We start from the raw sequence: 144179 nt of genomic DNA on the forward strand, positions 1-144179 counted from the left end.
TAAGATGGAATGTACGACCTACCAACCAGCTCCTATCTGGTATTTTTTAAACACAGCCTGTAACATGGCAGTTAGGAGCTGATGGGCTGGTGGTTTATTGCTCTACATTTTATCACTTTTCAAGCATAATACATCTGGCCCTTAGTCTGTAATTATTCATCGTCCAAAGCTCAACCTTCTACAGCATTGGGATTAGGGTGGCCTCTCCTGGGATCGAGATCGGCAAGATCCTGGGATTTGGCCCAAAAATGTCTGGGATTTCAATCTGCGCGTGTGCAATATAATGCAGTGTAGTGTCTGAGCAACACTGTTTCCAACTGGTGTGTGGCCTGCGCCCCGCTCCCAACCACCTGCCCATGTAAGTAAATTGGCGGGGCTGGCAGTGTGAGGGGGGGCAGGGCATGCTTTTTTAGAGATGCCAATCCCAGGAATCCTGGGATCTGGAGAATCCCGGGATAGAATATTTTTCAATCCCGGGATTGAAAAAATGCCCAGGGATTGGCATCACTAATTCCAGTGCATTCCTCGATGCCAATAAAACGCTTTTTTCAGCAATAAAAGACGCCTGGCATTAGTAGAGTTGAATAGGATCTGCCAGCTCACTCGCTCCACACATTACAGTATCTACACAGTACAGTACATTGCGTATTGAGGCTAAATGTACGAGTTACATTTTGAAAATCATTTTCAGTTATTGTACAAAAAAAAACTTCAATGGTCAAAAAAAAGTTTGCAAAGATGCTCAATAAGTCAGCTTTTTAACTTATCAACTAAAACCAAGTTTTGGTAAAAACAAGTTTTGCTTTCTGTAACTTGCACCTGATTGGCAACACAATCGATCGATGGCACTGCCTAACAGAAGTCTATGGGTTTCTCTTTGCAATGTTTCCCTTGGAAGGATCCAATAGGATCTCTCCCAGTGTCCCCTGTTGCTCAGGCATGTACTGGCCTACAGTTGCACATGCTCAAAAGCACTTCTGGGCAGGGCCAGATTAAGGGGGGACTCAGGCGGTGGTTGGCATGTATTTTTTTTTTTTACTTTTTTTTAGCTAAAGATTTTGTGCATAGGAGTGGCTTAGTGCTGCAGCTTCACCTACTGTATCTGCCAATGTGACAATGATTAATGGTGCTGAGCAGCGGGAGCCAAGGCACACTGATTGCACAAATGTGAGTCCCATGAGACTTTGCCCAAAAGGTCAGAGGCTAAGAGGCTTGTGCTGAGCACTGCTTGGTGGAGCTCATCATATGTTTCTCAGGCCCATGGAGGACAGTAGCAGCAGCAGTGGCGGCCTCATCGTAGGAGGGTTTATTCAGAGGCAGCGCTGAGACTGTCAGGGCACCTACAGAGTAAGGTACAGAAGGAGAGCTGTCCTTTGCTTAAACCTTCATGCATACAGAGTTACTAAATGCTGTGATCAGTGACAGGATGCATTACCAGTTCCATCGTAACATAAAAGCACACAGTTTGGTAACCACTGCTGTAATGCAACACAAATGGGCAGTAATGCAGTGCACATCTCCAGCTACAGTGGGCATCATCCTGTTGCAAATATACTCATGACCTAGCCATTGCCAATTTCCCAGACACTATATTTCCCCCATCCAACAGGGGATCTTGTGAGCTAGGCTGCCCCCACACAAGTACCTCAATTTCCTGTGGCGCGATGCAAGGGCCTGAGCAGACCCCTGCGCTGCCGGCTCCGACACCCGGGTCCGGCGCAGCATCACCACCCGTGGGTGGGGACCTGCAGAGGCCCCCAGGCACTGGGGAGCCTTCAGCCGCCACCGGACGCCGGAGACCACAGCGCACTGTGAGTATTACGCTCCCCGCCGGGAGCATGTGCGATAGCGCAGCGAGGTGCACAGAATGGCTGTTACAGCCAGCGAGATGTGACCGCCGGCTGTGCTGACAAGCGGTTGGCCGGCTCGCCACCCATCCTGCTGTACCACCAGGGATCCTAGTCTGTGGACAGCAGTGCCGATATGCGGGGCCGCCCGGCGAGCACCGGATCCCCGCCATTTTACCGGCGGTGCAGGTGGATATTTTCCCTGGGGGTCATTTGTTAGCAGGGGGAGGTGGCTCCCCCACATCAGCACCTCCCCAGGGGACAGTAGGCAGGGAACACAGCCCATCCCGTCCTCATCGGCAGTGGGTGTAGCCCCCCCAGCATTGGATGCTCAGGGGGATGGTTCATTGCCCGCAGATAGACACAGGTCTTTAGTTAAAAAACCTGCGCCACTCCGGCCCCTCCTCATGCATGATTCGGATGATGAGGAGGAAGAGGATCAGGATGACGATTATTTGGAGGAGGCCGTCGATGACGCCATTGACGTCGCCATTGACGTCGCCATTGACGTAGGGGATGCCTGCGTTAGAGAGGACCCCCCGTCTCGTCTCGATGTGCCAGGCCTGATTACAGTGGTTAAGACGGACCTTCTAATAGACGACCACGCTGATCCGCATGTAGAGTCGGGCCCTAAATTTAAGCGCCCTAAACGCTCCTTGGATTTGTTTCCCAAGTCGGATAACCTTGACAAGGTCATTAGAGAGGATTGGGAGGTTACCAATAGGCGGTTTGTTATTCACTTGTTTCTCCTCCCTCTATCCTCTCCCCCAGGAGGATAGGACCCCCAGGGAGACGGCCTCCAGGGTAGACGCTCATGTGGCAAAACTGGTAAAAGCCTTTCTGTTGCCAATTCCTACAGAATCTCTTAAGAACCAAGCGGACCGGAAGTTGGAAAACTTCCTGAAGCTTATTTACACCACGGCTGGGGCAGCAGGCAGGCCTGCCCTGGCATCAGCCTGGGTGGCTATGGGCCTAACTAAATGATCTGCTGTCTTGGCGGCAGGGGTGTCTGAGGGGGCCCCAGCAGAAACTCTAATGCCTACTATAGAGTAGATACATCAGGCTGCCCTCTACTTAGCCGAGGAAGCTCTTGATTCTGCTTCTCTCTCCTCTAGGGTGTCAGCTTCAGCAGTGGCCACCCACAGATCCATATGGTTGCGTTCCTGGAAGGCTGACACTGACTCTAAGAAGGCTTTGGAGGCTCTTCCCTTCGACAGTTCCCTCTTATTCGGTCCTGAACTGGATAAAATGGTTGCTATGGTGGCAGCTTCAAAAACTGCCTTCCTACCATCCACCCCGGCTACACGGCCCCGGCCTGCTTTTCAATCCTTTCATTTCCAGGGCCGTAGTAGGGGACAGGCCTTCTCCTCCAGATCTTCCCAGGGGGGCAGATCCTCCCGTCCTAGAGGCAAGCGTCCCTGGGCCACCAGACACCCCGACCCCAAGCCTGCGGACAAGCCCTCCGCATGACGGAGAACGGCTGTTACAGCCGGCGAGATGTGACCGCCGGCTGTGCTGACAAGCGGTTGGCCGGCTTGCCGCCCGTCCTGCTGTACCACCAGGGATCCTAGTCTGTGGGCAGCAGTGCCGGTATGCGGGGCCGCCCGGCGAGCACCCAATCCCCGCCATTTTACCGGCGGTGCAGGTGGATATTTTCCCTGGGGGTCATTTGTTAGCAGGGGGAGGTGGCTCCCGCACATTAGCCCCTCTCCAGGGGACAGTAGGCAGGGAACTGTGCTTGGCACACAGAGAGTTCCCGCCACTGAAATACCTTCCTGTCTGCCTGGCTGCACGTGAGGAGGGACACGGAAAAGCTCCATTGCCATCCGGGGTTCCACTCCTTCACTGCCAGAAGGCTTGGGCAAGTCCCCCCTGTACCTCTCCTGCAGGACACAGGTCACAGTTACTGAGTGCTCCTGCCAGCCATAGCTGTTGCAAGAGCCTAGTGCCATTTACCTTCATTGCATTGTATGCCTATTTATGCTTGCTGTATTCTGTGTACTTATTAACCCAATAACTGCTGCAGTGTATTTGGTGTCATATTGTACTTAGCCCTCCTGTATTTCCAGTAATTGTGCCCAACAAGGGCGGGTCAAAAGAGGGGGGAGGCCCCAGCATTGCTGTCATGCACGGCCTGTAATGCGGGCCTATCTCCCCTGGACTATGTACAGGATGGCTTATGTGCAAGCTGCTACAATGCGTAGGTGCTGCCCACGCCTACGGCCTCCTCTCAGGAACCTGCTTGGGCCTCATCCCTTGTGCAAATGATGGCGCAGCTAGTGGATAAGGTCTCAGCTGCACTGTCCCAGCAGCCCATCCCGTCCTCATCGGCAGTGGGTGTAGCCCCCCCAGCATTGGATGCTCAGGGGTATGGTTCATTGCCCGCAGATAGACACAGGTCTTTAGTTAAAAAACCTGCGCCACTCCGGCCCCTCCTCATGCATGATTCGGATGATGAGGAGGAAGAGGATCAGGATGACGATTATTTGGAGGAGGCCGTCGATGACGCCATTGACGTCGCCATTGACGTCGCCATTGACGTAGGGGATGCCTGCGTTAGAGAGGACCCCCCGTCTCATCTCGATGTGCCAGGCCTGATTACAGCGGTTAAGACGGTCCTTCTAATAGACGACCACGCTGATCTGCATGTAGAGTCGGGCCCTATATTTAAGCGCCCTAAACGCTCCTTGGATTTGTTTCCCAAGTCGGATAACCTTGACAAGGTCATTAGAGAGGATTGGGAGGTTCCCAATAGGAGGTTTGTTATTCACAAACGTTTCTCCTCCCTCTATCCTCTCCCCCAGGAGGATAGGACCCCCAGGGAGACGGCCTCCAGGGTAGACGCTCATGTGGCAAAACTGGTAAAAGCCTTTCTGTTGCCAATTCCTACAGCATCTCTTAAGGACCAAGCGGACCGGAAGTTGGAAAACTTCCTGAAGCTTATTTACACCACGGCTGGGGCAGCAGGCAGGCCTGCCCTGGCGTCAGCCTGGGTGGCTATGGGCCTAACTAAATGATCTGCTGTCTTGGTGGCAGGGGTGTCTGAGGGGGCCCCAGCAGAAACTCTACTGCCTACTATAGAGTAGATACATCAGGCTGCCCTCTACTTAGGCGAGGCAGCTCTTGATTCCGCTTCTCTCTCCTCTAGGGTGTCAGCTTCAGCAGTGGCCACCCACAGATCCATATGGCTGCGTTCCTGGAAGGCTGACACTGACTCTAAGAAGGCTTTGGAGGCTCTTCCCTTCGACGGTTCCCTCTTATTCGGTCCTGAACTGGATAAAATGGTTGCTACGGTGGCAGCTTCAAAAACTGCCTTTCTACCATCCACCCCGGCTACACTGCCCCGGCCTGCTTTTCAATCCTTTCGTTTCCAGGGCCGTGGCCTTCTCCTCCAGATCTTCCCAGGGGGGCAGAACCTCCCGTCCTAGAGGCAAGCGTCCCTGGGCCACCAGACGCCCCGACCCCAAGCCTGCGGACAAGCCCTCCGCATTACGGGGTCGGCTCCTCTCTCCTCGACAAGTGTCCATGCATACTTGCATGAAGATACTAGGTTCCATGGTGTCGGCCTTCGACATGGCGGAATATGCCCAGTTCCACTCCCGCCCCCTTCAGAAGGAGATCCTCTCCAAGTGGTCGGGATCATACCTTTCTCAGGTGATAACCGTCTCTCTCTCTCTCTCATGGTGGCTCCTGGACCAGAACCTCACGATGGGACGGCCATTCTGGATCCACCAATGGACCCTCCTCACCACGGATCCCAGTCTCCACAGTTGGGGTGCGGTCACTTGCCAGAGGTCGTTCCAAGGCCTTTGGTCTACCTCGGATGCCAAGCTTCAAATCAATGTCGTCGAACTGAGGGCGGTCTTCCAAGCTCTTTGCCTGGCGGAACCCTGGCTGAGGGGTCGTCCGGTGCAGGTCCAGTTGGACAATGCGACCACGGTGGCTTATATCAACCACCAGGGTGGCACTCACAGCTGGGCTGCAATGGTGGAAGCATCCCGCATCTTTCAGTGGGCGGAAAAGAAGATTCCGGCTCTTTCAGCGGTCTTTATCCCAGGAGTCCAGAATTGGTAAGCGGACTTCCTAAGCCGTCAAACATTGAATGCCGGCGAATGGTGCCTCCATCAGGAGGTGTTTCAGATGCTGGTACGACGATGGGGTTTACCCGAGGTGGACTTGATGGCCTCTCAACACAACCAAAAGGTCCCTCTTTACGGATCCAGGGCTCGCGACCCAGCCGCCATCTTGGTGGACGCCCTGTCCGCCCCGTGGCCATTCAGGCTGATGTACGCCTTCCCGCCATTCTCCCTCCTCCTGCGAGTGGTTTGCAAACTGAAGGCAGAGGGGGGCACATTGATCCTGGTGGCTCCGCATTGGCCCAGACGAGTCTGGTTCTCAGATCTTCAGGCTCTGTCATTGTTCCCCCCCCCCCGATTCACCTTCCATTGCGCCCGGACCTTCTCTCTCAGGGTCCAGATCTGAGGCGCCTGGCTTTGATGGGGTGGCTATTGAGACCTCTCTGTTGAGAGCCAGGGGGTTTAATGCACGAGTAATCTCCACCATGCTTAGAGCAAGGAAGGCTTCCTCGGCGAGGGCTTACCATCGTGTTTGGCGGGCCTACTTTGTTTGGTGTAGAACTCGCCACTTCAATCCTAGGACTTACCGCCTGACTCAGATTCTATCTTTCTTACAGAAGGGCCTGGAGGCTGGATTGCGCTTATCTACCTTGAAGTTTTAAGTCTCGGCTTTGTCCATCTTGTTTCACCGCAGATTAGCACTTTTGCCGGATGTCCACGCATTCCTGCAGGGTGTTTTGCATATACAGCCTACCTTTGTCACCCACTTGCTCCTTGGGACCTTTCCCTTGTGTTATCTGCGCCTCTGAAACCACCATTTGAGCCTTTGCGGTCCGTGGACCTGTGTTGACTTAACTGGAAAACAGTTTTCTTATTGGCAATAGCATCGGCCCAGAGGGTGTCGGATCTGTCTGCTCTGTCATGCAAGTCCCCTTTCCTGGTTTTGCACGCTGACCGGGTGGTTCTTCGCACCGTATTAAAGAGGTGTCAGAGGCCCCGCTCCCTAACTCTGTTGCCTTGGCCTAGCGTCCACGGATATGTGCAGAACTAGGCTTCGTCGGTACCCGTCCCGGCTGTAGGGGCGAATTAAGTCCGCCCAGACTCCGTTACAGGCAGAACTTTTAATGGGACAACATATCCGTGGAGACGGACCAAGAGCAAGAGGACAGAACACGGACAGTAGCGGGCCACTGATCCCCCTATGGGCTGAAGAGCCAATCGTGGCCCCAGGAGGTGACAGTACCTTGGGTAGTACAGATGTAACAATACACCAGGATGTCGAGAGGTAAACAGGTGTAACAATACACAAGGATATAATTAATAATAGCAGCGAGACAATATACAGAGGTATAGGTGTAACAATACACAGGGATGTAATAAGCGACAATGGTGTAACAATATGCAGTGAAGTAATAAGCAACAATGAAAACTCCAATAATGAACTGGTGGATTAATTCCCCAATTTATCTGAGAGATGTTATACGGCAGGGAAGTTGGGACACCGCAGCACTGACAGGCAGGGAACCTCTGAACAAGGACATTGGAATGCAGGGGTGAAACCTTTGGGCCAGCAGCACCAAACAGGCTTAGACAGGCAAGGGTAACCGCCGGGGACCGGGAACACTCTGAACACGCTGGTCAGAACTATAACCGGCAACTATCCAGCTTCCCCGGAAGGTTTAAAAAGGAGTCCCGGCTAATGAGTGACCGGCTGGCTCATCTAATTATCCAGGACAGCTGGACGCTGCACACCCTTCTGCTCGCAGCTGCCTGGCGTCCTCTGTCGCCTAGGCAAGCGCTGCGGCAGAGAAGGCAGCGAGGGAGCGCCGCGTCCCGGGCGCTTAGTAACGCCGGGCGGAAGTTCAGGGCTGACGTCACTGTGTCGTCCAGGCTGCTTAACAACCGCCGGGAGGCACAGTCTAGAGGCCGCCGGGCGGGGACGGGAGACGCTCGCGCGGCCTCTGACAGTACCCCCCCTTGAGGAGGGGTCACCGAACCCTTGGCACCGGGTTTCCATGGAAACTGTTTAAAGAAAGCAGCCTTTAACCTGGGAGCATGTAAAGACTTCTCAGAAACCCAGGATCTTTCCTCATCCCCAAACCCTTTCCAATGAACTAAAACTATAATACAACTATAATACATTTCACAGTGAGAGGCGGTCACATTAGAGTGTATCACAGAAGTGATTGGCTGAGAGAACCTGGGGATTGGTCATTGTTACCTCTGTTGCCAGAGGCCATTGTGTTGGCAGAAAGCCGCTGACTGTCACCTACACACAGCGAGTTGTCTTCTACATGTCTCAGTTATTGTGCTGCTTCCTATTGGTTGATGTGCTGTACCTGTTTGTGAGTTGGGTCCTCTATAAGGGAGGGTAATATATACGGAATGCTCCGCTCCCCTATCCCTAGTGGTAATCTGTGCCATAGTGGGTACTTGCCCCTAATTCGTGGCTGCGTGGCATTGTTACAGAAAAGCAGCAGATGATGTAAAGACATGGTATCGCGCACCCTGCAGAGAGGGTTATCCTATGGGGTCCTCACCATCCAGCCCCATACCCTTATTAAAGATGGCAGTAAGCACGCCAGTTCCAAATTGCCCATAAACCTGAGGCTTGTGTGGACTTGATATCATGTTGGTGCCTGATCTGCAACATTGGCCCTGATCTGACATTGGGTGTGGTTACTGTACATCAGTTCTGGCTGAGCTTTCTCCTGTCCAATGGGATCGCTCGCTTGCGCCAGAATCCCCGCATGGAATTGTAGCCATCATTGGTCAGGTTGTTATGAGGCGGCAGCAAGTTCCATCATTTTATGGGCAAGATCTCGGCAACAAATTAATTACACCATAAAGTAGCACAATTTAATTTATTTCACACATGGTGCCTCTGATTCACAATACACCACATAGTAGTGTCCCTTATACACAATGCCCACATAAGTAGTGTCCCTTAAACGTAATGCCAACAGTGCTGCCACTTAAAACACCCACAGTAGTATTGCCCATTATACATAACTCCCAGTAGTGTTAGTTAGTGCAGATGGGCATATAATGGGCAAAAAGAGGGGGACAGATCTGGAGAGAGGGGCAGATGCTAGGGAGAGAGAGAGGGGGTATAGATGTGGGGACATAGGTGTGCGCACATTGAGTGTTAGGGGTGCACAGGCACCCCCTAATGCTGTGCCCACATTAATGAACACCTCCCTGCCATTAGCGATACCTTTTACCAACGACTTTTTCTGTTTAGAACTGTATTCCATTAAAAGACGCGCCCATCAATCAATTATGTGTTTTGCATTGTTAATTGTACTAGACCATTGTCATATCACTACATACCTGCATCATCCATATATGTTTGTGACTTTATTTGCATGTACTGTTACACAGAGCTGAACTAGGCAGGAGATTATGGTGTGGCAGAGAGACGTTTTATATTGTAGCGAGTGCCAATAGATGATGGTAGACACGCCAGTTTGGCAGTGTTCGATACACCCAATGAGCAGTGTTAGCTATGCCCAATAGGTGATGCTACGCACACCCCTTTGATGGTGCACCCCCTAATAAAATGTTCTGCGCACGCCTATGTGTGGGGAGATGGGGTACAGATGCTGGGCAGGGAGAGGGGGGCAGATACTGCACAGGAGGGGGGACAGATGCTGGGCAGGGAGAGGGGCAGATACTGGGCAGGGAGAGGGATGACAGATGCTGGGCAGGGAGAGGGGGCAGATACTGGGCAAGGAGAGGGATGACATGTTGGGCAGGGAGAGGGTGGCAGATACTGAGCGGGAGGGGGGGACAGATGTTGGGCAGGAAAAGGAGAGCAGATACTGGGAAGGGATATATGTGACAGATGCTGGGCAGGGAGAGGGGGCAGATTCTGGGCAGGGAGAGGGGGCAGATACTGGGCAGGGAGAGGTGGGACAGATGCTGGGCAGGGAGAGGGGGACAGATGCTGAGCAGGGAGAGGGGGCAGATACTGGGCAGGGAGGGGGACAGATACTGGGCAGGGATAGGGGGGCAGATACTGGGCAGGAGGGGGGACAGGTGCTGAGCAGGGAGAGGAAGGCAGATACTGGGCAGGGATAGGGGGGCAGATACTGGGCAGGAGGGGGACAGGTGCTGAGCAGGGAGAGGAAGGCAGATACTGGGCAGGGATAGGGGGCAGATACTGGGCAGGAGGGGGGACAGGTGCTGATCAGGGAGAGGGGGAGATACTGGTCAGGGAGGGTGGAGAGATGCTGGGCAGGGAGATGGGGGCAGTGGCGTAACTACTGTAAGGCAGCCCCAGCAGCCGCTTGGGGGAGCAAGAAGCAGTGGGGTCTGTTTGGGCGCTGGCACCCGCTCGACGCACTGACATGCTGCTGCCTGCCGCTGCCCACTGGCTGAGCACTGGAGGCGAGTCAGCCACAGTGCGGGTGCGGCAATGGCAGAGATGACAAATCCCCCCACTGATTAAATTTACTGTACACAGCCGGCTATTGGCTACTGTGTAGAGGATGGGCAGGCGGATGGGCATGCTAGGGTGGCCTGGGATGTGTCAGAGTCAAGGGAAGCATCAGTGTATGCTGGTCTCTCTTCCTCTCTCCTGCTTTAGCTTCTCCGTTATGTGATGACATCACACGCTGGGGAAACACGCCGGAGAGGAGCCGGGGGGGGGGGGGGGGCGCCAAAAACTTTTTGGCAGGGGGGAGCAGAATTTATAGTTACGCCACTGGATGGGGGGGACAGATACTGGGCAGGGATGGGGAGACAATGCTGGGCATTGAGAGGGGGACAAATGCTGGGCAGGGAGAGGGCGGGGGTACTGGCTAGGGAGAGGGGGACAGATGCTGGGTAAGGAGGGGGTAGAACAGATGAGGAGAGAGAGAGAGAGAGGCTGCAGAGAGGCAGGAGCTACAGGGGCAGAGGAGGCAAGGTGCTGGGTGCAGTAACTTACAGAGGAAGCCATGTGCTCAGCTGTGGGATCCTCGGTGTTCCAGGGGTCAGTGGTGAATGGTAGGCTCCACTAGGGATGGCCATCGATGATTCAAAATCATTGATGGTTCATGGCCGATATTAAATACTTTTGTCATCGATGGGAGAGAACTAGATGGTTTCCCTCCATTGATGGAACAGCAAAACGATGTTTTGATTTTTTTCAAAGTGATGGGACACGGAACATAGCTCTGCTCCCGACACCCGCAAAGCTCTGCTTCCCGTGATTTGATTGGCCCACAGGCCAATCAATCAAACACAATGGATGACCATCGATATGTAAAAATATCGATGGTCATCCATTGCATAGTTTAGCACTATCGATGACCAGTTGCAGAATTGCCATCGATGGCAACCATTGATGGCAATGGCAATGATGGCCATCCCTAGGCTCCACCAATCAGGGGCTCTCTTCTAATCAGTATGTGTTGAGATCCTCCAATCCCTGCTCTGCACATGCAGTTCTTGACCCTGATGCAGAGATCAGGGGGAGGGGCTCAGCACCACAGTGAGGAAGGAAGGTGCAGACCAGGACTAATGTGTGAAATTGGTGATGCAGTCTGTGAGAAGCAAGACTGGGGTACTCAGAAACACTGCAAACAAAAGTATACAACTGATAAATAAGGAATTGCAAATTATGTTCCTACGTTTTCCCTGTAGCAAATACTAAACTCACTGCAGCAACACCACCTTTGGAGAAACGCCACCTCCTAACAGACCCAGTTTCATATTGGCAAAGGAGAGGAAGAGACCCCCCACTTTCCATTTACTGGATATTACAATTCTATAAACAAAAGGACTTCCCCAGTACTGGTGGGCCACAAAGGAAGGGTGATTATCCATACACTCATGTCCAATGCACTGATTGATTAACGATTTGCAGTAATTTTAATCATTTTATATCATTATCGCTTCATTGTTTATATTGGTTTTTGATTTTTTTATGCATTTCATATATTAAATTGTACATTTTTATGTCATACACTCAGGGCTGGCGCCACCACTAGGCAAATCTAGGCATTTGCCTAGGGCGCCGGCCACTGGAGGGCGGCATTTTGTGCCGCCCGGTTACCTGTCCTACGGCGCTGTGTATTTAAATCTGGCGGCGGAGGCAGCGGGGGTCCCTGCAGTCCATTAGAAATCACGAGCGCTATCCGCCGGGCTATGCGGAAGCGCTTCTAGTGTGAAAACTCTGGCAGCACGGCGCAGGCTGATCTCAGCCAATCAGCGTGCTGCCAGTGTTTTCACACTAGAAGCGCTTCCGCATAGCCCGGCGGATAGCGCTCGTGATTTCTAATGGACTGCAGGGACCCCCGCTGCCTCCGCCGCCAGATTTAAATACACAGCGCCGCAGGACAGGTGCTCCCCCCCCCCGACACCGGGGCGCCCCCACCCCGACTCGCCTGGGGCACTCCGGTGCCTTGCACCGGCCCTGCATACACTGTTTCTTTATATTTAGCGCAGTTTATACTTCCTGTACCTTTCTGCAGACCAGGACTTCCCCTGGTGGTGCTGCTGTCCTCCGGAGTGTCCCGACCCACTGCTGCACTTATCCCTCTCTCCCCTCTGCTGCCAGCACTGCTGCCTGGCTGTCACACACTGTGACAGGCGCAGCAGCAGCAGCGCACATCCCATTCTGTGCAGTGGCAGACTCAGTAGAGTCGCAGAGCAGGGAAGCGCCTATGGAACACAGCGCCTCCTTGCTTTGCAGGCTCTGGTGAGCGGGTAGCGACGGCCCTGCGGGTATCTCCGACTCTACAGGGGTGAATATTACCCCATTTATCGGGTGTGGCCGCATTACACCCCACAGCAGGTCATATATGATGGGCCCATCCAGCACAGATTACACAGCCCAAATCTGCTTCAAAGCTGAAATACCTTTTACTCACTAAGCATAATGGGCGCGACCACACGGGGGGGAACGATGTTTTGCGACTGCGCATGTGCATAGTAATTTATGCACATGTGCAGCGGCTGTGTGCGAGTGGCCACGGTGAACAGATTATTCACCTGGTGCTCGCACAAAACAGTGCGGGCAGGGGGCGGCGGGCCGGGGGATTCGCCCATGGGAACGCCCAGCGTTTCATGGGCATTTCCATGAAAATGCTGTGTGTTCCCATGGTAATTCCCCGATGGTGTGGGGGTCGGGCAGCGGATGTCAGGGCGCCCGTAGATCTAAAACACCACAGAGGTGCTTCAGATCTGCGCGCTGGCAAATTCATACGATGGTCATCAACCATGAAATTATTTTGTCCCTGCACGCAAGGCTGCGAATGGATGTTTATGCAAAACATCCATTCACATGCCTGCAGGGGATCGTGGCGTGCGATGGGGCGGTGTGCCAAAGACAGCGAGATTTGCAGCCTTTGCGAGTCAACCAGAATAACCTCCAATATGTGAGCTGCAAGTAGCAATAGTAAGTGACCAGACCGTGTAATGATGACATCACTGTTTATTGGTGGTAATAAAAAGGCAATTCCAGCCAAATTTGTTTTTCCGTTGCAGAGACCGCAGTACCGGTGAGCAGCCGCGCCATGAGCAGTGTAGCAATCAGCAGGCCGTAATGGTGGCGGCAGGTTCAGGATGATTTGGTGAGTCTTATATCTGAATGACCCCCACGGGGTGTGTGTGAGACTGTATGTATGTATATATACATATGCATACATATGCATACATATATATACATATGCATACATATATATACATATGCATACATATGCATACATATATATATACATATACATACATATGCATACATATACATACATATACATACATATGCATACATATACATATATATGCATACATATACATACATATATATACATATACATACATATGCATACATATACATACATATATATACATACATATGCATACATATACATACATATGCATACATATATATACATATACATACATATGCATACATATATATATACATATACATACATATGCATACATATATATACATATGCATACATATATATACATATGCATACATATGCATACATATATATACATACATACAGACGCACATATCTGCTGGCTGTATCTGCTGGCTGTATCTGCAATTCTAAAGAATGAAGATTTACTGTATTTAACATCACATGCCAAGATACAGTCACTATAATGCATTTACACAATGGGGGGGGGGGGGGGGGTAACAGGATGAGGGTAGCAGAGTAACAGGATGAGAGGGTTGCCACGTCTCCAGGATTTCATGGATTCTCCCTAAATCGGTGGCAACCCTCCTGGATCTTTTTGCAGTCTCCCGGATTCTGGGATTCTCCCGGAATCCGGGTGACTTTGAAAGCCTCCACAGTGCCAGAAAAGTCACAGGGCATGTGACTTGTGAGTTGCTGTCCGCTGCACAACTCCCTCTACCTCCAGAAATATTTAAACTGGGTTGCAGGAGAGGAGATGATGGAGGAGCACTGTGCAGCCAACAGCTTAGGATGTTGCAGCAGTGCTTCCTCCCAAACTGAGCCCCGGAGGAGAGATAAGCCGGCTGCTACTGTGTATCAGACACAGGGCAGTGCCGTCTGTGCTGTCAGCTGAGGAAATGGTGAGGCCAGTGTGAAGGGGGGATTTGTGTGTGTGGACGGTCAGTGTTTGGGGCAGATTTGCATGTTAGAGAAGTGAGGGGGTGGGGGAGGTTGCTGTGAAGTTGTTGTCACTGGTGTCAGGGGGAGGGGAGGATGTATGAGGTATCTGTATAGGAGTTGTCAGTAGGGGAAATGTGTTATTAAATGTAACAATAGAGACTTTAATACATGTCTGTATTAGAGGCCACACCCACTTTTCTGAAGAGGTCATGCCCGTTTTACAAAGCCACGCCCACTTTCCCGGGAGCGCACGCGCACATGAAGGTGTGTGTGTGTGTGCATGTGTGGGGGGGGGGGGGATCTCCAGGAATTGAAGATGCCTGAAGTGGCAACCCTGAGGATGAGGGTTGCGGAGTAGCAGGATGAGGGCAGGGGGATTTCAAAGAGGAAGGGGGAGTAGAAAAGTCTGCACAGGTTGGTGCTACGGCCCACTTTACAAAGCCACGCCCACTTTCCCAGGAGCGCACGCGCACATGACTGTGTGTGTGTGGGGGGGAAGCTCCAGGAATTGAAGATGAGGGTAGTGGATGAGGGCAGGGGGGTAACAGGATGAGGGCAGGGGGGTAACAGGATGTGGGCAGGAGGTAACAGGATGTTGCCAGGGGGGGGTAACAGGATGAGGGTAGCGGAGTAACAGGATGAGGGCAGAGGGTAATAGGATTAGTGCAGGCGGTAACAGGATGAGGGCAGGGGGGCAACAGGATGAGGACAGGGGGAGTAACAGGATGAGGGCAGAGGAGGGCTGAGGGGGTGTGGGCGCCGGGGGGCTGCGGGACTATTATTAGTTACTCACTGCCAAGTTCTGCTGCCAGCACCTGTGCCGGGTCCCAGCTCTCCCGGCTACTGCTGCAGCTGCAGCGCTGCTGATACAAAAAGAGACACTCGGAAAATGGCTGCCCCCATACTGCAGACAGTTTTTATGGGGGCAGCCATTTTCCAAGTGTCACTTCTCAGTACTAGCAGCAGCAGCCGGGAGAACCGGGACCAGGCGCACACGGTCGGATGCGGCAGGAGGTAACCCCCCCTGCCGCCGCACAACACCCCCGCACCCCGGCTCCCCTCCGCGCTCCCCGGCTCCCCTACACACTGACTGGCAGCACAGGTAACGGCTGAGGTAACGGCCGCACGGTGGTGGCGGGGGGGGGGATTTGTTTACCCTAGGGGGGGCGCCCCCCTGCATTTTCGGCGGGGAGGGCGCAGAATTATTAGTTACGCCACTGCATATACACCATCGTTGTTACCGTCTTTTTGATACCAGCCTGTGCACTGGTCGACACCCCATTCCCCCTTTCCCTACAACAGTAACATTGGAAGGATCTGGTGTAGTTCTGGTTATTATCCATAAGGGGACTGGGAAGTAATCTGACGCTACAGACCGCGGCTCTCGCTGTGTAATTATCATTCTGACTACATGACATTAATGTAAAGTTCCCAACAGGCCAGACCACCGTAACTATCCTAGAGACAATGTGGGGACGTCCCTGACATTACTGTGGTGCTGTGGTTATGAGAGCCAGGAACGCGCTTGCCTGTACTGCAGCCAGTACCCCTGTGACGCTCCTGTGTACTTACCTTATAAGGTGCGCGTTCTGCAGCAGAAACAGGTGAAGAATCTGCAATGGGATAAAATGAGCGTTTCTATACATCACCTGCCAACATACAATCACTACGAGGCAGTATCAGGGATCACTGACCCCTATTTATACCACCTGCTATAGGTTACATTAATCATGGTGCCATATCTGGTAATGTCCCCGTCTCCACCGCCCCCATGTAATATAGCCCTTACTATAGGGTAATGCTGGAATGAGAAGGGATTACCGTCCCGATTCAGACCTGGGCCACCCTGCCAACTGCAAACACCCCCTTCCCGCACCAATGTACACATGATCGCTGCCAGTCACGGGAGAAGAAGACCCTTCACAATCACTCACCATGGAATGGTTTTCCCAACTGTTCGCAGCGCTGAGTAAGCTAGGCGTTACTTGGCGCTGCAATGGTGATGGGGACAATGAGGCCGCTGCTGACATCAGCGGGCCCTCACTACCGCCAGAAACACGCCAGCGTTACTCCCCTCGCCTGTCAATCAACTTTCGTATGGATAACACTAGCTAGCCAATCACTCACTGGCTGTAATCAAAAGGACCGCTGTTTGCATGCGCAGTCATACGATAATTGCCCGATCAGGTCTTACTCACGGCCAATATCCGGTTACTACTCACTTGGTGACTTGCTTCCTCCACCATTTCTGGGAGAACCTCGCTGGTTTACTAACAAAGAACAGAGATTATATTATAGGACTGTGCAATGTAAGAGACTGTATATGCCATGGGCTGTATATACAGGGTACACGTGACTAATACCTGGTACGGGTGTTACTGGGTGTAAGCCGGGCACATACTGATGTGTATGACGGTCCCCCCTCTATGTCATTATACTACCATGGGCTGTCTATACAGGGGTACACGTGACTAATACCTGGTGCGGGTGTTACTGGGTGTAAGCCGGGCACATACTGATGTGTATGACGGTCCCCCTCTATGTCCTTATACTACCATGGGCTGTATATACAGGGGTACACGTGACTAATACCTGGTGCGGGTGTTACTGGGTGTAAGCCGGGCACATACTGATGTGTATGACGGTCCCCCCTCTATGTCATTATACTACCATGGGCTGTATATACAGGGGTACACGTGACTAATACCTGGTGTGGGTGTTACTGGGTGTAAGCTGACACATACTGATGTGTATGACGGCCCCCCTCTATGTCCTTATACTACCATGGGCTGTATATACAGGGGTACACGTGACTAATACCTGGTGCGGGTGTTACTGGGTGTAAGCCGGGCACATACTGATGTGTATGACGGTCCCCCTCTATGTCCTTATACTACCATGGGCTGTATATACAGGGGTACACGTGACTAATACCTGGTGCGGGTGTTACTGGGTGTAAGCCGGGCACATACTGATGTGTATGACGGTCCCCCCTCTATGTCATTATACTACCATGGGCTGTATATACAGGGGTACACGTGACTGATACCTGGTGCGGGTGTTACTGGGTGTAAGCCGGGCACATACTGATGTGTATGACGGTCCCCCTCTATGTCCTTATACTACCATGGGCTGTATATACAGGGGTACACGTGACTAATACCTGGTGCGGGTGTTACTGGGTGTAACCCGGGCACATACTGATGTGTATGACGGTCCCCCCTCTATGTCCCTATACTACCATGGGCTGTATATACAGGGGTACACGTGACTAATGCCTGGTGCGAGTGTTACTGGGTGTAAGCCGGGCACATACTGATGTGTATGACGGTCCCCCTCTATGTCCTTATATTACCATGGGCTGTATATACAGGGGTACACGTGACTAATACCTGGTGTGGGTGTTACTGGGTGTAAGCCGGGCACATACTGATGTGTATGACGGTCCCCCTCTATGTCCTTATACCACCATGGGCTGTATATACAGGGTACACGTGACTAATGCCTGGTGCGGGTGTTACTGGGCATAAGCCGGGCACATACTGATGTGTATGACGGTCCCCCCTCTATGTCCTTATACTACCATGGGCTGTATATACAGGGTACACGTGACTAATACCTGGTGTGGGTGTTACTGGGTGTAAGCTGGGCACATACTGATGTGTATGACGGCCCCCTCTATGTCCTTATACTACCATGGGCTGTATATACAGGGTACACATGACTAATACCTGGTGTGGGTGTTACTGGGTGTAAGCTGGGCACATACTGATGTGTATGACGGCCCCCTCTATGTCCTTATACTACCATGGGCTGTATATACAGGGTACACATGACTAATACCTGGTGTGGGTGTTACTGGGTGTAAGCTGGGCACATACTGATGTGTATGACGGCCCCCTCTATGTCCTTATACTACCATGGGCTGTATATACAGGGGTACACATGACTAATACCTGGTGCGGGTGTTACTGGGCACATGTTAGAGAAAGATAACAGCTACTTACGCAGATGACATGTTGGGACTGCTGTTGGGGTAGAATAATAATAATTAGAGGTGATACACAAAGCTCAGCAGCACATTAGTGTGATCCACACAACGTGACACTACCGCACTATACACAATATACACATGAGAGTTTCTCTACAGGTCTGACCCTGAAATGTACAGTAAAACCAGTTGTGTTTCTGATACATGATCAGAACCAAGATCAGCAGAGAATCAGCAGCTGGTAAATACTGCTGCTTAGTAATTCTATTCCATGGTCTGACCTCTGCCTGTGTGCTAGATCTAGGCACCGATTCAGAAGGTCCGAATTCGCACCCTTGGCCAATGTTTGAGTCTGCGCATTGTCATGCAGGCCCTGGCTGCGAGCAGCTTCAGATAACTTTTTCTTTCTTGACAGGCAGGGGGCGTCCCAGGGTGGACCCACAAAAAACCACGTCGATGGGTGGACCTACAAAAACGGTGGGCGCACCCATAGAAATGCTGGGCGGAGCCCATGCCGCTGCCTACTCGGGGCAGGTGGATGACATCACCGCCTTCAAATCAGCCATCACCGTTCTACTAAAAAGTAAGTCCTGGCTACTTCTTATAGTGAACAGAGGGGAAATCATTTGATGGTGAGAAACCATCGAATAGTTTTACCTCTGTGCGAGCAGATGTGTAAGCGTAGATCAGTATTGCAGTAAAAATAAAGCAGGCTGTATTTACCCTGCACAGAAACAAAATAACTCTGTATACTGCCATGGAATGTCAGTATATACTGCTGTACACCCGGGATTGTAGTGACACGTCCAATGGGATGCATGTATCTTATCTGCGCTCCATAATACAGTCAATCAGATACCTACTCATCATAGGTCCAGTTATTGATCATCACCGTCCTATAACAGATCCAGAACAGAAAAGAAGTGACAGTTAGCAGCTGATCCCTGCAATACTTATCATTATTATTGTATATTATGTAAGTACGTTTCTGTATATTATGTAAGTACGGCTAGGAATGGATTATGTGATGATTGGATTATCGGAGAACCGCGCATGCACAAGCCCTCCATGCGGCCACAGCTGGTGATGGCCCGCAATCGCAGGCTGTACGCTGGTTGATTAAAAGCCAGTCTGCGTGTGTGTGCGTTACCCTAGCGTTATTTGGGAGTGACACACATAAAAGCAGACGGGCCCGGCCGCTGGGAGGAATGGCTGCTGGCGCCATCAGCCCCCGATATTCCTACGGCCATCGCAGCGCCGGGTTACTATTGGCTTACACCGCACTGCACACGGAGGGGGGAAATACATTTGATGGTGTGGGGCTGACTCTTCCCACAGGTATGAATCAGCCCCACACGATGACAAGTGATGCAAAGTCACCTAACGACGTCATGTGGAGGCCCTGTTCTACCAGACTAATATTGTGCAAGTAATAAAATGATATAATTACCTCACTTCTGTTTCCTTCCCTGGTGACACCTCTGAGGAATAAAATGAGGATATTACATGGTTTATTGTATAAAACTACAACAATTTGTATATAATAAAAGGTAATTAGTAACATCTCAGGACGTACCTGGTATGGGCACCAGCATCTGCTGCAGAGGGGAAAAAGAAGATTATTAGACAATATAACCCATTAAATGTGTGTCATACATGTCACCATTCCTGGTTGTGTATATAGGGGAGCATTTGGGGGAGTGACAGGACAGCAGAGAACGCAGAAGGGATCGGAGATTCCTGCTGGGGTCCCTCCTACATACATTTAGGGGATACGTAATATATTGCATAATAAATGGCCACATAGAGGCCCTTATTCTGCATCGTGCGGTACGGCCCGCGTGCGGCCGTACCGCCGATGTTTTTAGTCTGCACATGCGCAGAGGTCAATCTGCGCATGTGCAGCCCCATTCGCCGCAGACGTATTTCGTCCGCCGCAAAGGGGGCGTATAGGGGCGTGAGGGGCTTCATACCCTCATTTCCCTATGTATACGCCCCGCGTTTCATGGGCGTTCCCATGCAAACGCGGGGCGTATGCATGCTAATCAGGGTATGACGCCACTGATGGGGGCGGAAAGCTGACCTCGCCGGATGTCAGCTCTCAGCCCCCATACAAGCTATCACACGGACGATTGTCCGTGTGGTCTCAGCTTGCGGGAGCTGCTGTGGCGTGCGGCCCTGCCTTCGATGGTCGACGACCATCGAATGCAGGGGGCAGCTCCCACCATGGTGGAGGCGTACGCCCCACCATTTTTATGCGGATCGCCAGCCGTCCGTGTACGGACGGCCGTGGCGATCCGTCTCGTGGGCGGGGATTGGTTTGTGCGGCCGGAGCACCGTGTGCGGCTCTGGCCGCACCAACCAGAATAAGGGCCAGAGAGAGACATAGATATAAGAAATGTAAATAACTTACAAAAGGCTTCGGGCATCTATAGCCAATCACCCAGTTTAATTTGGGGACTTTTTGAGGAAATTCCCTAGAAACAGAATATACAGAGTATTATAGGGACTGGAATTGATGGGCCATCTGACAGCACTCAGTTATACAGATGAGGAGTAATAACAACACTCACACTTTGTGCTTCATAACACTCCACATGAAATATCTGTACTCCATCTCCTGCAGAGGGAATGAGAAATAGTTTACCATTGATTTTAACCTTAAACCTGCCCAGAGTCTACCGTAACCCAAGGGGGTCATTCTAATAGACTGGGTAACCTGCGAAGCTCACAGGTTACCGAGTCCCTGTGACACCGACCCACGTATCCCTGTGACACCGTCGCCACCATATCCCCTCGCATGTGCCTGCAGCAGTACAAATCATTAGATGGTCAGGTTTTACCTGCCTTTGCAAATATAAGTCAGTTGATACTGACTTATATTTGCGAGCACCTGGACGAAGAGAGGGCAGGCGGCTGATTTAGCATTTAGGCCTAAATAAGAATGACAATGTTTGGAGACAATAGAAAAAAGTTTGGGGCAGGAAAAGATCCACAAATACAAGAAATTAGGGAGCTCAAGGAAAACATACCTCCATTTTGCAACTCGTACTGAGAAGTGAGGGTTCCAAGGCAATCTCTCAGAACTCTGCGTGTGTGATGTCATGATGTGTCTGTGACATCATCCCCAGCTGTGATCACCTGCTGCAGGAGCTTTCTTACAGTGTGATCCTTATATGCAGTGAAGGGGGGGGGGGGGGGAATATAAAAGATCAGTTGGTAGAAAAAGTAATAAAATAGTTCTCATGGTTTTTTCAGGTTTGTTGTCATATCTTTGTATTTGTTTGGGATCTAGGGAGAAAAATCCCAGTTTCCCAGACATCTCTATGTGGTCTCCCCACGTGTGTGGTGATCCCTGGTGACTCGCCGCAGATTATATCACATGTATGTTATATGTAAGTTCCCGTGTGACACACATAAGCTGGCCAAACAGCTACAGATTTATTGTCTGATCTGGCTGGCTGGAACAAAAGCCTGGTAGTGGATAACAGCAGATGACAGTTGACCATTTGCTGTGAGATGCTGGAAAACTGACAAACTGTCACTCAGATATTACCAGGTGTTTGTTCCAACCAGCCAGATATGACAATCAATCTGTAGGTGTATGGCCATCTTAAGCCAGTCAGCTCCTAACTGTCATGTTACAGGCTGGATTGGAAAATTGACAGCAGCTGAATGGCTGCTGCATTATCACTTCTCCAGACTTATGTCCTATTGGCTTGTCCCACTGCTTACACTCCTACCAGCGCTCCCTCGCTTTTGTTATTAGCATTATACCACCTTCCTATAAGCTCTTTTCACATGTGTCCCTTGTGCATTGTTTATATAGGCATGCAGGCATACCTCCAACTGTTTCGCTTTTTGTGGGACCGTCCTGTTTTTTTTAGATGTTCCCGCCTCCTGCCCGTGGCAAGTATAGGCCACACCCCCAAAATGCTGGCTGCACACAACGTCCCACTTGCCTTAGGTCTAATGTTGGGAGGTATGATGTATGTATGTATGTATGTATTCATGTATGTATGTATGCATGTATGTCTGTATGTATGTAATAGTGGACAAACAGCTTTATACAATGGGAGAGAGATTGTTTGACATTCCCATAGAACAGGGGTGGCCAATTAATTTCTGTCGGGGGCCGTATGAAAAATCTGAAGTGTGTCGGAGGGCCGAACCAATGATAACTTGAACTTCTCGCTGCAGTTGTCAGGTCTGCATTTATTTTCTACAAATCCGGATGAGTGCTGCCTCACTATCTTTGGATACTCCCCAGGTGCCGGACCACGCACTTTTATTATTTATATATATATATATATATATATACACACACACACACATGTAACACTGTGTGTGGGTATCTATATATTTATATATATATATATATATATATATATATATATTCATACATACACACACACATCTATACATTATAGATGTGTGTGTGTGTGTGTGTATATATATATATATATATATATATATATATATATATATATACACACACACACATCTATAATGTATAGTGCAGAGAAAATAGCCTGCTCCTTACTTTGCTTTAATAAAATGTATCAGTGGCGTCTGAGATAGGGGGGAAGCCAGGAAAGAGGCAAGTAGCTGAGAGGGGAAGGCAGGAGAGAGGCAAGTAGCTGAGAGGGGAAGCCAGGAAAGAGGCAAGTAGCTGAGAGGGGAAGGCAGGAGAGAGGCGAGTAGCTGAGAGGGGAAGCCAGGAAAGAGGCAAGTAGCTGAGAGGGGAAGGCAGGAGAGAGGCGAGTAGCTGAGAGGGGAAGCCAGGAAAGAGGCAAGTAGCTGAGAGGGGAAGCCAGGAAAGAGGCAAGTAGCTGAGAGGGGAAGCCAGGAAAGAGGCAAGTAGCTGAGAGGGGAAGCCAGGAAAGAGGCAAGTAGCTGAGAGGGGAAGCCAGGAAAGAGGCAAGTAGCTGAGAGGGGAAGCCAGGAAAGAGGCAAGTAGCTGAGAGGGGAAGCCAGGAAAGAGGCAAGTAGCTGAGAGGGGAAGGCAGGAAAGAGGCGAGTAGCTGAGAGGGGAAGCCAGGAAAGAGGCAAGTAGCTGAGAGGGGAAGCCAGGAAAGAGGCAAGTAGCTGAGAGGGGAAGCCAGGAAAGAGGCAAGTAGCTGAGAGGGGAAGGCAGGAGAGAGGCGAGTTAACATTTACCGCCTCAGAGATGTGGAATCCGGACTGCGCCCGCCCTGCACAGTGCACAACATTATTGTGGTGTGGGAGGGGACGCGGTCACATGGCGGGCGTAGCAACCAATGGCAGCAAAGCGGCTGTCGCGTCACCGCATCCCCTCCCACGCTCCCAGTAATGCTGTGCGCGACAAGCACAGGCCGCCATTGACAGCAGCGGCGCCGGAACAGATCTCTCCCGGTCCCCTCTGCAATTTAAATGACAAGCGGCTATTCATAGTTGGGCCGCTTGTCATGGTACTGAATGTCAGTGCGGCGGGCCGGACATAAGCGCCTCGCGGGCCGCCCGTTGCCCACCTCTGCCATAGAATAAGTTTTGCACATAGCTTGTATCACACATAGGGAGGAACATGAAAGAATCTGGGGTACAATGTGGGGGTGCATTGATTCCCATCCCACGGATCCTCAGATACTAATTACACTAACATGAATATTACATAGGTAACAGATGTGGTGTTGATGATCCAGTAAAAGCATTGTGCGTTATATGAATGATGCTGGAACATAGGGGCCCCCAGTACTATTGGGGAGCAGGATAATGATAGAGAAATCTGGGGGATTCTGTGTATTATATTCTGCTGGAAGTCACATTATTCTGTGCTCTGTATTTTAGGTTTCCCGGATGCGTCTGGATGGAGAAGATCCCTCGCAGAACCTGGGAGGTGTATACAGCTTCTGGCTGCTTGGTCCCGGCCTCACTCTGCCGTATACAGGATCCTAATGGGAGAAAGGGTTAGTGCATTACTGAGCCAGGTCACATGTGATCATTCTTTACTGATTTATGTATTGTTACCGGTAACTGTCCGTGGTTTATCCGAGCCTTTATATACATACACAGTGCTGTGTACACTGATATGCATACACAGCGCTGTGTACACTGATATACATACACAGTGCTGTGTACACTGATATACATACACAGCGCTATGTACACCTATTATATACACTGACATACATACACAGCGCTGTGTGCACTGACATACATACACAGGGCTGTGTACACCTATTATATACTGACACACAGCACTGTGTACATCTATTATATACACTGACATACATACATACATACATACATAGCGCTGTGTACACCTATTATATACACTGACATACATACTCAGCGCTGTGTACACCTATTATATACACTGACATACACACAGCACTGTGTACACCTATTACATACACTGCCATACATACACAGCGCTGTGTATACCTATTATATACACTGACATACATACATAGCGCTGTGTACACCTATTGTATACTGACATACATACACAGCGCTTTGTGCACCTATTATATACTGATACACAGCACTGTGTACACCTATTATGTACACTGACATACATACAGTACACAGCGCTGTGTACACCTATTTTATACACTAACATACATACAGCGCATACAGTACACCTATTATATATATACTGACATACATACACAGCGCTGTGTACACCTATTATACACTGACATACATACACAGCTCTGTGTACATGTATTATATACTGACATACATAGCTGTGTAAACCTATTATATATACTGACATACATACACAGCGTTGTGTACTCCTATTATATACACTTACAAAAATAGACAGCGCTGTGTACACCTATTATATACTGACATACATACACAACACTGTGTACACCTATTATAAACACTGACATACATACACAGTGCTGTGTACACCTATTATATACATTGACATACACACACAGCGCTGTGTACTCCTATTATATACTGACATACACACAGTGCTGTGTACACCTATTATATACTGACATAAATACACAGCGCTGTGTACAACTATTATATACTGACATACATACACAGTGCTGTGTACACTGACATATGCACACAGCGCTGTGTACACCTATTATAAACTGACATATATACACAAAGCTGTGTACACCGATTATACACTCACCTACATACACAGCGCTGTGTACATCTACTATATACACTGACATACATACACAGCGCTGTGTACACCTATTATATGCTGACATACATACACAGCACTGTGTACACTTATTATATACACGGACTACACACACAGCGCTGTGTACACCTTTTATATACTGACCAGGGGTGCCGAGGTGTGTGCTCAACTTATCGGGACTCAGGAGGTGCTGTAACAGGGGGATTTGTATATTATCTGGGCAGTCTATGGCTTTGTTTTATGGGGGGGGGGGGGGGGGGGTGTATAAAAAGTTATTTTTATATTTGTCTTTAATCATGCTGCCTGCTTTTTATTATGTCAAAAAGGTGTGTGTGTATGTATCAGCTTTTTGTATGTATACTGCATGTGTGTCTGCATAGAGGGGCTGTATGTATGCTGTGTGGGTGTGTGGGAGGGGGCTCTGTGTATACTACAATACATCTGTGTGTGTGTGTGTGTGTGTATGTATGTGTGTGCATGCTGTGCCTGTATGTATAATGTGTGTGTGTGTGTGTGTGTGTGTGTGTGTGTGCGCATGTGCATGCATAGAGGGGGTGTATGTGTGTATATGTGTGAGCATACTGTAGGGGGCTGTGTATATGTATACTATGTGTGTGGGGGCTCTGTATGTATATACCTGTGTGTGCATAGGGGGCATGTGTGATGGGCATTATTGTGTGTGGCATTATGTCTAATGGGCATTACAGTGTGTGGAATTATGTTTAATAATAGGCAATGATGAACATGGCCAGTAGACGGTGATGGACACGCCCAGTAGGCGGTGATGGACACGCCCCTCCTATGGTGCACCCCCTAAGAAAATGGGCTGCGCACGCCTATGGGCAGAGCATGTACCTCCTGGCAGAGCAGGTTAATCCCATGCCAAAGAGCATGTTAACCCCTGGCAGAGAATGTGATCCCCTTGCAGAGCAGGTTAATCCCATGGCAACGAGAATGCTAACCCCCTAATATGCAAGGAGCATTACGGTGTGTGGAATAACATGTAATGGGCATAATAGCATGTGGTAAAATATGTAATAGGTATTACGGTGTATGGCATAATGTGTACTTCCCACTACGGTGTGTGGCATAACGTGTAATGAGCATTATGGCATGTGGTATAATATGAAATGGGTGTGTGATATGTGTAATAGGCATTATGGTGTAAATCTTTGTCCCTGTATCCACCTTGTAAGCAGTGGTGTAACAATGGGTCCGTGGGGAGTTTAGTCCGTGGGGCCCCAGGAAGTTGTTGTACCGGGGCCCAGGATTTCTCTTGGCGGCCCTGATACTGACATGCATACACAGCGCTGTTTACACCTATTATATATACTAACATACATACACAGTGCTGTGTACACCTATTATATACTGACATACATACACAGCGCTGTGTACATCTATTATATACTGACATACATACACAGAGCTGTGTACACCTATTATATACACTGACATACATACACAGCGCTGTGTACACCTATTATATGCTGACATACATACACAGCGCTGTGTACTCCTTTTATATACTGACATACATACACAGCACTGTCTACACCTTTTATATACTGACATACATACACAGCGCTGTGTACTCCTTTTATATACTGACATACATACATAGCACTGTGTACACCTATTATATACACTGACATACATACAGAGCGCTGTGTACACCTATTATAAACTGACATACATACAAAGAGCTGTGTACACCTATTATATACTGACATACATACAGAGCGCTGTGTACACCTATTATATACTGACATACATACACACAGCGCTTTGTACACCTATAAGGCGCCTATTGAATTATGTTGTTGCTATTCATACCATTACTTAACACTTATGCCTAAAAATAATTGACACAAACACCTTATCTACAAATAACGACACTGACACCAACTGCGTAAGGTAAAAGGTTATAGTTGTTTATTTAATTGGTATGACCCCTATTTGTATAAGGGATGGCAAAGAAAGCGCTTGAGACCAGCCCACTCCCGGGTGTCGCCATGGTAGCGACCTTAGCACCCCCAATGGCCACACCCCTTCTTGTGGGTACAGCCTGCGCTGTGACGGACATACTGCCCCCTTCTATTGCATGACGTGGCCTTCCATGAAGGACCAACGCCCCCAGCCGGAGCTGGGGACTCGTCCGCCTTCTTGGCAAAGGGGGGGCAATACCGCACAGAGACCACCTGACACCCCACCTGTTTGCTGGTCGAGAGCGCCTTCTCGCCGATTGTTAACTATAGCTATGGAAATAGAGTACCAAATTTGGTGAAACGGCTTGATGCCAGGTAGCACAGAGAAAAAGGGTAGGGAGGGTGGGGATCCAGCTTCAAAGAGGCTCACTTCCTGTCTCTTGCCTACTGATATGAAGAGCGAGTGCAAATAGCACAAGGGATTATAAACTTCTAGGTTGAGTGTTTGTGGGAGCCTTGCATAATTCAGTTAGGTAAGGAAACAGTTAACAGGTTAGAATGTAGGTGATTTAAATAAGGGGAGTGTCAGGGAGGGGTTAAACGGACATTTTGTGAGAGGAAATAGAAGATTCCATCTCTTTCTCTGGAATTTTTCTACTGAGAAGGTGTGCTGCTCCTGTGAGTTATAACCTCTACCATTTCACATCTTTTACCTTAATCTCTTCTGTCATCTGTTACTTTATCTTTCACTCTGAAGCTTATTTCTCTAATTTCTTCTCATACTGAGCTTTATTTCCCCACATTTCTTTAATCCTTTTTCTTCAACTGTAGGTGTGCAGCGCGTGTTATAATGGCTGCGCGCCCCCAAAGGAGAGCGCCCCCCCCAGCTCGTTATCTAGGGGAGGGCGAGTTAGCGGGTGCCCCTGCTGCACGGCGCCGCCGTTCGGCATCCCCTCTGCCCGCGCCGGTGCCTGCTCGGTCTGCAGGACAGAGGCGCGATGCTGCGGCGTCTGGTAGTGCTGCCGGGAACTCCGGAGGTCAGGCGGCTGTTGCCTCCGTGAGTCCTGGGAGGCGCACGGGCGCTCGCGGCCGCGCTCCGGCCTCTAGTAATGTTAATGTGTCGGCCCGGGCGGGTGGATCACGGCGCCGGGCTGGGAGGTTGCCGAGCGCCGGGAGAGAGCCAGATAATAATGGAAGTACCACAAATATAAGTGCTGCAGCGGTGACCGCTGCAGCACCAGTGGCTTCCAATAGTTACCCCCCTGTGCCTACACGCCGAGCCCGTGCACGGGCTCGCAGAGTGAGGCATGAGGTAGTTGCTGTTGCCCCGCCCTCAGCAGCTGCTGGACAAGTTGCATCTGAGGCGGGGGCCCTGAGGCTTGCACCTCCCCCGGTCCAATCTGATTGGGGTGCTTCCCGTCAGTTGGAGCTGGGCAGGGTGTCCTCAGCAGGGCAACAAGGGCGCAGGAATACTCGCCCTGCTCAGGGTATAGCACGCAGAGGTGCTGGTTCTCAGCCCCTTATTAGCGAAGGCTCCACATTGGGGGGCCCTGCTGGTCAGGCAGCTGGGAACGCCGGGCCCACGCCGGCAGCTGGGGACCCTGCTGCCGTGTCAGCACTTTTGCTGAATGTATTGGGTTCAATAACCCCAATATTGGCCGCACAGGCAGCTGGAGGTAATGCGGCGGGACAGGATGGTAGCTTAAGTGCGGCTCTCCCTCCGCTGATTGCTCAGCTAACTGCTTTGTGTGCAGCAACATCTTCAGCGAGCAACCAGCAATCATCAGTGTCTAGCGGGTCTTCTGCTCCAGCGCCCGCGCCTGCTAACCCCTTGCCTGGCCCTTCGCAGGCACCTGTTGTCCCTTCTTTTGTTGCAGGTCCTGTGGATATGGTGGAGAGGGACGGGAGTGACGGTTCGGAGACCTCAACTTCAGAAGAGTCGACACAGGACTCGCATACAGCGACGTCAGGTGAGACTGATGAGGAATGGGTGCCTGACCAGCTAGTGGGCGGGACTGACCAGGCGCACAGCGCACAGAGAGCTAAGTGCTCTAAGGGTAAGCGCAAGCGAAGTGGCCGCTCCCGCAAACGCAGCAAGCGTTCGCGGCGGCATAGGCGTAGCAGTGGCAGTAGTAGTCCAGAGGAAGGTAGCCCTTCTGATGTGGTGCGATGCAACTACACCAAGGTCTTGCGTGGGCTTCGTCCGAGGATACGAGACCGTATAGATAGTGGGAAGTATGTCGACATTTTCGCGTTAACGGCGAAGTCACGCAAGGCCTTGTCAGCTGCCAAAAAGAAGGATGGTGTAGGCGAGGGGACGTATCGTTCATATGTTAATTGGCTGAAAGGGTTTTATACCTTTTCAGCTTGTTACATCGAGACGCGGCCAGAGGAGTCCATGAACATTGTGCGTTATCTGCACATGATTCATGGCATGTTCTGTTCTAAGCGCCACCTGGCCTGGTTGCGGTACGATGAAGAGTTTAGGAGAAAGCAACACGGGCTTCGTGTTATGGACTTTGGGGTGAAGGACGTTGAGGTTTGGCTGGAGGTTACAGATCCCCCGCCAGACTCAGATGAGGCCTCCACCTCTAGGTCCACCAAACAGAACGATAGGGGTTCCTTTCGTTCCTCTGGGAAATCTAAGTCCAAAGGCCGTTGCTTCGCATTTAACAATGGCAATTGCGGAGCCGGGTCAAAATGTCGCTTTCGACATAGCTGTCTGCGATGCGGGAACGCCCACCCAGCAAAGGATTGCACCAAGCCTGCCGGCACCGGAGCAAGTGGAAAACACACCGGTGCTGCCAGTGCTAAGTAAGGCCCATTCTCCAGTTAATGTCGTCGCCATGCGAAAATGGCTTGATCAGTACCCCCTTCGCCCTCAGGCTCAATTTCTGCTTGATGGTTTTAGTGAGGGTTTCCGCCTTCCCATTGCGGCGATTGTCCCGCTACATTCCCCTAAGAATTTGCGCTCCGCTAGGGAGTTGCCCCACATAGTAAGGGATAAAGTGGCAAAGGAGGTGCAGCTGGGTCGCATGGCTGGCCCTTTCGCTGCACCTCCTTTGCCGAACCTGGTGTTGTCACCGGTGGGGGTCGTCCCTAAGAAGACACTAGGATCATTTAGGTTGATCCAACACTTGTCCCACCCACAGGGCGCGTCGGTGAATGATGCAATCCCGGAGGATATGTCCTCCGTTAAGTATCAGTCATTCGACGAAGCTTTGGAATTAGTCAAGGCAGCAGGCCACCGGGCACTCATGGGCAAGGTTGATGTCGAGTCAGCGTTTCGGCTCTTGCCATTGCATCCTGATTCTTTTCATTTCATGGGTTTTCGGCTGGATGAGGGGTTTTACATCGACAAATGCTTGCCCATGGGTTGCTCAGTCTCCTGTGCCTTTTTCGAAGTTTTCAGTTCATTTTTACACTGGTGCGTTTGCACGAAAACACGAGAACCGGGTGTGGCTCACTATTTGGATGACTTCCTTTGTGTGGCCCCCCCCAATTCCGATAGGTGTGCACGCTTGCTCTGGTCCATAAAAGCGCTTTTTTCTGAGTTCGGGGTGCCTGTCTCTCAGGATAAGTGCGAGGGTCCTTGTACCTGCCTCACTTATCTCGGCATTGAGATAGATACTAATGCGGGATGCTGTCGTTTACCCTCAGACAAGGTGTATAGGCTCCACGAGGCGATCCAGAGGGCTCTGGCCGGTGGCAAGGTTACCTTGCGGCAGTGCCAGTCCCTTCTCGGTCTTTTCAATTTTGCGTGCAAAGTTATACCCATGGGTAGGGTTTTTTGCCGCAAATTGGAGAGGTCATCCGCCGGCGTTCGTAGACCACATCACTTTATTAGGCTGTCATCGGAGATTTGCAGGGATCTGCGAATCTGGGATTCCTTTTTAAGTTATTTCAATGGGGTGGCCATATGGCAGTTGGAAGCGGTCTCAAGTCCGGATCTCCAACTGTTTACGGATGCATCAGGTTCCTGGGGGTATGGAGCATACCTCGATGGTTCCTGGTCCGCTTCTCCTTGGCCTGAGTCTTGGTTCCAGCAGGGTTTGACTAAAAACCTTTTGTTATTGGAGCTTTTCCCCATTGTGGTGGCTTTAGAGCTTTGGGGCGAACGCATCAGGGACCGTAAAGTAGTCTTTTGGTGCGACAACCTGGGTGTAGTCCAGGCGATCAATGGACAGAGGTCATCATCGCTTCCAGTTCTTCGCCTGTTGGCTCACCTGGTGCTTCGTTGCTTGCGCCTTAACGTACACTTTTTGACTAGACATGTCCCGGGAGTTGATAATAACATTGCTGATGCACTTTCCAGGCGACAGTGGGATAGATTTCGAGAGTTGTCACCTTCAGCTGCGCTTCAAGGTGACGTTTGCCCTTCTCATTGTTGGCAGGTTATATGGCAGGGTTAACCGCTATGGCTAGCCAATCTGTGGCTCCAGCCACACTGGCGAAATATCAAGCCGCATTCGAGCAATGGGAAACCTTTATAGCGCGAAAGCGGAATGAAGGTAAGCCTTCTTTTCGTTTACTTTTGGATTGGATATGGCGTTTATACGTATCTGGCAGGTCGCGCGCCGTTGTTGGGCAGATGCTTGCTGGCGTATCCTTTTTTCTTCGTTTACATGGCAGACATGATTTCACCAAGAGTTTTTTGGTGAGTCGTTTTCTGCGGGGTTGGGCGCGTGCTGTACCTGCAACAGGGGACCCCAGGCGCCCTATTTCAGTGGCAATGCTTACAAATCTAATGGAAATACTCCCGTCTGTTTGTGCTAGTCAACACGAGGTATCGCTATTCCGGCTCGCCTTCGCAATGGCTTTTCACGGAGCCTTTCGGATCGGTGAGCTGGTGGCATCCTCTAGATCAGCAGCTTCGCCTTTACTTAAATATCAGGTGCTGCTGTCAGACACCGTTGTATGTAAGCTTGGCTGGTCTAAGACGGATCAGCTGGGGCGCGGCCGTTGGGTAACCTTACCCGCGTGCTCTAATTCCAGTATATGTCCGGTACGGTTGGCTCAGGTTTACAGTCAATCAAGACCTCAGGGTGATGGAGCATGGCTTATGCACCTGGATGGGTCCCCGTTGACTGTTTATCAGTTCAGATGGGTGTTTCGGCAGTGTCTGACAGCGTTGGGATTGTCGCCAGCTTTGTTTGGCACACACTCCTTTCGTATAGGAGCCGCTACAACAGCAGCGTCATTGGGTTTCTCTGCGGCTGAGATTAAATCGCTTGGTCGCTGGAAATCCAATGTCTACAGAAGATACGTGCGTTAGCTTGTTTCCTGTACTGGCCGGCCACTCTTTTTGGTTTGGCTAAATTTTTTACGTAGAGCATTCATATTTTTGTATTTTTCTTTTCATTTTTCAGTTCACTCGTATGGTGGCGGGGATGCGGGCCGACGGTACGGTGTTCTGGTGCCTTGCTCTGGCCGCTTGGAATTTTGAAAGTGGTTGGAGCGGGTATCTTGCCCCGGGTCGTTTCCCCGTTTCCTCGCTTTCATCGGCTGAACTCGACCTGAAGCCTTTTTTGGCCACTCGCCACTGTTTCATCAGTGGGGGTCCCGTCGGATTTTGCCCTGCTTTTATCCTGAGATACCCAGGGGGGGCTATTGGCTCGCACCCTCTGTGGCAGGTTTTGCAGGTTTTCACTTCGGGGCAGGTCGTCCCGCCCATCCCCCCCCGGCCCGCCCAATCCTACCCCTGCCCAGTGCTGTTAGTTAAGTTTGCTGGCAAATTACAATACTAACCTATTTTGTCCAATTATTTTACAGGTGTGTCTATCGATGAACAACCTATATGGTTTTTAGGCCACTCTTTTATATTTTGGGCTTCTAGGTCGCCGATGGCTGGGGATCCAGCTTCCTTTGCAGCGTGGGATAGGGTTAGATGGTTAGGTCGTAGGGGGATGCGTTGGCAAGAATTGTTAACAGCATTGACTTTGCACGTTAACTCCCATGGAGCCCCCGTTGTCTTGATCATACATTTAGGGGGTAATGACATAGGAACCATGTCTTCTTTGGCATTACGAGTAAAGATTGCAAACGATCTTGAACAGGTCGTGACATGGTGGCCTTGGTGTCAGATTGTATGGTCACCCATTGTGCCGCGTCAGGTTTGGAGAAGTCCGTTGTCTGGGGTCATTATAGATAAGGCAAGGCGCAAAGTTAACGCTTTTGTTGGCAAGAGAGTTTTGGCTCTAGGCGGCGTGGTTGTCTCTCATCCACTTATCCGCTTTCGAGACGCCCATTTATTCAGACAGGATGGTGTCCATTTGACAGATGAAGGGGTTTTGCTGTTCTTAGAAAGCATTCTTAGGACGTTAGATAGCTTGGTTTTTTAGGCTCTGAGTAGTTTAGTGATTGGTTGAGAGGAGTTTAGGATATGGTGGCGGCACCGGCTCCTGTTGGGCCGATGTTTGGCGGGAAAGAACGGCAGTAACAGTGGCTATTGCGCTGCTGTTTTTAGGGTGCGCTCTTTGCCCAATACATTGTATAAAGTGGCTTTCCTACTGGGGGCCATTGGGGTTTGGCTGTCTGGCCGGCTCTATTATGGTGTATTGGGGAGAGAGTTGGAGACCCGACATTTGTTGGCGTTGCCAATAAATTAAAGAATATCATGTCGTTTGACATGAGTGTCGGCGTTAAGTCGTAAAGTCACTGGGGTCTGGCCGTTCTTTCTTATTGCCACCATATTTAGTTTAAAGATTTAAATAAATTCTGGTTGACCAATTTTAAAAGGCATTTCAGTTGTCCGTGTGTTTATTTCTAGTTATGATAGTTAATTAGTGTTAAGATTATTGTGCAATGATGTCACACAACACACATCTACCAATAGAAAGTTTATGAAGAGCGAGTGCAAATAGCACAAGGGATTATAAACTTCTAGGTTGAGTGTTTGTGGGAGCCTTGCATAATTCAGTTAGGTAAGGAAACAGTTAACAGGTTAGAATGTAGGTGATTTAAATAAGGGGAGTGTCAGGGAGGGGTTAAACGGACATTTTGTGAGAGGAAATAGAAGATTCCATCTCTTTCTCTGGAATTTTTCCAACCCTCCCTCCCCAAGTCACCTTTTTGTCCCCACCCGTTTTTTCTTTTTCTTTGCCGGTTGGGGTTTGTCAACCTATATTTGTGGCGGGAAAGAACGGCAGTAACAGTGGCTATTGCGCTGCTGTTTTTAGGGTGCGCTCTTTGCCCAATACATTGTATAAAGTGGCTTTCCTACTGGGGGCCATTGGGGTTTGGCTGTCTGGCCGGCTCTATTATGGTGTATTGGGGAGAGAGTTGGAGACCCGACATTTGTTGGCGTTGCCAATAAATTAAAGAATATCATGTCGTTTGACATGAGTGTCGGCGTTAAGTCGTAAAGTCACTGGGGTCTGGCCGTTCTTTCTTATTGCCACCATATTTAGTTTAAAGATTTAAATAAATTCTGGTTGACCAATTTTAAAAGGCATTTCAGTTGTCCGTGTGTTTATTTCTAGTTATGATAGTTAATTAGTGTTAAGATTATTGTGCAATGATGTCACACAACACACATCTACCAATAGAAAGTTTATAACCTCACTGGCTGCCGCCCCCCCCCTGCTACCTGATTGGCCAGAACTAACTGCCACTCACTGCTATTTCCATAGGGCTACACACAGCTGCTATATCTGCTCTTGCTTATGGACATCAAATTCACAGGCTCTTATATTCCCTCCAGCCTATGCGGCCCTCGCTCTGTCTTATATATACTGACATATATACACAAAGCTGTGTACACCGATTATACACTACAGCTCACACATATTCCGCAGCACTTTACAGAGAATATTTGAACATTCACATCAGTCCCTGCCCCAGTGGAGCTTACAATCTATATTCCCTACCACATTAGCCTACGCGTATATTTTTGGATTGTGGGAGGAAACCGGAGTACCTGCAGGTAACCCACGCAAGTACGGGGAGAATATACAAACTCCGCACAGTTAGAGCCATGGTAGGAATTGTTGGGCTGTAAATTGTTATCCCTCCCTTACCTGTTAGACTTCAATGTGATCACTCCTTAGAATTCCGTGAGAGAAGGACCCTGCATAGAACTGATCAATAATTGGAGACCACGTAATGCAAGGTACAACTCTGATCTTTAATGGGGGTGTGCAACATATTTATAACTTTACATAGAGTGTAGGCTCGACAAGCTAATAGGCTGGCATATAGGTAGGTGGGTACAAGTTACCATATAGGGCCATAGTGTAGAATACAGCAATTTTGGACAAATCACAAAACATATAGTTATCTGAAAATACACCATCCAGAGTGAACTGAGAAAGGATGGGAAAGAAGCAACACGTGACATGCAGGAAAAGAAACTTACAAAGTTTGTTAGGAGAAACGAAACTCAGGGACACACTTAAGAATGTAAAGGAGAAACGAAACTCAGGGACACACTTAAGACAAGATGGCTGATTAACCCTTCAATCCCCTCTTAGAATCATAGTCTCTCAGACTATCTGATTCTTATAAACGGCTTCCCTCTTCTGGCGTTGCTGTGCGACATAAGCAGCGTAATCTTCTGGGGAAGGGGTCTTGGCAGACAAATCAGTATACATAACAGGTGTAGCATTGTCTAGGTATTTTGCCCCAATCTTCTTGCACAGGGGAAAAACACAATAAGCAATAATCATAAATAATATCAGTACTACAAGTAGGAAAATGCCTAGCTGAGCTAAGGCATGTTTCCAATTGTTCATCCACCCAAACCAAGCACTCCAGGGGTCAGTGACACCTGAGTTCTTCTTGAGTTCGATGGATAGATCTTCTAACTTTTTAATAGCTAAAGTGATTTTACCGTTGGGACCTGTGTTGTCAGGTATGTACGTACAGCATCCTGTTACTTTATTAATATACACACAAGTTCCTCCTTTCTCAGCAAGAATCATATCTAAGGCCATTCGATTTTGGAATGTCATCTGGGAGGTGGCCTCTAATTGTTCAGCTATACCTTTCAAAGCATCTCGGGTATCATTAACAAATCTCTGCTGATTATAATACATATAATTTATCCATGCTACATTTTTATTGATTGTCACAATGGGTATCAGTGATTCAAAGCCGGCAGCAACTTCGTTTCGTGCTTTGAACTCATCTGGGACCCCTCTTGGGACACCAATAGTATCTATGTATACATGGGGATCAAAACTTTCCTTAGGTGTTTCTCTTTTACTTCTAATAATGTTTAATGGTTTTGTTGTGGGTGCAGGTGCGGGTATTTCAATGCTGGAGGGTAGAATGTGGATAGGCATAATGACTTTAGCCAGGGCACATTCTCCTTTCCATGCGTTTTCGAGTCTGGTTCTAATTTTCATATCACCACAGATAAAATAAATATCACCAAGGGACTTTTTCATAATGGGTAGGGCAAAGAATCTGCGAGTGGCACAGAATCCTTCAGGAAATACTTTCAAATCAGCTCCATTGGTGATATTTGAGTAATAACAAGTGTAATTACCTGGGTAGATGGTGATAGCGTTACCTGGGTTGGTGTGTTTAGACAAAATGGGGTAGTTTCTTTTCCATGACTCACATTCATTATCTAATGTCTTACTATCAGTGTACAAGGTAAAAAAGCATTTATCCTCTGATTCTGGTATATTCAGGGGTACAGTACCTAGATGAGGTCTGGATTTAGCACATACATAACAATCAGTATTATTACTTTTATGGGCATTATATTTCATCCATTCTAACCAAAAATTAACATCTGAGAATCCAGTTTCCATAGCTATAGTATCTTCATAAGTGGGGTTGTTGATAGCTAACATGTCTTTGAACTTAACTATGTGTGGCATAAGAGGCTTACCTTTGTCATCCCTTCCCCTCTGTGCACTGGGGGCATAGTTTTTACCATTATACATATCCTTTAGGTAGAAGGTTTGCCGGGGGCTAGGGACTAGGCCTCGGGGAAAGTGAAGTCCAAATACGTACAGGCCGCTGTCTTGGGGGCTGGGGTTTTCTATATTTATCGTAAACTGGCAGGGCTTGAGGATCTTAGGTTTCCAGTGCCCGTGGGGTCGGTCTGCGTTAGAGGTAGTGCAGATAGTGGTATGCTTGGAGATAGTCATTCTGTCTATGAGGGCCCTGTTATGTTTGTCTTTCCTGTTCAGGGCCTCGGTGGGGCGGTAATTCCACTTGTTCCCTGAATTCCAAGCTGCCGCCCCCCAATAATCGCAGTTGTGTCCCCAGTAATCACTTGTTACACAGATATAAATAACTTCGGGCCTTAAGTTGGACTTTGGTACTTGATCGAATCGCATGGCTATATCGATTTTTTTTCTCTCTTTAGCTATTTTTGGGAATTGAAAATAGTCAAGCACAAATGTGGCAACATGGGTATTAGATGAATTATACCATAGGGTTAACAGTTCGTCATCTCGAGTTATATCTACTTCAGCTTTAAGGGGTATATATACTGCAAGACCTAGCAAAGTCACTAGGGCTAAAGTGGGGGGAATCATTTCTCTCAAAGTCCCCCTCGGCTTCAGGAGGTTGTAAGTCCTCGTCCTCGGTGTCTCCAACCGGCAGTTCTTCTCCAGGGTGGAGGTCAGGGTTGTCTACCCTCGTTAGCACCTCGCTGGTCCGGACTGTGTCAATCTCTGGATCGGTGTCGACCTCTGTGTCGATAGCAGCTGAAGTTGGGATTTTCTTTACTCTGGATGCGTGGATCCACGTTGGTCCCTCGTCTGTAAGAACAGCCGTTCTTGTGACAGCGACCACTTCTGTCTCTGGTCCGTATGCGAAGTCTCCGGGGTTCTTGTTCCTTGGCAGGATCTTCACAACGACCTTGTCTCCAACCCGGAATGGGTGAGTGGGTATCTGTGGATGAGAAGGATTTTTAAAAATAACATTTTGTTCAATCTCATCTAGTTTCTGTATTAGGGATCTTATGTATTCTTCTCTTATTACTTCTAAGTCCCCCTCTGCTATGACTAATGGTTTCTTCGCCCAGGGCGTGGGGAAGGGTCTGCCCATTAGCACTTCGAAGGGGGAGTAACCTAGAGTCTTTTGTGGCGTCATTCTAATTTCAGCCAGTACTATAGGGAGGACTTGTTTCCATTTTGCAAATGTGCCTCCTGTTGCTTTACGTAATTTATCCTTTAAAGTCCTATTCATTCGTTCCACGATACCTGAGCTCTGGGGATGATAGGGAATGTGGAATTTCCATTGGATTTGCAAGGCTTTAACTAGAGCTTCAGTGACTTTTGCAGTAAAGGCTGATCCTTTATCGCTATTGATTTGTAGTGGGCATCCCCATCGCGGAATGATCTCCTGCGTGAGAATGCGGGCAACTGTTTTTGCGTCTTCGGACTTTGTTGAAAATGCTTCTGGCCATCGCGAGAACATATCGACTATGACCAGAGCGTATTCTTGTTTTCCTGTACCTGGTATATGGGTAAAATCTATCTGCAGGTGAGTAAACGGGGTGGTTGGGTATTCAAGATGCTGGTGTCTTGCTTTGTTGGGGTTGTTTGGGTTGTTTCTAAGACACACAATACATCTGCTAACATATTGGTTTACAAGTTCTTTTGCATTTGTGATGTAAAAATCATTGGTGAGGAGCAGTGTTGTCGTGACTTTACTGTGGTGACCTACTCCGTGGTAGTGTGCTATGAACAGTGAAGCACTTGTTTGGGGGATACACGGTTTCCCCTCTTTGCAGATTAATCCAGTCCGTGGATTCTTCTGCAGAATTGGATAAGTCCAATCAGCTAAATCAGAATTAGAGGCAGCCGCCTGTAACTCTGTGAGAAGGTATGTGTCATCTAAGGATGGTGGCGAGATTACGGCCAATGTGAGATTGTATGTGGATGTGGTAGCAGCCTGTTTTGCAGCAGTGTAAGCAAGGGCATTGCCCCGCGAGATATCGTCCTTTCCTCCGGTGTGTGCTTTGCAGTGGAGGATGGCAATGTGTGAAGGCAGTGTGATTGCATGTAGGAGATCAGTGATTAATTGGGCATGTGATATGCCTTTTCCATCAGCGCCTGTGAAGCCTCGGCGCTGCCAAATCATACCATGGTCGTGGACAACGCCATAGGCATATTTGGAGTCTGTGTAAATGGTGACAGGTTTTCCTGTGTACAAGTGACAAGCTCTAGTGAGAGCAATTAGTTCAGCAGCTTGTGCTGATTGTAGAGGAACTGCTTTTGCTTCAAGAACAGTTTGAGGAAGTTTAACTACTGCGTAGCCTGCCTGGTACGTGTTGTCATTTGGTCGACTGCAAGATCCGTCAACAAAAATTATGTCGGCGTCAGGTATGGGCACAGTCGACATGTCACTTCTGGGTGAAGTTTCTGAGTCAATTGTCAGAGAACAGTCATGTGGAGGAGGTGCCTCGTCGTCAGGTCCTTTTAAGCCTAAAAGGGCATTGAGTATGGGCACCGGTCCCTCTGAATTTGTTGCGTACTTGATAATGAGTGATGGGTTACCTAGTAGGAGTACCTCGTAACCACTGAGTCTTTGGGCTGACATGTGTTGTGTATGTAAGCCTTTGAGGATGGACAGTACGTTATGTGTAGTATGGAGAACGGTACTGTGTCCTAAAGTGAGTGCGGCAGCCATTTCAACAACCATTGCACAGGCAGCCAGTGCTCGAAGACAAGCAGGCATTCCTTGTACAGTGACCGGCATTACCTTTGAAAAGAATGCGACGGGTCGCATTTTGCCTCCATGATATTGTGTTAGTACCCCCGCCATAGTTTTACAGGTGTCCCTTGCAAACAGGTGAAATGGCAAAACATAGTTGGGGAGACCAAGCGCGGGGCTTTTAACTAACATTGCTTTGAGCTTTTCATATGCAGAAAACATTTCATCTGACCATTGTATGACTTTGGGTTTGTCTTTGAGTGTGCATTGTCTCAAGATATTATCGTAATAGGAACAATCAGAAATCCACTGTCTGCAGTAATTTACCATACCCAAGAAAGACAGCATATCCTTCTGGGTAGCTGGGGTGACCAGGCCCAGTACAGACTGTATGCGTTGTGGGCTGATTTTCCTTTCTCCCTCAGAGAGCACAAAACCCAAGTAATTGACATGCTTTTGACACCATTGCATTTTTGTTTTGGACACCTTGTGTCCACATTCACATAACCAGTTTAACAGTGATATACCATCCTCCCGGCTGGCCTCCTCAGTTGGACTACAGAGTAGCAGATCGTCTGCATACTGTAGCAGGACAGAACTATGGGGGGGGTGCCATGGAGCCAATGTGGCTTGGAGGACTATGCTATAGACTACAGGTGAGTCAATATAGCCTTGTGGTAAACGACACCAGGTGAGTTGTTTACCTTCAAAAGAAAAAGCAAAGAGTAATTGGGTCTCTGCGTCAATCGGGATACTGAAAAACGCATTCTTCAGATCGACAACTGAGAAAAATGCTGCGTCTGCAGGGATTGATGAAATGAGTGTGTTAATGTCTGGCACTATTGGTGCAATTGGGACTATGAGGTCATTTACTTTCCTCAAGTCCTGTACGAATCTAATGCTTCCATCAGCCTTAGCGATCGGGTTGATGGGTGTGCAGTATGGTGAGATCACATATCTCAGTATGCCTTGTTCTAAGAACTCCTGTATCATTGGTCTAAGACCTTCAATCTTCTCTGGTGATAATGGGTACTGTTTACTGTACACGTGGCTTGAATCTGGTTTGAGTTTGGCTTTGTATGGCGTACAGGGTATGAAGCCTGTGTCATAGGGACCGTTGGCCCAGATTCCTGCGTTGATTTTGTCAATTGAAGCGTTGAGTGAGTCTTGGGACATTAAGAAATGTGGTGAAGTGACGTGAAGTCCACTTCCCTTGGGTGAAGGTGTGATGGAGATGCGGAATTTATTGAAAAGGTCCCTTCCCAATAAGTTGACAGGGCATTCTGCGATGACCCTGAATTGATGTTCACCTAAGTAACGTCCGTTTACAGATTGTATGGTCAGTTCGTCAGTCAGGTAAGTGTCAGTGGGTATCCCGTTGATTCCCATTGAAGGAGTAGTCTTTTGTAATTCACCATCATAGTGTAAGGAACACAGGACACTGGTTGTGGCACCGCTGTCTACCAAAAAGGGTAGTTTCTTCCCATTCACATATAATGTGATAAGGGGTGCATCTTCCCAGTGGGTGGTAAATTGGACAAAAGATAGGATACCCTCCTCCGGGCCCCGTCACAGGGTGGGGTCGGACCAGTCAACCCTAAAACGTACATGTTCTTGAACGGGTGTGGGGCCACGGGCTGCTCTGGGTGGCCCTTGTGTGAAAGGTGGTTGTTGGGGCCTTTGTGGGCCTTGTGGAGGTCGGTATGGTTGTTGTGGTCTTTGGGGTGGGAATGGGCATTCCCTAGCCCAGTGTGTATCTTGGCCACAATTGTAACAGGTTGTCTGTTTGTGTATTGCGCCAGTGTTATTATCCCTATTGTAAGGAGGGGCCCTATGGTGTTGGTGTGGTGGGCCTTGTGATGGTCTGAAGGGTTTCCTTTGACCATATTGGGGTGCCCTACTCTGTCTATTTGGTGGGCCCCTGTTGTCTTGTTGATAACTATGACTAGGAATTGTGGCGGTTTTTTTTACTTCAAAACAACCTGCTGCTTCTTTTTCGTATAGGTGTGTGTCAAATTCCTCGACACTGTCAGAGGTCCAAGAAGAGACACTCTGCTTTACTGATGTTGAGATGGAGCTGTGTAAGTTACTGATAAAGGTGGAAATGAGTAAGTGGTGCATGTCGAGGGAGAGGCCAGCTTCCTCGGTCCAACATTTCTTAAATCTCTTCCAGAATTCAGTGACTGTCTCAGTGGGTTTTTGCTTACAAGCCACTGCTACAGGTAGGGAGGATCTCATTTTAAATACTTGGACCATGTATTTTTCTAATTCATCCCACATGTCTTTTATTCCATCAGGGTTATTAAGGGGGTACTTAGCGGCTCCTTCTTGCGTGGTCATACTAGTAATGGTTTTAATTTGTTTCCAATCCCACCCATGATGGTGGTCAATGACATTGTCGATAATTAATCTTATATCATCATGGGTGTAATTTCTGCCATTGCATGCCTTTTTTAAATATGCAATGCATCCTGTTGCTGTGACAGTGGGTTTTGGGCAATGCTTGATTATCCTATTTAGGTCTTCTATCTCAATAGATTTTATGAGAAGTTGGTCTCCAATAGTCATAAATGGTGTATGTGACGCGGTAGGGGCATCATAAGTAGCACCAGATCTGACAGTTTTGGCGCCAAGATCATCAGTTATTAAAGATTGATCTGCGGTTAATCTCTTTTTACTGGTGAGTTGGATTTTTAAAGGTGTTATTCGTTCTTTCTCTTCCTTTTCCTCATCCTCACTGGTTTCAGATTGGAGGAGATCCTCCTCATCTCGGCCAGATGGTGGGGCTGTGGGTTTTAAAACATGATGTCCGACAGCCATTAATTCAACATCTGTGAGTGAGGGATATACTGGACTATAGGGTGGAGGTGAAAGGACTTTAAGTTCCTTATTGATACGAGTCTCCTCTATTTTATGGAGTTTTGCAGTGACGTCTCTAATTTTCTTTTGTTTCTTTGTCAAATTGGTGTCATGCCAGAAAGGTGCAATAATAAGCCATTGTTCACCTCCTGCACGCATGTATTTCATATCCCAGGTGGGATCTCCTGTATACCAGGGGAAGGCTTCTTTGTCCCCAAGACAAAGACCTTTTATCATTTGCATAAAGAAAGGATAATTAGAGCCGTTTCTAGGGAAGGGGTTGGGACTACATTTTTCCGACCAACCTGCCAGGTTATCTACCCAGGGGTCAATTAGGAAATAGTCTGTAGAAGAATTACGGGCTACATATTCCTTACAAGTTTCATTGGGTAAGGGTGGTGGATAGGAAATTATTTTATTTTTACTAATTTTTGAACCCATGTTTAGTTTATGTCCTTTTATGTTTGTGTGAGAACTTTCTCCACCTTTTAATTTGTTCCTGATGTTCAGGGTTTTGACTAAAGTCAAGGAAATAGAGTAGTTGACTACCTTCAGGTAACTTGTGGATCTGGTCTAAAGTTTTAGGACAGATAATAGGATATGTGAAAAGGTTAATTGGTATATCTGTTAAGAAAAATGGGTATGTCTGATCAATGTATTTTTCAATAAGTCCTGTATCCAAATGACAACCCAATATAATAACGGATTCTAAAACGGTGCCATTAGATGATGTCTTTGTTGTGAGTTTAAATCTTGTGGGTTCTCTAATGACAGATGTCAATTTGGGCCAATAATCGTCTCTGTCGGGGTTATGGTACCAGAGGACGATACTACATTTACAATTTAAACAAGTACCTATGTATGGGTGTCTGGGGTGTGACATAGACGTAGATGAAGTATGAGAATGGATGAAATATGAGAGCGTGAAAAATTCTTAGTATCCAGACCAGGGGCGTCGTTTCAGTAAGGCAGGAGTGTACCTACAGCAGCAGACTGAAAGGGTTGGTCTTTATCTGAATACTGTGTGAATTATGTATTCACTTTATACATCTCATAAAAATTAATGTTTATGATTGGTTAGTTATAACCACAGACTGTCTACGTGACAGTGGATAGAGTCAAGTGGTTTTATCCTGAAAACTGCATATGAAGCCTCACGTTGCGTTACCCTTAAGAGTGAGGGAGCATAAAGTCCGCAAGTCTGTTGGCATACAGTAATCAATGAGACTATTGAAAGGGGTTATTGTGCGTCAACTTACCAACCGCACTGGTACAATACTTATGCAGATATCAATTGTGTGTTTACTTACCAATCACACAAAGGATATTCAAAATACAAAATCTTATACTTTATAATAGTGAAAGAAAGAAAATGGCCATGAAAGAATGAGTGATCAAATTGAGGTCACTAAATCGGACCCCAGGTCCTGTCTATGTGTCCCAGACACAAATGTCAATGTTCAGATCCCAGATCTGTGTGCGCACATTGAAGTGAAGTCCCTGACTTCAGAAGTCCCAGACTTCGTAAAAGTGTTCTTCTGTTCCCGGAACAGAGATACACGGGTTCAGATTCAGACTGTCTGCAATCCCACAAAGACAGAGAGATTACTCGTCTGTCAGTCTGGGGACAGACTCTGAATTCCGGACTCGCCCCCAGCTGTTGGGCTGTAAATTGTTATCCCTCCCTTACCTGTTAGACTTCAATGTGATCACTCCTTAGAATTCCGTGAGAGAAGGACCCTGCATAGAACTGATCAATAATTGGAGACCACGTAATGCAAGGTACAACTCTGATCTTTAATGGGGGTGTGCAACATATTTATAACTTTACATAGAGTGTAGGCTCGACAAGCTAATAGGCTGGCATATAGGTAGGTGGGTACAAGTTACCATATAGGGCCATAGTGTAGAATACAGCAATTTTGGACAAATCACAAAACATATAGTTATCTGAAAATACACCATCCAGAGTGAACTGAGAAAGGATGGGAAAGAAGCAACACGTGACATGCAGGAAAAGAAACTTACAAAGTTTGTTAGGAGAAACGAAACTCAGGGACACACTTAAGAATGTAAAGGAGAAACGAAACTCAGGGACACACTTAAGACAAGATGGCTGATTAACCCTTCAGGAATCAAACCCATGACCTCAGTGCTGTTAGGCAGTAATGCTAACCATTATACCATCCGTACTGACATACATACACAGCGCTGTGTACACCTATTATATACTGACATACATACACAGCGCTGTGTACACCTATTATATACACTGACATACACGGAGTGAAATGCCATGGGACTGGAGATCGGGGCAGTCTGCAGCCCCACACTGTGAACATAATGCCAGCTTCATATGGGGAATTACAGGGCTCAAATCTCCTACCAAGGCAAAGCAGTGCGGGGCCCAGCCAGTGTGACCAGCTATGTGGCTCTTATGGATACACACTAGGGATATGCATCGGCCACTTTTTGTCACAATAGCGAGTACTTCACTGACCACACATGTGGCGGCCATTCTGTGGTAACTTGCTGGGGTCCTGTAATAACTTTTTTATTGTCTGATGGGGTCCTAGAATAAACATTTTTGAGAACCCCTGGGGCGAAATGTAATAGGGTGCGATTTTTTAGACATGTGCGATTTTTGGTCAAAAACGGCCGAAATCGCACATTTTCCGAAAATCGCACATTTAATAGGTTGAAAATCGCGGTAAAAAATCACACTTTTTACCGCGAAATCGCACTTTTAGAAGTGCGATTTTTAGTCACATTTCAATTCGCATCCAGATGTTTTCCCATTATAAAGTATACAACTTGCAAATGTAATAGGGTGCGATTTTTGGTAAATGTTACCAAAAATCGCAAAAAAAATAGACCAGGTTCTGACAGGCGAATTTGACAGAACCATGCACAGATCATTGAGATCTGTGCATGGTTCTGTTAATAAAAATGTGTAAAAGTGTTTTTATAAAAAAAAAACGGCGTGGGGTCCCCCCTCCTAAGCATAACCAGCCCCGGGCTCATTGAGCCGGACCTGGTTCCAAAAATACGGGGGGACAAAAAGCATAGGGGTCCCCCGTATTTCTGAAACCAGCCCCGGACTCTTGGACCGGTCCTGGTTCCAAAAATACGGGGGACAAAAAATCTGGGGTCCCCCGTATTTTGAAACCAGCACCGGGCTCCAACAGCCCGCGGTGTCATGCCACAGCCGGGGGACACTTTTTATACAAGGTCCCCCGGCCAAAACATGAGCACCGTGGCTGGTCAGCCTTGGACGGGGTACCTGGAGGAGTGGGGACCCCCCCAATAAAGGGGTCCCCCCCCCCAGGCTTCACCCGTCCAGGGCTGAAGCCCGGGGCTGTCACCGGCGTCCGTGGCCAGTGGACGCCGGCCTGATAGGGTTAAATCCATCATACATATCATTACATTGCTTTTTACCGGCGAACTACAAGTGCCAGCAGACCTCCCCCGCATGCTGGGACTTGGAGAACCACAAGTCCCAGCATGCGGGGCATTAATGGGCCCACTGGGACTTGTAGTCCACCTGTAAAAAGAATGTTTATAAAAAACACACACACAGAGAAGTAAAAGTTTATTACACACACACACCTCACTTTTACACCAGCGTTACTTACCATTCCTGGATCCAGCGCTGGTCTGGCTGCTTTACAGCCGGCTCCCCCCGAACTGACAGGCAGCGGGGAGAACCGGCTTTCTCCGTTGCTTCTAACAGCTTCTGTAGCGCTGTCCGAGTGCTACAGAGGCTGAGAGCGTGATTGGCTGAGCTACAGTATGCGTCTCCATGGAGACGCATAGCTCAGTCCTGATTGGCTGAGCTATGCGTCTCCATGGAGACGCATACTGTAGCTCAGCCAATCACGCTCTCAGCCTCTGTAGCACTCGGACAGCGCTACAGAAGCTGTTAGAAGCAACGGAGAAAGCCGGTTCTCCCCGCTGCCTGTCAGTTCGGGGGGAGCCGGCTGTAAAGCAGCCAGACCAGCGCTGGATCCAGGAATGGTACAGTAAGTAACGCTGGTGTAAAAGTGAGGTGTGTGTGTGTAATAAACTTTTACTTCTCTGTGTGTGTGTTTTTTATAAACATTCTTTTTACAGGTGGACTACAAGTCCCAGCGGGCCCATTAATGCCCCGCATGCTGGGACTTGTGGTTCTCCAAGTCCCAGCATGCGGGGGAGGTCTGCTGGCACTTGTAGTTCGCCGGTAAAAAGCAATGTAATGATATGTATGATGGATTTAACCCTATCAGGCCAGCGTCCACTGGCCACGGACGCCGGTGACAGCCCCGGGCTTCAGCCCTGGACGGGTGAAGCCTGGGGGGGGGGGACCCCTTTATTGGGGGGGTCCCCACTCCTCCAGGTACCCCGTCCAAGGCTGACCAGCCACGGTGCTCATGTTTTGGCCGGGGGACCTTGTATAAAAAGTGTCCCCCGGCTGTGGCATGACACCGCGGGCTGTTGGAGCCCGGTGCTGGTTTCAAAATACGGGGGACCCCCAGATTTTTTGTCCCCCGTATTTTTGGAACCAGGACCGGTCCAAGAGTCCGGGGCTGGTTTCAGAAATACGGGGGACCCCTATGCTTTTTGTCCCCCCGTATTTTTGGAACCAGGTCCGGCTCAATGAGCCCGGGGCTGGTTATGCTTAGGAGGGGGGACCCCACGCCGTTTTTTTTTTTACTTTTTTTTTTTTCCACAAAATCGCATTTATGAAAATGCGCACATTTTCATGACTGAAAATGCGCACATTTTCATGACTAAAAATCGCGGCAAATCACATTTTTTGCCGCTAATTCGCATCTCATTACATATGCGAATTCGCGGCAAAAAACGCAATTTTTAAAGGTGCGATTTCTGGCGAGTTTGGAACTCGTCCAAAAATCGCACCCTATTACATTTCGCCCCTGGTGTTTTGGATCTGTATTTAAAATCAAACAACATAAAAATCACTAAAATTGCATAATTTTTTTTTTGTTTTGTTCCTACGCTATTATTAACCTCAATAACATTAATTATCACTCAGTTCCAGCCTATCCTGAATACCTCACACCTCCCAATTGTTTTTAGGCCAGTAGATTGCACCGAGGTGGCACTGCAGCGGCAGACAGGATGGCAGTTTGAAAAACTAGGCCCCAAAAAGCACATAATGCCAAATAAAAGAGGTGACAAATAGGTGTTATACCAGGACTAGCGCAGATAATCAGACAGTTTTGCAGCTTATGGTGCACACCAAGTGTCCTGTCAATGAGAACACTAAAAACATCACATGACAAGTGGGAAAAAGATCGGTGACACCACTTAGCGCTAACTGAATATTCATATGAAATTGTACATAACTTTCATGGTACAGGAGTATGTTTCCCGGTTCACCCAGTACCTAGAACAACACAAATGATATACCCTTTTTCCCACATTAATGGGAGGATTGAATTTAAGGGTATATCAAAAAAAGGATCATAGTGTAGTATCCAAGTATAACAAAGAATTTTATTCTATACAGGGAACTCACAATATCGGTAGATAAAATAGCATATGATCACAATTTCCTTAGGCAAAGCTGCTGCAAGAAAACTTCTCCCATCCATCCTTGGCTCTAGATGTTGTATTCAGGGAACTCCGGGCACCGGTATCCTCAGTCTCCCAATAGTCCAGGCAGGGGGGGTAGCAGTCCAGCAAACAAGTCAAATAATATGCGCCTCACTTAATGCATTTCAGACGAGTCGTCCTTCTTCAGAAGTGTGGGGCATACTGAATCTAGATGTCCATTTGTACCCTAAACAATTAAACATACTGAAACCCGATTGGTTACTTCAGGTCAGGGGCGGAAATACCAGCGGTGCATCGAGGCCCGTGGCAATGAAAGGGCCCACACCCCTGGACATTACTTAGGAATCCCATCCTGGGATTCTTAACAATGTCAACCGTTGTAGGCCCCGCAGGATCCGGGGACCCCAGCTAGCCCCAGAGATCAGCGACAGCAGTCAGGTGCCAGGTCAGCTCTCAGAACTGAGCTCCGGCAGCAGCAGCCAGAGCCGGAATGCTGTAAGTAGAGAGAGAGAGAGAGCTGATGATGGTGATTGATGTGCTCGGCACTCGACTGGTATGCCTGGGCTGGGGACTCTACACTCTCCCTGCCCAGGCTCCTGCACGTTGTCCTTCCTGTGAAGCTCCAGTCCAGCGTTATATAGGTTTCAGTTAAGGGCATGACAGGTAATCCACTGGTTCCTGGAAATGTACAGTGTGTTCTATTTGTCACTGTGTGTGTGTGTGCGCGCGCACACTTGTTTGCCCTCCCCTGCCCACTGAAATGACAGCAGCTGTGATGGGAGTAGTCCAGCAAGTACCCTGGCACTGCATACCTCCCAACATGACCTTCTCCAGGAGGGACACAATGCTCTGTTCCTGGACGTCACTTTAAATGTATGATCACCATCACCTGTGTTTAACAGGTTAATTGATAAGGAAGTGCTTCAACACAGGTGATGGTAATCATAAATAAGAGCAACAGAGCATCGTGTCCCTCCTGGAGAGGGTCATGTTGGGAGATATGGCACTGCAAGATGTCACCTAGATGCCCAGAGATCACCATCCCTGCCCCAATGTACACCAGAAAAGATGCCTGTCACATTTGTGTCTGTGTAATTATTACTATTATGCGAGGACATAGTGAGTCAATTTTATGGGGGGGGGTGCTTGATTGCCTTTTTCCCCCACAAAATTGTATCTGGTCCCAGCAGCAGCCAGTCTATGCAGCCCCTTTTTCCATGCTATAATAGGGAGCCTGCATGTGGCAATCACCTGCAGAGGGTGCAGCATCAGAGACAGTGGCCTTGGCACCACAGGATGCTCAGCAGTGTATTTAGATTATAGTGCTGATATGGTTATCAGCTGGCGCTGTCTGCAATTTTTCACTGGGCAACAGCAAGCCATAGGGGCAGCAATAGTGGTGACTGAGGGTGCTGGCAAACCATGTGTCCTACAGCCCATATACCTATTCCTCCTCTCCCGTCTTCCACCTCTCTCCCGTCTCCCGTCTCTCTCCCACTATTTCTCCAGTCTCCCACTATTCCTCCTTTCCTATCTCTCACTATTCCTCCTCTCCCGTCTCCCACTATTCCACCTCTCTCCCACTATTTCTCCAGTCTCCCACTATTCCACCAGTCTCCCACTATTTCTCCTTTCCTATCTCTCACTATTCCTCCTCTCCCATCTCCCACTATTCCACCTCTCTCCCACTATTTCTCCAGTCTCCCACTATTCCTCCTCTCCCATCTCCCACTATTCCACCTCTCTCCCACTATTTCTCCAGTCTCCCACTATTCCACCAGTCTCCCACTATTTCTCCTTTCCTATCTCTCACTATTCCTCCTCTCCCGTCTCCCACTATTCCACCTCTCTCCCACTATTTCTCCAGTCTACCACTATTCCTCCTCTCCCATCTCCCACTATTCCTCCTCTATCCCACTATTCCTCCTTTCCTATCTCTCACTATTCCTCCTCTCTCCTATCTCTCACTATTCCTCCTCTCTCCTATCTCTCACTATTCCTCCTCTTTCCAGTCTCCCACTATTCCTCCTTTCCATAGCTGGCACCAAGCTATGCTAATCTGTTCATGGCAAGGTGGGAGGATGAGCAGATTTGGTCCAACCACCCTTGGAATGCCAGCCTGGTGCTATGGGTCAGATACATCGATGACCTCCTGTTCGTCTGGAGGGGAGGTCCAGACACCCTAAATGACTTCTGTGTGTAACTAAATAACAATGATCAAAATATAGAATTGACATACACCATCAGTCCATCTTCTGTTAATTTTCTTGATTTAACCATCTTTATTGATGACCTCAAAATATGTACTAAAAACTACACTAAGCCTGACTGACTGCTGCTCCTATATAAGCAGCGAGAGTAATCATCACGCCAATTGGATAAAGAGCATTCCATCAAGTCAATTTTATAGGCTCAGACGAAATTGCACTAACACTAGCGATTATGAGGTACAAGCAGGTGAAATGAGAGAAAATTTTAACCAAAAAGGATATAATCCAGTTTGGGTGGACGAAGCTTACAATAAAAATCTGGTAGCTGTGTCTAACACTAGAACTATTAAACCGGCTAATTGTGAAGTACGTTTTATTACTAAGTACACCTCTCAGCATAAACAACTGGAGAAGCTCATAACTAAACATTGGGGAGTCCTCACAGAGGATCCCCTCCTTAAAGAATATGTGGGACACTGCCCCAAATTTGTATACCGCAGGGCGGACAATTTGAGTAACATTCTGGTTAGGAGTGCTCAAACCATTCTTAAAAGAACAACCAGAGTGCTATCCAAAGGGTTCTACCGCTGCGGTATTTGCCCAATGTGTAAAGCATGTAAATTCGCTCCTAAAACCACAGAGTACAAGTCTAATACAAATAGTGAAAACTTCACTATTAATGACTTTATTACATGCAATTCAAAGAACGTTGTGTATTTGTTGGAGTGCAACTGCGGTAAACAGTATGTTGGACGTACAAGCAGACAGCTAAAAGACCGTTTGGCTGAACATGCTCGGAATATTAAAAAAGGCTACGAATTGCACAATGTGTCTTTACACTTTAAGGAGAAACATGACTGTGATATGAGAGGTCTAAAGTCATTTTGTGGAATTAAAATCTGTAAGTCCAGTTGGAGGAAAAATGATGTTGAGGAACATTTAGCAAAATTAGAAATGAAATGTATATTCAACCTCAACACCATGGTCCCCAAAGGACTTAATGTAGATTACGAATATAAATGGCTTATATGAATTATAAGGGGGGTGGAATGGTACCAACAATATACCACTAACTATGTGTTTTCAGCTTTTTCCCCTTTTCTTCCCTTCTCATGTATATCCGGCTCATAATGAGTTAATAGTCAGTGTAGTTATAAATAATGTTTTTTATGCCGCTAAATCAAATCAATGTATTTACCCTGTTAAATGTGCAAATTTTGTAATTTTTTGTAAAAATTTTGGTGTATGTCGGCTTTTTCTCTATGTCGACTTTTGTGACCACTTGCATGTAAAAAAAAAAATTTAAAACTTTTTTTATGCGAAGTTTTATGATCATTTTATTGTATGTTTAAATATGTGTTTTCATTAACAATGCATTTTAAATTCGGTATTTTAGACATACTTTATTATGTGTGTAGTATACCCAGATGTAGCTAATAGATTAAAGCCGGATACAGGTTGATTTCCATTGGCCAACAAACATCATGTGACGGAACAGGCCGGTGTTAAAAGCATCTCCCTGCAGCCAAGGCGGCACATCTTGAAAAAGGATATACCCTATATCCGAAACGCATTGATTGAGCCGCAATACTATTCAGCAAGAGCAGGAACAGCGGGACGGACTCCGGCAGCGTCACCATCATCTCCCCCCGGCGTTGTCTGCAGCATGCCCAGCACGGAAGGAGAAGCCGCCGGCACCCGCTATCAGCTACTGTCTTCATCTGGACTCTCGTTTTTACCGTTGTTTGTCGTGTGGATACGTGGATCTTTTATGTAATAAATCCTGCAAAGAAAAACATGTGGTGCAGATGCACACTCCATATTATTAATCAATCAATTAATAACAGAGGTTCTTGGTATATCAATTGGCCAAGAAATATTTGCCCACCAACCAGCTTCACGGTAACCTCATTTCTGGTGGGTCCCTAATACTAAGTTTGGATCTTATTAACACACTTCTAGCTTAGTTTTTTCACTTGTGTGCTGCCCTGGGGTGACTTGCTTATGCTGGCGTTTTTGGGGTTCCGCACCCCAGATCCAAACTTAGTATTAGGGACCAACCAGAAATGAGCTTACCGTGAAGCTGGTTGGTGGGCAAATATTTCTTGGCCAATTAATATACCAAGAACCTCTGTTATTAATTGATTGATTAATAATATGGAGTGTGCATCTGCACCACATGTTTTTCTTTGCAGAACTACAAGTCCCAGCATAATAGCACCTCATGTATATTGGGTGTGCATTCTAAGATCCCCCCCCCCCCCATAATGTAATAAATCCTACCTACTTGTTTCCTGACGTCTACGACCATCTATTGATAAAGAAACCTCTTATATGAACGCAAGAGCGAATTCTCATGTAAGTTGAATTCATGTTGGCATTTCCTGCACTGTGAAGTTTACCTTAAAGAAACCGTTACGGGCATACCTGAATTGAAGTGCACTGTAAGTTCACTTCTAATCTATACCCAGAAGAGTCACAGGCAGAGAATAGAGATGCTACATTACAGATAATTTTTTATGTATTATCTCCAAAGCGCTGGTTAATTGCAAATCTTTTTTGCTAAGTTGTAAGTGTGTTGTAAGTTTATATACTATATGTTGTTAGGAGCTGTGAAAACCTTGCAGGCCATATAAATAAACGTTCCCTGTAAACTCTTCAGGCAAGCTTATCAAATTCCAGAACCAGTCACGGAACCTTGCATTCTGGTGGAATCGATGCAATAAAGAATACAGTATCTATCCTTATGTATCAATGCCTATTTCCCTATAGATTGTAAGATTGCGAGCAGGGCCCTCCTACATTTTGACTGTCTGTAAATACCCTGTTTGTTGTATCACTGTCTCTTTTGTAAAGCGCAACAGAATATGCTGCACTATATAAAGATGCACTAGAAACACAAAAACACACTAGAAAGTTAATGGCAACTGCTGAGCATGTGCTCATCAAATAATTGGCGTTCTCTATCTTCAGTTCTTCTCTCAGCTCATCAACAGAATCACTTTCAGCTATCACTTTAGGTCACTTTCAGCTATCACTTCATCTGGCAGACTTTATAGTCTGATGGATTCAACTCCTCATAATCAATGTCTACTCCTCTATTTCCTTGGGCCAAGTGATCTGCAGTTGCCCGAATTGGGGCTCCACTGCCCCCAGTAATCACTACAAATAGCAATAGAAATGTCTGTAAACAGAGCATCTTCAATACCCGTCTTCTTCCTCTTCTTACCGTATAGCATAATGTGATCAGGGGCGAATTTAGGGCTCAGGTCGCCCCTAGGTACAACATTTTTGGCCGCCCCCTAGATACAACGTGCTAGCTAGAACCCCTTAGACACACTGTCCATTACACATTGTGACATACACCCATGGGGCATAACTAACTATTTAGCGCACCCCCGCCGCCCGTTTATTCGGCGCCCCCACCCCCGCACACACCTACCCTGCCCCCCCTTCTTACCCGCGGTCTGCGTCTCGCCCGGCTCTCTGTCGGGACCTGCCTGACCGTCACGGTCCCGGACAGCTCCTGCTGCTACAATGAAAACTCACTCTTAGAAAATGGCTGCCCCCATACTGCAGACAGAAAACTGTCTGCAGTATGGGGGCAGGCATTTTCTAATTGTCAGTTTTCATTGCAGCAGGAGCCGGCCGGGACCGTGACGGTCAGGCAGGTCCCAACAGAGAGCCGGGCGAGACGCAGACCGCGGGTAACTATAGCCCCGCAGCCCCCCGGCGGCGCCCCCAATTTCTCTGCACCCCCCTCCCGCCACCGCGGGGGCTGCGGAGCTATAGTTACGCCACTGCATACACCATAATGCCCATTACGCATTGTGCCATAAACCATAATGCCTATTAAACATTGTGCCATACACCGTGATGCCCATTACACATTGTGACATACATCGAAATGCCAATTATACATTGTCCACACACCGTAATGCCCATTACACATTGTGCACTACACCTTAATGCCCATTACATATTGGGCCACACATAACTGCCGCTGGATCAAAGCTCTGGGGGTGGGTACTGAAAATAAGGGGGGGTTAAACTGGGAGTAGGTGTTAGCACCTAGAAAGCCAGTTTAGATTTAGAATGTGGGGCCGGGGGCTAGCTTTAGGCGGTGGCACATTGGTGGGGACAGTTAGGCTGCAGATAAGGCAGAGTTGGGAGGGGGGGGTGCATCCATCGGGATTCTGGCATTAGTATTCTGATTGCCTACATCCTGACTGCTGGTGGACCGTATTTATTGGATATACATACATACATACACACCAAAAAAATAAATAAATACATATATATATATATATATATATATATATATATATAAAAATACAAACACACACATATATATATATATATATATATACATACATACACACACAGTATATATATATATATATATGTATATATATATATACACACACACACAGTATATATATATATATGTGTGTATATACACACAGTATATATATATATATATACATACATATGACCCAGAGCCTGCCAAAAATGATAATCGATTGAAGAGCCGTCTGCCTACTTATTTTGAAGTACAGTAGAAGGTCAGCCCAGCAGCTACTTTATGTGTTCAGTCTCCGTCGTTGAGTCTGCCTCTCCACACAGCAGACAGCAGCACACGCTGCCCGGATCCCGCCTCCTTGAACAGCCTGCGCGCACAGCCAGTGACTGAGGTGTAGGCTGCTTGCACAATCCGACAACTGCTCTGTAGCTAGGGTGCCGACGGCTCGGCGCAGCAGGGAGGGAACGAGCGGGGGAGTGCTGCAGATCGAGAGGGGGGGGGGAGCCGGGAAGCTCTCTGCCCGGATGTCAATTCGGAGTGCCAGGTTGGTGGCGACTGGCTGGTCCATGATAGGTGCCTCACGGGGCTAGTGATAAATCCGGCACTGAATGTGATACCCATAGCAATTAAATACTTAGTTTTCATTTTCTAATCTGCACTAGAACAAATTTGAAGAAAAAAAATTATTTTAAGACTAAACATTTCCCATGTTAATTTGATAGGAAACTTATATCACTGCTTCTACCATGGCATAATGCGTAAGGGGCTTTGCTGTGGTGGTGTGCTGGGCATTCCCATGGAGAATTTCCAGGTGACATAGGCACAGGGGGCGAGCAGCTGACATCACCGGATTTGTCAAAATATCTAATGCCCCCAATCCATCAATATCACCCTTCAACCCAAATACCTCCCAATATGACCCTCTCCAGGAGGAACACCATGCTCTGCTCATGCACTTCCCCTCCCCCCACTCTTTGGTAACGATATTGACATCTTCCGGACATGCAGTCAGTCCACCTTGACAACGAGAAATTTCAGTCCCCCTTGGCAATGAGAAATTCCAGTCCCCCTTGGCATCGAGCAAGAAGCCCCATTTGTAAAGATGCTAGAGGAGGCAGCGACGGCCTCCTCTAGCATCCTTACAAACGGTCTGCTGTAAGGAGGCGACCATTTTGTAATAGACATTTGACTCAATTAGCCAGGCGCCGGGACGCAGATTAGTAGATATGCGTTCCTGACTCCCGGTCGAATACAGGCGCGGCGGGGGAGGCAGGGTAAGAACGGGAAGGCAGCATTAAATTTAGGGGGGAGGGGGGGATTATCCAGCGGGGAGGCGCAAAAATTGGCGCTACGCCCCTGTGCCTGGACATCACATTATCAATGGCTATACCACACACAGCCTGGCAGCCATTGATAATGATGATGATTACCATGTGATCAAGCACCTTGAGTCCTGTTGGAGAAAGTGCGCTATATAAATTAAACTTACTTACTTACTTACTATGTATGGCTGTGGGTGGTAAAAATTTAGTACCACCCACAGCAATACATGGTAATCCTCATCAATGGCTGCCAGGCTGTGTACTGTACTAGCATTATATAGCATCAATTTCTGGGGGTACATTGTGTATTGCAATAACATGATTTTCTTTCTTTCAAATCAAGGGGTAATGTTGGCTTATCAAAATATATTTTGGGGTAAAAGGTAAAAAAACTTCCCTGACCCCTGTTCTAGAAGATGCTAAATAAATAAGGAGTAGAATCTGATTGGTTGCTATGGGCAACATTACATCTTCAATAGAACTCCCATCTTAGTTAACTGAGATACATCATTAGGTCTACACAAGTTAGGTTGACCTCTAAAGGTCGGCAGCCACTAGGTCGACAACTCTTTTGGTCATGGTGCATTAGGTCGATATGAGTTTTTCAGGGTTTTTTTTTTCAAAAACAGGTGGTTTTTCATTCTTAACTATTGAAGTGGGCATAGAGTGGGAATCTAATAGTGTGCTCGAAGCATGGCAAGCGAACGTGGTACATTGGGAATGGTCTCCATGTCGACTTACTATGACAATGACAACAAAAATCTGTCAACCTTATGCAGGTTGACCTTTACCATGTTGACCCAGTGCTGGTGTTAACCTTTTGTCAACCTGAAATAGGTGTCAACCTAGTGCCTGTCACCTTTAGTGGTCGACCTAATGTATGTCAACCTAGCTTGTGTAGACCTAATGACCCATGCCCATTACATTTGCCCCTTCGACTTCGTAGGACTGCATATCTATTATTTACATGGGTAATTAAGAGCCCCATACCCTTGTGCTAGAAAATGGTTATGGGTCAATTTTGAAAATTAGATGAGCTGGGACCAATGCTGTGTGGGTGTGGCCTGTACCATGTAGGTGTGACCAGTGTTGTGTGGGTGTGGCCTGCACCATGCAGGTGTGACTTGTGATGTGTGGGTGTGGCCTGTGCTATGTAGGTGTGACCAGTGCTGTGTGGGTGTGGCCTGTACCATGTTGGTGTGACCAGTGCTGTGTAGGTGTGGTCTGTACCATGTAGGTGTGACCAGTGCTGTGTGGGTGTGGCCTGTACCATGTAGGCGTGATCAGTGCCTTTAGAACCTACTGTATACATAAGAAGTAGAGCATGTTTTTATTTTATTTGACAAAGTTGCATTGCTCCGGATGTTTGCTCTCAATAGTTGGTGGTAGCAAGTCTCATGGGTATGCGTTTCCCATGTGATTCAATGGTGGAACGCATTTGCTGATGTACAGCAAGAGAAATCTGAAAGTATCTGATGTATGTACAGTACAGTATTTCACGACTATTTAGTTTTATATGTATACACGGGACACAATGAAAGTATAAAGAAAAGAGAAGAAATTCACATAAAGGCCCTTATTCTAGTTCACTCTTTCTGACAAAATCCTTCTTAGGTGGACAAAACCATGTGCACTGCAGGTGGGGCAGATGTTACTTGTGCAGAGAGAATTAGATTTGGGTGGGGTTTTACTTCAAAATGACCTCTATATTGCAGTGCAAAAATAAAGCAGCCAGTATTTACCCTGCACAGAAAAAAAATAACTCACCCAAATCTAATTCTCTCTGCACATTTTAAATCTGCCCCCCCCCCCCCCCCCCTGCAGTGCACATGGGAGGTTATTCTGGTTGGTGCGTAAATTTCCAAATTCTTTCGGAGCGGACCGCACGCCACGCTGTGCGGACATCGTACAAAGAAACGCCCACAGGTCCTCCGCATTTGGACGGACTCACACTTTAAGAACAGGGCGTGTTTACGGACGACATCCAAACCTTGCGTGTGCGGTGGACACACACATATTCTGCACGGTCTTACAGCGTCAGAACGGACGAGAACCTGCCCGTACACACCGATGTTAAGTGACATGGATATTTATATTAGTGATAGCAAGTTCTGACCATTGCTTGCAGTGTAAATGTGTGTAAAAAATGCAGCCGTGCTTTGAGCATATATGTGTGTGTTTTGTAATGGTCCATTTAAGCTGCAATGGTTCGAATTGAAGCAATGACAAGAGTGTAATTAATGAGTAATGAGTAGAGGAGTGGATTGTATTGTGTTCAGCTGACATTGGTTCAGGTGCGGCCGTACTAATTGGGCGTTCCGAATGCCTAGCGCATGACCGAGTGGTGTCCGCAAAGCAATACTTGCTTATGGAGGCCGCATATTTTCTGCCTTTTGGTTCGTTTGCAGTCGGTGTTCTGTCCGAATGCACGCCTACCAGAATTAGTGCACTCCCTCGTGTACGCCCATGTTTACGCCCAGTTTAGCCCACTTTGAAACTACGCCCCTGTGTAGTTCCGAATGACGCCCATATTACGCCCATATTTCACGAGTGAATGCGGTGCACTTTTCTGTATGGTATTAGTGAGAACGAGTACGGAGACCTTGCATGGCACATGCGCATAGCGTTGCCCACGCATGCGCAGACGGCTAAAAAACACCATCCGAAAGAATTCGGAAATTTACGTATCGACCAGAATAAGGCCCATGGTTTTGTCCATCTAAGAAGGATTTTGTCAGAAAGAGTGAACTAGAATAAGGCCCAAAGAAACCACTACTTGTTTTGAAAGAAATATTCTAGACTGAGTTCGGTACGATTTAAAGTCACTACACACTAAATATACAGTACCTTGATATGTGTTAACCTCCCCCCATCTTGGTGAATGAGGTACGCCTGTCACGAGATAAAGCTAATGCACTTTGGTGATCTTAAGTATTTAATGAAAATTAATCATCATGCTAAAACACTTATTTTTTTTTTTTTTACACATTCAATTTTTATTAAGAGAAATGTCGTCCAAACAGACAGTTTTTTAAGGGGGGGGGGGGGAGTGAGGGGTACAGAAAAAAGAGAAAGGAGGGGCAGGGGGGAGGGAGATAAATGATACAGTATTGCCAACATAGTTGTAAAAGTTTACACATGAAAATACACTCTCAAAGATATGGGCAAATGTCACATCAAAAAACAACCCATGCCAGTATTTGAACCAATAAAGATGCTGTCCAACACAGGAGCAATAAGGTATATTACATGATTACATGAACCACTACCGCTTGGTCCTGGAGATGGATCTAAGAGACAAGGATAGACAAGTCCAGGGCATCGCTAACCAGATTGGAACGGCCCACCTCATCACAGTAAGAGGACCAGCCAAACCACTTCATATGTATTGAGTTTGGGGCACTGGAATAACTAGCCCCTGTGGTTTCTAACATGTAGTGTTTATGTACCTTCTTGAGGATGGAGTCTATATTTGGGGTTGCGTCCGACTTCCATAGCTTAGCTATGACAGCTTTTGTCGCAATCAACACATGTACAGCAATGTATTTGTCAGCTGTAGACAGTGAATTAGGGAAAATGTGGAGCAATGCTAGGGCCGGATCTAATGAAATAGGACGTTTTAATATGGAGCTTAACCTCAGAAACAACTCCCCCCAGAGAGGCCATAGCTCAGGGCATTCCCAGAATATGTGTAAAATATTTCCCACGTGTCCACACTTCCTCCAACATAAATTTGAAACAGTCGGCGAGATCTTATGGAGCCTATCTGGGGTGAAATAAGCCCTGTGAATAAGTTTAAAAAACATCTCAGAATGGTGTAAACAACGAGAAATCTTAAAGCAAGACTCAAATATAACATCCCATTCCTCCTCTGAGAGTGACTTGTTCAGATCCCTTTCCCAACTCAACTGGGGAGCGGTTTTAGCGCTGTCCTGGAGGGAGAGAAGGTAAGAATACCACCTAGAAATTCCTCCTCTATGGGAGGGAGCACTTACTAAACATTTGAGGCTAGGTGGGAAATAGGGAGGTTTGACTGGGGTGTGTAAGTGTGATTGGAGCCAACTTCTGAGTTGTAAGTAAATGAAGAAGTCTCTCTTTGAAAAGGTGAAGCTCCAGTATTCTGCAGGTCGGAGAAGGATCGCAATTGTCCGTTTGTGTATAAATCTCCCAATGAGGATACGCTCAGATTGATCCACTTGCCCAGTTGGGGGATAGGAATTAGTGCCTTAAGGGCCTTGAGTGATAAAGGGGCGGCTGGGAAGGTAGCCTTTCCTGTAGAGTCAACTAGTTTGTGCCAGACCTCTAGTGAAGATTGGATAGGAGCCGGGCTCCCTCTTGCTGGCGAATCGACAGACTGTCTCCGCTGGCGATCCGCCAGCAGCCCGGCGTCCATCTGACTGAGATGCATGTGCGTCTCACGCGCGTCTCAGTTTCCGGGCGGCGGGGCGACGGGAACCCTGTCCGTCTCCGCTTCAGGGAGACGGACAGGGTTAGGGGAGGCGGTGGGGGGGGGGAGGCGTTGGGGACCCCGGGTGACCGCCGGCAAGCCAGCGGGGACCCGGGGAAAGCGCCGTCGGAAGTGGACGCGCGCGCATATCGTGTGCACGCATCCTCTTTCGCAGAGCATATGGCGGCTGGCGGGGGATGGCGGCTGGCGATTCTGCCGCCATCCCCTGCGAAGATAACCCCGGCTCCATCTGTAGATGCATATCCACGTGAAATGGAAGGAGGGAGCCATAGAAGGTCAGCTAAAGGGACAGGATGTGAGTAGGAACTCTCCAAGGTCACCCAGGGCTTTTGGGCCACAGATGCAGTCCAGTCTCTAATCTGATTTAGAACACAAGCAGCTAAATAGAGATCTAAATCTGGAAAGGCCACTCCCCCAGACCTCTTAGGCCTGACCAGCGTCTTCTTAGCTATCTTAGGCCTAGCTCCCCTCCAGATATATTTAGCTAGGAGCTGATTGAATTTTTGAAGGGTAGACCTGGGGGGAGCCTTGGGACAGCTCTAAAGAGATACATTAATTTTGGTAATAACACCATTTTGGCCGCATTGATTCTCCCAAGCCAAGAGACGTCATGTAACATCCAGTCCCCGATTAAATTCGAAAACGCCTCCAACAAGGGATTATAGTTACAGTCAATAACATGCTTTCCAGAAGCTAGATGTAAATATTTTAAGGAGCTAGACTGCCATGAATAATTATATGTTTTTCTCAGCTCAGCGACCACATCAGGAGGAAGGCCCAGTGGGAGAGCCTCCGTCTTGTTAGTATTAAGTCTATAGAAAGAGACCTCTGAATACTCTTGTAAAACCTTATGCAAAGCAGGCAGAGAATGGATGGGGTCCAGAATGCATAATAGGACATCGTCGGCAAACAGGCTGATTTTATGAGAGAGATCACCAATTGAAGGGCCTAGGATTAAATCATCACATCATATACACTCTGCCAAGGGCTCAATGGCCAATGCAAAAATTAAGGGGGAAAGGGGGCACCCTTGACGATTGCCATTGGTAATTTGGAAGCTCACAGAAGAACAGCCATTAGAGAAAACCCTGGCGGAGGGACAAGTGTAGAGGGCCAGAATAGAATCTAATATCCAGCCTTGAAAGCCGAATCTCTCTAAGGCCATTTTCATAAAGCCCCAATGGAGTCTATCGAAGGCCTTCTCTGCATCTAAGGAGAGGACTAGGAGAGGGTCTTTCTTTGCTAAGCAGTGTTCCATGACGTCAATCACCCTGCGTTTGTTATCAGGGGCCTGTCTGTTTAACACAAAACCTACTTGATCATTTTTAATGAGGGATGGGCCTATTCGATTAGCGACCATTTTAACATACAGTTTTAAGTCAGTATTAAGTAGCACTATGGGTCTGTAATTTTGGACAGAAGAAGGGGACTTGCCAGGTTTGGGGATTGTAACGATGCGAGATTCAAGCATCTCAGGGGGGAGACACTTAGTGTCAGAGGCCTCATTAAAGAGCTTTACAAGCATCAGGGTCAGCTGATTTTTAAATGTCTTATAAAAGTTTGATGGGAAACCATCAGGACCCGGGGCTTTGTCAGAAGGAAGAGAATCAATGGCACACTGGACCTCCTCAGGAGTACAGGGAGCATTGAGAGATAGGCAAGTCTCCCCAGAGAGCGACGGGAGGGAGATCTTATCAAAGAAGTCCCTCATCCCCCCGACACTGGGCTGAGGCGTAGAGGGATCATCCTTCAAATGATAAAGCTTAGAGTAATATAATGAAAAAACATTAGCGATCTCCGGAGGATCGCCGACCTTCGAGCCATGCTCCGAGTGGATCATGTGGATCCTCTCCCTAGCTCTCTTGCCTCTCAACTTTCTGGCCAACTTTCTTCCTGCCCGGTCACTGAGGAGATAAAACGTCTGATTCAATCTAGCGATGTTACGATGTACAATAGAGAGATAATGTCTATTAACTTTGTCTCTAGTATCGTTTAATTGTTTAAAAAGCGATCTATCGGAAGGGTCAGCCTTATGGGAAGCCTCCAAGGAGGCAAGAGATACTTCTGCTCTTTCTAAGGAACATTTCCGGTCCCTTTTGAGTTTGGAGGCTATCTGAATCGCTGATCCACGCACTACTGCTTTAAGAGCACACCAATAGTTGGAGGTGGAAGTGTCCTCAGGTGGGTTCTCTAGAATATAGTGTTCTAGGGATTTCTGTATTGCCTGTCGAGACTCAAGATGAGTGAGGCTTTGGATACCCAGCCTCCACGGACCAGGGCTTATCTTCCTATTAGCGATGTCCCATTTCAAGAAGAGCGGAGCGTGGTCTGACCACGTCCGAGGGAGGATCTTAACTAAATGAAAGGAGTTAATGGACCATCTGACTGAAATGGCAAGGTCAATTCTCGTTTATGTACCATGAGAATGGGAATAGAAGGTGTAATCCCGCATTGTTGGGTTTTTAACCCGTCACATATCGTAAAGGTCAAATTCTGCAAAAAGCTGGCGAATACCTCTGGGGGGGGTATGAGGATGGTGGTGGGATGTAGCATGTGGTCTCGAGCTGTCTATTGAAGGGTCTGGGACTAAATTGAAATCTCCTAATTAAATTAAAGCCCCTTTAGCTAGTTGCTGGGTCTTAGAGAGAAGCCTCCTGCAAAAAGCAACCTGCTTAGAGTTAGGGGCATAGCTAGAAACTATAGTCACCTCCTTACTGTCCAGATGACCTGTCAAGATTAAGTACCTACCCTCAGGGTCTGAATATTGTGTGGAAAGGGAAAATGGACAGTGCTGCGAAATCAGGATTGCAACCCCAGCTTTCTTATTTGGGCCGTTGGCAGTGTAGCAGTGTGGGAAGTATTTATCATGAAACCTTGGGGGGGCAGACGCTAAAACACTTCTTTTTTACACGCACTTAATATCCACAGAGATCACATCTTCACCAGCAACAACAGAGATCTTCACCTGTAGCAACACAGACTTCCACCCAGAGAAGAGAGAATAGAGAAGAGCCTGAAAAAGAAAACGCTACGGGCTTGTACAAATCCATATTTACCGTGAGTCTGGGCACGCCCATTTTTTTCCAGCACTAAGCGTATCTTACATCTTGGAGCTGGAGGACCAGGAATAAGATATACTGCAATAACACTATAACCTGGAGGAAATATTATACTACTGCACCCCAAAATTGGAATTTGGAATTGGAACCCCCATTTTTTTGAATTGTCAGTAGATCAGGGTTGCCTACTTCTCTAGTCTCCTCTCCATGAGAAGCCAGCAGAGAAGACTTTCAGCAGCACTTTGGGGGGTGGGGCTTGAGCATTATGTCATCAAGCCCCCACCCTCAAGACATAATCCGTTTCACAGATCTCCATGGAGGGGGAGGAGCTAAAATTACTTGATTATGGCATTTTAGCCCCGTCCCCTCCTCTGAGACCCATGGATTGTGGTATTTAAATGCCATGGTCGAGGGGAGGGAGCCGTGATCGGGGTGGAGCAGGGTTCCCCCAGAATCCAGGAGTGTTGTCCACCATTCCGGGAGGCCAGGAGAGCAGTGACGTGCGGTGAGGTCATTGCCTGGGGAGGCACTGACCTCACCGCACGTCACTGGTACCGGCGTGGGGGGGGGGGGGGGGGTGCAGAACAGTCCTGTAGTGATAGCCACGTCTGTCAGCATGTCCCACTCAGACCACCCCAGCAGCAACGGGGTTAATTTCCATAGCCTGGCTGGAAATGAAGCGTCTGGGATGGAAGGCACAGGGTAGTCTCATACGTACATTTCTCTGTTTAAAACACTGCAAGTGTCTGAGTCCCCCGAATTAACCCCGTTGCTGCTGGGGTGGTCTGAGTGGGACATGCTGACAGATGCGGCTGTGGCTATCACTACAGGACCCCCCCCGCCCCCCGCCCCGCCGCCGGTACACGCGCGTCGAATTAACCCCGTTGCTGCTGGGGTGGTCTGAGTGGGACATGCTGACAGATGCGGCTGTGGCTATCACTACAGGACCCCCCGCCGCCGGTACACGCGCGCCCCACCTGCCCTCCCTCCACCCGGCGAACTCACCTGTCTTCTCGGCGGTGACGGCGGCTGGTCCTCTCCACGGCGGTGACGGCGGCAGTCCATCTTCCAACAGGCGCCGGACTCCCCGCTGCCCGCGCCCTGCGCTGCTGCATCGTCTCACGGGTCCTGCATGTGTGATTGGACAGCGGATCCAGCACTGGATCTGCTGGCCCAATCACATCTGGGGGAGTGCGTTTATACTGGTGCCGCTGTCATTGCGGCACCAGTATAAGTGCCGCTTCCCCATTCATTTTCAATGTGCTTTTACAGCCCATTGCTGCACCCTGCCCCCCTGCCCACCCCTTCCCGCCCCCCGCTGCCCGGTGTTTCAATGTAAACAGCGGGAGGCACCTCTCCCGCTGCCTCCCACCCTCACATGCAGCAGTGTAAGAGGGTGGGAGGCAGCCTGAGAGGGAGAAATGATGAAAATAATAAAAGAAGATATATAAATATCTTCTTTTTATTATTTTCATCATTATGACAGGGGAGGCTCTGCCTCCCCTGCCTCCCCTGACTGCACGTCCCTGCAGGAGAGGGACCCGATTTTCGGGAACCTCCCGGCCATTCCGGTATGCTAGGCAACCCTGATGTATATCAGATGATGGGCTTAACAGACGATCATGTGACTAGGCGTACCATGGCAGAGAAACATACCCACCAGTGGCATAGATATCAGAGGAGTTTGGCTGCACTTTGATATTTGTTACAATAGCAACACCCAGGCAGTGGTGGTCAGCACATCTGTGTATTATTATTCTTTAGGACATGAAAGTGGCCTTACTAGGTTATAAGATATAAAATAAAACACACATACACAGGAGGATTCGGTTTCTGATAAAACTAGTAACAGACAGTTTTAATAATTATTATGGATAGGCCTTTGTTAGGCTGAAAAAAATCATTTGTTGTTTTGCTATAGATGATGCCGGATAAGCCTTGATAAAGATCAATCATTATACCAAAACATCTGATTTGGTCATAGAATGTGACACTATTATGGAATATATATCCTGTTTTAAGTTTAACTGCCTGAAGAATTCATGGATGCCCTGTTAAACAACATATATAGCTCCAGGGGCGGATTGGCCCACCGGGAAACCGGGCCGTTTCCCGCTGAGCCGGCACCTTTTATGTCAGAATGGGCCGCCTATCCTACCTAACTGGGCTGCCGCGGCGTCTCCGTGCTGGGCTGCGGCACTGTGCCCTAAATGAAGATGGCTGCATGTGCTTCCCTCCGGCTCCCTCCTCCCTGCTGCTGCGGCTGCAATGAGCTGCAGCCAGGGGGAGCACCTCTCAGACTGATGACGTCAGCCTGAGAGGGGAGAGAGACGAGGAGCAGCAGGCAGCAGCGCTGTGGCCGGGCTTCAGCTTCCAGAATTATGTGAGTCACACTGTGGGCTCTGGGGACACTGGTTGGCAACCTTGTTAGGGAATGGAGTCGGGGGTAAGGGGAGAGAGAGAGACTCACTCCTGTCACTGTGTGAGGGACATGGGGAATAAATCTCCCTGCATGTGCCAGTTTTACAGTGTAGGCTGTGCTGAAGGGGATTCTGTGTATGTGACATTCCTGCACATGAGGGGGAAGGGGGTCTGTGACTGACTGCTGTCTGCATTAGGGCAGACAGACTCACTGTGACAACCCAGATCCCCCTCCAACTCAGCTCCCCCATATCACACCTCGCAACTTTTGTAGTTGGGAGGTCGGGATGTTCGCCTCGAGAAAAGGGGGCGTGGCCTCACGGGGTGACGCGAACTCCGGCCCGCCCCCGTTTTCGCCGCTCGTCGGCGCTGAATAGATGCTGTGCGCATGCGCACAGCGTCTATTCTCGGCAAGCTGGGGGGGCTCCCAACTGTCCCCCCCACCGCGGGACAATGGCGGCCCCGGGCGGGACGTGGGAACGTTCCCGAATATCGGGACGTTCCCGCGGAAATCGTGACAGTTGGGAGGTATGCCCATAGGCAGACATGTGACATTCAGATCCCCCCCCCATGTCTGTCTATAGGGGCTGTGCTGGAGGGGTATGTGACATGTCTGCCTAGGGGGGGAGGATGTGCTGGAGGGCCTAGGGCATGTGAATATGTGACAAGTCTGCCTATTTGTGGGAGGGACTGGGGGCTGTGCTGGAGGGGGATCTGATTACGTGACATGTCTGCCTATGGGGGTGGGGGATGTACTCAGGCCTGGCAACAGGGAGGGTGAAAGGGTACAGCTGATCCGGGCCCCAGCGTTCTCAGGGGCCCCAAAGCATGGCTGCAGCGATGATGCACTCAGCCACCTACACAGCACCCTACTCAGCCGACCGCCCACTCAACCCTCCTGCCGCGCAAGTTCCTTCACCCACCACCCAACCACACTGTGGGCGTTACATGTATAGATGTCATTACTACTGCGGGCATTATGTATATAAGTATTGTTACTACTGCGGGCATTATGTGTATAAGTATTGTTACTACTGTGGGCATTATGGGCATTATGGGCCTTATTCTAGTTCACTCTTTCTGACAAAATCCTTCTTAGATGGACAAAACCATGTGCACTGCAGGTGGGGCAGATGTAACTTGTGCGGTACTTGTGTATTTTGGCGGCGCCCATCGCATCGCATACCATAACGCATGCGATGGTATGCGATGCGACGCGATTTCGTTGGATAGTGTGCGATGGCATACAATTTTCAAATTGTATGCCATTGTACATGGCATACAATGCCATACGATGCGATGCGATGCAATGCGCTTAAACATTGTATAAGCACCCTAATGGGTGCTTATACAATGTTAAGCACCCTAATGGGTGCCTACAATGTTAAATGCACCCCCACGCCACCCCCCCACTACAAACGTGAACCCGAAACGTGGCGAGCGCAGCGAGCCCGCGAGGGGCGGCGGTACGCATCCTACGACCTTTTCATACCCCCACTATCCACGTTGGCGTGGAGTTGAGAATAGAATAGTGTGGCGAGTGCAGCGAGCCACCGAGCCCGAAGCGTGGCGAGCGCACGCGGATACCTGTGAAGCCCGCGAAGGGATGCGTTTACCTGTGAAGGTACCCGGTTCATGTTTATAGTGGGGGGGGGGGTGGCGTGGGGGTGCATTTAACATTGTAAGCACCCATTAGGGTGCTCAAAAGCACCCTTTAGGGTGCTTATACGATTTTTCATCGCATAGGGGGTCAAACTCGCGTCGCATCGCATGCCATCCGGTACATGGCATGCGATGCGACGCATTCATCGTGCGATGCTGAAATCGGGCGCCGCCAAAATACACAAGTACCACTTGTGCAGAGAGAATTAGATTTGGGTGGGGTTTTACTTCAAAGTGAGATCTATATTGCAGTGTAAAAATAAAGCAGCCAGTATTTACTCTGCACAGAAACAAAATAACTCACCCAAATCTAATTATCATTGCACATTTTACATCTACCCCCATGCAGTGCACATGGTTTTGTCCATCTAAGAAGGATTTTGTCAGAAAGAGTGAACTAGAATAACCCCCTATGTGTATAAGTGTTGTTACTACTGTGGGCATTACGTGTACAAGCGTTGTTACTACTGCTGCCGTTATGTGTATAAGTGTTGTTACTACTGTGGGCGTTACATGTATAAACGTCGATACTACTGTGGGCATTACATGTATAGGTGTCATTACTACTGCGGGCATTATGTGTATAAGTGTTGTTACTACCAGGGGCGTAACTATAGCACCGCAGCCCCCACCACCGTGGGGGGGGGGGCGCTGTGCATGTGGGGGCGCCGGGGGCTGCGGTGCTATAGTTAACCCCCCCCCCCCAATCCCCCGCAGACTTACGTATCTTGCTGGTCCCGGCGGCTCCGTTCTTCTGATGAGGAACACAACAAAATGGCCGCCCCCATATAGCAAACAGTTCTCTGAAACTGTCTGCTGTACGGGGGCGGCCATTTTGTGGTGGTCCTCAGCAGATGAACGGACGGAGCCACCGGGACCAGCGCGATAGGTAAGACTGCGGGGGAGGGGAGGGGGTTAGCATAGGCGACGGAGCGACGGGGGGGGTGCTCGACGGGGCGGCGGCGGGGGGTGGGTATGGGCGCCCCCCCCCTAACGGCGGGGGGGGGGCGCCCAAAATGTAGCTACGCCACTGGTTACTACTGTGAGGATTACGTGTACAAGCGTTGTTACTACTGCTGCCGTTATGTGTATAAGTGTTGTTACTACTGTGGGCATTACATGTATAGGTGTCATTACTACTGCGGGCATTATGTGCATAAGTATTGTTACTACTGTGGGCATTATGTGTATAAGTGTTGTTACTACTGTGGGCATTACATGTATAGGTGTCATTACTACTGCGGGCATTATGTGCATAAGTATTGTTACTACTGTGGGCATTATGTGTATAAGTGTTGTTACTACTGCGGGCATTACGTTTACAAGCGTTGTTACTACTGCTGCCGTTATGTGTATAAGTATCGTTACTACAGCGGGCATTATGTGTATAAGCGTTGTCACTACTGCTGCCGTTATGTGTATAAGTATCGTTACTACAGCGGGCATTACATGTATAAGCCACGTAATATAAGCGTTGGTTGCATTACCATGCAACCAACGCCACTCTGCGTCTCCTCTCCCTGCATCCTCCACCACTCTGCAACTCCCCTCCCTGCATCCTCTGTTACACTGCGTTCCCCCTTCTACACTGCATCCTGTGCCCCCCCCCATTAGGGCTGCTTCAAGATATTTCCCGGGCTGGTTTTAATTCCCAATCCGCCCCTGATGGGGGCCTTAAAGTTAATGATGAGGGTACCATTATAGAGAGTGTGACTCGCTGCACCTTGCATATTCTATATCTTTACATATCAGAATCAGAACCACTTTATTGGCCATGTATACTCTTGTATACTAGGATTTTTTTTGTGGATACAGTGCAGCTTCTAGCATGGTACAAGAGGGATAACAGGACATACATACATTGCATCAGTTGCGCATACAAATGACAAGTCAAATGTTATGATTTGTAACCACAGGAGAGTCCGCAGCTAATAGCCAAACACCTTCTTTTGTGGCCTCCACACGGGGAGAGTAACGTTCTGAGCGATGCTAGATTGCTAAAAATGCTCAGATTGCTCAGCGCATATCGGTGCACAGGGATGTGCCACTGAGCAATCTGTCAGGGCCAGTGTTCTCCGTGTTCCTGTCCCTGGTGATAGCAACGCGCAGGGCCACACATCGCTATTGCTATACCCCTACACATGGAGGGATTTAGGGGCATTTTCTAAGCGATCTATTGACATTGCTTAGAAAATGCCCTGGGATCTCTTTGTGTGTAGGCCGTATTACAAGATATGTACAGTGTTATAATTACCACTCAGGTTGACACTGCTGTAGTGTTGTGTAAGGTTTGATGTAATGTATGATAAGCTGTGTATTACAGGTTGAGTATCCCTTATCCGAATATCCGTTATCCAAATTATTCCGAAAACCAAAGTCTCCAAAATGTACTTATTTTTTGTTGCTAAAAACCTACTGGGGACATCTATAACTGGCACTACTGGGGACATGATATGTAACTAGCACTACTGGGGACATGATATGTAACTAGCACTACTGGGGACATGATATGTATCTGGCACTACTGGGGACATGATATGTAACTGACACTACTGGGGACATGATATGTAACTGGCACTACCGGGGACATGATATGTAACTGGCACTACTGGGGACATCTATAACTGGCACTACTGGGGACATGATATGTAACTAGCACTCCTGGGGACATGATATGTATCTGGCACTAATGGGGACATGATATTTAACTGGCACTACTGGGGACATGATATGTAACTGACACTACTGGGGACATGATATGTAACTGGCACTACTGGGGACATGATATGTAACTGGCACTAATGGGGACATGATATGTAACTGGCACTACTGGGGACATGATATGTAACTGGCACTACCGGGGACATGATATGTAACTGGCACTACTGGGGACATCTATAACTGTCACTACTGGGGACATGATATGTAACTAGCACTACTGGGGACATGATATGTAACTGGCACTAATGGGGACATGATATGTAACTGACACTACTGGGGACATGATATGTAACTGGCACTACCGGGGACATGATATGTAACTGGCACTAAATACTGTATGTGCAAGAAAATGATTTGCTTGGTCTTCAAATTTAGGGCCTTATTCTAGTTCACTCTTTATGACAAAATCCTTCTTAGATGGACAAAACCATGTGAACTGCAGGTGGGGCAGATGTAACAGGTGCAGGGAGAATTAGATTTGGGTGAGTTATTTTGTTTCTGTGCAGAGTAAATACTGGCTGCTTTATTTTTACACTGCAATATAGATCTCACTTTGAAGTAAAACCCCACCTAATTCTCTCTGCACAAGTAACATCTACCCCACCTGCAGTGCACATGGTTTTGTCCATCTAAGAAGGAATTTGTCAGAAAGAGTGAACTAGAATAAGGCCCTTAGTGTCTAATGCTGGCCACACATCAGACTAACTTTTCTCCAACCATCCAACTAGTTGGTTGGATGGAATAAAAACCTGGTACTGGATAGGAGCAAATGTAATTTGTAATGAAGTCATTTGTTTCTGTAGTTGGACCTATTTGATTTAAACCAGGCATGTCCAACGTTGGCCCTCCAGATGTTTTGAAACTACACATCCCAGCATGCTTTGCAATAGTTTTAGCATTCTCTAATAGCAAAACTGTGGCAAAGTATGCTGGGATGTGTAGTTTCACAACATCTGGAGGGCCAACGTTGGACATGCCTGATTTAAACGATTTCACTGAATGATATTGTCCATTCTCATGAGTTTGTAAGATAATTGCTTATTGTCATTTGCCCCCATACAGTACCGGATTTTCAATCCAACCAACTAGTTGGATGGTTGGAGGAAAGTTGGTCTGATGTGTGGCCAGCATAAGATTGCACACAAACTTTGTTTGATGTTTTAAGCCTTGTTTCATGCACAAATAAAATATTTGTGTGTATTTCATGTTTGATGTGTTTATACAAAATAAATGCAAGATAACGCAAGATACCTTATTCAAATATAAAAAAATGTCCAAAATATTGAATAATCCGTTATCCAAAATCCTTCTGGTCCTGAGCATTTCGGATAAGGAATACTGAACCAGTATCGGCTGATGCATAAATGCCTCTACTATGCTGTCACTATTAAGCCAAATCAAAAAAATTCTGCTTAGTGAATGCATTGGGAAGAAAATTTTGTAACCATGAACCAAAAAAGCTTTTCTGCCAGAGTTTGTTATTATAGGTATATACTGTAAGTATAGATCGGCATTATTATACACCCACCCAGCCTTTTGATCACTGTGAAGTTGCCCCTACAGAGAGACATCTCAGCGTAGGCACAACTTTCCAATTAAGCAATTGGTAGTTTCCAATCAACTTATTTAAGATGGAATGTACGACCTACCAACCAGCTCCTATCTGGTATTTTTTAAACACAGCCTGTAACATGGCAGTTAGGAGCTGATGGGCTGGTGGTTTATTGCTCTACATTTTATCACTTTTCAAGCATAGTACATCTGGCCCTTAGTCTGTAATTATTCATCGTCCAAAGCTCAACCTTCTACAGCATTGGGATTAGGGTGGCCTCTCCTGGGATCGAGATCGGCAAGATCCTGGGATTTGGCCCAAAAATGTCTGGGATTTCAATCTGCGCGTGTGCAATATAATGCAGTGTAGTGTCTGAGCAACACTGTTTCCAACTGGTGTGTGGCCTGCGCCCCGCTCCCAACCACCTGCCCATGTAAGTAAATTGGCGGGGCTGGCAGTGTGAGGGGGGGCAGGGCATGCTTTTTTAGAGATGCCAATCCCAGGAATCCTGGGATCTGGAGAATCCCGGGATAGAATATTTTTCAATCCCGGGATTGAAAAAATGCCCAGGGATTGGCATCACTAATTCCAGTGCATTCCTCGATTCCAATAAAACGCTTTTTTCAGCAATAAAAGACGCCTGGCATTAGTAGAGTTGAATAGGATCTGCCAGCTCACTCGCTCCACACATTACAGTATCTACACAGTACAGTACATTGCGTATTGAGGCTAAATGTACGAGTTACATTTTGAAAATCATTTTCAGTTATTGTACAAAAAAAAACTTCAATGGTCAAAAAAAAGTTTGCAAAGATGCTCAATAAGTCAGCTTTTTAACTTATCAACTAAAACCAAGTTTTGGTAAAAACAAGTTTTGCTTTCTGTAACTTGCACCTGATTGGCAACACAATCGATCGATGGCACTGCCTAACAGAAGTCTATGGGTTTCTCTTTGCAATGTTTCCCTTGGAAGGATCCAATAGGATCTCTCCCAGTGTCCCCTGTTGCTCAGGCATGTACTGGCCTACAGTTGCACATGCTCAAAAGCACTTCTGGGCAGGGCCAGATTAAGGGGGGACTCAGGGGGTGGTTGGCATGTATTTTTTTTTTTTACTTTTTTTTAGCTAAAGATTTTGTGCATAGGAGTGGCTTAGTGCTGCAGCTTCACCTACTGTATCTGCCAATGCAGTGGCAAACGCAGGATTTTCAGAAGGGGGTTTCCAGAGTGGCGGAGCAAAGCACAGAGATGGACACTTAGGTGACCCAGTATATGCCGGGTCATTTAAAGTATTATAGATAGACCTACATATACATATATATATATATATATATATATACATACAGGGGCGTCAACAGCAGTGTAGACCCCTGGGCATAGCAATGTATTGTGGCCCCTACCGAACCTCCAGCGGTAGGGGTGGGGGAAGCTTTGATGTCCCGAGGGTGGTAGGGGGTATTATATCAACCGCTCTGCATGTAGGGCCTGGATCAGTAATTTCCACTAATTACCCCTTTACTGCACCGATGGTGGGAGATGGGGTGGGAGAAGAGGGCATTGGGCTGAATGAAGGGGCCCTGACACATAACTTCCTGGGTGGTAGAGAATGTTTAATATGCAGAGGAGGGGTGTATAGTGGAGTGGGCTTATTATTCATAATTTTCTGGTGGGAGACAGCTTGCTTGACTGCAGATATCTCCAGTTCCCAGAAATACATTCATTAGATTTTAATGGATTTAAAAACTAGAGAATCCCAGCTACCAAATGGTATTGGGGACGAGGGGATCAGAATTCAGGAGGCAGAGCAATCTGCCCACGAGAATATAAAACTACATACCAGGTGTGTGGAGCTGGAGCAGTAACCAGCTGCTGGAAGGCTGATATCTCTGGTTCTGGGAATAGTAGAGACCAGCTACTAGTCTACACCAATGGGGGGGGAGTCCCAGCTTTTGGAATATACCCTCAGAGAAACTCTGAGTCAGACAGAACCTGAAATATCTGACTTGGAAGAGCAATTAACAGGCTTGGATGGGGACCACTGCTTTGAAGTCAGATATCTCCGGTTCCCAAGGGCCGATTTTTAAAATTCTTGTATCCATGGAAAGAGGGGACCCTCAGCTTTCACCCTAGGGCCCTTAGACTCCTGGGGGGGGGTTTCTGGGTACCCAGAAACCCCCCCTGCGTGCGCTACTGCAATGTGACAATGATTAATGGTGCTGAGCAGCGGGAGCCAAGGCACACTGATTGCACAAATGTGAGTCCCATGAGACTTTGCCCAAAAGGTCAGAGGCTAAGAGGCTTGTGCTGAGCACTGCTTGGTGGAGCTCATCATATGTTTCTCAGGCCCATGGAGGACAGTAGCAGCAGCAGTGGCGGCCTCATCGTAGGAGGGTTTATTCAGAGGCAGCGCTGAGACTGTCAGGGCACCTACAGAGTAAGGTACAGAAGGAGAGCTGTCCTTTGCTTAAACCTTCATGCATACAGAGTTACTAAATGCTGTGATCAGTGACAGGATGCATTACCAGTTCCATCGTAACATAAAAGCACACAGTTTGGTAACCACTGCTGTAATGCAACACAAATGGGCAGTAATACAGTGCACATTTCCAGCTACAGTGGGCATCATCCTGTTGCAAATATACTCATGACCTAGCCATTGCCAATTTCCCAGACACTATATTTCCCCCATCCAACAGGGGATCTTGTGAGCTAGGCTGCCCCCACACAAGTACCTCAATTTCCTGTGGCGCGATGCAAGGGCCTGAGCAGACCCCTGCGCTGCCGGCTCCGACACCCGGGTCCGGCGCAGCATCACCACCCGTGGGTGGGGACCTGCAGAGGCCCCCAGGCACTGGGGAGCCTTTAGCCGCCACCGGACGCCGGAGACCACAGCGCACTGTGAGTATTACGCTCCCCGCCGGGAGCATGTGCGATAGCGCAGCGAGGTGCACAGAATGGCTGTTACAGCCAGCGAGATGTGACCGCCGGCTGTGCTGACAAGCGGTTGGCCGGCTCGCCACCCATCCTGCTGTACCACCAGGGATCCTAGTCTGTGGACAGCAGTGCCGATATGCGGGGCCGCCCGGCGAGCACCGGATCCCCGCCATTTTACCGGCGGTGCAGGTGGATATTTTCCCTGGGGGTCATTTGTTAGCAGGGGGAGGTGGCTCCCCCACATCAGCACCTCCCCAGGGGACAGTAGGCAGGGAACTGTGCTTGGCACACAGCCCATCCCGTCCTCATCGGCAGTGGGTGTAGCCCCCCCAGCATTGGATGCTCAGGGGGATGGTTCATTGCCCGCAGATAGACACAGGTCTTTAGTTAAAAAACCTGCGCCACTCCGGCCCCTCCTCATGCATGATTCGGATGATGAGGAGGAAGAGGATCAGGATGACGATTATTTGGAGGAGGCCGTCGATGACGCCATTGACGTCGCCATTGACGTCGCCATTGACGTAGGGGATGCCTGCGTTAGAGAGGACCCCCCGTCTCGTCTTGATGTGCCAGGCCTGATTACAGCGGTTAAGACGGTCCTTCTAATAGACGACCACGCTGATCTGCATGTAGAGTCGGGCCCTATATTTAAGCGCCCTAAACGCTCCTTGGATTTGTTTCCCAAGTCGGATAACCTTGACAAGGTCATTAGAGAGGATTGGGAGGTTCCCAATAGGAGGTTTGTTATTCACAAACGTTTCTCCTCCCTCTATCCTCTCCCCCAGGAGGATAGGACCCCCAGGGAGACGGCCTCCAGGGTAGACGCTCATGTGGCAAAACTGGTAAAAGCCTTTCTGTTGCCAATTCCTACAGCATCTCTTAAGGACCAAGCGGACCGGAAGTTGGAAAACTTCCTGAAGCTTATTTACACCACGGCTGGGGCAGCAGGCAGGCCTGCCCTGGCGTCAGCCTGGGTGGCTATGGGCCTAACTAAATGATCTGCTGTCTTGGTGGCAGGGGTGTCTGAGGGGGCCCCAGCAGAAACTCTACTGCCTACTATAGAGTAGATACATCAGGCTGCCCTCTACTTAGGCGAGGCAGCTCTTGATTCCGCTTCTCTCTCCTCTAGGGTGTCAGCTTCAGCAGTGGCCACCCACAGATCCATATGGCTGCGTTCCTGGAAGGCTGACACTGACTCTAAGAAGGCTTTGGAGGCTCTTCCCTTCGACGGTTCCCTCTTATTCGGTCCTGAACTGGATAAAATGGTTGCTACGGTGGCAGCTTCAAAAACTGCCTTTCTACCATCCACCCCGGCTACACGGCCTCGGCCTGCTTTTCAATCCTTTCGTTTCCAGGGCCGTGGCCTTCTCCTCCAGATCTTCCCAGGGGGGCAGAACCTCCCGTCCTAGAGGCAAGCGTCCCTGGGCCACCAGACGCCCCGACCCCAAGCCTGCGGACAAGCCCTCCGCATTACGGGGTCGGCTCCTCTCTCCTCGACAAGTGTCCATGCATACTTGCATGAAGATACTAGGTTCCATGGTGTCGGCCTTCGACATGGCGGAATATGCCCAGTTCCACTCCCGCCCGCTTCAGAAGGAGATCCTCTCCAAGTGGTCGGGATCATACCTTTCTCAGGTGATAACCGTCTCTCTCTCTCTCTCATGGTGGCTCCTGGACCAGAACCTCACGATGGGACGGCCATTCTGGATCCACCAATGGACCCTCCTCACCACGGATCCCAGTCTCCACAGTTGGGGTGCGGTCACTTGCCAGAGGTCGTTCCAAGGCCTTTGGTCTACCTCGGATGCCAAGCTTCAAATCAATGTCGTCGAACTGAGGGCGGTCTTCCAAGCTCTTTGCCTGGCGGAACCCTGGCTGAGGGGTCGTCCGGTGCAGGTCCAGTTGGACAATGCGACCACGGTGGCTTATATCAACCACCAGGGTGGCACTCACAGCTGGGCTGCAATGGTGGAAGCATCCCGCATCTTTCAGTGGGCGGAAAAGAAGATTCCGGCTCTTTCAGCGGTCTTTATCCCAGGAGTCCAGAATTGGTAAGCGGACTTCCTAAGCCGTCAAACATTGAATGCCGGCGAATGGTGCCTCCATCAGGAGGTGTTTCAGATGCTGGTACGACGATAGGGTTTACCCGAGGTGGACTTGATGGCCTCTCAACACAACCACAAGGTCCCTCTTTACGGATCCAGGGCTCGCGACCCAGCCGCCATCTTGGTGGACGCCCTGTCCGCCCCGTGGCCATTCAGGCTGATGTACGCCTTCCCGCCATTCTCCCTCCTCCTGCGAGTGGTTTGCAAACTGAAGGCAGAGGGGGGCACATTGATCCTGGTGGCTCCGCATTGGCCCAGACGAGTCTGGTTCTCAGATCTTCAGGCTCTGTCATTGTTCCCCCCCCCCCCCCCCCCCGATTCACCTTCCATTGCGCCCGGACCTTCTCTCTCAGGGTCCAGATCTGAGGCGCCTGGCTTTGATGGGGTGGCTATTGAGACCTCTCTGTTGAGAGCCAGGGGTTTTTTTTTTTTTGTGTAAACGTTTTTATTGATTTTCCATAGCAAAATACAATATACTTTCCATACACATTGTAAAGGTTTTGCATCTCATGTTTGAACAAATAAACTGTGTTGTAATTAATAAAACACTATTGTACAATCACTCTCTATTTGTGTATCGTTTTTACTCTATATAGTATATGCCAGCTAATTTTCCAAAAAATTCTCAGTCATAATAACCTATGAATCAGTTTAGAATAACCGTGGTATATTATTATATCTTCAGATACAGCATTATATCATAACATAAAATTAACTTATACTTAACTTCCCTTTAGCCCCCCCCCCCCTCTCCCTTTAAGCTAAAACTGATCGGATCCCCCCCTCCTCCCTCCTTCCCCCCCCCCCCCTTCCTTTTGCATCCAGGTGCATCCTGATTAATAGACAATGATTTGAGCAAGTACCAGGATGTGCCCTCAAATAGTTTCATGACATTTTTCTGTGCCTCCACCTCTAGTGAATTAATATACGTTCCCCATTTAGCATAACATTTTTTGACCCCTTCCTCCACCAATGGGAGAGTGGCTCTCCTATCAAAGTAAAGCATTTGTAACAGGGCTATTTTAACGTCTTGCAAAAAGGGAGGAGTGGGCACCGTCCAATTCCTCAATATAGCTTTTTTTGCCACTGTTACCGTTACAGTCAGGAATGGGATCAGTTCTTTCTTTCGACCACGTATATCCCAGTTAGAGAAGTTTGCACAAAGCATTGCTAGTGGGTCTTTTGTAAGTTTTAAACCACATACTGTATTTATATAAGCTGCAATTTTGTCCCAGAATTTTCTAATTTTCCCACACTCCCACACATGGTGGAAGAATGTGGCGTTGGACCCCTTGCATTTGAGACAGGTTCCCATCTCTCCAGGGACAAAGTGTTTTCTCTGGGCTTGGGAGATGTATGCCCTGTGTATAGTTTTTATGTGAACCTCTTGCAGCATGGCCGAATGTAATACCTTCAATGTTTTTTCCATATGTTTACATAATATATCTGCCGAGGTTATCCCCGGGATGTCGGCCTGCCACTTGGGTACCATAGCCTTCCAAACCGCCTCTGGGGTGGCTGGAAGTAAATTTCCATAGATGTATCTAATTCTAAAGGGTCCAGTGGCACTCAGCACAAAAACCTGTTTCATCACATCTTGTTGATCCACATTCCACATAGGTCCTCCCTTCGCCTGAATAAAATGTCTGACCTGCAGGAACATAAAGAAGTCCCTGCTGGGCAGCGAATATTTGGTCGACAACTCACTGAATGAGAGAAGGTGTCCCCCGGGGTCGAATACATCCTTGACTGCCATTATTCCGTTTTTCCGCCACCTATCATAGCCTATTTCTGTCAAGCCCGGTGTGAAGCCTGGGTTTCCCCAGAGTGTGTCATATTTAGTATTCTGGTGATTTCGGCCTAGTTGTTTGTTAATGTATAACCATGCGGAGTATGTGTCTTTGAATATTATGTTATTTCGGACCTTTTGGGGTAGTTTGGCCCGTGGGACATGTAACAATCCTGCCAGGGAGAACGGCGCTACCATGTTTTCTTCCAACCCTTTGTGAGTATATGAATTTGTCCCCATCATCCAGTCTAAAATATACCGCATAAATACCGCCTGGTTAAAGGCTAAGACATTTGGGATCCCCAACCCTCCATCTGTTTTTTTAAGATAAACTTTGTGCCTGGCAATCCTCGCCTTTTTACCTTGCCATAAGAATTAAAAAAAAGCCTTATTTATTTTTTTTATACTGTTTCTAGATAGTTTTAGTGGCAGCATCTGCATACAGTAAGACAGCTTTGGGAATGCTATTGCCTGTAATACTGTTGCCCTTCCTAGTAACGAAAGTGGTAGTGGTTTCCATATTTTCAGTAGCCTCTCTATTTCTGTAATGATGGGGGAATAATTTATGTGATATAAATCACTTGTCTTACTTGGGATATTAATACCTAGGTATTTGATGGCTTTAGTATTTAACTTGAATGGGGATATAGTGTGAGCAGGGGCCTCAGCAACCCGGGGTCCTAGTACTTGTAAGATTTCTGATTTGTGGAAGTTGATTCTATATCCCGCAAATGACCCAAATTTAGTAATAATCCCTCTAATAGTTGGCAAAGACTCAGTTAGATTTGTCACAAATAATAACATGTCGTCTGCAAAGAGACTGACCTTTAGTTCTACTGATCCCATTCTGATACCCGTATATTGCTGACTTGTTCTCAACGCTACCGCCAGTGGCTCCAAAGCCAGTGCAAACAGCAATGGGGACAGCGGGCACCCCTGCCTTGTCCCCTTTTGAATAAGGAAGGGTGAAGATATGAAACCGTTGCACGCCACTTGAGTATAGGGTAGAGTATAAAGGGACTTTATGATGTTAATAAAGGCCAGCGGGAACCCGAACCTCCCTAGTGTTTCATAAAGGTGATCCCAGGTGACCAGGTCAAACGCCTTTTCAGCGTCCATAGAAATTATGACCTGATCACCCGAGCCGCCTGTCCCTTCTAATTTTTGTACCACCGCCAACAGTTTGCGTACATTCACTACCGAGTGTCGGCCATGTATAAAACCGGTCTGGTCCTCAGAGATGACTGTAGGCAAAATATGTTTAATTCTTTCTGATATTATTTTAGTTAACAGCTTATAGTCGGTGTTGAGGAGCGAGATAGGTCTGTAGGAGCCGGGGTCCTCCAGATCCCTTCCCGGTTTCGGGAGAACCTTAACCACCGCAGAATTAAAATATAGTGGTAATTGTTGTCCCTTGAGTATCATGTTAAAGGCTGTGACTAGAGTTTCGCTCAATTTTGGTTTTAGGATTTTGTAAAATTCTCCTGAATAGCCATCTGGTCCTGGAGCTTTGAGGGGTTTCAGCTTGGCTATGGCCTGCTCCACCTCTTCCCTTGAAATTGGAGCCAGAATGCGATCGGCTGCCTCACTGGATATTTGAGGCAGCTCGATATCCCTCCAAAATTTTTCCTTTTCCTCTTGCTTAATCTCTCCCTGCGAGTACAGTTTGGAATAAAACTTTCTAAGTGTCTCTAGGATGTCTGTCCCCTTATGCACCCTGTCCCCGTCTATTGTTTTTAGGGATTTTATAAGTGTTGGGGGTCTAGCACCTCTCATTAAGTTAGATAACAAACGCCCATTTTTGTTCCCATGTCTATAGAACTGAAAATTAGTATTGTTCACATGTTTTAGCGTTTGAGATTCTAGTAGTGCGTCGAACTGAGTCTTTGCCTGAGAATATTCCTTTTTATGTTCCAAAGTTGGGGAGGAGCTATATGTAGCATATGTATTTGTTAAATGTTCCTGGGCCTTGACTATATCCGCCGATCTCTCTTTGCGGTGCTTGTTTACAAAGGATATGATCTCTCCCCTCAACACCGCTTTGGCTGCCTGCCACTTAAGTAATGGGTCAGAATTATGTTCCTCATTATTAAATTGATACTCCATCCACTTGGCCTCCAGGGCGTCTCTAAACGTTTTTGAGGACGCCAGATATGAGGGGAACCTCCACTGACGATGGCCCCCAACATCTAGGACCGTCTCCATAATTAACCATATCATGGAGTGGTCCGAAACGCATATCGGCTCCATTCCTGCCTCAAGCAGTCGGCCACAGAGGCCAGTGGACAGGAGTATGTAGTCGATACGCGACAAAGTCCCATGTGCCGCCGAGAGACATGAATATTCCCTATCTGTGGGATGTAGCAGTCTCCAGCTGTCTACCAACTGGAGCTGTGTTGAAAGCTCTCCTATACCCAGTGGCGGCCTTGCTGGCTTGCTTTTGGGCTGGGATGATTTATCTAGTGTCGGTTGGGCCACCATGTTGAAGTCTCCCCCTAGTATTAACCGTGAGTCAGCATAGGGGTACAATTTTGAAAGTAAACTGGTAAAGAATTTCCTGGAATAGGTATTGGGCGCGTAGATATTACATATGATGTATTGTTCTCCTTGTATCTGCATTTCTGTTATAACAAAACGTCCCTCTGGGTCTTTAACTATTTTGGAGACTGTTGCTCCCAGTGTTTTCCTTGATAATATAGCCACCCCCCTAGCTTTTGAATTATATGAGGCATATGCCTCTACTTTAAATCCCATGGTCCCTAGTTTGTCATGTTCACTATCTGTAAGATGGGTCTCCTGAAGTAGTATTATGTCTGCCCTCTGCTTTCTGAGATATAACAGGAGTTTTTTCCGTTTTATCGGGGAGTTTATGCCCCCCACATTCCACGAGCACAGTTTAATATTAGACATTTAACATTACTAGTAAAATAATATCTGACCATTGGTGCATCAAGTCTCCAATCCCTCCCTTTCCCTTCCCTAACCCAGTACCCCCATTTCCCAACAATGATGTGCAATGAATTCCCTCCCCCTTCCCCCCTCCCTGTACCGGGGAGAATTCCCTCGAGAGTGTATTCACTCCCATATCACTTAATGTATAAAATACAACTTCTAGCAGCGAGGGATCAGGCCCTAAACAACTAGCCCTCTCCCTGCTAAAACAATTCTATTGGCAGTTTGCCAAACTTCCGTTTACCTCTACGCACCTGGTTTGGCGAGATCAAATCAATCTCCCAGACTGCGTAGTTGGGTCGGCACCCCTAATAGTAACAATTAACTTATAACAATTTGAACCACGTTCCCCTTATCCTTCCATGAGTATCTTTTAGAATATACATAGCGTAACTAGTCATACACAAACGTATGTATGAGAGGCTGAGTTATGTGAATATTCAGTTGCATTGACCGTTTTCGTGTATATTCTCCATCGTAAGTATACTTATCAGTCATTCTGCATAGCGTCCATGAGGCAGTAGTCAGTCACCTCCCAACGGGCCTGGAGGGCCTCGTGACGGGGCTGCATCTGTGCTTTCCATTCTAAGGTATGCTCTTGCATCTGCCGCTGTGGAAAAGTCCTTAAATGAGTCTCCTTCAAATACCCTAAGGCGAGCGGGGTAGAGCAGAGCAAACTTCCTCTTGTCTGAAATCAATCTGGAGCAAATACTAGTAAATTCCTTACGCGCTCTGGTGACCTCAGCTGAATAGTCTTGAAAGAGGTGCAGTTTATGGCCCTCCCACTGTAATGATTTCTGCTTGCGCGATGCTGTCCACATAGTCTCCTTGTGCAAATAATTCAAACATTTGAATATGGTTACTCTTGGTCTGACATTCACCCCTTCTTTTTCGGGTCCCAGTCTGTGGGCTCTCTCAATTACCATATCTGTGCAATCCTGCTCCACTCCCAATAAGGCCGGTAAGGTATTGCGAATAAAGTGATGTAGTGCCGGTCCCCTGACCGTCTCTGGGAGGCCCACCAATCTCAGATTTGATCTCCTAGACCTATTTTCAAGGTCATCGACCTTAATGGTTAGTGTGTACACAGACTTCTGTAAAGCATTATTGTGAGCTTTCAGCTCCTGGACATCATGGAACGTTGCTCCTATCTGTGCTTCGTTATGTGAGACTCTCTGTGTGAGCTGCGACATGTGCCCCTTTAAGTCAGCAAAACTTTGGTTGAATGCCTCTGCCTGTTCCCTGAACATAGGGGTAATGGTGGCTTTAATTGCCCGCACCATGCTTTGGTATGCCTCATTCCCTGTGTCTTCCTCATCCCCTCTGCTTATGTCTCTTATAAAACATTCTGGGGTGCCTTTGAGGGATGCCGTGGGGGAATCTGGGGGTCCCCTTGTTACCTGTTGCTGCTGGCTGGGCTGAGGCTGTACCTGCTGCGGTGTGGAGCGTCTTGGCTGGTCCTGCAGGGACTCTGTGTCAGCGTGTGCTGGGGCGGTCGCCATCTTGGGCTGCTGCGGCGTCTGTGCTGACGCTGTGGCTCGGCGGCTCTGGCGCTTCGGCATGGGAGAGAGACCCCTCTCTCTGCACCGCGCCTGCCGCTCTGTGCTGTCCTGCACTCGGCTGAGCTGCTGGGGACCGTGGTCCGGCAAGTTAGGGGTGCCGCCCGCCTCGCCGTCCACGGAGCTCCTTTTCACGCGGCCGTCTTGCTCGGGGCCGGAAGCGGCGAGAGCCAGGGGGTTTAATGCACGAGTAATCTCCACCATGCTTAGAGCAAGGAAGGCTTCCTCGGCGAGGGCTTACCATCGTGTTTGGCGGGCCTACTTTGTTTGGTGTAGAACTCGCCACTTCAATCCTAGGACTTACCGCCTGACTCAGATTCTATCTTTCTTACAGAAGGGCCTGGAGGCTGGATTGCGCTTATCTACCTTGAAGTTTCAAGTCTCGGCTTTGTCCATCTTGTTTCACCGCAGATTAGCACTTTTGCCGGATGTCCACGCATTCCTGCAGGGTGTTTTGCATATACAGCCTACCTTTGTCACCCACTTGCTCCTTGGGACCTTTCCCTTGTGTTATCTGCGCCTCCGAAACCACCATTTGAGCCTTTGCGGTCCGTGGACCTGTGTTGACTTAACTGGAAAACAGTTTTCTTATTGGCAATAGCATCGGCCCAGAGGGTGTCGGATCTGTCTGCTCTGTCATGCAAGTCCCCTTTCCTGGTTTTGCACGCTGACCGGGTGGTTCTTCGCACCGTATTAAAGAGGTGTCAGAGGCCCCGCTCCCTAACTCTGTTGCCTTGGCCTAGCGTCCACGGATATGTGCAGAACTAGGCTTCGTCGGTACCCGTCCCGGCTGTAGGGGCGAATTAAGTCCGCCCAGACTCCGTTACAGGCAGAACTTTTAATGGGACAACATATCCGTGGAGACGGACCAAGAGCAAGAGGACAGAACACGGACAGTAGCGGGCCACTGATCCCCCTATGGGCTGAAGAGCCAATCGTGGCCCCAGGAGGTGACAGTACCTTGGGTAGTACAGATGTAACAATACACCAGGATGTCGAGAGGTAAACAGGTGTAACAATACACAAGGATATAATTAATAATAGCAGCGAGACAATATACAGAGGTATAGGTGTAACAATACACAGGGATGTAATAAGCGACAATGGTGTAACAATATGCAGTGAAGTAATAAGCAACAATGAAAACTCCAATAATGAACTGGTGGATTAATTCCCCAATTTATCTGAGAGATGTTATACGGCAGGGAAGTTGGGACACCGCAGCACTGACAGGCAGGGAACCTCTGAACAAGGACATTGGAATGCAGGGGTGAAACCTTTGGGCCAGCAGCACCAAACAGGCTTAGACAGGCAAGGGTAACCGCCGGGGACCGGGAACACTCTGAACACGCTGGTCAGAACTATAACCGGCAACTATCCAGCTTCCCCGGAAGGTTTAAAAAGGAGTCCCGGCTAATGAGTGACCGGCTGGCTCATCTAATCATCCAGGACAGCTGGACGCTGCACACCCTTCTGCTCGCAGCTGCCTGGCGTCCTCTGTCGCCTAGGCAAGCGCTGCGGCAGAGAAGGCAGCGAGGGAGCGCCGCGTCCCGGGCGCTTAGTAACGCCGGGCGGAAGTTCAGGGCTGACGTCACTGTGTCGTCCCGGCTGCTTAACAACCGCCGGGAGGCACAGTCTAGAGGCCGCCGGGCGGGGACGGGAGACGCTTGCGCGGCCTCTGACAGTACCCCCCCCCCCCCTTGAGGAGGGGTCACCGAACCCTTGGCACCGGGTTTCCATGGAAACTGTTTAAAGAAAGCAGCCTTTAACCTGGGAGCATGTAAAGACTTCTCAGAAACCCAGGATCTTTCCTCATCCCCAAACCCTTTCCAATGAACTAAAACTATAACTCGCTCGAACAGGAATTCCTTACGTCCCTGGAAAAGGATTGGTTTAGTGGTCTGAGCAAGCGGATACTTGGAAAGAAGTGACACCGGCTTTAAAAGAGAACAATGAAAGACATTATTGATTCTCAACGATCTGGGTAAACGTAACCTAAAAGCTACGGGGTTGATCTGTTCAATGATCAGGAAGGGCCCAATGAATTTAGGTCCCAGCTTGGCACATCTTTGGCGAAGTTTGATACATTGAGTGGATAACCACACCTTCTGGCCAACCCTGAAGTGACATGGGCTTCTGTGTTTATCAAAGAAGGTCTTAGACCATAATGAGGACTGCCTGAGTTCTTGATGAACCTTCCTACAGGAACTTCTAAGCTGAGAGACCACAGTGGAATAGGACAAGGAGGAGTCAACGGGTACTTCAAAAGAAATGCACTTAGGGTGGAATCCAAAATTGCAAAGAAATGGAGATTTTCTAGAAGCTGAATGATAGGGGTTGTTATAGCAGAATTCCGCCAGTGGTAGTAGTTCAGCCCAATTACTTTGACATTTTTAAACAAAGCACCATAAATATTGGGTACTTGTGTAGTTTCACGGCGCCACGCTGCGCGCTCGCCACGCTTTTTAAAATCAACTCCATGCCAACATGCTGAATCGATCAACCGTAACGCAGACTATGATATAATGAGAAGAAAGAGGCAATTCTACGATAAAATCCATAGAGATATGGGACCATGGTCTATCAGGAATAGATTAGGGTAGGAGTTGGCCCATCGGCGACCTTCAGGAGGATTTATGTCGGGCACAGATGACACAAGAGGAAACGAACCCGAGAGATATCTTGCCTCATAGTAGGCCACCAAACCGCTCTGGACAACTGCTTCAGTGTCTTGGTAACTCCAGGGTACCCAGAGATCCTACTGGAGTGGAAGTCTTTAAGGACTGATTCCTGCAGCCTTTCAGGGACGAAAAGACGGTCTTGTGGCGTTTCCTTGGGTGCCAACGACTGCGAGGCAAGCAGGCGAGTGGCCAGATCCTGAGTCCATCCTGCTATGATGACCTATGCAGGGATGATAGGCACATCCTTAACATTGGTACTTTGCACCGGCTGGAAGCTACGGGAGAGTGCATCGGCCTTGGTGTTCTTGGGGCCCGGTCTGAAAGTAATGACAAAATTGAATCGAGTGAAGAATAAGGCCCAACGAGCCTGTCTGGGATTGAGGCATCTGGCAGACTCAATGTATGCAAAATTCTTGTGTAACCACAGTGACAACATGCTTTGCCCCCTCCAGCCAATGACGCCACTCTTCAAAGGCCCACTTTATGGCCAGCAGTTCCCTATTGCCCACATCATAATTCCTTTCGGCAGGGGAAAATTTGCGAGAGAAATATGCACATGGGTGAAGTCTCATATCCTGTACGTCCTTTTCAGAGAGGACCGCTCCAGCCCCGACATCAGAAGCATCGACCTCGACTAAGAAAGGAACCCTAGGATCCGGATGGTGCAGAACAGAAGGCTTCTTTCAACTTGTCAAAGGCTTTGATGGCCTGCAGAGACCAATCTTGAGGATCAGCACCCTTTCGAGTCAATTCTACAATAGGAGCGACTAAATCAGAGAAGGAACGAATAAACTTGCGATAATAATTGGAAAATCCCAAAATTCTCTGGACTGCTTTCAGACTGGTGGGATGAGCCCAAGAAAGGATGGCCTGAACCTTACTAGAGATCCCTTTGGGAGAGATGACATAGCCGAGGAATGAGATCTGCTTCACCTCAAACTCACATTTCTCCATTTTAGCGTCCAAATTATTTTCACGAAGTTTCTGGAGGACCATCCTAACATGCTTTCGGTGTTCAGAAAGAGACTTTGAAAAAATCAAAATATTATCCAGGTATACCACTGCGAATACCCCGAGGAATGGTCGGAGGACTTCGTTAATAAAGTCCTGAAAGACGGTAGGGGCATTAGCTAGCCCAAACAGCATCACCAAATATTCGTAGTGACCAGTATGTGTATTGAATGCCTTCTTCCACTCGTCACCCTGGTGAATTCTAATTAAATTACACACCCCTCTTAAGTCGATCTTGGAGAACACTGCAGCTTTTTGGATTTGATCGAACAGGACCGAAATGAGGGGTAAGGGATAAGAATTTTTCACAGTGATTTTGTTCAAAGCTCTGTAATCAATCCACAAAGAAAAATCCCGCCCCTACCGGCGACTTAGAGGGACGAATAAAGCCTTTTTTAAGGTTTCCTTGAATATATTGATCCATGGCCTGGGTCTCGGGTACGGAAAGAGCATAAAGACGTCCTTTAGGTAAGGTAGCATTGGAAACCATGTCTATGGTGCAATCAAAAGGGCGATGAGGCGGCAGGGTAAAGAAGACTAGACGGGGTGAGAAATGCGAAGAGGTAATGATAAACAATTTTTTGAACAAAAAGACCCCCAGTGAATAATCTCTCCTGAGGCCCAGTTGATACCGGGATTGTGTTTCTTCAACCAGGGCAAGCCCAGGACCACCGGAGCCATGGGACAATGAAAAAGAAAGAAAGAAACCTCCTCCGAATGAAGTGCTCCAACAGATAATCTGAGGAGAGGGGTGTACGTGTTGATACTACCATTGGAGAGTGGAAGACCATCCAAACCACAAACAGAAATGGAATTATCCAAGGGTATAGGAATAATCTTTAATGTGCTGGCCAGGCCAATGTCCATGAAATTGAAGGCTGCCCCACTATCCAAAAAGGCAGTAACCCCAATATCTCTATCCCCAAAAGAGACAAGAGCTTGGATTAGGATAGAGTCTAAGGGAGAGAAGCTGGATAGGCCTAAGTGAATCTCCCTACCATCACTTAGACCCGGTATTTTACTAGCTTCATCGGGCAAGCCATGACGCCATGACCCTGACCTCCACAGTAGAGGCACAAGCCCTTGGCTCTTTTCCGGTTCTTTTCTGATGCTGAAAGGCGCGTAGCACCAATTTGCATGGGTTCTTCACCCATATCCTTACAGTTTTCCCCGGAAGCATTAGTGGATGGTACTGTACTCCAGAATCTCTCTCTCTCTGGCGTTCCCAACACCGTCTATCCACTCTAATTGCAAGCTGTATGAGATCATTAAGGGAGTCCGGGGTTGGATACTGGACCAGAGCATCCTTTATACAATCTGATAAGCCCAGCCGGAACTGACTGCGAAGTGCCGGGTCATTCCAGCCAGAGTCAATGGCCCACCTCCTGAATTGCGTGCAGTAGGCCTCCGCGGTGCCTCGGCCTTGCCGCAGTGAACGGAAGTTAGCCTCGGCAGACGTAGCTCGGTCCGGGTCATCATACAACAACCCCATGGCCGCAAAAAAAGAATTGACTGAGGAGAGAGCCTCGGCACCAGCTGGGAGACCGAACGCCCAGGTCTGGGTATCGCCTTGGAGAAGGGAGATAATAATCCCCACACGTTGGGACTCGGCGCCAGAAGAAGAAGGCCGAAGTCTGAAATAAAGCTTACAGGCCTCCCGAAAATGAAAGAATTGGGCAAGGTCTCTAGAAAAACGGTCCGGAAGGTTTACTTTAGGCTCAGGTATCCTGGACGAGGATAAGGCACCATGAACCCGTTCCTCTTCAGAATTGACCCGGAGAGTACGCTCCTGGTTCTTTTGGGTCAGACCGTGCATCTGCCCGGCGAGAGCATGAGCCGCGGATTGCTGGGCTGGATCCATAGTAGTCTACCAGTCCAATAGTCTCTTTTTGGCCAGTTATAATGTTAAGGAGTTGTCAGTGGCCCCACTCCCTAACTCTGTTGCCTTGGCCTAGCGTCCATGGATATGTGCAGAACTAGGCTTCACCTGTACATGTCCCGGCTGTAAGGGTGAATTAAGTCCGCCCAGACTCCGTTACAGGCAGGACTTATAATGGGACAACGTATCCGTGGAGACGGACCAAGAGCAAGAGGACAGACTACCTAAACACGGACAGTAGTGGGCCACTGATCCCCCTATGGGCTGAAGAGCCAATCGTGGTCCCAGGAGGTGACAGTACCTTGGGTAGTACAGATGTAACAATACACCAGGATGTCGAGAGGTAAACAGGTGTAACAATACACAAGGATATAATTAATAATAGCAGCAAGACAATATACAGAGGTATAGGTGTAACAATACACAGGGATGTAATAAGCAACTATGGTGTAACAATACACAGGAATGGAATAAGCGACAATGGTGTAACAATACACAGTGAAGTAATAAGCAACAATGAAAATGCCAATAATGAACTGGTGGATTAATCCCAAATTTATCTGAGAGATGTTATACGGCAGGAAAGTTGGGACACCGCAGCACTGACAGGCAGGTTTTCTATGCAGTGGTGCAAGTAGAGATTTTTTCTTAGTGATACTGATAGCAGGTGCTTAATGCCCGCTGTAGTGCTGCTGCTTAATGCCCCCTGTAGTGCTGCTGCTTAATGCCCCCTGTAGTGCTGCTGCTTAATGCCCCCTGTAGTGCTGCTGCTTAATGCCCCCTGTAGTGCTGCTGCTTAATGCCCCCTGTAGTGCTGCTGCTTAATGCCCCCTATAGTGCTGCTGCTTAATGCCCCCAGGAGTGCTGTTGCTGTGTAATGCCCCCTGTATTGCTGCTGTTCTTAATGCCCCCTATAGTGCTGCTGCTGCTGCTTAATACCCCCTGTAGTGGTGGTGCTGCTGCTGCTTAATGCCCCCTGTCATTGTGGTGCTGATGCTGCTTAATACCCCTGGTCGTGGTGGTGGTGCTGCTGCTTAATGCCCCCTGTCATGGTGGTGCTGCTGCTGCTTAATGCCCCTGTAGTGGTGGTACCACTGTTTATTGCCCCATGTAGTGCAGAGACTCACCCCTGTAGTACAGGTCCAGCCTCCGCTCCCACCACTATAAGTATGAGAGTGTATTGCAGCGCCGCAAGGCTTCCCTCACCTGTCGGCGGCTCTCAGTCATTTCAAATGTGGAGCGGTAACTGGTGAGCCAATCAGAGCTTGCGGGCCGTAGCCAATCACCGCGGCTGCCATGTGGCATTTGAAATGGCCGACAGCTACCTGAGGGGGTGGGGGAAGCCTGCAGCACTGCGAGCGATCATCTCTCACTCACAGATGCAGTGGCAGAGGCGCCGGGGGGATGGGGACGCCGGAGGGTTGAGAGGGGCAAACCTCTCAGCACGATGAGCAGTGGAAGGGAACACAATACTGCACAAATAAGGGCAGGGCGCATTTAGAAGTTAGAAAAATGGCCAGTGTGTTCAAAATGAGAAGCGCTACCCGCTGGCAGCTCGGATATTTCCAAGACACTGCAGAGACCTGGCGCCAACTCACTACACAGCGCCGCAGGAAACCCTCTCACCGTGGCTTCTAGACAGCGCCACAGGTACACCCGCGCCGCATGGACCCCCCTGCACGCACCCTGCTGCACCCATAAGGAGGTGGGAGCTGGGGGCGTAACAATAGCGCCCGCAGTCCCCCCGACACCCACACTTAGTCAGCGCCTCCCCGCCGTCGCCGGGGCTGCGGTGCTATAGATACACCACTGCGTAAGGAGCAGTATGTTAACCATTTATGTGTACTGTAAGTGGTAGTATGTGTGTGGTGTGTGTTAGGGGCAGTATGTTTGGCATTTGTGTGTGTAAGGGGCAGTATGTCTGTGTAAGGAGCAGTATGTTCTGCATTTGTGTGTGTAAGGGGTACACACACATGCTGCAAGCAGTGTCCCTTACAGACATGCACACTTTCATTTTTATCTCAGAATTTGTTCAAATCTCTTTTTCCAGACACACCTAGCCACCAAGAGGACACAGTGGTCCAGGCGCTCAGCAGTCCACGCCTCCAGGAGAGCAATATGGTCCAGGCACTAAGCAGTCCAAGCTTCCAGGAGTACAGTGTGGTCCAGGTGCTCAGCAGTCTATGTATAAAGGAGGACACTGTGGTCCAGGTGCTCAGCAGTCCATGCCTCCAGGAGAACACTGTAGTCCAAGCAATCAGCACTTCAAGCCTACAGGAGGACAATGTGGTCCAGGTGCCCAGCAGTCCACGCCTCCAGTAGAACACTGTGGTCCAAGCAATCAGTACTTCAAGCCTACAGGAGGACATTGTGGTCTAGGCACTCAGCAGTCAATGCATTCAGGAGGACACTGTAGTGCAGGTGCCTAGCAGTCCATGCCTCCAGGAGGACACCGTGGTCCAGGCGTTCAGCAGTCCATGCCTCCAGGAGGACACTGTGGTCCAGATGCCCAGCAGTCCACACCTCCAGGAGGACACCATGCCTAAGACAGAAGACGATGCCTCGGCTACCAAAAATCATTCTGACATTGAGGTGAGGATCTGCGCTGTGTATGTCAACCCCTTTAATTTAAATTGAGTCACTTAAGGTTGCCCCCATCACCACTGTCATTACTTCCTCTGCCCATAAGCTACTGAATGGATAGCCTTTTTCCACAATAACCATGGCGGCTGAGGCGTGAGGTAATGGGGGTGAGGTGGAGAGGAGGCAGGTCTTACCAGCTTCAGTATGCTCCCCTGCTGCCGAACTCTGGCCTCCCCTGCTCTGCTGCTCCCAGGCTCAGCTGCTGCCCGGCCTCCCCTGCTCTGCTGCTCCCAGGCTCAGCTGCTGCCCGGCCTACCCTGTTCTGCTGCTCCCCGGCCTTCCGTGCTCTGCTGCTCCCAGGCCTCCCCTGCTCTGCTGACCCTAGGCCTCCCCTGCTTTGCTGCTCCCCGGCCTCCCCTGCTCTGCTGCTCCCCGGCCTCCCCTGCTCTGCTGCTCCCCGGCCTCCCCTGCTCTGCTGCTCCCAGGCCTCCCCTGCTCTGCTACTCCTTGTCTCCCCTGCTCTGCTGCTCCCCGCCCTCCCCTGCTCTGCTGCTCCCCGCCCTCCCCTGCTCTGCTGCTCCCCGCCCTCCCCTGCTGTGCTGCTCCCCTTCTTCTGGGCTTTGCTGCTCTCTGGCCTCCCCTGCTCTGCTGCTCCCATGCTCTCCTGCTCCCAGGCTCATCTGCTCGCCGGCCTCCCGTGCTCTGTTGCTCCCCGGTCTCCCCTGCTATGCTGCTCCTCGGCCTCCCTTCTGTGCTGCTCCCACAGCCAGCAGTGAGTGCGCAGAGGAATTGACCCCCCTATAATTTCACAGTGAGAGGCGGTCACATTAGAGTGTATCACAGAAGTGATTGGCTGAGAGAACCTGGGGATTGGTCATTGTTACCTCTGTTGCCAGAGGCCATTGTGTTGGCAGAAAGCCGCTGACTGTCACCTACACACAGCGAGTTGTCTTCTACATGTCTCAGTTATTGTGCTGCTTCCTATTGGTTGATGGGCTGTACCTGTTTGTGAGTTGGGTCCTCTATAAGGGAGGGTAATATATACGGAATGCTCCGCTCCCCTATCCCTAGTGGTAATCTGTGCCATAGTGGGTACTTGCCCCTAAATCGTGGCTGCGTGGCATTGTTACAGAAAAGCAGCAGATGATGTAAAGACATGGTATCGCGCACCCTGCAGAGAGGGTTATCCTATGGGGTCCTCACCATCCAGCCCCATACCCTTATTAAAGATGGCAGTAAGCACGCCAGTTCCAAATTGCCCATAAACCTGAGGCTTGTGTGGACGTGATATCATGTTGGTGCCTGATCTGCAACATTGGCCCTGATCTGACATTGGGTGTGGTTACTGTACATCAGTTCTGGCTGAGCTTTCTCCTGTCCAATGGGATCGCTCGCTTGCGCCAGAATCCCCGCATGGAATTGTAGCCATCATTGGTCAGGTTGTTATGAGGCGGCAGTAAGTTCCATCATTTTATGGGCAAGATCTCGGCAACAAATTAATGACACCATAAAGTAGCACAATTTAATTTATTTCACACATGGTGCCTCTGATTCACAATACACCACATAGTAGTGTCCCTTATACACAATGCCCACATAAGTAGTGTCCCTTAAACGTAATGCCAACAGTGCTGCCACTTAAAACACCCACAGTAGTATTGCCCATTATACATAACTCCCAGTAGTGTTAGTTAGTGCAGATGGGCATATAATGGGCAAAAAGAGGGGGACAGATCTGGAGAGAGGGGCAGATGCTAGGGAGAGAGAGAGGGGGTATAGATGTGGGGACATTGGTGTGCGCACATTGAGTGTTAGGGGTGCACAGGCACCCCCTAATGCTGTGCCCACATTAATGAACACCTCCCTGCCATTAGCGATACCTTTTACCAATGACTTTTTCTGTTTAGAACTGTATTCCATTAAAAGACGCGCCCATCAATCAATTATGTGTTTTGCATTGTTAATTGTACTAGACCATTGTCATATCACTACATACCTGCATCATCCATATATGTTTGTGACTTTATTTGCATGTACTGTTACACAGAGCTGAACTAGGCAGGAGATTATGGTGTGGCAGAGAGACGTTTTATATTGTAGCGAGTGCCAATAGATGATGGTAGACACGCCAGTTTGGCAGTGTTCGATACACCCAATGAGCAGTGTTAGCTATGCCCAATAGGTGATGCTACGCACACCCCTTTGATGGTGCACCCCCTAATAAAATGTTCTGCGCACGCCTATGTGTGGGGAGATGGGGTACAGATGCTGGGCAGGGAGAGGGGGGCAGATACTGCACAGGAGGGGGGACAGATGCTGGGCAGGGAGAGGGGCAGATACTGGGCAGGGAGAGGGATGACAGATGCTGGGCAGGGAGAGGGGGCAGATACTGGGCAAGGAGAGGGATGACATGTTGGGCAGGGAGAGGGTGGCAGATACTGAGCGGGAGGGGTGGACAAATGTTGGGCAGGAAAAGGAGAGCAGATACTGGGAAGGGAGATATGTGACAGATGCTGGGCAGGGAGAGGGGGCAGATTCTGGGCAGGGAGAGGGGGCAGATACTGGGCAGGGAGAGGTGGGACAGATGCTGGGCAGGGAGAGGGGGACAGATGCTGAGCAGGGAGAGGGGGCAGATACTGGGCAGGGAGGGGGACAGATACTGGGCAGGGATAGGGGGGCAGATACTGGGCAGGAGGGGGGACAGGTGCTGAGCAGGGAGAGGAAGGCAGATACTGCTCAGGGATAGGGGGGCAGGAGGGGGACAGGTGCTGAGCAGGGAGAGGAAGGCAGATACTGGGCAGGGATAGGGGGCAGATACTGGGCAGGAGGGGGGACAGGTGCTGATCAGGGAGAGGGGGAGATACTGGTCAGGGAGGGTGGAGAGATGCTGGGCAGGGAGATGGGGGCAGTGGCGTAACTACTGTAAGGCAGCCCCAGCAGCCGCTTGGGGGAGCAAGAAGCAGTGGGGTCTGTTTGGGCGCTGGCACCCGCTCGACGCACTGACATGCTGCTGCCTGCCGCTGCCCACTGGCTGAGCACTGGAGGCGAGTCAGCCACAGTGTGGGTGCGGCAATGGCAGAGATGACAAATCCCCCCACTGATTAAATTTACTGTACACAGCCGGCTATTGGCTACTGTGTAGAGGATGGGCAGGCGGATGGGCATGCTAGGGTGGCCTGGGATGTGTCAGAGTCAAGGGAAGCATCAGTGTATGCTGGTCTCTCTTCCTCTCTCCTGCTTTAGCTTCTCCGTTATGTGATGACATCACACGCTGGGGAAACACGCCGGAGAGGAGCCGGGGGGGGGGGCGCCAAAAACTTTTTGGCAGGGGGGAGCAGAATTTATAGTTACGCCACTGGATGGGGGGGACAGATACTGGGCAGGGATGGGGAGACAATGCTGGGCATTGAGAGGGGGACAAATGCTGGGCAGGGAGAGGGCGGGGGTACTGGCTAGGGAGAGGGGGACAGATGCTGGGTAAGGAGGGGGTAGAACAGATGAGGAGAGAGAGAGAGAGAGGCTGCAGAGAGGCAGGAGCTACAGGGGCAGAGGAGGCAAGGTGCTGGGTGCAGTAACTTACAGAGGAAGCCATGTGCTCAGCTGTGGGATCCTCGGTGTTCCAGGGGTCAGTGGTGAATGGTAGGCTCCACTAGGGATGGCCATCGATGATTCAACATCATTGATGGTTCATGGCCGATATTGAATACTTTTGTCATCGATGGGAGAGAACTAGATGGTTTCCCTCTATCGATGGAACAGCAAAACGATGTTTTGATTTTTTTCAAAGTGCTGGGACACGGAACATAGCTCTGCTCCTGACACCCGCAAAGCTCTGCTTCCCGTGATTTGATTGGCCCACAGGCCAATCAATCAAACACAATGGATGACCATCGATATGTAAAAATATCGATGGTCATCCATTGCATAGTTTAGCACTATCGATGACCAGTTGCAGAATTGCCATCGATGGCAACCATTGATGGCAATGGCAATGATGGCCATCCCTAGGCTCCACCAATCAGGGGCTCTCTTCTAATCAGTATGTGTCGAGATCCTCCAATCCCTGCTCTGCACATGCAGTTCTTGACCCTGATGCAGAGATCAGGGGGAGGGGCTCAGCACCACAGTGAGGAAGGAAGGTGCAGACCAGGACTAATGTGTGAAATTGGTGATGCAGTCTGTGAGAAGCAAGACTGGGGTACTCAGAAACACTGCAAACAAAAGTATACAACTGATAAATAAGGAATTGCAAATTATGTTCCTACGTTTTCCCTGTAGCAAATACTAAACTCACTGCAGCAACACCACCTTTGGAGGAACGCCACCTCCTAACAGACCCAGTTTCATATTGGCAAAGGAGAGGAAGAGACCCCCCACTTTCCATTTACTGGATATTACAATTCTATAAACAAAAGGACTTCCCCAGTACTGGTGGACCACAAAGGAAGGGTGATTATCCATACACTCATGTCCAATGCACTGATTGATTAACGATTTGCAGTAATTTTAATCATTTTATATCATTATCGCTTCATTGATTTTTTTATGCATTTCATATATTAAATTGTACATTTTTATGTCATACACTCAGGGCCGGCGCCACCACTAGGCAAATCTAGGCATTTGCCTAGGGCGCCGGCCACTGGAGGGCGGCATTTTGTGCCGCCCGGTTACCTGTCCTACGGCGCTGTGTATTTAAATCTGGCGGCGGAGGCAGCGGGGGTCCCTGCAGTCCATTAGAAATCACGAGCGCTATCCGCCGGGCTATGCGGAAGCGCTTCTAGTGTGAAAACTCTGGCAGCATGGCGCAGGCTGATCTCAGCCAATCAGCGTGCTGCCAGTGTTTTCACACTAGAATCGCTTCCGCATAGCCCGGCGGATAGCGCTCGTGATTTCTAATGGACTGCAGGGACCGCCGCTGCCTCCGCCGCCAGATTTAAATACACAGCGCCGCAGGACAGGTGCTCCCCCCCCGACACCGGGGCGCCCCCACCCCGACTCGCCTGGGGCGCTCCGGTGCCTTGCACCGGCCCTGCATACACTGTTTCTTTATATTTAGCGCAGTTTATACTTCCTGTACCTTTCTGCAGACCAGGACTTCCCCTGGTGGTGCTGCTGTCCTCCGGAGTGTCCCGACCCACTGCTGCACTTATTCCTCTCTCCCCTCTGCTGCCAGCACTGCTGCCTGGCTGTCACACACTGTGACAGGCGCAGCAGCAGCAGCGCACATCCCATTCTGTGCAGTGGCAGACTCAGTAGAGTCGCAGAGCAGGGAAGCGCCTATGGAACACAGCGCCTCCTTGCTTCGCAGGCTCTGGTGAGCGGGTAGCGACGGCCCTGCGGGTATCTCCGACTCTACAGGGGTGAATATTACCCCATTTATCGGGTGTGGCCGCATTACACCCCACAGCAGGTCATATATGATGGGCCCATCCAGCACAGATTACACAGCCCAAATCTGCTTCAAAGCTGAAATACCTTTTACTCACTAAGCATAATGGGCGCGACCGCACGGGGGGGAACGATTTTTTGCGACTGTGCATGTGCATAGTAATTTATGCACATGTGCAGCGGCTGTGTGCGAGTGGCCACGGTGAATAGATTATTCACCTGGTGCTCGCACAAAACAGTGCGGGCAGGGGGCGGCGGGCCGGGGGATTTGCCCATGGGAACGCCCAGCGTTTCATGGGCATTTCCATGAAAATGCTGTGTGTTCCCATGGTAATTCCCCGATGGTGTGGGGGTCGGGCAGCGGATGTCAGGGCGCCCGTAGATCTAAAACACCACAGAGGTGCTTCAGATCTGCGCGCTGGCAAATTCATACGATGGTCATCAACCATGAAATTATTTTGTCCCTGCACGCAAGGCTGCGAATGGATGTTTATGCAAAACATCCATTCACATGCCTGCAGGGGATCGTGGCGTGCGATGGGGCGGTGTGCCAAAGACAGCGAGATTTGCAGCCTTTGCGAGTCAACCAGAATAACCTCCAATATGTGAGCTGCAAGTAGCAATAGTAAGTGACCAGACCGTGTAATGATGACATCACTGTTTATTGGTGGTAATAAAAAGGCAATTCCAGCCAAATTAGTTTTTCCGTTGCAGAGACCGCAGTACCGGTGAGCAGCCGCGCCATGAGCAGTGTAGCAATCAGCAGGCCGTGATGGTGGCGGCAGGTTCAGGATGATTTGGTGAGTCTTATATCTGAATGACCCCCACGGGGTGTGTGTGAGACTGTATGTATGTATATATACATATGCATACATATGCATACATATATATACATATGCATACATATATATACATATGCATACATATGCATACATATATATATACATATACATACATATGCATACATATACATACATATACATACATATGCATACATATACATATATATGCATACATATACATACATATATATACATATACATACATATGCATACATATACATACATATATATACATACATATGCATACATATACATACATATGCATACATATATATACATATACATACATATGCATACATATATATATATACATATACATACATATGCATACATATATATACATATGCATACATATATATACATATGCATACATATGCATACATATATATACATACATACAGACGCACATATCTGCTGGCTGTATCTGCTGGCTGTATCTGCAATTCTAAAGAATGAAGATTTACTGTATTTAACATCACATGCCAAGATACAGTCACTATAATGCATTTACACAATGGGGGGGGGGAGGGGGGGTAACAGGATGAGGGTAGCAGAGTAACAGGATGAGAGGGTTGCCACGTCTCCAGGATTTCATGGATTCTCCCTAAATCGGTGGCAACCCTCCTGGATCTTTTTGCAGTCTCCCGGATTCTAGGATTCTGGGATTCTCCCGGAATCCGGGTGACTTTGAAAGCCTCCACAGTGCCAGAAAAGTCACAGGGCATGTGACTTGTGAGTTGCTGTCCGCTGCACAACTCCCTCTACCTCCAGAAATATTTAAACTGGGTTGCAGGAGAGGAGATGATGGAGGAGCACTGTGCAGCCAACAGCTTAGGATGTTGCAGCAGTGCTTCCTCCCAAACTGAGCCCCGGAGGAGAGATAAGCCGGCTGCTACTGTGTATCAGACACAGGGCAGTGCCGTCTGTGCTGTCAGCTGAGGAAATGGTGAGGCCAGTGTGAAGGGGGGATTTGTGTGTGTGGACGGTCAGTGTTTGGGGCAGATTTGCATGTTAGAGAAGTGAGGGGGTGGGGGAGGTTGCTGTGAAGTTGTTGTCACTGGTGTCAGGGGGAGGGGAGGATGTATGAGGTATCTGTATAGGAGTTGTCAGTAGGGGAAATGTGTTATTAAATGTAACAATAGAGACTTTAATACATGTCTGTATTAGAGGCCACACCCACTTTTCTGAAGAGGTCATGCCCGTTTTACAAAGCCACGCCCACTTTCCCGGGAGCGCACGCGCACATGAAGGTGTGTGTGTGTGTGCATGTGGGGGGGGGGGGGGGGATCTCCAGGAATTGAAGATGCCTGAAGTGGCAACCCTGAGGATGAGGGTTGCGGAGTAGCAGGATGAGGGCAGGGGGATTTCAAAGAGGAAGGGGGAGTAGAAAAGTCTGCACAGGTTGGTGCTACGGCCCACTTTACAAAGCCACGCCCACTTTCCCAGGAGCGCACGCGCACATGACTGTGTGTGTGTGGAGGGGTAGCTCCAGGAATTGAAGATGAGGGTAGTGGATGAGGGCAGGGGGGTAACAGGATGAGGGCAGGGGGGTAACAGGATGTGGGCAGGAGGTAACAGGATGTTGCCAGGGGGGGGTAACAGGATGAGGGTAGCGGAGTAACAGGATGAGGGCAGAGGGTAATAGGATTAGTGCAGGCGGTAACAGGATGAGGGCAGGGGGGCAACAGGATGAGGACAGGGGGAGTAACAGGATGAGGGCAGAGGAGGGCTGAGGGGGTGTGGGCGCCGGGGGGCTGCGGGACTATTATTAGTTACTCACTGCCAAGTTCTGCTGCCAGCACCTGTGCCGGGTCCCAGCTCTCCCGGCTACTGCTGCAGCTGCAGCGCTGCTGATACAAAAAGAGACACTCGGAAAATGGCTGCCCCCATACTGCAGACAGTTTTTATGGGGGCAGCCATTTTCCAAGTGTCACTTCTCAGTACTAGCAGCAGCAGCCGGGAGAACCGGGACCAGGCGCACACGGTCGGATGCGGCAGGAGGTAACCCCCCCTGCCGCCGCACAACACCCCCGCACCCCGGCTCCCCTCCGCGCTCCCCGGCTCCCCTACACACTGACTGGCAGCACAGGTAACGGCTGAGGTAACGGCCGCACGGTGGTGGCGGGGGGGGGATTTGTTTACCCTAGGGGGGGCGCCCCCCTGCATTTTCGGCGGGGAGGGTGCAGAATTATTAGTTACGCCACTGCATATACACCATCGTTGTTACCGTCTTTTTGATACCAGCCTGTGCACTGGTTGACACCCCATTCCCCCTTTCCCTACAACAGTAACATTGGAAGGATCTGGTGTAGTTCTGGTTATTATCCATAAGGGGACTGGGAAGTAATCTGACGCTACAGACCGCGGCTCTCGCTGTGTAATTATCATTCTGACTACATGACATTAATGTAAAGTTCCCAACAGGCCAGACCACCGTAACTATCCTAGAGACAATGTGGGGACGTCCCTGACATTACTGTGGTGCTGTGGTTATGAGAGCCAGGAACCCGCTTGCCTGTACTGCAGCCAGTACCCCTGTGACGCTCCTGTGTACTTACCTTATAAGGTGCGCGTTCTGCAGCAGAAACAGGTGAAGAATCTGCAATGGGATAAAATGAGCGTTTCTATACATCACCTGCCAACATACAATCACTACGAGGCAGTATCAGGGATCACTGACCCCTATTTATACCACCTGGTATAGGTTACATTAATCATGGTGCCATATCTGGTAATGTCCCCGTCTCCACCGCCCCCATGTAATATAGCCCTTACTATAGGGTAATGCTGGAATGAGAAGGGATTACCGTCCCGATTCAGACCTGGGCCACCCTGCCAACTGCAAACACCCCCTTCCCGCACCAATGTACACATGATCGCTGCCAGTCACGGGAGAAGAAGACCCTTCACAATCACTCACCATGGAATGGTTTTCCCAACTGTTCGCAGCGCTGAGTAAGCTAGGCGTTACTTGGCGCTGCAATGGTGATGGGGACAATGAGGCCGCTGCTGACATCAGCGGGCCCTCACTACCGCCAGAAAAACGCCAGCGTTACTCCCCTCGCCTGTCAATCAACTTTCGTATGGATAACACTAGCTAGCCAATCACTCACTGGCTGTAATCAAAAGGACCGCTGTTTGCATGCGCAGTCATACGATAATTGCCCGATCAGGTCTTACTCACGGCCAATATCCGGTTACTACTCACTTGGTGACTTGCTTCCTCCACCATTTCTGGGAGAACCTCGCTGGTTTACTAACAAAGAACAGAGATTATATTATAGGACTGTGCAATGTAAGAGACTGTATATGCCATGGGCTGTATATACAGGGTACACGTGACTAATACCTGGTACGGGTGTTACTGGGTGTAAGCCGGGCACATACTGATGTGTATGACGGTCCCCCCTCTATGTCATTATACTACCATGGGCTGTCTATACAGGGGTACACGTGACTAATACCTGGTGCGGGTGTTACTGGGTGTAAGCCGGGCACATACTGATGTGTATGACGGTCCCCCTCTATGTCCTTATACTACCATGGGCTGTATATACAGGGGTACACGTGACTAATACCTGGTGCGGGTGTTACTGGGTGTAAGCTGGGCACATACTGATGTGTATGACGGTCCCCCCTCTATGTCATTATACTACCATGGGCTGTATATACAGGGGTACACGTGACTGATACCTGGTGCGGGTGTTACTGGGTGTAAGCCGGGCACATACTGATGTGTATGACGGTCCCCCTCTATGTCCTTATACTACCATGGGCTGTATATACAGGGGTACACGTGACTAATACCTGGTGCGGGTGTTACTGGGTGTAACCCGGGCACATACTGATGTGTATGACGGTCCCCCCTCTATGTCCTTATACTACCATGGGCTGTATATACAGGGGTACACGTGACTAATACCTGGTGCGGGTGTTACTGGGTATAAGCCGGGCACATACTGATGTGTATGACGGTCCCCCCTCTATGTCCCTATACTACCATGGGCTGTATATACAGGGGTACACGTGACTAATGCCTGGTGCGAGTGTTACTGGGTGTAAGCCGGGCACATACTGATGTGTATGACGGTCCCCCTCTATGTCATTATACTACCATGGGCTGTATATACAGGGGTACACGTGACTAATACCTGGTGCGGGTGTTACTGGGTGTAAGCCGGGCACATACTGATGTGTATGACGGTCCCCCCTCTATGTCATTATACTACCATGGGCTGTATATACAGGGGTACACGTGACTAATGCCTGGTGCGGGTGTTACTGGGTGTAAGCCGGGCACATACTGATGTGTATGACGGTCCCCCTCTATGTCCTTATACTACCATGGGCTGTATATACAGGGGTACACGTGACTAATACCTGGTGCGGGTGTTACTGGGTGTAAGCCGGGCACATACTGATGTGTATGACGGTCCCCCTCTATGTCCTTATACTACCATGGGCTGTATATACAGGGGTACACGTGACTAATACCTGGTGCGGGTGTTACTGGGTGTAACCCGGGCACATACTGATGTGTATGACGGTCCCCCCTCTATGTCATTATACTACCATGGGCTGTATATACAGGGTACACGTGACTAATGCCTGGTGCGAGTGTTACTGGGTGTAAGCCGGGCACATACTGATGTGTATGACGGTCCCCCTCTATGTCCTTATATTACCATGGGCTGTATATACAGGGGTACACGTGACTAATACCTGGTGTGGGTGTTACTGGGTGTAACCCGGGCACATACTGATGTGTATGACGGTCCCCCTCTATGTCCTTATACCACCATGGGCTGTATATACAGGGGTACACGTGACTGATACCTGGTGCGGGTGTTACTGGGTGTAAGCCGGGCACATACTGATGTGTATGACGGTCCCCCCTCTATGTCCTTATACTACCGTGGGCGGTATATACAGGGGTACACGTGACTAATACCTGGTGCGGGTGTTACTGGGTGTAAGCCGGGCACATACTGATGTGTATGACGGTCCCCCTCTATGTCCTTATACTACCATGGGCTGTATATACAGGGGTACCATGATTAATACCTGGTGCGGGTGTTACTGGGTGTAAGCCGGGCACATACTGATGTGTATGACGGTCCCCCTCTATGTCCTTATACTACCATGGGCTGTATATACAGGGGTACCATGATTAATACCTGGTGTGGGTGTTACTGGGTGTAAGCTGGGCACATACTGATGTGTATGACGGTCCCCCCTCTATGTCCCTATACTACCATGGGCTGTATATACAGGGGTACACGTGACTGATACCTGGTGCGGGTGTTACTGGGTGTAAGCCGGGCACATACTGATGTGTATGACGGTCCCCCTCTATGTCCTTATACTACCATGGGCTGTATATACAGGGGTACACGTGACTAATACCTGGTGCGGGTGTTACTGGGTGTAACCCGGGCACATACTGATGTGTATGACGGTCCCCCCTCTATGTCCTTATACTACCATGGGCTGTATATACAGGGGTACACGTGACTAATACCTGGTGCGGGTGTTACTGGGTATAAGCCGGGCACATACTGATGTGTATGACGGTCCCCCCTCTATGTCCCTATACTACCATGGGCTGTATATACAGGGGTACACGTGACTAATGCCTGGTGCGAGTGTTACTGGGTGTAAGCCGGGCACATACTGATGTGTATGACGGTCCCCCTCTATGTCATTATACTACCATGGGCTGTATATACAGGGGTACACGTGACTAATACCTGGTGCGGGTGTTACTGGGTGTAAGCCGGGCACATACTGATGTGTATGACGGTCCCCCCTCTATGTCATTATACTACCATGGGCTGTATATACAGGGGTACACGTGACTAATGCCTGGTGCGGGTGTTACTGGGTGTAAGCCGGGCACATACTGATGTGTATGACGGTCCCCCTCTATGTCCTTATACTACCATGGGCTGTATATACAGGGGTACACGTGACTAATACCTGGTGCGGGTGTTACTGGGTGTAACCCGGGCACATACTGATGTGTATGACGGTCCCCCCTCTATGTCATTATACTACCATGGGCTGTATATACAGGGTACACGTGACTAATGCCTGGTGCGAGTGTTACTGGGTGTAAGCCGGGCACATACTGATGTGTATGACGGTCCCCCTCTATGTCCTTATATTACCATGGGCTGTATATACAGGGGTACACGTGACTAATACCTGGTGTGGGTGTTACTGGGTGTAACCTGGGCACATACTGATGTGTATGACGGTCCCCCTCTATGTCCTTATACCACCATGGGCTGTATATACAGGGGTACACGTGACTGATACCTGGTGCGGGTGTTACTGGGTGTAAGCCGGGCACATACTGATGTGTATGACGGTCCCCCCTCTATGTCATTATACTACCATGGGCTGTATTTACAGGGGTACACGTGACTAATGCCTGGTGCGAGTGTTACTGGGTGTAAGCTGGGCACATACTGATGTGTATGACGGTCCCCCCTCTATGTCCTTATACTACCATGGGCTGTATATACAGGGGTACACGTGACTAATACCTGGTGCGGGTGTTACTGGGTGTAAGCCGGGCACATACTGATGTGTATGAAGGTCCCCCTCTATGTCCTTATACTACCATGGGCTGTATATACAGGGTACACGTGACTAATACCTGGTGCGGGTGTTACTGGGTGTAAGCCGGGCACATACTGATGTGTATGACGGCCCCCTCTATGTCCTTATACTACCATGGGCTGTATATACAGGGATACACGTTACTAATGCCTGGTGCAGGTGTTACTGGGTGTAAGCCGGGCACATACTGATGTGTATGATGGTCCCCCTCTATGTCCTTATACTACCATGGGCTGTATATACAGGGTACACGTGACTAATGCCTGGTGCGGGTGTTACTGGGTGTAAGCTGGGCACATACTGATGTGTATGACGGTCCCCCCTCTATGTCCTTATACTACCATGGGCTGTATATACAGGGTACACGTGACTAATACCTGGTGCGGGTGTTACTGGGTGTAAGCCGGGCACATACTGATGTGTATGACGGTCCCCCCTCTATGTCCTTATACTACCATGGGCTGTATATACAGGGGTACACGTGACTGATACCTGGTGCGGGTGTTACTGGGTGTAAGCCGGGCACATACTGATGTGTATGACGGTCCCCCTCTATGTCCTTATACTACCATGGGCTGTATATACAGGGGTACACGTGACTAATACCTGGTGCGGGTGTTACTGGGTGTAACCCGGGCACATACTGATGTGTATGACGGTCCCCCCTCTATGTCATTATACTACCATGGGCTGTATATACAGGGGTACACGTGACTAATGCCTGGTGCGGGTGTTACTGGGTGTAAGCCGGGCACATACTGATGTGTATGACGGTCCCCCCTCTATGTCCTTATACTACCATGGGCTGTATATACAGGGGTACACGTGACTAATACCTGGTGTGGGTGTTACTGGGTGTAACCCGGGCACATACTGATGTGTATGACGGTCCCCCCTCTATGTCCCTATACTACCATGGGCTGTATATACAGGGGTACACGTGACTAATGCCTGGTGCGAGTGTTACTGGGTGTAAGCCGGGCACATACTGATGTGTATGACGGTCCCCCTCTATGTCATTATACTACCATGGGCTGTATATACAGGGGTACCATGATTAATACCTGGTGCGGGTGTTACTGGGTGTAAGCTGGGCACATACTGATGTGTATGACGGTCCCCCCTCTATGTCATTATACTACCATGGGCTGTATATACAGGGGTACACATGACTAATACCTGGTGTGGGTGTTACTGGGTGTAAGCCGGGCACATACTGATGTGTATGACGGCCCCCTCTATGTCCTTATACTACCATGGGTTGTATATACAGGGTACACGTGACTAATACCTGGTGCGGGTGTTACTGGGTGTAAGCCGGGCACATACTGATGTGTATGACGGCCCCCTCTATGTCCTTATACTACCATGGGCTGTATATACAGGGGTACACATGACTGATACCTGGTGCGGGTGTTACTGGGTGTAAGCCGGGCACATACTGATGTGTATGACGGTCCACCTCTATGTCCTTATACTACCATGGGCTGTATATACAGGGGTACACGTGACTAATACCTGGTGCGGGTGTTACTGGGTGTAACCCGGGCACATACTGATGTGTATGACGGTCCCCCCTCTATGTCCCTATACTACCATGGGCTGTATATACAGGGGTACACGTGACTAATGCCTGGTGCGAGTGTTACTGGGTGTAAGCCGGGCACATACTGATGTGTATGACGGTCCCCCTCTATGTCATTATACTACCATGGGCTGTATATACAGGGGTACACGTGACTAATACCTGGTGTGGGTGTTACTGGGTGCAAGCCGGGCACATACTGATGTGTATGACGGTCCCCCTCTATGTCCTTATACCACCATGGGCTGTATATACAGGGTACACGTGACTAATGCCTGGTGCGGGTGTTACTGGGCATAAGCCGGGCACATACTGATGTGTATGACGGTCCCCCCTCTATGTCCTTATACTACCATGGGCTGTATATACAGGGTACACATGACTAATACCTGGTGTGGGTGTTACTGGGTGTAAGCTGGGCACATACTGATGTGTATGACGGCCCCCTCTATGTCCTTATACTACCATGGGTTGTATATACAGGGTACACATGACTAATACCTGGTGTGGGTGTTACTGGGTGTAAGCTGGCACATACTGATGTGTATGACGGCCCCCCCTCTATGTCCTTATACTACCATGGGCTGTATATACAGGGTACACATGACTAATACCTGGTGTGGGTGTTACTGGGTGTAAGCTGGGCACATAATGATGTGTATGACGGCCCCCTCTATGTCCTTATTCTACCATGGGCTGTATATACAGGGGTACACATGACTAATACCTGGTGCGGGTGTTACTGGGCACATGTTAGAGAAAGATAACAGCTACTTACGCAGATGACATGTTGGGACTGCTGTTGGGGTAGAATAATAATAATTAGAGGTGATACACAAAGCTCAGCAGCACATTAGTGTGATCCACACAACGTGACACTACCGCACTATACACAATATACACATGAGAGTTTCTCTACAGGTCTGACCCTGAAATGTACAGTAAAACCAGTTGTGTTTCTGATACATGATCAGAACCAAGATCAGCAGAGAATCAGCAGCTGGTAAATACTGCTGCTTAGTAATTCTATTCCATGGTCTGACCTCTGCCTGTGTGCTAGATCTAGGCACCGATTCAGAAGGTCCGAATTCGCACCCTTGGCCAATGTTTGAGTCTGCGCATTGTCATGCAGGCCCTGGCTGCGAGCAGCTTCAGATAACTTTTTCTTTCTTGACAGGCAGGGGGCGTCCCAGGGTGGACCCACAAAAACCCACGTCGATGGGTGGACCTACAAAAACGGTGGGCGCACCCATAGAAATGCTGGGCGGAGCCCATGCCGCTGCCTACTCGGGGCAGGTGGATGACATCACCGCCTTCAAATCAGCCATCACCGTTCTACTAAAAAGTAAGTCCTGGCTACTTCTTATAGTGAACAGAGGGGAAATCATTTGATGGTGAGAAACCATCGAATAGTTTTACCTCTGTGCGAGCAGATGTGTAAGCGTAGATCAGTATTGCAGTAAAAATAAAGCAGGCTGTATTTACCCTGCACAGAAACAAAATAACTCTGTATACTGCCATGGAATGTCAGTATATACTGCTGTACACCCGGGATTGTAGTGACACGTCCAATGGGATGCATGTATCTTATCTGCGCTCCATAATACAGTCAATCAGATACCTACTCATCATAGGTCCAGTTATTGATCATCACCGTCCTATAACAGATCCAGAACAGAAAAGAAGTGACAGTTAGCAGCTGATCCCTGCAATACTTATCATTATTATTGTATATTATGTAAGTACGTTTCTGTATATTATGTAAGTACGGCTAGGAATGGATTATGTGATGATTGGATTATCGGAGAACCGCGCATGCACAAGCCCTCCATGCGGCCACAGCTGGTGATGGCCCGCAATCGCAGGCTGTACGCTGGTTGATTAAAAGCCATTCTGCGTGTGTGTGCGTTACCCTAGCGTTATTTGGGAGTGACACACATAAAAGCAGACGGGCCCGGCCGCTGGGAGGAATGGCTGCTGGCGCCATCAGCCCCCGATATTCCTACGGCCATCGCAGCGCCGGGTTACTATTGGCTTACACCGCACTGCACACGGAGGGGGGAAATACATTTGATGGTGTGGGGCTGACTCTTCCCACAGGTATGAATCAGCCCCACACGATGACAAGTGATGCAAAGTCACCTAACGACGTCATGTGGAGGCCCTGTTCTACCAGACTAATATTGTGCAAGTAATAAAATGATATAATTACCTCACTTCTGTTTCCTTCCCTGGTGACACCTCTGAGGAATAAAATGAGGATATTACATGGTTTATTGTATAAAACTACAACAATTTGTATATAATAAAAGGTAATTAGTAACATCTGAGGACGTACCTGGTATGGGCACCAGCATCTGCTGCAGAGAGGAAAAAGAAGATTATTAGACAATATAACCCATTAAATGTGTGTCATACATGTCACCATTCCTGGTTGTGTATATAGGGGAGCATTTGGGGGAGTGACAGGACAGCAGAGAACGCAGAAGGGATCGGAGATTCCTGCTGGGGTCCCTCCTACATACATTTAGGGGATACGTAATATATTGCATAATAAATGGCCACATAGAGAGAGACATAGATATAAGAAATGTAAATAACTTACAAAAGGCTTCGGGCATCTATAGCCAATCACCCAGTTTAATTTGGGGACTTTTTGAGGAAATTCCCTAGAAACAGAATATACAGAGTATTATAGGGACTGGAATTGATGGGCCATCTGACAGCACTCAGTTATACAGATGAGGAGTAATAACAACACTCACACTTTGTGCTTCATAACACTCCACATGAAATATCTGTACTCCATCTCCTGCAGAGGGAATGAGAAATAGTTTACCATTGATTTTAACCTTAAACCTGCCCAGAGATCTACCGTAACCCAAGGGGGTCATTCTAATAGACTGGGTAACCTGCGAAGCTCACAGGTTACCGAGTCCCTGTGACACCGACCCACGTATCCCTGTGACACCGTCGCCACCATATCCCCTCGCATGTGCCTGCAGCAGTACAAATCATTAGATGGTCAGGTTTTACCTGCCTTTGCAAATATAAGTCAGTTGATACTGACTTATATTTGCGAGCGCCTGGACGAAGAGAGGGCAGGCGGCTGATTTAGCATTTAGGCCTAAATAAGAATGACAATGTTTGGAGACAATAGAAAAAAGTTTGGGGCAGGAAAAGATCCACAAATACAAGAAATTAGGGAGCTCAAGGAAAACATACCTCCATTTTGCAACTCGTACTGAGAAGTGAGGGTTCCAAGGCAATCTCTCAGAACTCTGCGTGTGTGATGTCATGATGTGTCTGTGACATCATCCCCAGCTGTGATCACCTGCTGCAGGAGCTTTCTTACAGTGTGATCCTTATATGCAGTGAAGGGGGGGGGGGGGAATATAAAAGATCAGTTGGTAGAAAAAGTAATAAAATAGTTCTCATGGTTTTTTCAGGTTTGTTGTCATATCTTTGTATTTGTTTGGGATCTAGGGAGAAAAATCCCAGTTTCCCAGACATCTCTATGTGGTCTCCCCACGTGTGTGGTGATCCCTGGTGACTCGCCGCAGATTATATCACATGTATGTTATATGTAAGTTCCCGTGTGACACACATAAGCTGGCCAAACAGCTACAGATTTATTGTCTGATCTGGCTGGCTGGAACAAAAGCCTGGTAGTGGATAACAGCAGATGACAGTTGACCATTTGCTGTGAGATGCTGGAAAACTGACAAACTGTCACTCAGATATTACCAGGTGTTTGTTCCAACCAGCCAGATATGACAATCAATCTGTAGGTGTATGGCCATCTTAAGCCAGTCAGCTCCTAACTGTCATGTTACAGGCTGGGTTGGAAAATTGACAGCAGCTGAATGGCTGCTGCATTATCACTTCTCCAGACTTATGTCCTATTGGCTTGTCCCACTGCTTACACTCCTACCAGCGCTCCCTCGCTTTTGTTATTAGCATTATACCACCTTCCTATAAGCTCTTTTCACATGTGTCCCTTGTGCATTGTTTATATAGGCATGCAGGCATACCTCCAACTGTTTCGCTTTTTGTGGGACCGTCCTGTTTTTTTTAGATGTTCCCGCCTCCTGCCCGTGGCAAGTATAGGCCACACCCCCAAAATGCTGGCTGCACACAACGTCCCACTTGCCTTAGGTCTAATGTTGGGAGGTATGATGTATGTATGTATGTATGTATGTATGTATTCATGTATGTATGTATGCATGTATGTCTGTATGTATGTAATATTGGACAAACAGCTTTATACAATGGGAGAGAGATTGTTTGACATTCCCATAGAACAGGGGTGGCCAATTAATTTCTGTCGGGGGCCGTATGAAAAATCTGAAGTGTGTCGGAGGGCCGAACCAATGATAACTTGAACTTCTCGCTGCAGTTGTCAGGTCTGCATTTATTTTCTACAAATCCGGATGAGTGCTGCCTCACTATCTTTGGATACTCCCCAGGTGCCGGACCACGCACTTTTATTATTTATATATATATATATATATATATATATACACACACACACACACACATGTAACACTGTGTGTGGGTATCTATATATTTATATATATATATATATTCATACATACACACACACATCTATACATTATAGATGTGTGTGTGTGTGTGTGTGTGTGTGTATATATATATATATATATATATATATATATATACACACACACACATCTATAATGTATAGTGCAGAGAAAATAGCCTGCTCCTTACTTTGCTTTAATAAAATGTATCAGTGGCGTCTGAGATAGGGGGGAAGCCAGGAAAGAGGCAAGTAGCTGAGAGGGGAAGGCAGGAGAGAGGCAAGTAGCTGAGAGGGGAAGCCAGGAAAGAGGCAAGTAGCTGAGAGGGGAAGGCAGGAGAGAGGCGAGTAGCTGAGAGGGGAAGCCAGGAAAGAGGCAAGTAGCTGAGAGGGGAAGGCAGGAGAGAGGCGAGTAGCTGAGAGGGGAAGCCAGGAAAGAGGCAAGTAGCTGAGAGGGGAAGCCAGGAAAGAGGCAAGTAGCTGAGAGGGGAAGCCAGGAAAGAGGCAAGTAGCTGAGAGGGGAATGCAGGAAAGAGGCAAGAAGCTGAGAGGGGAAGCCAGGAAAGAGGCAAGTAGCTGAGAGGGGAAGCCAGGAAAGAGGCAAGTAGCTGAGAGGGGAAGCCAGGAAAGAGGCAAGTAGCTGAGAGGGGAAGCCAGGAAAGAGGCAAGTAGCTGAGAGGGGAAGCCAGGAAAGAGGCAAGTAGCTGAGAGGGGAAGCCAGGAAAGAGGCAAGTAGCTGAGAGGGGAAGGCAGGAAAGAGGCGAGTAGCTGAGAGGGGAAGCCAGGAAAGAGGCAAGTAGCTGAGAGGGGAAGCCAGGAAAGAGGCAAGTAGCTGAGAGGGGAAGCCAGGAAAGAGGCAAGTAGCTGAGAGGGGAAGGCAGGAGAGAGGCGAGTTAACATTTACCGCCTCAGAGATGTGGAATCCGGACTGCGCCCGCCCTGCACAGTGCACAACATTATTGTGGTGTGGGAGGGGACGCGGTCACACGGCGGGCGTAGCAACCAATGGCAGCAAAGCGGCTGTCGCGTCACCGCATCCCCTCCCACGCTCCCAGTAATGCTGTGCGCGACAAGCACAGGCCGCCATTGACAGCAGCGGCGCCGGAACAGATCTCTCCCGGTCCCCTCTGCAATTTAAATGACAAGCGGCTATTCATAGTTGGGCCGCTTGTCATGGTACTGAATGTCAGTGCGGCGGGCCGGACATAAGCGCCTCGCGGGCCGCATCCGGCCCGCGGGCCGCCCGTTGCCCACCTCTGCCATAGAATAAGTTTTGCACATAGCTTGTATCACACATAGGGAGGAACATGAAAGAATCTGGGGTACAATGTGGGGGTGCATTGATTCCCATCCCACGGATCCTCAGATACTAATTACACTAACATGAATATTACATAGGTAACAGATGTGGTGTTGATGATCCAGTAAAAGCATTGTGCGTTATATGAATGATGCTGGAACATAGGGGCCCCCAGTACTATTGGGGAGCAGGATAATGATAGAGAAATCTGGGGGATTCTGTGTATTATATTCTGCTGGAAGTCACATTATTCTGTGCTCTGTATTTTAGGTTTCCCGGATGCGTCTGGATGGAGAAGATCCCTCGCAGAACCTGGGAGGTGTATACAGCTTCTGGCTGCTTGGTCCCGGCCTCACTCTGCCGTATACAGGATCCTAATGGGAGAAAGGGTTAGTGCATTACTGAGCCAGGTCATATGTGATCATTCTTTACTGATTTATGTATTGTTACCGGTAACTGTCCGTGGTGTATCCGAGCCTTTATATACATACACAGTGCTGTGTACACTGATATGCATACACAGCGCTGTGCACACTGATATACATACACAGTGCTGTGTACACTGATATACATACACAGCGCTGTGTACACCTATTATATACACTGACATACATACACAGCGCTGTGTGCACTGACATACATACACAGGGCTGTGTACACCTATTATATACTGACACACAGCACTGTGTACATCTATTATATACACTGACATACATACATACATACATACATACATAGCGCTGTGTACACCTATTATATACACTGACATACATACACAGCGCTGTGTACACCTATTATATACACTGACATACACACAGCACTGTGTACACCTATTACATACACTGCCATACATACACAGCGCTGTGTACACCTATTGTATACTGACATACATACACAGCGCTTTGTGCACCTATTATATACTGATACACAGCACTGTGTACACCTATTATGTACACTGACATACATACAGTACACAGCGCTGTGTACTGTATGTATGTCAGTGTATATAATAGGTGTACACAGCACTGTGTACATCTATTATATACACTGACATACATACAGTACACAGCGCTGTGTACACCTATTTTATACACTAACATACATACAGCGCATACAGTACACCTATTATATATATACTGACATACATACACAGCGCTGTGTACACCTATTATACACTGACATACATACACAGCTCTGTGTACATGTATTATATACTGACATACATAGCTGTGTAAACCTATTATATATACTGACATACATACACAGCGTTGTGTACTCCTATTATATACACTTACAAAAATAGACAGCGCTGTGTACACCTATTATATACTGACATACATACACAACACTGTGTACACCTATTATAAACACTGACATACATACACAGTGCTGTGTACACCTATTATATACATTGACATACACACACAGCGCTGTGTACTCCTATTATATACTGACATACACACAGTGCTGTGTACACCTATTATATACTGACATAAATACACAGCGCTGTGTACAACTATTATATACTGACATACATACACAGTGCTGTGTACACTGACATATGCACACAGCGCTGTGTACACCTATTATAAACTGACATATATACACAAAGCTGTGTACACCGATTATACACTGACCTACATACACAGCGCTGTGTACATCTACTATATACACTGACATACATACACAGCGCTGTGTACACCTATTATATGCTGACATACATACACAGCACTGTGTACACTTATTATATACACGGACTACACACACAGCGCTGTGTACACCTTTTATATACTGACCAGGGGTGCCGAGGTGTGTGCTCAACTTATCGGGACTCAGGAGGTGCTGTAACAGGGGGATTTGTATATTATCTGGGCAGTCTATGGCTTTGTTTTATGGGGGGGGGGGGGGGGGGTGTATAAAAAGTTATTTTTATATTTGTCTTTAATCATGCTGCCTGCTTTTTATTATGTCAAAAAGGTGTGTGTGTATGTATCAGCTTTTTGTATGTATACTGCATGTGTGTCTGCATAGAGGGGCTGTATGTATGCTGTGTGGGTGTGTGGGAGGGGGCTCTGTGTATACTACAATACATCTGTGTGTGTGTGTGTATGTATGTATGTGTGTGCATGTTGTGCCTGTATGTATAATGTGTGTGTGTGTGTGTGTGTGTGTGTGTGCGCATGTGCATGCATAGAGGGGGTGTATGTGTGTATATGTGTGAGCATACTGTAGGGGGCTGTGTATATGTATACTATGTGTGTGGGGGCTCTGTATGTATATACCTGTGTGTGCATAGGGGGCATGTGTGATGGGCATTATTGTGTGTGGCATTATGTCTAATGGGCATTACATTGTGTGGAATTATGTTTAATAATAGGCAATGATGAACATGCCCAGTAGACGGTGATGGACACGCCCAGTAGGCGGTGATGGACACGCCCCTCCTATGGTGCACCCCCTAAGAAAATGGGCTGCGCACGCCTATGGGCAGAGCATGTACCTCCTGGCAGAGCAGGTTAATCCCATGCCAAAGAGCATGTTAACCCCTGGCAGAGAATGTGATCCCCTTGCAGAGCAGGTTAATCCCATGGCAACAAGAATGCTAACCCCCTAATATGCAAGGAGCATTACGGTGTGTGGAATAACATGTAATGGGCATAATAGCATGTGGTAAAATATGTAATAGGTATTACGGTGTATGGCATAATGTGTACTTCCCACTACGGTGTGTGGCATAACGTGTAATGAGCATTATGGCATGTGGTATAATATGTAATGGGTGTGTGATATGTGTAATAGGCATTATGGTGTAAATCTTTGTCCCTGTATCCACCTTGTAAGCAGTGGTGTAACAATGGGTCCGCGGGGAGTTTAGTCCGTGGGGCCCCAGGAAGTTGTTGTACCGGGGCCCAGGATTTCTCTTGGCGGCCCTGATACTGACATGCATACACAGCGCTGTTTACACCTATTATATATACTAACATACATACACAGTGCTGTGTACACCTATTATATACTGACATACATACACAGCGCTGTGTACATCTATTATATACTGACATACATACACAGAGCTGTGTACACCTATTATATACACTGACATACATACACAGCGCTGTGTACACCTATTATATGCTGACATACATACACAGCGCTGTGTACTCCTTTTATATACTGACATACATACACAGCACTGTCTACACCTTTTATATACTGACATACATACACAGCGCTGTGTACTCCTTTTATATACTGACATACATACATAGCACTGTGTACACCTATTATATACACTGACATACATACAGAGCGCTGTGTACACCTATTATAAACTGACATACATACAAAGAGCTGTGTACACCTATTATATACTGACATACATACAGAGCGCTGTGTACACCTATTATATACTGACATACATACACACAGCGCTTTGTACACCTATAAGGCGCCTATTGAATTATGTTGTTGCTATTCATACCATTACTTAACACTTATGCCTAAAAATAATTGACACAAACACCTTATCTACAAATAACGACACTGACACCAACTGCGTAAGGTAAAAGGTTATAGTTGTTTATTTAATTGGTATGACCCCTATTTGTATAAGGGATGGCAAAGAAAGCGCTTGAGACCAGCCCACTCCCGGGTGTCGCCATGGTAGCGACCTTAGCACCCCCAATGGCCACACCCCTTCTTGTGGGTACAGCCTGCGCTGTGACGGACATACTGCCCCCTTCTATTGCATGACGTGGCCTTCCATGAAGGACCAACGCCCCCAGCTGGAGCTGGGGACTCGTCCGCCTTCTTGGCAAAGGGGGGGCAATACCGCACAGAGACCACCTGACACCCCACCTGTTTGCTGGTCGAGAGCGCCTTCTCGCCGATTGTTAACTATAGCTATGGAAATAGAGTACCAAATTTGGTGAAACGGCTTGATGCCAGGTAGCACAGAGAAAAAGGGTAGGGAGGGTGGGGATCCAGATTCAAAGAGGCTCACTTCCTGTCTCTTGCCTACTGATATAACCTCACTGGCTGCCGCCCCCCCCTGCTACCTGATTGGCCAGAACTAACTGCCACTCACTGCTATTTCCATAGGGCTACACACAGCTGCTATATCTGCTCTTGCTTATGGACATCAAATTCACAGGCTCTTATATTCCCTCCAGCCTATGCGGCCCTCGCTCTGTCTTATATATACTGACATATATACACAAAGCTGTGTACACCGATTATACACTACAGCTCACACATATTCCGCAGCACTTTACAGAGAATATTTGAACATTCACATCAGTCCCTGCCCCAGTGGAGCTTACAATCTATATTCCCTACCACATTAGCCTACGCGTATATTTTTGGATTGTGGGAGGAAACCGGAGTACCTGCAGGTAACCCACGCAAGTACGGGGAGAATATACAAACTCCGCACAGTTAGAGCCATGGTAGGAATCAAACCCATGACCTCAGTGCTGTTAGGCAGTAATGCTAACCATTATACCATCCGTACTGACATACATACACAGCGCTGTGTACACCTATTATATACTGACATACATACACAGCGCTGTGTACACCTATTATATACACTGACATACACGGAGTGAAATGCCATGGGACTGGAGATCGGGGCAGTCTGCAGCCCCACACTGTGAACATAATGCCAGCTTCATATGGGGAATTACAGGGCTCAAATCTCCTACCAAGGCAAAGCAGTGCGGGGCCCAGCCAGTGTGACCAGCTATGTGGCTCTTATGGATACACACTAGGGATATGCATCGGCCACTTTTTGTCACAATAGCGAGTACTTCACTGACCACACATGTGGCGGCCATTCTGTGGTAACTTGCTGGGGTCCTGTAATAACTTTTTTATTGTCTGATGGGGTCCTAGAATAAACATTTTTGAGAACCCCTGGTGTTTTGGATCTGTATTTAAAATCAAACAACATAAAAATCACTAAAATTGCATAATTTTTTTTTTGTTTTGTTTTGTTTTGTTCCTACGCTATTATTAACCTCAATAACATTAATTATCACTCAGTTCCAGCCTATCCTGAATACCTCACACCTCCCAATTGTTTTTTAGGCCAGTAGATTGCACCGAGGTGGCACTGCAGCGGCAGACAGGATGGCAGTTTGAAAAACTAGGCCCCAAAAAGCACATAATGCCAAATAAAAGAGGTGACAAATAGGTGTAATACCAGGACTAGCGCAGATAATCAGACAGTTTTGCAGCTTATGGTGCACACCAAGTGTCCTGTCAATGAGAACACTAAAAACATCACATGACAAGTGGGAAAAAGATCGGTGACACCACTTAGCGCTAACTGAATATTCATATGAAATTGTACATAACTTTCATGGTACAGGAGTATGTTTCCCGGTTCACCCAGTACCTAGAACAACACAAATGATATACCCTTTTTCCCACATTAATGGGAGGATTGAATTTAAGGGTATATCAAAAAAAGGATCATAGTGTAGTATCCAAGTATAACAAAGAATTTTATTCTATACAGGGAACTCACAATATCGGTAGATAAAATAGCATATGATCACAATTTCCTTAGGCAAAGCTGCTGCAAGAAAACTTCTCCCATCCGTCCTTGGCTCTAGATGTTGTATTCAGGGAACTCCGGGCACCGGTATCCTCAGTCTCCCAATAGTCCAGGCAGGGGGGGTAGCAGTCCAGCAAACAAGTCAAATAATATGCGCCTCACTTAATGCATTTCAGACGAGTCGTCCTTCTTCAGAAGTGTGGGGCATACTGAATCTAGATGTCCATTTGTACCCTAAACAATTAAACATACTGAAACCCGATTGGTTACTTCAGGTCAGGGGCGGAAATACCAGCGGTGCATCGAGGCCCGTGGCAATGAAAGGGCCCACACCCCTGGACATTACTTAGGAATCCCATCCTGGGATTCTTAACAATGTCAACCGTTGTAGGCCCCGCAGGATCCGGGGACCCCAGCTAGCCCCAGAGATCAGCGACAGCAGTCAGGTGCCAGGTCAGCTCTCAGAACTGAGCTCCGGCAGCAGCAGCCAGAGCCGGAATGCTGTAAGTAGAGAGAGAGAGAGAGCTGATGATGGTGATTGATGTGCTCGGCACTCGACTGGTATGCCTGGGCTGGGGACTCTACACTCTCCCTGCCCAGGCTCCTGCACGTTGTCCTTCCTGTGAAGCTCCAGTCCAGCGTTATATAGGTTTCAGTTAAGGGCATGACAGGTAATCCACTGGTTCCTGGAAATGTACAGTGTGTTCTATTTGTCACTGTGTGTGTGTGTGCGCGCGCACACTTGTTTGCCCTCCCCTGCCCACTGAAATGACAGCAGCTGTGATGGGAGTAGTCCAGCAAGTACCCTGGCACTGCATACCTCCCAACATGACCTTCTCCAGGAGGGACACAATGCTCTGTTCCTGGACGTCACTTTAAATGTATGATCACCATCACCTGTGTTTAACAGGTTAATTGATAAGGAAGTGCTTCAACACAGGTGATGGTAATCATAAATAAGAGCAACAGAGCATCGTGTCCCTCCTGGAGAGGGTCATGTTGGGAGATATGGCACTGCAAGATGTCACCTAGATGCCCAGAGATTACCATCCCTGCCCCAATGTACACCAGAAAAGATGCCTGTCACATTTGTGTCTGTGTAATTATTACTATTATGCGAGGACATAGTGAGTCAATTTTATGGGGGGGGTGCTTGATTGCCTTTTCCCCCCACAAAATTGTATCTGGTCCCAGCAGCAGCCAGTCTATGCAGCCCCTTTTTCCATGCTATAATAGGGAGCCTGCATGTGGCAATCACCTGCAGAGGGTGCAGCATCAGAGACAGTGGCCTTGGCACCACAGGATGCTCAGCAGTGTATTTAGATTATAGTGCTGATATGGTTATCAGCTGGCGCTGTCTGCAATTTTTCACTGGGCAACAGCAAGCCATAGGGGCAGCAATAGTGGTGACTGAGGGTGCTGGCAAACCATGTGTCCTACAGCCCATATACCTATTCCTCCTCTCCCGTCTTCCACCTCTCTCCCGTCTCCCGTCTCTCTCCCACTATTTCTCCAGTCTCCCACTATTCCTCCTTTCCTATCTCTCACTATTCCTCCTCTCCCGTCTCCCACTATTCCACCTCTCTCCCACTATTTCTCCAGTCTCCCACTATTCCACCAGTCTCCCACTATTTCTCCTTTCCTATCTCTCACTATTCCTCCTCTCCCGTCTCCCACTATTCCACCTCTCTCCCACTATTTCTCCAGTCTCCCACTATTCCTCCTCTCCCATCTCCCACTATTTCACCTCTCTCCCACTATTTCTCCAGTCTCCCACTATTCCACCAGTCTCCCACTATTTCTCCTTTCCTATCTCTCACTATTCCTCCTCTCCCATCTCCCACTATTCCACCTCTCTCCCACTATTTCTCCAGTCTACCACTATTCCTCCTCTCCCATCTCCCACTATTCCTCCTCTATCCCACTATTCCTCCTTTCCTATCTCTCACTATTCCTCCTCTCTCCTATCTCTCACTATTCCTCCTCTCTCCTATCTCTCACTATTCCTCCTCTTTCCAGTCTCCCACTATTCCTCCTTTCCATAGCTGGCACCAAGCTATGCTAATCTGTTCATGGCAAGGTGGGAGGATGAGCAGATTTGGTCCAACCACCCTTGAAATGCCAGCCTGGTGCTATGGGTCAGATACATCGATGACCTCCTGTTCGTCTGGAGGGGAGGTCCAGACACCCTAAATGACTTCTGTGTGTAACTAAATAACAATGATCAAAATATAGAATTGACATACACCATCAGTCCATCTTCTGTTAATTTTCTTGATTTAACCATCTTTATTGATGACCTCAAAATATGTACTAAAAACTACACTAAGCCTGACTGACTGCTGCTCCTATATAAGCAGCGAGAGTAATCATCACGCCAATTGGATAAAGAGCATTCCATCAAGTCAATTTTATAGGCTCAGACGAAATTGCACTAACACTAGCGATTATGAGGTACAAGCAGGTGAAATGAGAGAAAATTTTAACCAAAAAGGATATAATCCAGTTTGGGTGGACGAAGCTTACAATAAAAATCTGGTAGCTGTGTCTAACACTAGAACTATTAAACCGGCTAATTGTGAAGTACGTTTTATTACTAAGTACACCTCTCAGCATAAACAACTGGAGAAGCTCATAACTAAACATTGGGGAGTCCTCACAGAGGATCCCCTCCTTAAAGAATATGTGGGACACTGCCCCAAATTTGTATACCGCAGGGCGGACAATTTGAGTAACATTCTGGTTAGGAGTGCTCAAACCATTCTTAAAAGAACAACCAGAGTGCTATCCAAAGGGTTCTACCGCTGCGGTATTTGCCCAATGTGTAAAGCATGTAAATTCGCTCCTAAAACCACAGAGTACAAGTCTAATACAAATAGTGAAAACTTCACTATTAATGACTTTATTACATGCAATTCAAAGAACGTTGTGTATTTGTTGGAGTGCAACTGCGGTAAACAGTATGTTGGACGTACAAGCAGACAGCTAAAAGACCGTTTGGCTGAACATGCTCGGAATATTAAAAAAGGCTACGAATTGCACAATGTGTCTTTACACTTTAAGGAGAAACATGACTGTGATATGAGAGGTCTAAAGTCATTTTGTGGAATTAAAATCTGTAAGTCCAGTTGGAGGAAAAATGATGTTGAGGAACATTTAGCAAAATTAGAAATGAAATGTATATTCAACCTCAACACCATGGTCCCCAAAGGACTTAATGTAGATTACGAATATAAATGGCTTATATGAATTATAAGGGGGGTGGAATGGTACCAACAATATACCACTAACTATGTGTTTTCAGCTTTTTCCCCTTTTCTTCCCTTCTCATGTATATCCGGCTCATAATGAGTTAATAGTCAGTGTAGTTATAAATAATGTTTTTTATGCCGCTAAATCAAATCAATGTATTTACCCTGTTAAATGTGCAAATTTTGTAATTTTTTGTAAAAATTTTGGTGTATGTCGGCTTTTTCTCTATGTCGACTTTTGTGACCACTTGCATGTAAAAAAAAAAATGTAAAACTTTTTTTATGCGAAGTTTTATGATAATTTTATTGTATGTTTAAATATGTGTTTTCATTAACAATGCATTTTAAATTCGGTATTTTAGACATACTTTATTATGTGTGTAGTATACCCAGATGTAGCTAATAGATTAAAGCCGGATACAGGTTGATTTCCATTGGCCAACAAACATCATGTGACGGAACAGGCCGGTGTTAAAAGCATCTCCCTGCAGCCAAGGCGGCACATCTTGAAAAAGGATATACCCTATATCCGAAACGCATTGATTGAGCCGCAATACTATTCAGCAAGAGCAGGAACAGCGGGACGGACTCCGGCAGCGTCACCATCATCTCCCCCCGGCGTTGTCTGCAGCATGCCCAGCACGGAAGGAGAAGCCGCCGGCACCCGCTATCAGCTACTGTCTTCATCTGGACTCTCGTTTTTACCGTTGTTTGTCGTGTGGATACGTGGATCTTTTATGTAATAAATCCTGCAAAGAAAAACATGTGGTGCAGATGCACACTCCATATTATTAATCAATCAATTAATAACAGAGGTTCTTGGTATATCAATTGGCCAAGAAATATTTGCCCACCAACCAGCTTCACGGTAACCTCATTTCTGGTGGGTCCCTAATACTAAGTTTGGATCTTATTAACACACTTCTAGCTTAGTTTTTTCACTTGTGTGCTGCCCTGGGGTGACTTGCTTATGCTGGCGTTTTTGGGGTTCCGCACCCCAGATCCAAACTTAGTATTAGGGACCAACCAGAAATGAGCTTACCGTGAAGCTGGTTGGTGGGCAAATATTTCTTGGCCAATTAATATACCAAGAACCTCTGTTATTAATTGATTGATTAATAATATGGAGTGTGCATCTGCACCACATGTTTTTCTTTGCAGAACTACAAGTCCCAGCATAATAGCACCTCATGTATATTGGGTGTGCATTCTAAGATCCCCCCCCCCCCCCCCATAATGTAATAAATCCTACCTACTTGTTTCCTGACGTCTACGACCATCTATTGATAAAGAAACCTCTTATATGAACGCAAGAGCGAATTCTCATGTAAGTTGAATTCATGTTGGCATTTCCTGCACTGTGAAGTTTACCTTAAAGAAACCGTTACGGGCATACCTGAATTGAAGTGCACTGTAAGTTCACTTCTAATCTATACCCAGAAGAGTCACAGGCAGAGAATAGAGATGCTACATTACAGATAATTTTTTATGTATTATCTCCAAAGCGCTGGTTAATTGCAAATCTTTTTTGCTAAGTTGTAAGTGTGTTGTAAGTTTATATACTATATGTTGTTAGGAGCTGTGAAAACCTTGCAGGCCATATAAATAAACGTTCCCTGTAAACTCTTCAGGCAAGCTTATCAAATTCCAGAACCAGTCACGGAACCTTGCATTCTGGTGGAATCGATGCAATAAAGAATACAGTATCTATCCTTATGTATCAATGCCTATTTCCCTATAGATTGTAAGATTGCGAGCAGTGCCCTCCTACATTTTGACTGTCTGTAAATACCCTGTTTGTTGTATCACTGTCTCTTTTGTAAAGCGCAACAGAATATGCTGCACTATATAAAGATGCACTAGAAACACAAAAACACACTAGAAAGTTACTGGGACATTTACCAAAATGGATTCGTAGAAAAAAGGTGTATTCGTAGGGAGAAATACACTTTTTTTTACGAATTTGTATTTTCGGGATTTACAATCCCAAAAATACAACAATTCGTAGTCCTAAAGATGGAACATTCGTATTTGTAGTTACAAATACGAATGTCTACACCATCGATAGAATACGACAGAAATCACCATTCAAAAGAATGGTGGTTTCTGATTTACTAAGCAGCCGTATGGATAATACGGCTGCTTAGTGGTGTAAAACACCCACGCAAATACGACAGGAAAATAGAACACCATTTTCATGTCGTATTTGCGTTTTTGCCTGCACGGATCAGTCAGATCCGTGCAGGCTTCGGTGTAAAAAAATAGAAAAATTAAATAAATTAAAAAAAAAACGGCGTGGGGTCCCCCCCACAGCCGAAACCAGCACCAGGCTGAAGGAGCCGGGGCCGGTAATTAAAAATCAGGGAACCCGACAAATAGGGTTTCCCCGATTTTTAACAACCAGCCCCAGGCTCCTGCTCTGGGGCTGGTTCCCAAAATACGGGGACAAAATGACTAGGGGTCCCCCGTATTTTAAGAACCAGCCCCAGGCAAAACCAGCCAGCAGGGTAATGCCACAGCCGGGGGGAGACTTTTTATACAAGTCCCCCCGGCCAAAGCATTCATCCCTACCGACCAGTCAGCCTGGCCAGGGGCCCTGGGGGAGTGGGGACCCCCCCAATAAAGGGGTCCCCCCCCTCCAGGACTTACCTGACCAGGCTGAAGCCTGGTGCTGTCCTCGATGCCCCTGTGCGGTGGGCATCGAGCTGATGGTTTTGTGTAAAAAATAGAATAAAAACCATTGTTTTTTACTGTGGCACTACAAGTGCCAGCAAGCCTCCCCAGCAAGCTGGGACTTGGATAACCACAAGTCCCAGCCTGCTGGGCATTAAAGGGCCCGCTGGGTCTTGTAGTGCCACCGTAAAAAAAATAGTTAAATAAAACACACTGACACCCGTTTTAAATAAAAGTTTAATACACACATTACATACATACTGATACTTACCTTTCTTGATCCCGTAGGTAGCCCTGGTCCTGATGTCCTGTGTCGTCCTCCAGGTCCATGTCGGCTCTCTGCGTCGTCCTCCAGGTCCATGTCGACGGTCCGTGTCGTCCTCCAGGTCCATGGCGGTGTCCGGGTCCGAAGAAATCCATGTTGGAGCTGTGGAAGGAAATCCTACTCACCTGTTCCTGCGCTGAAGAAGTCTTCTCTTGATCCGACGTAGTCCAGGTAATCTTCCTGCTGTCGCCGGTCCCCGCTGTCTGCGCTGTCCGTGCATCGCGCTGAGGAGAGATGCTGAAGTTTCATATTCGGCGCCTCTCCTCAGACTGAATTCTATTGGCCGCCTAGCAGGCCAATCAGGAGCCGAGAAAGTCGGCTCCTGATTGGCCTGCTAGGCGGCCAATAGAATTCAGTCTGAGGAGAGGCGCCGAATATGAAACTTCAGCATCTCTCCTCAGCGCGATGCACGGACAGCGCAGACAGCGGGGACCGGCGACAGCAGGAAGATTACCTGGACTACGTCGGATCAAGACAAGACTTCTTCAGCGCAGGAACAGGTGAGTAGGATTTCCTTCCACAGCTCCAACATGGATTTCTTCGGACCCGGACACCGCCATGGACCTGGAGGACGACACGGACCGTCGACATGGACCTGGAGGACGACGCAGAGAGCCGACATGGACCTGGAGGACGACACAGGACATCAGGACCAGGGCTACCTACGGGATCAAGAAAGGTAAGTATCAGTATGTATGTAATGTGTGTATTAAACTTTTATTTAAAACGGGTGTCAGTGTGTTTTATTTAACTATTTTTTTTACGGTGGCACTACAAGACCCAGCGGGCCCTTTAATGCCCAGCAGGCTGGGACTTGTGGTTATCCAAGTCCCAGCTTGCTGGGGAGGCTTGCTGGCACTTGTAGTGCCACAGTAAAAAACAATGGTTTTTATTCTATTTTTTACACAAAACCATCAGCTCGATGCCCACCGCCCAGGGGCATCGAGGACAGCACCAGGCTTCAGCCTGGTCAGGTAAGTCCTGGAGGGGGGGGACCCCTTTATTGGGGGGGTCCCCACTCCCCCAGGGCCCCTGGCCAGGCTGACTGGTCGGTAGGGATGAATGCTTTGGCCGGGGGGACTTGTATAAAAAGTCTCCCCCCGGCTGTGGCATTACCCTGCTGGCTGGTTTTGCCTGGGGCTGGTTCTTAAAATACGGGGGACCCCTAGTCATTTTGTCCCCCGTATTTTGGGAACCAGCCCCAGAGCAGGAGCCTGGGGCTGGTTGTTAAAAATCGGGGAAACCCTATTTGTCGGGTTCCCTGATTTTTAATTACCGGCTCCAGGCTCCGTCAGCCTGGTGCTGGTTATGGCTGTGGGGGGGACCCCACGCCGTTTTTTTTTTAAATTTATTTTTTTGTCTATTTTTTTTACACCATGCAGCCTGCACGGATCTGACTGATCCGTGCAGACTGCTAGAAATAATTCGTATTAGCAGCCGTATATACGGCCGCTAATACGAATCATTACACCATCGGAGGGTTACAAAGCAGTCGTATATGACTGCTTTGTAACTGATCCTCCGGAACACGACTTTGCATACGACTTAAACAGTCGTATGCAGTCGTAGGGAAAATACCAATACGAAAAACTAGGTTTTTCATATTGGTAAATTTCCCCCTTAATGGCAACTGCTGAGCATGTGCTCATCAAATAATTGGCGTTCTCTATCTTCAGTTCTTCTCTCAGCTCATCAACAGAATCACTTTCAGCTATCACTTTAGGTCACTTTCAGCTATCACTTCATCTGGCAGACTTTATAGTCTGATGGATTCAACTCCTCATAATCAATGTCTACTCCTCTATTTCCTTGGGCCAAGTGATCTGCAGTTGCCCGAATTGGGGCTCCACTGCCCCCAGTAATCACTACAAATAGCAATAGAAATGTCTGTAAACAGAGCATCTTCAATACCCGTCTTCTTCCTCTTCTTACCGTATAGCATAATGTGATCAGGGGCGAATTTAGGGCTCAGGTCGCCCCTAGGTACAACATTTTTGGCCGCCCCCTAGATACAACGTGCTAGCTAGAACCCCTTAGACACACTGTCCATTACACATTGTGACATACACCCAGGGGCATAACTAACTATTTAGCGCACCCCCGCCGCACGTTTATTCGGCGCCCCCACCCCCGCACACACCTACCCTGCCCCCCCTTCTTACCCGCGGTCTGCGTCTCGCCCGGCTCTCTGTCGGGACCTGCCTGACCGTCACGGTCCCGGACGGCTCCTGCTGCTACAATGAAAACTCACTCTTAGAAAATGGCTGCCCCCATACTGCAGACAGAAAACTGTCTGCAGTATGGGGCAGGCATTTTCTAATTGTCAGTTTTCATTGCAGCAGGAGCCGGCCGGGACCGTGACGGTCAGGCAGGTCCCAACAGAGAGCCGGGCGAGACGCAGACCGCGGGTAACTATAGCCCCGGCGGCGCCCCCAATTTCTCTGCGCCCCCCCTCCCGCCACCGCGGGGGCTGCGGAGCTATAGTTACGCCACTGCATACACCATAATGCCCATTACGCATTGTGCCATAAACCATAATGCCTATTAAACATTGTGCCATACACCGTGATGCCCATTACACATTGTGACATACATCGAAATGCCAATTATACATTGTCCACACACCGTAATGCCCATTACACATTGTGCACTACACCTTAATGCCCATTACATATTGGGCCACACATAACTGCCGCTGGATCAAAGCTCTGGGGGTGGGTACTGAAAATAAGGGGGGGTTAAACTGGGAGTAGGTGTTAGCACCTAGAAAGCCAGTTTAGATTTAGAATGTGGGGCCGGGGGCTAGCTTTAGGCGGTGGCACATTGGTGGGGACAGTTAGGCTGCAGATAAGGCAGAGTTGGGAGGGGGGGGGTGCATCCATCGGGATTCTGGCATTAGTATTCTGATTGCCTACATCCTGACTGCTGGTGGACCGTATTTATTGGATATACATACATACATACACACCAAAAAAATAAATAAATACATACATATATATATATATATATATATATATAAAAATACAAACACACACATATATATATATATATATATATACATACATACACACACAGTATATATATATATATATATATATATATATACACACACACACAGTATATATATATATGTGTGTATATACACACAGTATATATATATATATATATATATATATATATATATACATACATATGACCCAGAGCCTGCCAAAAATGATAATCGATTGAAGAGCCGTCTGCCTACTTATTTTGAAGTACAGTAGAAGGTCAGCCCAGCAGCTACTTTATGTGTTCAGTCTCCGTCGTTGAGTCTGCCTCTCCACACAGCAGACAGCAGCACACGCTGCCCGGATCCCGCCTCCTTGAACAGCCTGCGCGCACAGCCAGTGACTGAGGTGTAGGCTGCTTGCACAATCCGACAACTGCTCTGTAGCTAGGGTGCCGACGGCTCGGCGCAGCAGGGAGGGAACGAGCGGGGGAGTGCTGCAGATCGAGAGGGGGGGGGGAGCCGGGAAGCTCTCTGCCCGGATGTCAATTCGGAGTGCCAGGTTGGTGGCGACTGGCTGGTCCATGATAGGTGCCTCACGGGGCTAGTGATAAATCCGGCACTGAATGTGATACCCATAGCAATTAAATACTTAGTTTTCATTTTCTAATCTGCACTAGAACAAATTTGAAGAAAAAAAATTATTTTAAGACTAAACATTTCCCATGTTAATTTGATAGGAAACTTATATCACTGCTTCTACCATGGCATAATGCGTAAGGGGCTTTGCTGTGGTGGTGTGCTGGGCATTCCCATGGAGAATTTCCAGGTGACATAGGCACAGGGGGCGAGCAGCTGACATCACCGGATTTGTCAAAATATCTAATGCCCCCAATCCATCAATATCACCCTTCAACCCAAATACCTCCCAATATGACCCTCTCCAGGAGGAACACCATGCTCTGCTCATGCACTTCCCCTCCCCCCACTCTTTGGTAACGATATTGACATCTTCCGGACATGCAGTCAGTCCACCTTGGCAACGAGAAATTTTAGTCCCCCTTGGCAATGAGAAATTCCAGTCCCCCTTGGCATCGAGCAAGAAGCCCCATTTGTAAAGATGCTAGAGGAGGCAGCGACGGCCTCCTCTAGTATCCTTACAAACGGTCTGCTGTAAGGAGGCGACCATTTTGTAATAGACATTTGACTCAATTAGCCAGGCTCCGGGACGCAGATTAGTAGATATGCGTTCCTGACTCCCGGTCGAATACAGGCGCGGCGGGGGAGGCAGGGTAAGAACGGGAAGGCAGCTTTAAATTTAGGGGGGAGGGGGGGATTATCCAGCGGGGAGGCGCAAAAATTGGCGCTACGCCCCTGTGCCTGGACATCACATTATCAATGGCTATACCACACACAGCCTGGCAGCCATTGATAATGATGATGATTACCATGTGATCAAGCACCTTGAGTCCTGTTGGAGAAAGTGCGCTATATAAATTAAACTTACTTACTTACTTACTATGTATGGCTGTGGGTGGTAAAAATTTAGTACCACCCACAGCAATACATGGTAATCCTCATCAATGGCTGCCAGGCTGTGTACTGTACTAGCATTATATAGCATCAATTTCTGGGGGTACATTGTGTATTGCAATAACATGATTTTCTTCCTTTCAAATCAAGGGGTAATGTTGGCTTATCAAAATATATTTTGGGGTAAAAGGTAAAAAAACTTCCCTGACCCCTGTTCTAGAAGATGCTAAATAAATAAGGAGTAGAATCTGATTGGTTGCTATGGGCAACATTACATCTTCAATAGAACTCCCATCTTAGTTAACTGAGATACATCATTAGGTCTACACAAGTTAGGTTGACCTCTAAAGGTCGGCAGCCACTAGGTCGACAACTCTTTTGGTCATGGTGCATTAGGTCGATATGAGTTTTTCAGGTTTTTTTTTTTCAAAAACAGGTGGTTTTTCATTCTTAACTATTGAAGTGGGCATAGAGTGGGAATCTAATAGTGTGCTCGAAGCATGGCAAGCGAACGTGGTACATTGGGAATGGTCTCCATGTCGACTTACTATGACAATGACAACAAAATCCTGTCAACCTTATGCAGGTTGACCTTTACCATGTTGACCCAGTGCTTGTGTTAACCTTTTGTCAACCTGAAATAGGTGTCAACCTAGTGCCTGTCACCTTTAGTGGTCGACCTAATGTATGTCAACCTAGCTTGTGTAGACCTAATGACCCATGCCCATTACATTTGCCCCTTCGACTTCGTAGGACTGCATATCTATTATTTACATGGGTAATTAAGAGCCCCATACCCTTGTGCTAGAAAATGGTTATGGGTCAATTTTGAAAATTAGATGAGCTGGGACCAATGCTGTGTGGGTGTGGCCTGTACCATGTAGGTGTGACCAGTGTTGTGTGGGTGTGGCCTGCACCATGCAGGTGTGACTTGTGATGTGTGGGTGTGGCCTGTGCTATGTAGGTGTGACCAGTGCTGTGTGGGTGTGGCCTGTACCATGTTGGTGTGACCAGTGCTGTGTAGGTGTGGTCTGTACCATGTAGGTGTGACCAGTGCTGTGTGGGTGTGGCCTGTACCATGTAGGCGTGATCAGTGCCTTTAGAACCTACTGTATACATAAGAAGTAGAACATGTTTTTATTTTATTTGACAAAGTTGCATTGCTCCGGATGTTTGCTCTCAATAGTTGGTGGTAGCAAGTCTCATGGGTATGCGTTTCCCATGTGATTCAATGGTGGAACGCATTTGCTGATGTACAGCAAGAGAAATCTGAAAGTATCTGATGTATGTACAGTACAGTATTTCACGACTATTTAGTTTTATATGTATACACGGGACACAATGAAAGTATAAAGAAAAGAGGAGAAATTCACATAAAGGCCCTTATTCTAGTTCACTCTTTCTGACAAAATCCTTCTTAGGTGGACAAAACCATGTGCACTGCAGGTGGGGCAGATGTTACTTGTGCAGAGAGAATTAGATTTGGGTGGGGTTTTACTTCAAAATGACCTCTATATTGCAGTGCAAAAATAAAGCAGCCAGTATTTACCCTGCACAGAAAAAAAATAACTCACCCAAATCTAATTCTCTCTGCACATTTTAAATCTGCCCCCCCCCCCCCCCTGCAGTGCACATGGGAGGTTATTCTGGTTGGTGCGTAAATTCTTTCGCACCAATTCTTTCGGAGCGGACCGCACGCCACGCTGTGCGGACATCGTACAAAGAAACGCCCACAGGTCCTCCGCATTTGGACGGACTCACACTTTAAGAACAGGGCGTGTTTACGGACGACATCCAAACCTTGCGTGTGCGGTGGACACACACATATTCTGCACGGTCTTACAGCGTCAGAACGGACGAGAACCTGCCCGTACACACCGATGTTAAGTGACATGGATATTTATATTAGTGATAGCAAGTTCTGTCCATTGCTTGCAGTGTAAATGTGTGTAAAAAATGCAGCCGTGCTTTGAGCATATATGTGTGTGTTTTGTAATGGTCCATTTAAGCTGCAATGGTTCCAATTGAAGCAATGACAAGAGTGTAATTAATGAGTAATGAGTAGAGGAGTGGATTGTATTGTGTTCAGCTGACATTGGTTCAGGTGCGGCCGTACTAATTGGGCGTTCCGAATGCCTAGCGCATGACCGAGTGGTGTCCGCAAAGCAATACTTGCTTATGGAGGCCGCATATTTTCTGCCTTTTGGTTCGTTTGCAGTCGGTGTTCTGTCCGAATGCACGCCTACCAGAATTAGTGCACTCCCTCGTGTACGCCCATGTTTACGCCCAGTTTAGCCCACTTTGAAACTACGCCCCTGTGTAGTTCCGAATGACGCCCATATTACGCCCATATTTCACGAGTGAATGCGGTGCACTTTTCTGTATGGTATTAGTGAGAACGAGTACGGAGACCTTGCGTGGCACATGCGCATAGCGTTGCCCACGCATGCGCAGACGGCTAAAAAACACCATCCGAAAGAATTCGGAAATTTACGTATCGACCAGAATAAGGCCCATGGTTTTGTCCATCTAAGAAGGATTTTGTCAGAAAGAGTGAACTAGAATAAGGCCCAAAGAAACCACTACTTGTTTTGAAAGAAATATTCTAGACTGAGTTCGGTACGATTTAAAGTCACTACACACTAAATATACAGTACCTTGATATGTGTTAACCTCCCCCATCTTGGTGAATGAGGTACGCCTGTCACGAGATAAAGCTAATGCACTTTGGTGATCTTAAGTATTTAATGAAAATTAATCATCATGCTAAAACACTTATTTTTTTTTTTTTACACATTCAATTTTTATTAAGAGAAATGTCGTCCAAACAGACAGTTTTTTAAGGGGGGGGGGGGGGGGGGAGTGAGGGGTACAGAAAAAAGAGAAAGGAGGGGCAGGGGGGAGGGAGATAAATGATACAGTATTGCCAACATAGTTGTAAAAGTTTACACATGAAAATACACTCTCAAAGATATGGGCAAATGTCACATCAAAAAACAACCCATGCCAGTATTTGAACCAATAAAGATGCTGTCCAACACAGGAGCAATAAGGTATATTACATGATTACATGAACCACTACCGCTTGGTCCTGGAGATGGATCTAAGAGACAAGGATAGACAAGTCCAGGGCATCACTAACCAGATTGGAACGGCCCACCTCATCACAGTAAGAGGACCAGCCAAACCACTTCATATGTATTGAGTTTGGGGCACTGGAATAACTAGCCCCTGTGGTTTCTAACATGTAGTGTTTATGTACCTTCTTGAGGATGGAGTCTATATTTGGGGTTGCGTCCGACTTCCATAGCTTAGCTATGACAGCTTTTGTCGCAATCAACACATGTACAACAATGTATTTGTCAGCTGTAGACAGTGAATTAGGGAAAATGTGGAGCAATGCTAGGGCCGGATCTAATGAAATAGGACGTTTTAATATGGAGCTTAACCTCAGAAACAACTCCCCCCAGAGAGGCCGTAGCTCAGGGCATTCCCAGAATATGTGTAAAATATTTCCCACGTGTCCACACTTCCTCCAACATAAATTTGAAACAGTCGGCGAGATCTTATGGAGCCTATCTGGGGTGAAATAAGCCCTGTGAATAAGTTTAAAAAACATCTCAGAATGGTGTAAACAACGAGAAATCTTAAAGCAAGACTCAAATATAACATCCCATTCCTCCTCTGAGAGTGACTTGTTCAGATCCCTTTCCCAACTCAACTGGGGAGCGGTTTTAGCGCTATCCTGGAGGGAGAGAAGGTAAGAATACCCCTTAGAAATTCCTCCTCTATGGGAGGGAGCACTTACTAAACATTTGAGGCTAGGTGGGAAATAGGGAGGTTTGACTGGGGTGTGTAAGTGTGATTGGAGCCAACTTCTGAGTTGTAAGTAAATGAAGAAGTCTCTCTTTGAAAAGGTGAAGCTCCAGTATTCTGCAGGTCGGAGAAGGATCGCAATTGTCCGTTTGTGTATAAATCTCCCAATGAGGATACGCTCAGATTGATCCACTTGCCCAGTTGGGGGATAGGAATTAGTGCCTTAAGGGCCTTGAGTGATAAAGGGGCGGCTGGGAAGGTAGCCTTTCCTGTAGAGTCAACTAGTTTGTGCCAGACCTCTAGTGAAGATTGGATAGATTTGCACCTACAGATGGAGCCGGGCTCCCTCTTGCTGGCGAATCGACAGACTGTCTCCGCTGGCGATCCGCCAGCAGCCCGGCGTCCATCTGACTGAGATGCATGTGCGTCTCACGCGCGTCTCAGTTTCCGGGCGGCGGGGTGACGGGAACCCTGTCTGTCTCCGCTTCAGGGAGACGGACAGGGTTAGGGGAGGCGGTGGGGGGGGGGAGGCGGTGGGGACCCCGGGTGACCGCCGGCAAGCCAGCGGGGACCTGGGGAAAGCGCCGTCGGAAGTGGACGCGCGCGCATCTCGTGTGCACGCATCCTCTTTCGCAGAGCATATGGCGGCTGGCGGGGGATGGCGGCTGGCGATTCTGCCGCCATCCCCTGCGAAGATAACCCCGGCTCCATCTGTAGATGCATATCCACGTGAAATGGAAGGAGGGAGCCATAGAAGGTCAGCTAAAGGGACAGGATGTGAGTAGGAACTCTCCAAGGTCACCCAGGGCTTTTGGGCCACAGATGCAGTCCAGTCTCTAATCTGATTTAGAACACAAGCAGCTAAATAGAGATCTAAATCTGGAAAGGCCACTCCCCCAGACCTCTTAGGCCTGACCAGCGTCTTCTTAGCTATCTTAGGCCTAGCTCCCCTCCAGATATATTTAGCTAGGAGCTGATTGAATTTTTGAAGGGTAGACCTGGGGGGAGCCTTGGGACAGCTCTAAAGAGATACATTAATTTTGGTAATAACACCATTTTGGCCGCAGCGATTCTCCCAAGCCAAGAGACGTCATGTAACATCCAGTCCCCGATTAAATTCGAAAAGGCCTTCAACAAGGGATTATAGTTACAGTCAATAACATGCTTTCCAGAAGCTAGATGTAAATATTTTAAGGAGCTAGACTGCCATGAATAATTATATGTTTTTCTCAGCTCAGCGACCACATCAGGAGGAAGGCCCAGTGGGAGAGCCTCCGTCTTGTTAGTATTAAGTCTATAGAAAGAGACCTCTGAATACTCTTGTAAAACCTTATGCAAAGCAGGCAGAGAATGGATGGGGTCCAGAATGCATAATAGGACATCGTCGGCAAACAGGCTGATTTTATGAGAGAGATCACCAATTGAAGGGCCTAGGATTAAATCATCACATCATATACACTCTGCCAAGGGCTCAATGGCCAATGCAAAAATTAAGGGGGAAAGGGGGCACCCTTGACGATTGCCATTGGTAATTTGGAAGCTCACAGAAGAACAGCCATTAGAGAAAACCCTGGCGGAGGGACAAGTGTAGAGGGCCAGAATAGAATCTAATATCCAGCCTTGAAAGCCGAATCTCTCTCAGGCCATTTTCATAAAGCCCCAATGGAGTCTATCGAAGGCCTTCTCTGCATCTAAGGAGAGGACTAGGAGAGGGTCTTTCTTTGCTAAGCAGTGTTCCATGACGTCAATCACCCTGCGTGTGTTATCAGGGGCCTGTCTGTTTAACACAAAACCTACTTGATCATTTTTAATGAGGGATGGGCCTATTCGATTAGCGACCATTTTAACATACAGTTTTAAGTCAGTATTAAGTAGCACTATGGGTCTGTAATTTTGGACAGAAGAAGGGGACTTGCCAGGTTTGGGGATTGTAACGATGCGAGATTCAAGCATCTCAGGGGGGAGACACTTAGTGTCAGAGGCCTCATTAAAGAGCTTTACAAGCATCAGGGTCAGCTGATTTTTAAATGTCTTATAAAAGTTTGATGGGAAACCATCAGGACCCAGGGCTTTGTCAGAAGGAAGAGAATCAATGGCACACTGGACCTCCTCTGGAGTACAGGGAGCATTGAGAGATAGGCAAGTCTCCCCAAAGAGCGACGGGAGGGAGATCTTATCAAAGAAGTCCCTCATCCCCCCGACACTGGGCTGAGGCGTAGAGGGATCATCCTTCAAATGATAAAGCTTAGAGTAATATAATGAGATCACATCTTCACCAGCAACAACAGAGATCTTCACCTGTAGCAACACAGACTTCCACCCAGAGAAGAGAGAATAGAGAAGAGCCTGAAAAAGAAAACGCTACGGGCTTGTACAAATCCATATTTACCGTGAGTCTGGGCACGCCCATTTTTTTCCAGCACTAAGCGTATCTTACATCTTGGAGCTGGAGGACCAGGAATAAGATATACTGCAATAACACTATAACCTGGAGGAAATATTATACTACTGCACCCCAAAATTGGAATTTGGAATTGGAACCCCCATTTTTTTGAATTGTCAGTAGATCAGGGTTGCCTACTTCTCTAGTCTCCTCTCCATGAGAAGCCAGCAGAGAAGACTTTCAGCAGCACTTTGGGGGGTGGGGCTTGAGCATTATGTCATCAAGCCCCCACCCTCAAGACATAATCCGTTTCACAGATCTCCATGGAGGGGGAGGAGCTAAAATTACTTGATTATGGCATTTTAGCCCCGTCCCCTCCTCTGAGACCCATGGATTGTGGTATTTAAATGCCATGGTCGAGGGGAGGGAGCCGTGATCGGGGTGGAGCAGGGTTCCCCCAGAATCCAGGAGTGTTGTCCACCATTCCGGGAGGCCAGGAGAGGGACCCGATTTTCGGGAACCTCCCGGCCATTCCGGTATGCTAGGCAACCCTGATGTATATCAGATGATGGGCTTAACAGACGATCATGTGACTAGGCGTACCATGGCAGAGAAACATACCCACCAGTGGCATAGATATCAGAGGAGTTTGGCTGCACTTTGATATTTGTTACAATAGCAACACCCAGGCAGTGGTGGTCAGCACATCTGTGTATTATTATTCTTTAGGACATGAAAGTGGCCTTACTAGGTTATAAGATATAAAATAAAACACACATACACAGGAGGATTCGGTTTCTGATAAAACTAGTAACAGACAGTTTTTTTTTTTGTTTTTTTTTTATATTCTTTATTATCATTTTTTTTTTTAAAAAGACAAACATTACATCCATTAGGACATTTAGATACATTATTACATAATACAAACATACATTTAACATTTAGGTACCAATACATATACATTTAGGAAATTTTTTCGAGGGAAAAAGATACGGTTACACCGGATCTACCTCGTGGCTTACTGTTTCTTCTATTCCTTTCTATTCAGATATACATAACGCTGTTTAAAGATTAATTATGCAGTTTATTGTAGCCCTAAATTTGCTTGCTTTGATCTATTATGCTCTTAGAGGGATCTAGGTGGGTGAAGAAAAGAAAAAAAAAGAGAGAAAAAAAAAGAGAAGAAAGAAAAAAAAAACAAAAAGGGGGGGGGGACGGGGAGTGAAGTATTCTTAAGCTAAAAACTAATTTGTTTTTTGTTACGACTGTTTTACACAGAATTTCTACCCGTTACATATACTTAAACTACCATATTACTAAAGTGCCTACTGATAGCAGTGAATGATTTTAAGATTTAAACCTGTGTATTTTCCCTATATAGGGGTGACTGAATCCAATAGTTCCATGTTAAATAAAAAGTTTTTTTTGAATTTCGTGCTCGTGCAAGATTTCTCTCTTGTTCTACAATATAATTAACTCGTGCTTTCCATGCTTCAATATTCGGTGCAGTGTTAGACATCCACTTACTTCCCACTAGGATTTTAGCAATTGCTACTAAGTTAATCACATACTTCTTTATATTCCTATCTGTATCATCTGATATTATACCTAATAAACAGCTTTTCGGGGTCAGGGTTTCTGGAGGTATCCCTGTGCTTATTATATTTAACTTAACATTTTCCCAAAATTCTGCCACGACTTCACACTCCCATATTAAGGAGGTTATTCTGATCGGTGCGGCCAAACGTGCGTACGTACGCGATTACCGTACGCTAGCCGTACGCGGCCGTTGGGGTTAGGTCCACCCACAAATCTGCCGCTTACGTACGGCCAGAAACAACGTAGAAGGGGAGTGGCGTACAAATGAGCGTACGGCAACGTACGCGGCCGGCCCAGCCCTTACACTCCGACAACTGGCGTACAACTGAGCGTACGGCAACGTACGCGGACGTCTTTCGTCCGTCTTCCCACCGACTTCTTGCGGAGATCTGAGCGTACGCCAGCTTGCACGCACGGGTCCCTATTGTTTTCAATGGAAAACACAAGTTATGTCACCGCTCGTGAGAGTGAGCGTACGTCCGTGTACGCTGGCATACCCTTCACATATATGGACCTGCAAATCTTCCCTTTCAACTACAAATCTCACAATTGATTAATTAATCTATTTGTTATTCAATTATTGTTTTCTATTAACTCAATTGTCTACCTCAATAAAGACCTAATAAAACTACATTTGAACCCTCATTACATGTATATTTGTGATGTTCTAATGTGGCATTTTAATCACTATCTATGTGTCCCCATATTGCTGTTATTTTTACATCAAGTAATGTTGGTGTTTCTGTATATGTACTAAATTATGTCCATAATTACTTTGTCCACAATGTGTAACATGTATACCTACCCTGATGTTATGTGTGATGTTGTAATCGAACAACATTAAAAATTCATGCATTTTTACTATGTGTTATTTTATTCAAAAACACACACATTCACACATCAATCATTACCCCTCACCTCAAATTACAAGTATAACTTACAGTACACATCTGTATGTACCTACCCTTACAAGCCCTCTAACATATTTCTGATTAAAAACAAAGGCAATTTCGAACTGTACATAAACGTTTATTTGGCACAAAAATAATAAGGGGGGGGGGGGATAAAAAAAAATTAAATTCGGGCCTCCAGAAGGCCAAACAGGATCTGGAGGTACAGGAGGGTGAGGACAATCTCCCACATTAGGGCTGCCACCTCCTCCTGCTGCTGTCCAGTGTCTGTAGGGAAGGGATAAAAATAAAAAATTAATATATAACATACACAAATGTTTGTTGTATTTGTACCTAAAAATAAGTTGAGAGTTATGTGTGAAGGCCACATACATTTTTAAACTACATTGAAGATGGGTCTGCTGTAAACACAGTACTACAAAATAATATACTTAATTAACTGCAGGGGATATATATATATATATATATATATATATATATATATATACACACACACACACACCACATGAAAAGCCTGTGTTTGTCCCTCTGCCCCTTACTCTGGTGGAGACCTCACAGTCCTAGTGCTGCCTCTGATTAAAATCCCTCCCATGACTAAGCTGCTGCTGCTGTTCTCCATGGACCTGAGAAGCATGTAATGAGCTCCACCAATCAGAGCTCAGCACAAACTTCTCAGCCTCTGTCCTCTGGTGCAAAGTGTCATGGGACTTAGTCAACTCCCAGAAATGCACTGCACACTTGTGCAATCAGTGTGCCTTGGCTCCCGATGCTCAGCACCATAAATCATTGTCACATTGGCAGATAGGTGAAGCTGCAGCACTACCCCACCCATGCACAAAACATTTAGCTAAAAAAGAAAAAAAACAACTTACACATTTTTTTGGTCAAAAATACATGACAACCACAGGGGGCCCCTAGCTAGAGGGGGGCCCAGGGGCACTGACCCCTTGTGCCTCCATTATAATCCGGCCCTGTGTTGCACATCATGCTGGGAACTGGAGTTACCCAACACCTGGAGCCACATAACTACCACACCACTAATGTCGGATATCTCATTGGATGTACTGTTATGTCAATTATTCAAGGGGTGAGGCATGGCCACACTCAAAAAAACCACCAAGGGGACCCTTGTTCCTGGAGAAGGACAGGACACACCTCATGGTCGCCCTGCAGTGATATGTTGCAACTAATGTTGATGTTGGATACACATATGTGGTTGTTGTGATTGTTGATGTGTAGAAATGTGTAGGTAAACATTAGACAAATTATTTACTTACGGCTACTTGAGCCATCCTGGTCACCGCTGGTTGGCTGTGCGGTGGTTGGGGGGGTCTGGAGCAACGAGAATGATGGTCCCGGAGTCTGGACCACGGTAGTGGCTGTTACTGGGGAGTGGAGAGGTTTGGGGGTGGGTGGTGGAGAGGTATAGGGGGGTTCCTCCTCCTCTTCCTCCTCCTCCTCTTCCTCTTCCTCTTCCTCCTCCTCTGGCTGCTCCGGGGCTGCCTGGTCCCGGCGTGCCTGCTCCCGGGCTTCTCTGGCGGCTCTTGCCCGTGCTGCAATGTTCATGTTGATGGCATAGAAATCGAAGATTGGGATTCATAAAAAAGGGGGAAAGAAAAATTCACATTAGTCATGCTCATAACCTTCCAAATGATCATTGCTGTGATATTTCAGACATTTATCATGCTAACTATTTGATATCCTACACCAAAAAACTGAGCAACTACTTAAACCACCCCCTATACCCCCCATATACACCCATATACACCCATATACACCCCCCTATACCCCCCATATACACCCATATACACCCCCATATACACCCATATACACCCATATACAACCCCATATACACCCCATATACACCCATATACACCCATATACACCCCCATATACACCCCATATACACCCATATACACCCATATACACCCCATATACACCCATATACACCCATATACACCCCATATACACCCATATACACCCCCATATACACCCCATATACACCCATATACACCCCCATACTCAGCAACCTATTTTTAAAAAGTACATACAACATTGCTAAAAAATGCAGACATACTAGTAATCAAAACTTACATCGGGCAATATGGCGGCGAAGGCTGCACAGTAGAACGGGCTGCCGCCGGCGCAGGTCTGACCAGCGCCGCTCAACCTGCCCCAGGCTTCTGCGGACGCCGGTCGTGGAAAATATCAGGCGGCGGGCAGCATTATACGCCCGCCGCTTGTCCGCATTCGAAACATATGGGCCCCTGGGCCCCAGGTGACGGTCCATGACGTGGACCAGGGCCAACAGCTCAGGGGTCGAGAATGGCCTAGCTCTGTTTGCTGTCATGGTGGCAATGGCGCAGTTATTAATTGCAGGTACATATATCACTTTTGGTGCTTGCTGATTGGTTGAAAAAATTGTTTGTTTGGTATTAACTTTATTAATCCCTCTTACATTAACAAACTGGATGCGAATAGAAACTTACACGGACCGTTCCGATATACACACCACAACCAACAGCATGCATTCAATGTATAGAGAGGAACTGTATATATACAGTGTGCGGAAAATAATACACGCACCCCGTCTACTCATAACTACGCTGCTTAAAGGGGGCTCAATACACCGATTGCCATGAAGAGAAAAGTACTGTATATATAGTATGCGGAAATTAATACACGCAACCGTCTACTTAGAACTACGCTGCTTAAAGGGCCACAATGCAACATGTTGCTGTATGACAATTGCATAGACATTACATATGCAAGGCAAGCATTATAACGTGATGTTTTTAAATGTGACTCACAAAGCATACACGAACTCCAACAGATACCAGCTGACAACACTCATCATTGGAATGACAGGTGCACACATATCACGATGTAGCCCACAATGCTCCACAACCTGTGTATATACATATACGGGTGATTGATCAGGTGCATTGAGACCTGCGTAATTTAAGCGGCAATTATCGGCGGGAAATATCGGCGTAAATTTGCATCTACCTTGCGGGGAAAAATATACGCCCCCTTGTTCGTGGCGGGAGATTAACATATAAATATTCAGTCAGATGCAGCCCACAATTGCTGCAAACATGTCTGACTCAGACGATTCCGCAGCTGAGGACGCTCTGCAGAGAGCTACAGCAGAATCCCTGCTTGATGCACTCAACAAGAGGGAACAGGAGCGGAGAAGGAGGGCCCAAGAGAGGAGTAGCCTGCAAGATCAAGCGGGCTCCTCAGTAACAGGCCCTGGTGAACCTCCACCAGCTCCACAAGGGCCAAGCAACCAGCCAGAACAAGAGGTTGCATCTCTCCAAACAGGTGTGACCCAGCAGGTGCATGGTGAGAGAACTGGGGCCACCAGAAAACGAGCTGCAACATCTAGGGTGAGGACTGAGCAGGATACCACCTCCAAAAGGAGAAACCCTGCATTTGTAGAGGCCGAAATGCGAATTCTAGTGCCCAGGGCACGCGAATGGATTGAATTGGCAACCAGGAAGCCGGGTGCCAGTGCAAGGAGAAACCTTTGGGAGAAGATCACAGAGGAAGTGAACCAGGTGGCACCAGTGGTCAGAACTTGGGACGCGGTGAAGAAAAGGTTAGTGTGTTTGTCAGGGCAATTTTTCAGCAGTCTCCAGCAGGAACTGAGGCCCTTATTCTAGTTCACTCTTTCTGGCCAAATATTTCTTAGATGGACAAAACCATGTGCACTGCAGGTGAGGCAGGTGTTACTTGTGCAGAGATAATCAGATTTGGGTGGGGTTTTACACCTGCCTCACCTGCAGTGCACATGGTTTTGTCCATCAAAGAAATATTTGGGCAGAAAGAGTGAACTAGAATAAGGGCCTCAGTTCCTGCTGGAGACTGCTGAAAAATTGCCCTGGTCTTTGTCCCCCTGATAATGTCATATGTGTGTACATATGTTACATGTATGTTTTGAGACTAATAGAAAGGTGTGTTTGTAGATAGTGCTACACTTCAATGTCACATGTGAACACAACCATGTCTAATAACCCACATTGATATATGAAACATGCACCATTGGTGTGATGTGAGGTTATGGGCACAGTTCTGCTCATGTGAAGTATGTGATGGGACAAGAGAAAGTGTGTTTTTGAAAGAGTTGTTGTAACATGTTCCATATGATGCTAATGAAACAAGAATGAGCAAACTGTGCACATGTAGCTGGTGAGAAACTACACATCCCAGTATGCCATTCCATAGTTAAATTACTCCATAATAACCACATTGTGAAGCTATGGTGGAATGTGTAGTTTCACACCAGGTGGAGGTGCCTAATTTGGCCATGGATGATGTCATTTCTGCATAGTGATGTATGTATGTGCATTTAGTGGCCTAATGAATGAGATGAGACACTGAAATGCCTCCTAATTGAGACATGAATGTGTGTGTGGGACACATATGGCCAAAAAACATAAGATCACCCACACTAGGAAATGTCACGTAGCTAGGGGTACCACATAGTCCCTTTAATTCCGGACACATATTAATTACACAGGTTCTGTGGCTGGCTGACTTCAAGACTCCACTTCACCTAATTTTAAACTGCCACAGAACCTGTGTAAGTAACATGTGTCCGGAATTAAAGGGACTAGGTGGTAACCCTACACGTAGCACAGTGGTGCACATATCTCATGGTGATATTTGTATTTTTAAACTTGTAGGTGGACTGACTTCAAAAGTGCACTGAAGAGGAAGATGACTGACCGGTACAACCACAGCATGTCCACCGGGAGCGGTCCTATGCCTGACCATTTGGAGTATACCCCCCTGGAGCTGGACTCCTGTGACGTGATCGATGTGGGGGAGATCAGGGGGATCTCCAATATGGACAGTGAGCTCCCGGCGGAGGTCTTTGCTGCTGCTTTTGATGGTAAGTCACAGTAATGCATTGTATTTAGAAAGATATTTTTTATTGCGTATGTGATGGTGACATTGTTTTCAATTCTTATCCTAGCAGAAGCAGAAAGTCAGGATGTACCGGCAGCATCTTCCTCTGCAGAGCCACAGGTGGAGCAGGTGGTCCAGCCTCCACCAAGACGTCGCCCCCAGCCCCAGCCACAGGAGACATGGAGTGAGAGCCTGTTGGTGACGCTGGACAGGATCGAGCAGCAAGGGGTGGATGCTGCGATCCGTCAGCAGCAGGTGGCGGATTTTCTGGCGGAGTGGAAGGCCACAAACCAGCTGCAGGTTGAGGCGTTGAACCGCATTAATGAAACTCTGGCGGCTGGCATGCTAAGCATTGGCCAACACCTCAGCCGCCAGAATGAACTTCTTGCGGAGCAGCTGTCCACCGCCAGGTCCCTAAGGGACAATCCCCCATCTGCTGCCCCACCCCAAGCTGCTCCCCAACCTTCCACCTCGGCTGACCCTCCTGTGTCGACTAGGGGAAGACGCCGAAAGCCAGCTGAGCCAAAGGCCCCTGTCCCCAAGGCCCCATCTAAAAGGGGCAAAAAAGGGCCCAAATGAGACCTGGTTCACTTCCTCTGTGGTTGGAGCCCAAAGGTTTAAATTGCACTGGACATCCGCTTCCTGAGTTGCCCATCGATCCATTTGCGTGCCATGGGCATGAAAGTTCGTATTTTGACCTCTACAAATGCAGGATTTTTTTTTTGGTGGTGTGTATCTTGCTTAGTATTCACCCTGGTTGTTGCAGTACGTATTCTGGTGTCCCCATTTCTTTCACCATTGCATTTGCAGGGTAACACATGTTTGGAGATATGCAACCTCTTGTTCTGGCTGTTTTATTATTTGTGTGTCTATTTTATTTGTTTATTTGATTTCTCACATTAAAGTGTCAAGCTGTGATGCTGAACAGCAAATAAATTTATTTTACAAATTAAATCAAAATTGTGGTATGTGTCATTTCTTGTGTGAAACAAATACTAGATTTATGTGTACTTACTGACCAGGGTATTTTTGAACATTTGTTGAAGTGTGGTCGAAGTTTCCCATGTGTAACCCTCTCCATGGCCATTCCCATGTTCCTATCCAACTTTTCCCTGCTAATTAGTTTGTGTCAGCACATGTGCAGAGCAACTTAATAGGTGAAAAAGCAGTTTGTGTGCAGGTGAGGTAGCTCCTACAGTAGTAGGTAAAAGCAGGTCCAGAACAATGCTTTCCTCATGGAGTGGGTGAGGCAGACAAACAAGGGTGAAAAGGTACATTTGTGTAGGAATGCATATGTGTCCTCCCTAAAAAAAGATGTGTGAATGGGCCAAACATGATAAAATAGCTTGTGAACAAACATGCATAACTTTTTAAATATCTATGATTTGACAGTGTCATAAGCAGGGCCGGAGCTACCACTAGGCAGCTTTAGGCAGCTGCCTAGGGCGCTGGCCGCTGGAGGGCGCCCCTTACTTATCACTAAATGAAGCAGAGCCAGCTGGTCCCTCAAGCAGCCGACACTTTTCTCTCGGCATCATTAAAAAAACGTGTTTATGCGGTTACCGGAAGGCAGGAGGGGGGCCTGCGGCGCTGTAATATAAATGCCGCCTCAATCAGACACCAGCCGCCCGCCCAGCCATCCTCACAACACTGACCTCCCCCGCCTCAGACTCAGAGGCAGCAAACAACATTGGCGCAGCGGCAGAACAAACAGGGAGCAGCGCCTCCCTCCCATCCGCAGTGGCTTCCCATCCGCAGGAGGGGGGATCCATGGCACTGTAATAGAATTGCCGCGGCTTCCGCCTCGATCAGACAACAGCCGCCCGCCCAGCCTTCCCTCACAGAACAGTCTGCAAACAACATCGGCGCTGTGGAGCCGCAGCTGCAGAACAAACAGGGAGCAGCGCCTCCCTCCCAGCAGCAGTGGACTGGCTTCCCATCTAGCTGAGCAGAAACCCCCAGCCCCCACACCAACAGTAAGCTACCTTTTATTGTGGAGATAATACTTGCATTAGTGAGCCGTGGCTGCCTGGGGGAGTGTGTTCAAATCTGAGTGTATAATGTCTGTGAGTCAGTCCCTGTATTTTTTCAATAAAAAAAAAATCTGTGAGTCCCTGTATGTCTGTCTGT

General features: G+C 47.9%; 1 long non-coding RNA gene across 1 annotated transcript; it reads left to right on the forward strand.

Moving 5' to 3' along the window:
• The first annotated feature begins 18950 nt into the window (after window positions 1-18950).
• LOC146062686 (uncharacterized) lies at window positions 18951-96247 on the forward strand. The gene is made up of 3 exons (XR_014471465.1): window positions 18951-19076; window positions 91272-91813; window positions 96083-96247. It is a non-coding gene; the product is annotated as an uncharacterized LOC146062686 (long non-coding RNA).
• Window positions 96248-144179: the final 47932 nt, after the last annotated feature.

The sequence above is a fragment of the Crinia signifera genome, chromosome 3, assembly GCF_055691185.1.
Source record: "Crinia signifera chromosome 3, ASM5569118v1, whole genome shotgun sequence".
Classification (NCBI taxonomy): domain Eukaryota; kingdom Metazoa; phylum Chordata; class Amphibia; order Anura; family Myobatrachidae; genus Crinia; species Crinia signifera.